This window comes from Sebastes umbrosus, chromosome 5 (genome assembly GCF_015220745.1).
Source record: "Sebastes umbrosus isolate fSebUmb1 chromosome 5, fSebUmb1.pri, whole genome shotgun sequence".
Taxonomy (NCBI): domain Eukaryota; kingdom Metazoa; phylum Chordata; class Actinopteri; order Perciformes; family Sebastidae; genus Sebastes; species Sebastes umbrosus.
The window spans coordinates 27,851,044-27,995,222 of record NC_051273.1 but is presented as its reverse complement, the minus strand read 5'-3'; the positions used below and the strand labels follow the sequence as shown (position 1 = coordinate 27,995,222).

At 40.5% G+C, this 144,179-nt stretch overlaps 4 protein-coding genes across 5 annotated transcripts in view; 2 read left to right on the top strand and 2 right to left on the bottom strand.

The window, feature by feature from the left end:
* The window catches only part of zc3h3 (zinc finger CCCH-type containing 3), a 75,778-nt gene extending 55,377 nt beyond the window's left edge, over positions 1-20,401 (bottom strand). Inside the window, exons 1-3 of the mRNA XM_037769554.1 lie at positions 20,284-20,401; positions 16,631-18,122; positions 16,252-16,424 (exon numbers count right to left, since the gene is read on the bottom strand). Of these exons, the coding sequence (XP_037625482.1) occupies positions 16,252-16,424; positions 16,631-18,122; positions 20,284-20,329 (1,711 nt within the window). The 5' untranslated portion in view covers positions 20,330-20,401. The remainder of the gene's footprint in view (positions 1-16,251; positions 16,425-16,630; positions 18,123-20,283) is intronic.
* Positions 20,402-23,432: 3,031 nt separating this feature from the next.
* Positions 23,433-34,051, top strand: cyldl (cylindromatosis (turban tumor syndrome), like). Of its 2 annotated transcripts, XM_037769555.1 has the most exons (15): positions 23,433-23,770; positions 24,255-24,705; positions 25,600-25,869; positions 27,151-27,229; positions 27,316-27,494; positions 27,684-27,855; positions 28,298-28,439; positions 29,066-29,176; positions 29,258-29,349; positions 29,428-29,491; positions 29,577-29,709; positions 30,718-30,826; positions 30,934-31,052; positions 31,961-32,174; positions 32,264-32,448. In XM_037769555.1, the coding sequence occupies exons 2-15, from the start codon at positions 24,271-24,273 to the stop codon at positions 32,446-32,448; spliced, it is 2,304 nt and encodes a 767-aa protein (XP_037625483.1). In that variant the 5' UTR covers positions 23,433-23,770; positions 24,255-24,270. The 2 variants fall into 2 exon arrangements, with proteins under 2 accessions (XP_037625483.1, XP_037625484.1); XM_037769556.1 differs by lacking the exon at positions 23,433-23,770 and having other exon boundaries at positions 24,271-24,705; positions 32,264-34,051.
* Positions 34,052-52,585: 18,534 nt separating this feature from the next.
* On the top strand, positions 52,586-107,270 carry ghrhrb (growth hormone releasing hormone receptor b). The gene is made up of 15 exons (XM_037770066.1): positions 52,586-52,927; positions 62,063-62,171; positions 77,042-77,149; positions 85,900-86,000; positions 87,059-87,156; positions 88,446-88,578; positions 90,598-90,751; positions 90,879-90,939; positions 92,796-92,865; positions 94,325-94,416; positions 94,525-94,654; positions 94,830-94,871; positions 96,177-96,425; positions 104,868-104,968; positions 106,993-107,270. Exons 1-13 carry the CDS (start codon positions 52,691-52,693, stop codon positions 96,369-96,371), a joined length of 1,530 nt encoding a protein of 509 aa, XP_037625994.1. The 5' UTR covers positions 52,586-52,690; the 3' UTR covers positions 96,372-96,425; positions 104,868-104,968; positions 106,993-107,270.
* adcyap1r1b (adenylate cyclase activating polypeptide 1b (pituitary) receptor type I) lies at positions 106,177-137,211 on the bottom strand. The gene is made up of 14 exons (XM_037770067.1): positions 136,844-137,211; positions 122,741-122,880; positions 114,929-115,031; positions 111,755-111,868; positions 111,046-111,149; positions 110,831-110,928; positions 109,185-109,317; positions 108,872-109,025; positions 108,700-108,760; positions 108,537-108,606; positions 108,342-108,433; positions 107,308-107,437; positions 106,981-107,022; positions 106,177-106,513 (listed from the first exon to the last, which is right to left on the bottom strand). The coding sequence occupies exons 2-14, from the start codon at positions 122,795-122,797 to the stop codon at positions 106,325-106,327; spliced, it is 1,347 nt and encodes a 448-aa protein (XP_037625995.1). The 5' UTR covers positions 122,798-122,880; positions 136,844-137,211; the 3' UTR covers positions 106,177-106,324.
* Positions 137,212-144,179: the final 6,968 nt, after the last annotated feature.

Below are 144,179 nucleotides of genomic sequence, written 5' to 3'. Positions count from 1 at the left end.
AAAATTAATCAACAACGACTTAAAGAATAGATCAATTAATCAATCAAAAGTAGTGTAAAATTCTATGTTTCCAGTTTCTAAGTTGTGAGGATATGCTGCTTTTCTCAGATTTATCCATCCACATCCCTACACCCCGGACAGGTCGCACACTTCCTCACAGAAAGTCCCCAGCAGCTGGTGGGTTTGAACCCAGAACCATCTTGCTGTGAGGCTTTTCTCTGATTTATATAATTGTTAATTCAATATCATTGGTATTTGGACAGTTAGCTGGACAAAGATGTCACCTTTGATACTGGAAAACTGTCAATGCAGTGTTGTAGTACTCTAGATTGGTCTTGGTCTCAAGACCACTTTTTGAAGGTCTCGATCTCGTCTCGTAATTGACTGCATTTTTACTCGGTCTCGTCTCGATCTCAGACAAAGAGGACTATTTATTATATTTCAAGACCACAAATGCAGGGATATCACTAAATTGTTATATATATATATATATACAGTATATATTTGGTGGATGAGGAGGTATCTTCATTTGGTTTCAGTGGGTGTTTTTATGGGAATGTGGATCTTTCAGATCAATACGAGGAGAGCCTGTGGTTTGTATGTTCCACATTTTATCGTAACTGTGTCACGCAGTGTGGGACTCGCGTTGGTCTGGTCTTGGTCTTGACTTGGTCTCAACCCCTCAAAGTCTTGGTCTTGACTTGGTCTCAAAGCCTTGGTCTACACTCTGGTCTTGGTCATGACTTGGTGTCAGTTTAGGTGGTCGAGACTACAATACTATGTCAGTAAGATTTTTCCCACATTTTATAGACTAAACAGTTACTTTAAAAAGTGATCAATAACAAAAGTGTTCATTGATCGATCACATGCCCTGTAGCTATGAAAACACAATGAAAATCTGACGTATGCAAGTCAAAGCCTTGAATTGCCACATTTACTAGAGAATAACATAATCTGAACCATAATTGTTTGACATGTTGGTGCCTGCAGAGACATTTGCTTCAGTTAAAATAGTTAATTAAAGGGATTATATAGGCAAAGATTTAGTACCGCCTCGCGGTTGTATGCCTCCGCAAACTAGTCAAAGTTGCCTTCTACATCCATGTCTGTCCAAAATGTCATTACTTCATCATTTTATCCTATTAGACATTTGTGTAAAATTGCCATAATTAGCATATGAATTCTTGAGTTATAGTAAAAAAAATTATGTTTTGTGAGGTTATCACTGGCGCAGAGGCATAAAAAGTCACAGCAGTCGATGTTCCAATAGAGCTCTGCGACTCCTAGAACAGTCAGTGTCCGTCCTTTCGATCAGAATGCAGGGTCGAAGTGTTGAGCCTCAATTACAACACCAAAGATGATCAACAAATCCTTCATCATTATTTTAGCCTTTAGTACCAGTTATTAATATCACAACTAGAGCTCATAGTCTGAGCTCTCCACCTATCGCCCCCCCCTCTGCCCTCCATGCCAACCCTGCTGGCATGACGGCTGCTGGAAGGTACCACAGCTTCCAGTGCCGGAGCTGCCATACCAAAATGGTCACACCTCCGCTACCACAAATGCCAACGGCGCTAATGCCAACTCACTGACAGCCACGTCGAAGCCACTGTGCTACTGTAAATCACACGAGCTGCTTCGACTGAGAGTGCAGGAGGAAGTGAGCCACTTCATGCTGCGATCATGGTACGCGCGACAGATACACACAGGAAAACACAAACACACTTCCCCCCAACCACACACAGAGTCGAGGACTCAATTACTCTGCTTCTGTTCAGAGCAAATCTCACTAATTAAATAGGTTAAGCATTAATTATTCAACCAAAGAGAGAGAGAGAGACCCTTGACGAGGGGGGAGGCGAGGGAGAGGGTACTGAAGGAGCATGGGAAGGGTGATGGAGGGGGGGGGGATGCAGCGCTCTTCTCGGGCTATAAAACAATCCTCACCCAGCGCGGCTAATCAATACAGCCCTGCTGGAATTAGCAGTTATCTTAAAGCCCTTTAACAAGAGCATGCTGACTGACAAACACAAACAATCATCCATTATTAAATACCAAAACACAACCGAGGCCCTGTGGAGGAGAAGAGGAGGCGGGAGGGACGCATGAAATCACTGAGGGCATGAGTGGAGGAGGGTGAGTGGAGGGAGAGTTGGTTGTGATTGAGTAACAAGGATGAATGAAAATGGAGAAATTCCACTTTATTACAACTTGGATCCTATTTTTGGCTAACCTGGGGTTACCTGATCGTCTGATTGCTCGTGCCAGACGGGACAAGTATCTTCTAAGACATTTTTATGGATGCAAGACAAATCCTTCTGATGAGGCAATTTTACCAAATGAATAAATCTTTGAACGCTTGCAGGTCTATGAGTTAAACATTGCTCTTTCAATAGTGTGAGGGAGTTCACTACCTTCTTTAACCAAATAAAAAAATCTAAGTTCACACATTATGACTATTGCAATAGCACAGAGCTGAAACTGAAGATGAATCTTGATTAATTAAGTTTTTTGCATGTAGTATCAATGTTGTTTTGGCCTATTCTAAAAATGGTTTCTGAATACTGGGTCCCTAAACAGTCTTGGAATTGCATAAATTGGGTACAACTGGAAAGCTGAGACTCTGGTGGATCCAATGAGCCCAACTGTATTCATGTGTGATTTTGTAAAATTTGGCCTAACTGTATAAAATGACCTGTTGGGACCTGTTGATCTAGGATAATCACTGCCTTTACAAACATAAACTAGAGACATAGGGCATTCAGAGGATGGGTGGCTTTCCTAGGTAAATTGACAATAAGGGGGTTTCTGAGCAGTTTCCAGAACCGAAGTGCTCGCCATCCAATCGCTGAAAAATGCAATTAATTAATAAAGAAATTTCCAAATGTCAAACGTTTTTGAAACCAAATCACAGCATGGCTTTTTCTATTGTGTTCCTCGAGGTCTTGGTGTCTTAATGTGGTATTTTGGAGGGATTATTGAATCTTTTTTTCAATTCTTGAGTGGTAAAAAAAATTGTTAAATTTAGCATTACATCTTTGTAACAAATGGTATCAACCCCAAAATTGCTGCAACAACTTACGACACAAGTGAACATGGGAATGACTATCATACTTCTATCATAATGTTCTTAGCACTAATACACTTTAAAAAAAATATTTTAATTTATTATTTTTTCTTATTTCTGATTTAAAAACTTGACGCACAGTGCTGAGCTACATTTCAAATTAATCTTCAGGTTCCCAGCTTCCAGATGATGTACACCACTTCTATGTGACACATACTGTTGACTTGCTATCTCCCCTTAAAGACCCCCCTAAAAATTACAAAAATGGGTCTATGGTAAAGAGGGGTAAAGGTTATAGAGAGGAAGAAAAGAGAGCGGCTGACAGGCCCAATCTATCATTCAGTTTACACCTGTCCATCATGTCTCTGCTGAAGAATCTGCTCTCCACATTTGTTCCCAACACCGACAACATTATTCCTAATGGTTAAATCTGGGGGACACCTGTAGGGAGGTTATGGTGGGCTTAAGAAGCCTACCCTCTGTTCGCAAGCAGGGAGGTCAGGGACGTAAGGGAAAGTCTGGGAACTGAGCTCAGAGGATTGCATGCCAATCATGGCTGGAGACACACAGTCAAATACCCCGGGGGGCCCGGGAGAGTGGACAAAACTGAAACTTTCCCCATGGGAGGGACAAAGACGTAAAGGAGAGAAAGGGAAGGAGGTACTTAGATGGGAGTATTAGGGACCGGTGGGGGGTGGAGGGGGATAGTAGAGAGTCACTGAATAACTCAACAAGACCAGAATAGACTTGGGGGGGTTCGGGTGTCCAGGCCGGTATGACTGAAATGGAAAGTTGGAATGGCTGAAAAAAAAAAAAGCCAAGAAGATAAAGGGTCAGGTTTCTCCTTAGCTTGGGGCCTGGACCTGGAGCCTGGCTCTGGGGGTGTGGATGGAGAGCCAGAGGGACAGAAAGATGGGAGACAGACAGAAAGACAGAGATAAAAAAGATAAGAGCTTACGGTCATAAAACCTGAGTACTGAGCTAGAAGGGATGATCAGTTCACATGACCATACAAAATTCACTAGCATTACAGGAATATGGGTCTTGGCCCCTACTTGGCTCCACCGGCACACTGAGACCAGCAGCCAAGACATTAATTAGGGGAATACGTTTAATCCCCGTGGACAGGGAGGGAGTAGAGAAATAGAGTGATGGTGCTGGTGAGCAATCAGAGAATGTGACTGCAGATAGAAGACCAGAAAGAAGAAGAGAGGAAAGTGTGGAAAGTATTGAGAATATGTACACTGTGGGTATGGGTGTGTGTTTGTGTGTGTGGCCAGTGTGACCTCTGCAGTGCTGGCACAACAACATACATCTAATGCCTGGACATCCCTGACCCCCTTTAAAGCACTGATCCCAAAATGTGGTCGACAAAGTCAGGGGATCACGCTACAGGCAGTTTTGGCAGAGAAAGTATAGCTGGGTGAGGCATTAACATAACATTGCATCGTGACATGACAGCTATACATTGTCTAGATTTGAATTTATAGCTATTATTGTACACTATTATTATAGTCAGCTTAAAGTTTTGAATCATTTTGCATCCTGCTTGTATGCAAAGTAGGGCTGTCAATCGATTAAAATATTAAATCGCGATTAATCGCATGACTGTCCTTACGTAATCGCAACTTAATCGCATTTTTTATCGGTTCAAAATGTACCTTAAAGGGAGATTTGTCAAGTATTTAAAACTCTTATCAACATGGGAGTGGGCAAATATGCTGCTTTATGCAAATTTATATATATTTATTATTGGAAATCAATTAACAACACAAAATTACAAGAAACCATCACAGGTACTGCATTTAGCATACAAATATGCTAAAATCATAACATGGCAAACTGCAGCCCAACAGGCAACAACAGCTGTCAGTGTGTCAGTGTGCTGATTTCACTATGACTTGCCCCAAACTGCATGTGATTATCATAAAGTGGGCATGTCTGTAAAGGGGAGACTCGTGGGTACCCATAGAACCCATTTTCATTCACATATCTTGAGGTCAGAGGTCAAGAAACCCCTTTGAAAATGGCCATGCCAGTTTTCCCAAAATTCGATAATTCAACGTAAAACTCGCGGGTGGGGCCAGCGGGAGAAACACTACTGCGCATATTCAGTGGACCGCATACCCCGGAAGAAAACACGTAAGCTAGAAAACTTTTTTAGCGTGTGCGTCGCCAGGCGAAATTCTAATTTGAATGAAAAGGTGCCATCTTATATCCAGTTCTTATAATACAGTAGATCCATGGAAACTATCGACCAAAAAAGGAAAACAAAGAAAATTTCTGATGACTGTTTAAGATTAATCTACAGTTCAACTTTGGCTCCTTTAAAGCTAATATAGAGGTCCTAAATTCAACCCCTTAAGAAGAAGATTGCATTACGTGATTAAAGAGAACAATTTATAAACCTCCTAGAAATCCTCATCAAGACCCTGAAGTTATAAACCATCCCCCGTGTCAACAGCAGTGCCCAGTGCCCAGATAATGCTGCCCTGGTCATAATGACCAACCAGTGACCAACCCCCCCCCCCCTCCACCCATCAGTCATACAATCCCTGCTCTACCATGTGTCCATGTCCGTGTGTGTGTGTGTGTGTGGGACATAATTAACATGCCGAGCGCTCCTCGGGCTCTTTGCTCGTCTTCCCACGTAAACGGCAAACCCCCAATGATTATTATGGTAACACGTCAGTGTGTGCAGACATATGGAGGAGAGCTGTGGGAGATAGGGTTACTGTCATAGGGAGTACAGCAGGGTGAGGGGCTGGGCAGCTATACCAGCCTGCTCTCCGGCTGACAAAAGGTGAAGATTTATGGAGTAGCTCCTAATGGCCTCTTACTTTCCCCTCCCTGTTACCACACGGGCTGTTCTCATTCACAGTTCGTAGCTATACCGACAAAAAATTATGCACAGTAATTTGTATTTATCCCACAAAATCAATCTGTATGTAATCAACGTAATCGTAAACCAGGAAATATAAAGACAGACAAAACACCGCATAGGGAGGATGTCGGGGTGGATCAAAAAACACCGGACTTTCGCTCCAGGAGACCGACGTTCGTATCACGTGTGAAAGCAGAACTCAACATCGATTTATTTTTCAAGTAACTTCCATACTTAAAGGAAGAGTGTGTAACATTTAGGGGGATCTACTAGCAGGAATATAATATAATATTAATAAGTATGTTTTCTTAAGCGTATAATCACCTGAAAATAAGAATCGTTGTGTTTTCGCTACCTTAGAATGAGCGGTTTATATCTACGTATGGTGCCGACCGCCATGTTTCTACAGTAGCCCAGAACGAACAAACCAAACACCGGCTCCAGATAGGGCCATTTGCGTTTTCATGTTTTTACATCGGCCAACGTAGTTCTCCTACACGCTTGGCACAAAGGAGGAGTTTCAGTTTGTTTGTAATCTGCAATCTCACCGCTAGATGCCGTCAGATCTTATACACTGCACCTTTAACGCCACTTCCGCAGTTATTTTAACCCAAACCACGATATTTTCCTAAACAAGTAGTTTTTGTTGCTTAAACCTAACCAAGTTTATTCCTGTAAAGACGGAAGTTCATTTTGAAAAGACTGTATGCATGTAACGGGCGGAAATTGGCACGTGTTGCTGGACATTCGTAGGAAAAAAATGAAAAATGAGGAATAACTTTTCGTAAGATATCACACAAACCATTATATGAGGATATGTTGTTGCAACAGAACACACATGCTTCATGTAACACAACAAGACCAAAACCACACAGGACTGACACATATCAATACGTAAAATTAGAGAGAAAACAGAAAATAGCTCAAGAATAAACAGAGTTTAGATTTTGCTCCACGGCTGTTGAGTCTAGTGTATTTTCAACATTGGAGACTGATTGATTTGAATGTATGATTTTAATCATTACTTGAATCGTAGAAATCAGACACCACAGTCTGCAGACTAAAACTGCAACAATTAATTGATTAATCGATTAGTTGTCAGTTTTTATTAAATTAATTGCCAACTATTTTGATTATCGATTAATTGGTTTGAGTATTTTTTTGAGAAAAAAGTCAAAATTCTCTGATTCCAGCTTCTTAAATGTGAATATTTTCTGGTTTCTTTACTCCTCTATGACGGTAAACTGAATATCTTTGAGTTGTGGGCAAAACAACAAATTTGAGGACGTCATCTTGGGCTTTGGGAAATTCTGATTGACATTTTTCTGAAATTGTATAGACCAAACAACTAATTGATTAACTGAGAAAATAATTGACAAATTAATCGACAATGAAATTAATCGTTAGCTGCGGCCCTACTGTAGTCAGAGGGGACAACACCATGAGGAATTGGGCATGCACCTGTTTAAATACTGTAAAGTTGGATTATCGTCAGGATTCATATCCCTATATCTAAAGACGGCAACACCCCCGACCCCAGCCAAGCCATTTACCAATATTTGACACTTGCATTGCCTGCCATGTGTTCTCGAATCATTAGTAAGGCTCTGCTTGGTCCTGTTAGGTTTCTGATTTATTCAGACAGCAACGGCACATGGGCCACTCCTCTGGATACCAAGAAAACATTTACCTCCTTAACTGGGAAGGAGTCACAGTCATCTCAGGCTAAAGTTTATGGACTCAATAGTATTGATGACACATTTCAACACATGCCGCTCATCCACCCCCCTCATAGAGGGATGCATGCGTGAGATAAAAACACCCCTCTCACGATGGCAAACGGCACTCGGGGCTAATCTTGGAGTTCCATCGAAATAACAAGAACTGTTGGAACATCTAGAACCATAAGGGTGTTATTTCTTAAGGACAATGTGAGAGAACTTTTGAGAAATTTTGAAACTCTTTCAAAAGACGTTATCCAGTCATTTGACCGGGTTTAGTGCGTTCACTACTCTTTGTGTGTCCTCGAGGCCAGCGAGGTCCATCTGCATGTTGATCTCGAATGAGTCAGAACTTTAATTATGGCCAGTTGACAGTTTGATGAGAGTACGTGGAAGGAGGAGGGGTCTTACAACACTGATGGGTAGGAGTTACTCATGTGGACATACTGTAGGTACACAGGGGTCTGATCACCGGGCCTGCGTTGCTCCCTGGGTCGTGAGAGGTTAATCAAAATGCCAAATGTTACTGTGCACCGCGGCGGAGGGCTATACTGAGCCCGTCCTGCACAAGACACCATCTAACATGAGAAACTGAATCATTCACGCAACCGAATAGCCACACTGTTTATAGCAGGCACAAAGATAAATGCATGTAAAGGTTGACGCTATGTTTTCCTCATAAATGCTAAAACATACACACTCTCTCTCCTACTACTGTCTGCAGTGGCAACAGCAGTTTCTGCCTAAACCATTATGGTAATGCAACAATTCTGGATGTGTGATTTGTTTGCATGTGTGTGGGCGCATGTGTCCTGGGGAGCGTGTGTGTGTCAGAGACAAATGGTGACAGATATAAAGAGAAAGGAAGAGACAGAACGCCACAGACAGAGACACAGACAGACAGGCAGAGAGGACAGAGAGGTCCACCTGTTTGACACAGAGAGCCTGAGAAAGTGCAGAGGAATGAGTAGCATGCCAGTGTGTGCGTGGTTGTGTGTATGCATTAGGTTAAGGTCCACACCGTGCAAATGTGTGTGTGCTGTCCAACTGATAAAGCACTGGAGAATGGCATTCAGAGAACGGTATGTCGAAAAGCAGCTGATGGGAGAATCATGCACTTCACCAACACACACACACACACACACACACACACACACACGGTGACAAATAAACTATTAAAATCATTTGACCGAAAAAAAGTTCTGAGAAAGATCAGCATTAGATATAGAGTGACGCTTCCAGTACGCACATAGCAACACAGCTGTGTGCTGTGATGTCCAAACAAACAGGGAGTTAATGTCCTAATGTCCTCTATAAGCTGCCTCTGTGTGTCTGTGTGTGTGTGTGTGTGTGTGGGGAGGGTGAAGGGGAGTCAGTGAGAGGAGAGCGCGGTGTGAAGGAAAAGTGGGAGAAACTGGAGCAAGTGTGAACCAGAGAGTGATACAAAGAAACAAACTAAAATAAACAAGCGTGTGTCGTGCCAAGCTGAAGTCAAAAAAGGACAGACTGGGCTTTAGAGTGCAGTCCAAAGACAAACTCGTTGGCAGTGACATTTTGTGATTTATTTTGTTGTCATATCAACTTTAGGTAGGGGGAAAACACACATCGGCGAGGAAACAGTATTCGACACAACACCGGGACCGTTAAACAGACTATGCGGTCCATTCGCTGTTTTCAGACATCCGCCTGGAAGAGAACGATCAGGAGTACGATATGCTGTCGTTCAACGAAAGCACAAATAACCACAAAGATAGCGGTGAAAAAAACAAAGAGAGCCTACGGGAATTTCTGTTTGAGCAGCCGGGGAGAAATACCTGTCACATGTGCAGTTGTTACATTATAAACTACTACTACATACCCAATCCACCGGCCTTTTATCTCCATCCAAAGCGGACAAACTACAACAACGATCTACAGTATAGTTAACAATGCAACTTTAGCTGGCTTGTATGTTTTCATTTGCAGCCTATTATGCTCACGTTTCTCTGGCTATGTTGTCTATAGAGTGCTGCAGGGGTGAAGTATTTTTGTAGGTCAACCAGGAAGTTAGCATCGCACTGGTTCCTCGATAAAAAGCCAATCATGGGATTTTTCTATTGGGTTTTGGATTATTGCAGAAAACAAACTCTGTGGCAAACAAACATTTATGATACTTATTTTGTTCTGTAAGATAATCTTCACAAATGAACACCAACTTTTATGATTTTTGAAGTGTGACGAGTTGGCGTGATGACGTTTTGTAATGTCATGTAGCCACTCGTTAGCAACCGCCTCTTTAAGACACGTAAAAGCTTCAAAATTCACGAGAGGGATATTTACTGACGTATTTTATATCGTAGAACAAAATGATAAAATCTCTTAAGCTTGTGTTAACCACAGACCTTATTTCAGACACCTAACTAAAAACCCATTCAAAAAAACCTACTGACATCGAGACGAGGGAAGCGGAAGTGCTAAAGGCATCAATTAGCGTGATTCTCTGAAGAGTTTAAGTACAACGACGCTGGGAAATACAGCAGTGGCATATCCTGATGAGTGGATTGCCCAACAACCAGCACAATGACATTGAAAACCATGGATGCAGGAGTTTTGACGCACGTCAGATGCTGTTAGTGTGTGTTTCTCTTCAATATAATGCAACATCACTGCCATCTTTGTTTAGCGAAGCTTCAATCAACAAATGACTTAAAATGGAAGTTGGTTTTAAAGCAGGCAAAATCAACATTTTCTTTAAATGCAACTTTCTAATGGTAAAATGGTGGTACGCAAACATTCTGCTCGCACTTCTGCAAAAATGGTTTCTGAGCTCCTCAAATTATTTTACAGCACGGTAAAGCCCCTTGTTTGTTGGAAGCATTTCATCTGTGTTTGTATGTGTCGTACATACAGTAGCGTGTGCATGCATATCACTGGAGAAAGTGAAAAATGTCAGAGGGAGCAGGACCCCGATGCAGAGCAGCACACATGATTTATGGGTAAAATAAATGGGATCACTGTAGGCACGGTAACAGGATCCCTGAAGGAGGACGGAGGATTAGTTTGTGGTGGTAATGGGCTCCGTGGTATCAGGTGGTGGAGGGAGGGGGGGCAGCATGTTGGTAAGCTGTTGGTGGCAGCACTGCCACTGTGAGAGAGCTACTCCTACTACAACACACAAACAATCTGACCCCTGTGTGTTTTATGATTTACACAAACAGGGCACCAGCTGTGAGCAGTAAAACTAGAGTAGTCATTGGATACATTTACTTCTAAATACTAACTCAAGAGTAAGAAGAGAGAGCTGGACTGTAGTCGGACTGAAAACAGTCCTGCGTTAAAAGAAAATTAAATGGTCTACATTACCAGCGTAGCGTGTTGTTGCAGGTACCTGAGAGAAGATGAGCAATACGATACAGATCTAAGTCTTGATTTAAAGCTGCAGTTGGTAACTTTAATAAAAATAACTTTTTGTCATATTTGCTCAAACTGTCACTATATCCTGACAGTAGTACATGAGACAGATAATCTGTGAAAAAAATCTGGTTCCTCTGCCTCCTCTTTGTGTTCCTAATCGCATTTGCAAGATTCCACCGGGCCCAAAGAAAAACAACCAATCAGAGCAGAGTAGTCGCAGCTTGTGAATTCCAATCAAACGGTCAGACTAGGCAGCGCTGATCAAATATGAATCAAGATTCTGTTACTGTAATGCCCATTTCTTGCCTCAAATGTTTTCAGAAACAATGTAAAATGAAAACAGTCGAGCCAAAGCCAAGCACCGCCCACCGGCCGGATCAAACTTTCTCATTTTACAGCTAAACAGTAAACTACAAGATGATTCTGAAAACATTTGAGCTGAGAAACAAGCATTACAGTATCAGAATCTTGACTCCTATGTGATCAGCGCTGCCTAGTTTGACAGTTTGATTGGAGTTCACGAGTTTCACAAGCAGTGATTGACAGCTGCGTTAGAGAGACTGTTGAGTTTAATCTCCAACAATATGGAAAGTCTGTTTCATATTTAGGCGTCTTTTGAAAATAAGTGCAGATTCACCTTCAAATGTTACTGATCACTGCTGAGTTGAAATGGTTGGTTGGTTGGTTAATGAAGTGGCAGCAAATAAATCGGCAATGATACCCTACATACCCTATGAGTATAAGTGTGAGTGGGGCTGCAAGCTGCAACTAATGATTATTTTCTCGATTAATCTATTCATTGTTTGGTCTATAAAATGTCAGAAAATAGTGAAAAATATTGATCAGTGTCTCCCAAGATGACATCCTCAAATGTTTTGTTTTGTCCACAACTCAAAGATATTCAGTTTACTGTCACAGAGGAGTAAAGAAACCAGAAAATATTCACACTTGAAAAGCTGGAATCAGAAAATTTTGACTTTTTTTCTCAAACCGGTTAATCAATAATCAAAATAGTTGATGATTCATTTAATATTTAACAACTAATCGATTAATCGTTGTAGCTCTAAGTGTGAGCATAAATACCTTCGTCTCTCAAATGTGAGGACTTGCTGCTTTTTGTCTTATCTGATGGTTAACTTAACTTAGGTGTTGCACTGTTGATCAAACAAAACAAGACATGTGACGTCATCTTGAGTTTTAGGAAATTGGAGCCGGCATTTTCACTATTTTTCTGATTGAAAATAATCATTATTTGCAGTCAAGAGTTATAATGCCACATTTTTACATTTATTGTAAAAAAAAAAAAAAAAAAAAAAGTATAATTGTATAATGATTTTGCTACATCAGCGCTTTAAATTCAGATTTTTTTTCAGAAAGTGATCTATAAATTCAGATGAACTCTCGTGACATTTCAGTTCAGACCTAGAATAAGATTATACAGAAAATGCCTGCAGTCTGCAAAGTGATATGCGGTACCGGGCTTAAAAAGTCACAAGGCATATTAGCAGAACGGTGAAGACAGCTACAGAGAGGAGAGGAAAAAAAAAAAAAAAAGACTGAGCGAGAGACTGGATGAGAGATGGCGAGGGAGGAAAGAAACCGGAGTGAGATAGAGACCTGAAACGCTCCAGAAGCCTGTCACATGGGGCCCGAAGCCGCACGGCTCAGCACTCTTCCACTCCGTGTTCTGTCCGCTCCTGACATTTATCTGCTTTATTAGATTATCTGGGCTACATGGCTGTCTCCGAGCACATGCGAGCGCACACACATATAGATATATACATTCACACACACCTCTCGATTCATTACAGCCCTAACTGCTTACTTAGGTTTATGCCCTCTTTAAATTAAACCACAGATAACCGAGCACCTCAGAAGAGAGGAGAGGCTAAAGCCGGCCATTGGGGAGGAAATTAAGAAACATTGTTTGCGAGTGTATTATCATGCATGTGTGAGTGGTCATAAGGTTGCTTTTTAACGGGCTCATCTATAGGGACTCTGCTTCCCATCATTAGTAATTCAATTTGCTCTTTATTAGCGGCTCTTATCGGAGGCGCAGACGGCTACGTGCAGCTCTCCTCACTCCATCTTCCGCTGCTCCACCTTTCCCATGTCTCTGATTCCGAATCCCCGTCTTTAATTAGAGATGCATGTGTTCCTGCTAGGGAAGGCCATTCGGGGTCTCCACATGACACGGAGAAATGATGAAGAGGAAGGGGAAGCGGCGGGGGAAAGGGTGCAAGGTGGTGTGCAGAAGGACACAAAAAGTTAAAGAACCAGAAAAAGAGGAGCAGACTGATAGACGCAGAACCATGGGGACGAATAAAGCCTAATGTTAATAGTGATGGCTTTTCTAATGTCTTCTGACTTCATTGAGTATGGGAGATTACACCAAGATGGGCATGAGGCGTGTAGGGTACACGCAGAATGACCGGAGGGCTGGAGGGGCAAGAGGAGGGAGAGAGAGGGAGGGAGGGGGCTGTAAAAACAATGATTGCTTTCCATCAGGTTAGGCCTATATTCTACAGTTCGTTAAAACAATCCAATTTGCAAAAGGATAATTATGCATTAGCTCCTTTTTATCTACTGGAGGGGAGAGCGGTGCCAGGGCTTGATAGCGGTGGCGCTGCCTGCCTCCACCTCTGCAAATTACCCGCTATCGGCACTTGTTCGCCATCACGGCTGAATTGGGCAATCAATTAACCTCCCCCCCTCCTCCTCTGAGAGTCTGCCTGTAAGCCTCTCTGGTGACAGCCGGCAACACGAAGCCCCTACGAGGACTACATGTGTGTGAGCTGCTGCCCTCTACTGGAGGTAGCCGGAATAGCTGCTGTCAGAGCCACCGCTGAAGGGCCAATTACTTGTAAGCTTTGTCCCTATTATAAATCCGGTTTAGAGTATCTAGTGTGTTCACACTGGAAAAATAAAAGAATAAAGTATACTCAAGAAAAAAAAACGTCAGTATGCAGAGAAAAAAAAAAAGCTTGATATGAGTCCTCATTGAGAATTACAGTTGGCAGTGTCATTTCAAAATCTCAGGTTGATTGAACCATCAGCACATGAACTACATCATTTCCTATTAGCGCAATATGGTAAAATACAAAAACATTGAACTACAACAATAAGTATATATACAGTAGGGCTGCAACTTACTTATTTTCATTATCGAATAATCTGTTGATTATTTTCTTGAATATTTGTTTAGTTGTTTGGTTTGTCTAATGTCAGAAAGTGGTGAAAAATGTCGATCAGTGTTTCCCAAAGCCCAAGATGACGTCCTCAAATGTCTTGTTTTGTCCAAAAGTAAAGAAACCAGAAAATATTCACATTTAAGAAGCTGGAATCAGAGAGTTTACTAAAATCAATTTATCAATTATCAAAATTGTTGGCGATTAATTTAATAGTTGACAACTAATCGATTAATCGTTGCAGCTCTAATACACAGTAGTACATTTTGTATTCTACTAGTGTGTAGTTGGCAGTAATGTGGGAACACTGGGGCACAGGTTTTGCAGAACTGACACCAGCACTGTAGCGTAACATGATGCCAAAGTAGAAAGAAAATTCAGTCAACGAAAAGCGAGACGCAAAGAACCAAGTGAGCGTGAGACGTGGTGATGTTTTGACGCTTACAGATATGAGAGGTTGACAGAGAGAGAGTTGCAGCAAAGAAATGTAACATTTGTATGGATTGTGAGAGAGAAGACTGTGCCCTCTGAGGGTTGCTTCCATGTGTGAAGACGTCAAGGCTGATCAGTGAGTCTGTGGCTGCATCCAAAATCGCATATCATACACTACATACCCAATAGGTGTACTATCGTTCAACATACTATTGTGTGAATAAAACGTAGTATGTATCTTTTTGGACGCACTGAGTAGTAATTACATCATCACTTCCTGAGAGCCTCCTTACCGGTTGGAGACGCGTAACCACGGTAACCCGTGCCAACCTCATGTGACCAAACGATGATTTGTGAGAATTAAAGTCTGAATTCATTTTAAAAATATATTTCACCTAGCAAAGCGAAATCTTATACTCAAACTGAAGCGTTATTGATGTTACAGAGCTGTCCGTCAGCGTCTGTTATGAATGTTGTCGTCACTACCGCGTTGCATTATGGGATATTTATACCGCCGTAGTGTTCAGCACTGCATACTGTAATATTTCACCAGAAACAGTATGCCATTCGCATACTTTTCATACTAAGGTTTCAGACCAAATAAAAAATCTCACACACTGTTTTAGCGTACTAAATAGCATGTTAGTACGAAATTTCCAACGCAACTTGTGTTTTCTTTGGTTTTTAAGAGCTGAATCACACACAAACAGATTTTTAAAAACAACAGAACAGAGCACAAAACATAACGCCGTTGGCAGAGAGCATACAGTAACAGAAGATCGCAACAACACTTTAATTGGATGTGTAAAATCTAGTGGGCATACAGTGGATGTGTAAATCATTGGAAAGATGTAAATAGCAGCTTACAACACACAAGACAAAGCACTATGATGACTTTGTGCGACTACAGAAAGAACAGACCAGCCAGTTATGCAGAACAACCATTATCTGTGAAAAACAAAACAATACTACTAATTGCTAATACTAATTACCAATATCTAATATATATATATACACACTAATCACTAGACTAATGTGACTAATTTGTTCCCACTTTGGTGGAAATGTCAGGAGATCCTACTGGACCTGAGAACTATGTATGGGGATGTAAGGTTTTTAAATGCTTGATGGACAGTTGGTGAGTTATTGGCAGAACAAGTTGTCATAGCACCACCAAATGGCCATCGGGTGTAATTCTACTTCACTAAGGAGAGGTTGGGTATTCAAACCTATCTAGAAAGTTTAGCTGCTGTGGGTCTTACTGTATAGCTGCTGAGATCCACATGCTTGTAAATGAGGAAGAGGAGAAAAAATATTAAAAAGATTAATAAAAAATAACTATATGGTTCGAGGATTTCTCCTATAAGACCACACAGTTGAACCATAACAAGCCAGATTAGACATGATCCCTCTCAACCGTGTGATGATATTTTCCATGGTTCATTTAGAGCAATAAATCATGGTAAACTCATGACAGAAAAACTATATAGAATGAATGCTCTTCATGAAATTGAGCGGAACAATACTCAACAACATTATATACTACCATGTGTGTGTGCTTCTTACCTGTCCTTGATGAGGTGGGGGAGAGCCGCCTCAGCTTGTGTCTACCAAAAGACACCAGCTCCCTGGAGGGTGTCCTCCTAACTCCTGTGGGACTCCTGGTCAAGCTGTGCATCCGACCCCTCGGGGAGTACTTTACTGCTGACGGGCTGGTCCCCTTGTCTGACCCACCTCCACTGTGGGCACAGGACAGAGGGCAAAGGAGAACTGTGTCAATAAAGGCTAATATTTAGCAAATTATATTGAGAAAAATCTATTTAATTCAAGTATTCTGACACATTTTGCTGCCACTGTCTGGCAAACAGTTGCACTAAAAAGAAGAGCAGGTGTCAGAACAGAGTTGAACAGTAAAGCAGATCATGTGCATGTTTATATTACTTACCTATTAGCAGACTTCCTAATGATTTTCATCCTACTGCGCAGCTTGAACCCACCAGGGGAGGAGGAGGGCATGAGGGAGGTACGCTGGGTTGCAGATGGGGAAAGAACAAGCCCTCCTCTCACTCCTCTGTTGCTTTTTTCTGACGTCCAGTGGAAGGCAGATTTACGACGAGCTGCTGTTGCCCCTCCCGTCACTGCCGCAGAGGTACCCTGACCTCCGGCCTTCCAGCGGTAACGGCTACCCGGTGAGGAGTTGGTGGAGGAACCCGCAATACCCTTTTTTATCTTCGAAGGAGTGGAGGCTGCTCGGAGTTTCTTGTTGACCTCTCCCTTGTTGACCTCTCCCTTCTCCAGAGCTCTCTGGGAAAGAGCCAGGGCTTTGGGTGACAGTGACTTTCGAGGGATTTTTGGTTGGGCTCCAGCAGAGGACGAGACCCATATGTACTTGGAGGTCTTGGGGGCTACGTTGACCGAGCTTAGCTTTCGAGGCAACTTCTTGGCAGGCGTCCTCTTGGTTGTTAATGAGGGGGAGCTTCCACTGGCAACTCGAGCTTTTGAGAGTGACGTTGGGGCAACGGTCACAGCTTTGCCTGTGGGCGAGGAAACGGAGCTGGCTTGTTGAGGCTCCGCTCCTCCCACGTTCTGGCTTTTTACCCAAGTGAACTTGGATTTTTTCAAGAAAGATTCATCAACTTGGCTCCGGCTGGTGTGAGATGTGGGGTTGTGGGATTGTTTTGATACTTTAGACAGAGCAGGGAGAGGCGGTATGGTATTACCAGTCGTGAGAACTCCTGGAGTTGTCGTAGTACTAGTAGGTTTAGTCTCAGTGCTGGTTTTGCTTGTCAGGGTAGGTTTGATCTGTGTTTGAGGGATGCTCTGCAAACTGGTCGAGGCCTTAACTGAAGAACCACCGTCTTTCTTTTCTGGCAGGACTACACGCCTGCTTTCAATCCTCTGCTGAAGCTCTTGAGACTGTCTGTTAAGCGTTTCATGTTGCACAATAGTGCCCGTTGAGACTGAATCTCCTTTTCCATCTTCATGCTGAGACACAGCTGCTCCTGTTTTTTTAAGAGTATTTTTTTTCTCTGTTGCAACTCCCCCTGTGATACTGTTTACACATTCCTCTCTCTTCTGTTGAGGGATCCCAGATGATAAAGTGGCAGTTGTGATTCTACCACTCTCCTCTCCTCTGCTGTGGCTGGGCAGTGAGGTGCTATGAGATATACTGTGGGAACTGGACTGATGAACAGCGGAGGAAGCAGAAGCTGATAGATGTCCAACAGACAGCTGAGCGTTCTTGTTGCTCAGCGAGTACGTTTTCCTCCAACTTCCAGTGCTCTGAGGAGCATAGAGTCCACCTCTGGAGCTGTGAGGATGGACGACAGATGTGCTGTGACCTCTGCCTCTGGTTGATGTTGGAGCTTCTGGATGCCTCTGCTCATCTCTTGCAAACGGGACGTCGCCGTGGACACTCTTGTGTTTATTGATGAGATCTGGGAATTTGAAAATAGGAGTTATTTAGTTGTACAATCACATCCAGAGTGATAAACAATAATAAGAAAACAGAAACCATGTAAAAGAGTTGGTTTACCCCACAAAACATAATTCTCACTGCCCTTCAGCGGTATTTAGTCGTGTAGATAGTTTTGATTTATTCTGAAGATGGAAGGGATTTAGTTTGTGATGCTCACAGCAATAAAAAATCCCATTAAAGAACAGTGTCCCTGTTACTCTACACAACATGCTGTCAACAGTTTTTACTGGGACTGAAGACATGTTAAAAAGTAAAGGAATAACCTCAACAAGTGAGTGGAGAAATCGAGAAAATCCAGATGCTTCCATATAGGGAATACTGACTCACTGAAAGGTTTGATAAGAATGAATATGATTGAAATGTTTGACTTCACAGTCAGCATAACTCAATATCCACACTCTAGGGGGATAAAAAAGCATCCTGATGGAAGCAAATTAAACTCACAGCTAGTCTAATTTGTTTCCATCAGGTTTCCATGACAGATATATGAGATCTTTTAATCCATCAGGTGTTTTAAACAAAATGTATTTTAGCCTGTGGATATACCTCCACATATATATTTTTGTTTTACTTATTAGCCAATTCACTGACTGCTGTAAACAAAACTGCCCCTCTGGGACATTAAAGCTCTACTCTACTGTCTTCTACACCTAAGGGAGATCTTGGATATGAAACTGCCTCTTTCATCATCATCATCATCACCATCATCACCACCACCATCAACATCATCATCACCACCACCACCACCACCGACACCACCATCAACATCCTCATCACCACCAACACCACCATCAACATCATCATCATCCCCACCACCACCAACACCACCATCAACACCAACACCACCATCAACATCATCATCATCCCCACCACCACCGACACCACAATCAACAACATCCTCATCACCACCACCACCGACACCACCATCAACATCATCATCATCATCATCATCACCACCACCACCACCACCACCATCATCATCACCACCACCATCAACATCCTCATCACCACCAACACCACCATCAACATCATCATCATCCCCACCACCACCGACACCACCATCAACATCATCATCATCATCATCACCACCACCACCACCACCATCATCATCACCACCACCATCAACATCCTCATCACCACCGACACCACAATCAACAACATCCTCATCATCACCACCAACAAATGAAATAATGTTGTTCTGCTAAAGGAGCATTTGAGCTGTTCTTGCGGATTTTAATGGACCAATTCCTTAAACACTTGGTTGTTGTATTGTCCTCGATACCGGGACACATAGCGTTAGCTAAATGCTGCCAGGTGTAAAGTCAAATAACCCTAATACGTTAACCCTAACTTGTTAGGTGAACCGACCATTTACCGTGATGCCTTGCAGTTGAACAATTAGCTAAGCTATCCTGTTGACTGCATAAACAGCGAGCTAGTGATTTATTTCCAATGAAAGTTGAATATAGACTAAATGAACTACCTACCGCTAACTCTACGTGCAGGTCATTATGAGCGGTAACCATGGTGAAAGGCACCGCTGACTCTACGTGCAGGTCATGATGAGCGGTAACCATGGTGAAAGGCACCGCTGACTCTACGTGCAGGTCATGATGAGCGGTAACCATGGTGAAAGGCACCACTGACTCTACGTGCAGGTCATTATGAGCGGTAACCATGGTGAAAGGCACCGCTGACTCTACGTGCAGGTCATGATGAGCGGTAACCATGGTGAAAGGCACCGCTGACTCTACGTGCAGGTCATGATGAGCGGTAACCATGGTGAAAGGCACCGCTAACTCTACGTGCAGGTCATTATGAGCGGTAACCATGGTGAAAGGCACCGCTAACTCTACGTGCAGGTCATGATGAGCGGTAACCATGGTTAAAGACGCAGGTCATTATGAGAGGTAACCATGGTGAAAGGCACCACGTGTCTTCTGTGTGGGTCAGCCTGAGCTGACTAACGGTTAACCCTCGTGTTTTATATTATAATACTTAGATAAAAACAGCCCTAAGTCACACGACAGCTCTGAATTTCAAGGGCGCAACAATTAAAACCTGTTTTCTAACCCGCCTGCTATAAAACCAAACTGTGGACGTTATGAATGTATATTTACTTTGTAGAAGTTCAATCTGTCTCTTCAGAGCTTCTCTCTCCTCCATGTTTACAACTCAATCCTTCCGTCATCAAACTGCGACAAAGATATAACCCTTGCAGTTGCTGATGACGTATTTAACACTGTCCAATCACAGAGAGCAGAGAGAGAGGGCATGTTGTGCCTTCAGTTCTGTCTTACAGGTGGAAATGTAATTGACAGAGAAGTGGCCATAGAAGCAGGTCGTCACAGGCAGAACAGACCACCCAGGGAGGCCAGGCTGTGTTCACATTGTTATACAAGAGAGGTGGAGACAGAATCTCACTTCTTACTGTGCTGTGAGAAATAGAAGGATGCGAGAGATGTTTTCTTTGAAAAAATAAATAGCATATGTCCTGAGTTCATCCATCTCCCCGATGCTCAGAAAATACCATACTGATGTGGGGAGAAAAATCAGTGTGCAATATTAGCTGCAAACATATGTTGACTGTTGCCATACAATAAGAGGTGCTACAAGCTCCAGACATGTTTCTGATTAACTACATCTGTAAAAGAATGTATATTTAAAATGTATTTGGTATATTGTGATTATGATTATTTTGTGATTATTATTTGTGAAATGTAATTATTCATTAATATGTAATTTCGCTTTGGTCATAATGTAACCTGAACATTCATGCCAATAAAGCTTATTTGAATTTGAATTTGAATTTGAAGTGTCATGTAACATATGAGACAAGATTGTCTTTGATTTTATTTGACAGGATTCATTGTCAGGATTGTATTAATACCATATACTCAAAGTGTAAAATATTAGTTACAGCGACAAACATTATGAAATAAACAATCAATAATTAATAACAAAAAAATACATAATATTTAATGTAACCCTAATTTGTGAATTGTAAAATCATAATTTGTTTCTCCTTTATTAATTGTATTGAACTCATGCTTATTGACACAACAACTGATTTTATAGCAGATAACTTTTTATTTAAAAATGTCATCTTTCCAAAGTCATTTTTTTCCAATTGCTATTTTTCATCACAAAGTCTTGTGTCTTGTGTCTTATGTCTATCAATCAGGACATCAATAATTTAGACTAGAGGCATAGCAGTGCATCCCCACTAACAGAAGTTAGGCTGCCAGCCACAGTAAGGAGTGTTCTTGAAGTGAAAAGGTGTATTTATTGTAAATATGCGCATTCAAACACTAGGTTATTGTTTTTTGTATTTTCTTTGGTTATCAACTTAAGTCTCTTCAGTTTAAGTTTGCAATCTATTTATTTGAATTCCCTTATACACAACATAGCAGTGACATATGATACAATATCAATACATATGATTCATCACAAAATATAGGAATACCAGCAAGTCATAGCAGAGTCATTAAGCCCAAAGACAAAAAAGAGACAAAAATTAAAAATTTGGATAAATAATGAAAAAATAAGAATAATAATATAAAAAATGATTAACTACTTGTAAAAGTCAAAACAAAATTAAGAAAACAAGGATAGAAAAATAAAAAAAAAATAGAGCCAAAAAATCGTTCGGAGTGTGGAATGATTATTAAAAATAAGTATATGACTCATCTTGATCATAGGCCTAGGCTGAGTAGGGGGCAGAGGGAGAAGCTGCAAGGTGTCAATATGTCTAAGGAAAGGCTGCCAAACCATTTCAATTATTCACTTTGTTCTGCTCCTTATCTACAGCCTATTTGCTGTAATGTAAAGTGCTCAATAGTAAAGTGTCTTTCTGGAAACAATGTCCTGGTTAAGATAATACAAAGACCTTAATCCAGCACTTCTTTGCCTGAAAGTTGTTCCACTGAAAACTGTTCTTATTTCAGTCTGTGGATAATCCAGAGTATCTGGGGCAACAGTTTCTATTGCTATTGTGTAACTTTTAATACCATACATACAACAAAGAAAACAATTCTCTTCCACTTTGTTTGGGTCATGCAGATATCACAGAGAAAGATATCACAAAACCTGAGCACCAAAACTATCTGCATGGATAGATAGGCTACCACAACAGGGTAAATGAAAAAGCTTTCATATCTTTTTAGAATTTGGTTGAACTGACCCCTTAAATTGGAAAGAGCTGTTCTGTCAGCAAGTCTGTAAACTGTTATGAAAATACCATTCCAACAATTACACATTGTAGCTGGTAGACAACAATGTCAAGCCATGTCAAGTCAACTAAATTTTATTTATAGGCTATAGCCCAATCACAAATCACAAAATGTAGGGGCTTTACAACCTGTAAAGCATAGGACACCCTCTGACATTAAACCCTTGATTCAAATAAGGAAAAACACCCCAAAAAATGGGGGGAAAAAATTGAAGACCAACTACAGGGATCCTTCTCCCTGCACGGAGAGACATATAATAGATGACCTGTGTACCAACATAAAAAAAATTACAGTCGGCTATACACAATCAAGATGACAAAAGTATAGAGGGATTGTAAACATATAATAATGCACCACTTTCAGCTATAATCAACTACAGAATGAAACTTGCAGGTAGCAAACAGGGAGGTAATCACTTGTACAAACTATACACCTCATAACCGTATTTTCAAGGTCCCATATCATGCTCATTTTCAGGTTCATACTTGTATTTTGTGTTTTCTACTAGAACATGTTTACATGCTGTAATGTTAAAAATACCCTTTATTTTCCTCATACTGTCAGCCTGAATATGCCTGTATTTACCCTCTGTCTGAAATGCTCCGTTTTAGTGCATTTTGACGGAATTAGGCAACAGCTTGGGTCCATGTGTACCTCCTGTCAGCTGATGACATTCACATACACTGCAACCAGGAAATAAACTGGGACACATTTAGAATTTTTTCACGTTTAAAATTGTGTCAAGGGTCTAAATATTGTATATTCGTGACATCACAAATGGGCAGAAATCCTGACAGCTTGTTTCAAATGCAGAGTTTCTGAATACGGGCTGTGTGTATTTCCCTGTGGATTGACTGTTTCCATACTTTCACAGTTTTTATATAGGACTCACGCCTGCTTTATAATAAAAAAAAAAAACATGAAAATCTCCCTTTTTTATAATATAGGCCCTTTAACACAGCACCATGTGACTAAACCCGACTAAGCCTTCTTATTGGTTATCTGTCAGACCGTACTGAGGGGCGGAATTTCCCTTTTGTTATCCCTATGCGACCTGCTGCTGGTTGTCAACTGATTTCAAAACAACAGCGTCACTTTGAACATATACTCCTCCTGACATTAATCACCTCTTTAGAAGAAGAAGAACTACGTTATATAGCTAATAAGTTGTTGACGTGGTTTACAACCAACAAGAGACTGCTAATGTTATCGTTGGAGTGTGAAGTGAGACATTAGTGACGCGGCTGTGAGATGAAATGAAAGAGGAAGTGAAACTTAAGGCAGCTGGTTGACAGTCTCTAGTTTACTGGACTTAAACCCACAAAGAGCGAAGATAAAACAGAAAGCAAAGTTTAAAGTACCTCAACAAGTGAAGGTAAGGCTGACTTTATGCTTGAGAAAGCGAGGAAAACAAGCTGAGCTACTCTAGATTAAAGTTGTGACGTTACATTGAACGTCTCTGAGTGTCACCGTTAAGTTAGCTACTGCAGGTCAGTGGTGTAGCTAGTTAGAGAGCTAACTAGCTTGTCTACAACACTGATAATAGGCTCTCTGTTATTGTTGTAATACACCTGTATGTTCAAGATTCAAGATGTTTATTGTCACGCCGGTTATACAGGTACAATCGTGTGAAATGCTTTTCACTGGGAAGCTCCATTAAACTAATAAGTTATATTACAATTATAAAAGGAAATACTTTGTACAAGGGCATATTAATAACATATACATGAAGAACATATACAGTATATACAGTATAAGATATATTTTTATGTGAGAAGGTGTCGTATGAATTATCTATTTATGTGCACTGTATGTGTGTGTATTGCATTGTATTTGTGTGTGTGTGTGTTTCTGTATAGTACCCTGCACAGCAACATGACGTCATCAAACAACCTGTACTTCATCCTAACAAGAAAGGTTGACTACCTGGGACATCTAAATGCTGGCCGCATATGCCACATCAATGAATACAAGCACAAATCAGCACTCAGAAAATCTCTCACAAAGCTGCCCGTCTTCATCATTGGCTCTGTGTCAACGTTAGATTATGAAATAGAGGTGAGCAGCCTGGAGGAGTTGAGTAGAGAGGAAGCCGAGCTGCTGCAGGCCCTGCCTGACGACGCAGAGAGGCTGAAGTGGTACAAGGACAAGGATGCTCTTCGGACAGCTCAGGGACTCACTGTTGGCACTGCAGTGACTGTGGACAAAGGAGGGGAGAAGCTGAGAGGCATCCTTCGCTACATTGGAGGACTTACAGAGTCAACGTATTCCCGTCCCCTATCAGGAACGTCGTTTGGCGTTGAACTGCAGGTGGGACTTTAAAAGTGTTAGTGCAACCAAATCAGAAATGAAACATTGTCTTTCCTGCTAGCCCCTACTCATATCTCCCCATGCATATAGTTTTGGCTCAGGTTTTGAGATATACATCTCTGATATCTCTGCCTCTGTAACCGCGGGACTACTGCGTTGTGTTGGTCATATAGTAAAGATGCCGTGACACCGGGATCTCTTTATGGTTCGCCTCTGTTTATTCTGATAGACACATAGGGAAACAGAACGTCCACGTTAAATCTACTGCCCGCTTCAGCTCCTACACACAGAATAATTGTACAAAAGGGGCGAGAACCATGGCAAAATAAAATAAAATCAAATATACAGTAAAACGTACGTGATAAACACATAGGGAAACAGAACATCCATGTTAAATCTACTGCCCGCTCCAGCTCCTACACACATGAATACATTATACAAAACAGAAGTTAGCTTAGTTTGCCACAACTATAAGGTAGCTGCATTTCAGTTCACTTTATATTATGGCTACGTTCCAAATCGCATACTTTTTCTTTTTACTTTTAGTACGTACTGCAGCTGCCCTTACAAAGTACGTACTGTTGCATGCAGTATGCATACAATTACGACATACTACTTCATAACATTGAGCCTTGAATTTTGACCCCCTTGCTCATATATCCGCTGCGCAGAGGATTGTGGGTCAGAATAACCAGAAAAGCATGAAAAAGCATTGATACGGCAATAATTGGAGCCAAAAATGTCTGCATGGCTAGTACCACTAGGGGTTAACTGAGCCTCTAGATATATGCTTTTTTTTATCATTAACAGTAACATGTACAGATAAATCTATAAAGGTACTGAATTTAAAATGTAAGTGACATTCATTGTGCTGCTTTGCTTCTTTCTCCCTAGGGAGAAGACAAGGGGAAGGGGAATAATAATGGATCCTATGAGTGTAAAACCCTCTTCTCCTGTGCGAAAGATTGTGGCATTTTTGTCCCATTCTCCAAAGTCAGGCCTGTGGTTCCCAGCTCATTATCACCCTCCAGCCCTACACACTCACAAACAGAAGAGCTAGCCCCGGGAGACAGAGTCACTTACTTCGTCGGTGATAAATGTCGGCACGGTATGGTGGTGGATGTGCAGGAGAACGGCAGAGAGCATATTGTTAGGATCTCCACAGTAAGTAATATTTCAGTTTCAGTAATTAAAATGAAAATACCCAGTGGTCTTCAATTAAATAGGGTGTTTTGTTCCTTTAAATTATGTTTTAAACTGCATCCATTGTTTGTTCCTAATATGTATGTATAATTGTGTTTGCTTTATTATTTATTTTTGCAATGATAAATTGACCTAATTAAGTTTAGAAGTCTTAAAATGTAAGTCAATGAAACTTGCAACCGTCCTGGCATTGTTAAAACCAGTGGTTCCCAAAGTGGGGTCCGGGAATCCCCAGCAAAAAGGGAAATCCATAAGTAACACAGTTACAGCAGGCCATTCTCATGCACTGTTGGTATCTATACCTAAGAAAAGTAATGCACTATAATTCATATATATCCCACAAAATCAATTTGTATCTAAACTACGTAATCGTGAACAAGGAAGTATAGAGAGCAACAAACGCCACGTAGGGAGGAAGTCGGGGTGGATGGGTGGGTCAAAAAACAACGTAATTTTGCACAGGAGACCGGTGTTCGTACTCCGTGTGAAACCAGAAGTCAACATGATTTATTTGTCATGTCCACACTTAAGTTACGCCACTTCTGTTATTTGAACCCAAACCACGATCTTTTACTAAACCTAACCAAGTTGTTTCCGTGAAGACGGAAGTTTATTTTGAAAAGACTGGAGCGGAAATTGACATATGCGTCACATGTTGCTGGACATTCGTAGGAAAACGCATGAAAAATGAGGAATAACTTTTCGTAAGATATCATACGAATCGTTGTATGAGGATACGTTGATGACATAATCTATTAATATGTGTTTCTGTAATAAAACATCTAAAAGCAAAAGTCCTTTCAGAAGGGGGACCCTGGGACCAAATCTTATCAAATTGGGGCCTGTGGTCAAATTTTTTGTCAGATTGGGGGTCCTTGATGTGAAACAGTTTGGGAACCACTGGTTAAAACAACCTCCTGACTCAGACTTTGTCTGTTTCACAGTTGATCTTATGATCACTGTTGATCCTACCTGCTCACTAGCTGTTCTGGTATCCTTTGTATATACTGATTATAAGGCGATGCTTATGATTATTCTCTCTTTTACCTTTTTACTCATATCTACACATACTTCCTGTTTCGTTTTAGCCATCAAACACCACTCTGTCAAAGCTGATATGCTCCTACTGAGTTCTCTTACACAACCAAACCTTCAGATTTCAAATTATGTTAGTCTCTTCCTTCAGTACAAAAGTTAGCAGTTTGCAGTACATTTATAATTGGCCTTTGTTGTTGTTTTCAGGACACAGATGAGAATGGAAAGCGAGGGGGCGAAGTTGATGTTCCACTACACTCAGTTTTTAAGGGGGAGGTGCCTGCAGGTTGGAGCGACTCTCTATATGATGAAGTGTGAAGCTATTTTCCCACATCTGAAGGAAATCTGACCCAAATTTATTCTTCGCTGTAGAACCAGAGAGCATGGACGTTGAAACACCCCCGGTGGAACCAAACAATGATGATCTGTACTTGGATCTGAGTGTGAACTCTGTGGTGGAGGTGACCTTGGGCACAGGCAATTCATATGGAATCATCCGCTGGATCGGAACTCTGCCTGGTCGACAGGAAACCATGGCTGGGCTAGAGCTGGTAATCACACAATGTTACTGTGGAGATGAAAATCTAATTGAAATATGTACAATTATAAGAATTCAGGTTCACTTTCTGTGACAGGTCATTGTTTTATAGAAGTTCTAAACCATTGCAAATGATTGCTTTTTATGTTATTTCCTTTCATGTAATCTTGGCTGTAATGACATTCTGCGTATCTGTCTCCAGGAGGAAGACAATGGAGTGAGTGACGGTACCTTCAAAAATGAGCGTTTCTTCGCTTGTCCAGCCAAGAGAGCTCTGTTCGTGAAGCTCAGCTCCTGCCGTACTGACTCACGATTTCAGAGCGCATCAGCCGAACACAGCGAGAGGATGCCACCTTTGACACAGGAAAACACAGGTCAGAACAACACTGATAAAACTGATTCCTGCTCAGTCTTGAGTAACTCCTTGTTCACAGTTTTGTTTTGTTGTGTGCTGAAAATCCATGTGTTCTTAGAGGGGACAATTTTAAGTCAATCAGTGCCCCCTTCTGGACACAGTTGTGCTTTTGATTGGTTAAACTTTAAGCTTATATTTATTTGATTTTAATGTATGAAATACATCAATTATGTCAGCGTAGATACATTTCAGAATGTAATAGAAGAAGAAGGAACATTACTTATAGGGGAATACACTATATGGCCAAAACTCTGTGAACACCTGCACATTTGCACATTACACCCACACGTTAAAGTTGAACGTGTCATTCCAAAACCAGTGGGATTGAGGTCAGAGCTCTGTTGTTGTGTAATGTATTTACATCCATAATGATTTATGTGTGTGGTTGTGTGTTACTGTAGAGAGAGAGATGGAAACCAGTACAGGGAAGCTGGGGACTGTCCCTCCTATCAGCACAGAGCAGGTTAACCAGATTCTGATTGGACGAATGAGGGGGATCCAAGGCCACTGCAACTCCTGCTACATGGATGCTGCGCTCTTCAGGTCAGGACCATGAACACATGACAATAAACAATATGCATTTTAAGGTCTTCACAGGAAGTTCAGCTGTTTTTTTATCCCATTTACTATACAAATCACATGTACTTTACACCATTATAAACCATTGTCCAAATCACATCAATAAATATTAGACAGCTGTTAATTCAACTTGCAGAGACCTGACACTTGCTTGAGTTGATAGGCTGACTTTTTTGGTATAGTTATACTACAGTCAGTGGTAATTTCAAGCAGGGACCATTTTTGCGGTGCATTCAAGGACACATTGGTGTCAAATATTTGAGCGATATCTGCTGAACCGTAGCCCAAGAAACAACCAAATTCACATATTCACCTATCATTATCTGTGTTTCTTTTTTAGTTTTCTGAATTCGATTTTATTCACAAACCAGCTTATGAAGGCAGTGTTTTTTTGGCTGTCAATTATACATTTTAAAATGAGCGCATGGAGAGCTTTAGAAATAGTCCCATTCTGAAGCTAGTCTCAGATCTCTGCTAGTGTATTTTTTATAGCATACTGAAAGGAATAGAAACCGTCTGCAGAGTAGGAAACCAAATTAAAAATTTGCATTTTTTTTTTTTTTTCATGTCATAACTCTTGTTTCTGTCAGTTTGTTTTCCTGCTCCTCTGTGTTGGACTCCATGCTGTTTAAATCAACGGAACCTCAAGATGCCCCGATTCAGAACACACTGCTACACGACATTGTTAATCCCCTCCGCAGGTGGGTGCTTTTATGTATCTTGCGAAACGTTTAATTCGTTTTTGTGGTAATAAAATAATAGATGAATATGTTCTTTTGCAGTAAGGGCTTTGTGGAAGGACGGCACATCATGAAGCTCCGGCAGCAGCTGCAGAAACACGGCTACAGTCACTCCTTCACCACAGATGAGAAGGGTCCGTTTGATCTGGAAGCTTTAAATCAGCTGATTTGTTTTTTCGGTTTAAAGTGACTGTTGATGTGTTGTCTTTCAGATCCAGAGGAGTTCCTCACTGTCATCATGCACCACATTCTTGCACTGGATCCTCTACTCAAACTGTACAGTTACACCACAGCCATAGCTTGAGTACAATAAACGTTTGAAGAAAGTTGCCTTCACATTTTCTCTCCCTCTCCCATGTAGCTCAGCGGGCGGTAAAGTGCAGGAGAGTTACTGCTACCAGATCTTCTTGGACCAGAATCACAGCCTGGTGCTGCCTACGGTCCAGCAGCTGCTGGAGCATTCCTTCCACACTGCAGGACTCAAGCTGGCAGAGGTGAGATCACACATGGGGATTTCTGTTACACTCTTCATATATTGTAATGCCAATTAACAACATTTGTGTTACTAATTAGCATTAGTAGTAAAATAATACTTCACAAAGAGTTCAAATATTTGCAATTTATCTGTTTAACAGGTTAAAAGTGAAAGTTAATTAAACTGGTAGTGATCATTTTCACTTTTTCGATTATTTCTTCAGGTTGTTTTTTTGTTTGTTTTGTTTTCCCCCCAATATTTTTTATTTTATTTGAACATAACACAAATAAATACGCAATCTTTGACCAGGTACTAATAATTAATACTTAAATAAATTAACAAATTAAATATAATAATAATAATAATAATAATAATAATAATAATAATAATAATAATAATAATAATAATAATAATTAAATAAAAATAAAAGACAACAAAAAAATGCTTGCATATAGATTATTTCTTCAATTAATCAGCTATTGTTGTCCATAAATTAGGACGTATTCTAATCTTGTGTTACTTTTTTAACCAACAGTAACAGTAGCTCAGGTGGTGGGCTTACCAGCTGGCATGTAGAGTCGGTGGTTCAGTTCCCAGCTCTCCTAAGAGCAGGAGGTCAAAGTGTCCTTAAATAATGATACTATGATTTAATTATAATGCTTTTAAAATAAAACACCCTAATCTTTGCATTTTTTAAAGCTGTAACAATCAAATTTTTTTATTTTTGATACATTTGTAGAACAGTTACTTATGAAATAACCAATTCATCAACTATTTGTTTCAGTAGCAACATATTCCCAGATGTAACGACCAGTATATCTGCTGCTATGTCAACTCAAGTGATGCTAATCTGTGTAACAAATATAAAAGGAAATGTATTTATCTGATGCTTTCTTTTGATTCTCCAGTAGATGTCTCTGTTGGACAGTTTTCTCAGCAGATCTTCTCAACTCCTAGAATGAGTTAATCTCTTGTGTTTTCTGTCTGCGCGGTGTATGGTCTTCTTATTTCATTGTCTTAATTGCAGGTACCATCCTGCCTCATCCTCCAGATGCCTCGCTTTGGGAAGAAATTCAAGATGTTTGACAAAATCATTCCCTCTCTGGAGCTGGACATCACCGACCTCCTCTCTGAGGGTACTGTTAACACACACACACACACACACACACACATGGACTAACATAGTTTAACACAAATGGACTTAGTGAATATAACATGTGGTGTGTGTGTGTGTGTGTTTCAGGTCCTCAGCAGTGCATGCTGTGTGGAAACTTGGCCCAGATGGAGTGCACTGACTGTTTTACAGATCCTCTTTTCAGCCAGACGGGATTTAAAATCTTCTGCAGGACGTGTTCAACTCAGGTGCGTTTTGTATCACTGTATGCCATGTAATACCACCTCACCAGCTCTGAAAAAAAAAAAAGAAAATATGGCTGGATTCTTGGTGAATCTGTTTCTGTCGCTCAATCATAGACTTTATATAAAGATTTTTTAAGTAAGTTTGGTTTTAATTAGTTATTTGATGCTATAAAATGGGAGGGGGAGGCATCATGATTGACAGCTGCTCTGAGTGAAGCAGTCACAGAGCTGGAAGCGTGGGAATTATATCAATTTGATCATAATAAATGTAGTGATAGAGATATTATGGTTAGTTGTTGTGTCTTTCTAGCCAAACAGCTACAGTGGTGCTAATGTAGCGGCTAGGTGGCTCATGTTAACGAGCTGTGGCCGTGCCCGGCTCGTGATTGGCTCAGGTGGGTGTGTGGGCGGGGCCTCAAAACCGAGGCTCCAGGCTCTCGAGCACTACTGCGCAGACTCAGACTCCAAATTACGTCAAAATCTCAAGATGGCAGCTCCTGTATCCGGGATATTTTGACTTCACTTTTGTACAGTGGGAGGAAGTGGAGACGCATCGTCCATCTACTGTATATATACATATATATGATCTGTGTTTTCCACCGAACAGAAATTGCTTCTCACAGTTTTTGTTCGATGTGAAAGCACAAGAGCAGATGCTGACTGTTTCATGTTTGCCACTGAGGGGGGGAGTGGGCATAGTGGAGACTTTGCATACAGTGACATCACATGCATACCCTCTATTGATAGGTTGCTGGGTGTAGTATGTAGCGCTGAAAATCGACAACCATTTTGAAAATCAGTTAAATGTTTGAGTCATTTATTAAGTAAATACCAAACATTCCCTTAATACTATTATGAAAATAATCATAAGTTGCAGCCCTGCAGTAACTTTGTGTGTTCTTATTTTCCAGGTGCACTCCCATCCTCAACGCCGGTCCCATCAACCAGCTGCTCTGGACATCCCCAAGGGTTACTTGGGTCGCAGCATGCCTCACGCTCTGATCAGAGACAAGCTGGAGCTGTTTGCCGTGCTCTGCATCGAGACGAGCCACTACGTGTCCTTCATCAAACACGGACCCAACAGCCAGGACTGGATCTTCTTCGACAGCATGGCAGACAGAGAAGGTGAGTGGTCTATTTTTTTTTATGCATCGTCTCATCACATGCACCATTTATGCACGCGCTTAGTGGCTCAGTTGTGCGTTTATGTTCAGGGGAGGTAGACGGCTTCAACATCCCGGAGGTTCACGCCTGCCCGGAGGTCGGCACCTACCTGGAAATGTCTCTCGCCGAGCTGGCCAATCAGGTGCCTCGAGACATGAAAGGCGTGGCCAAACGTCTCTTTTGCGACGCCTACATGTACCTGTATCAGAGCACCAGCATGTGTCTCTATCGCTGAGGGGACGTCACCCCACAGCTGACTCATTCCACAAAATGTAAATTGGAAAAAAAAAATAATGTTCCCTTTGCTGTTCATGTAATTTCCATTGTGGATTGGTTTGTTATTAGTTTACGAATGTGTACAAGTACACACATGAACATTGAAAACATGTATATATATATATAATTTTCTGCCCTGGTGTTGGGATAGTATTATCAGGCTAATTTATAACAATATTGTACAAACTGACTGATCATTTTGCACTATAAAGACAAAAAAAAGACAATTCCTGACATGTGTTGGCTTGTGGTGGCAAAGACAAATGTTGCACTGTAATATTCTGATTTTGTAGTTTATGGTTTCCTCTTGGTCTTTAAAAGTTATGCTTACATTTTTATACTGAGAGTGAATGAGTGTTGCAGATGAAATAGTCCACCAAAGAAGACAGCATAGTAATGCTTTGAGAGTGGCCTGCAGTACTAAACAGTACTATTGTAAATACAATGTTATTCATTTGCTGTGTAAGCTTACCATTGTGCCTTAATGTCAATGAGGGTTTAGGATGGTGACTGGAACAGTTACTTTATATATTTTAGTATAATTTGTTCAGATTATTTTGAATATTGAATATGAAAATGCTCTTTTGTATCTATTAAATCCATGTATCATTTGTTCTTTTCATATTCAGTTGGGTAATCCAAAATCGGACATGGAAAAACGATTTGTTATGTGTTTATTCATCTATGAATCCAACACAAAAAAAAACTAATAACGGCTTGTTTTCCGTACTTTGATTTTATGCTCAAAATAAAAAATAGGAAATTTAAAAACGGGCCACAGACTGAATTTGTTAGATATTTAATGTGTCCAATTCATGTAACCAGGAAGTTACTGACTTCTTTGTGTGTTGCATTTATAGCTAATAGCCTAACTTTGCAGCAAATAGGCTACACTTGGGCGATGGCACCACCTGATTTAATGTATGATAATGAATATAAGCTTGAACATCAATATATATATATACATTTTTCTTTTTCGCAAAGTAGCCTATTTTGGAAAATGTCGCATTAAAAGTCTTCACTTGTGTGAACAGATACACATTTAAAAGAAACAGGAAGTATATTGTTGCCATGGATACAGCGAACAGCAACGTGTTCCCCGTTTTATATTTCTTTACATTTTTGAAAACGAAAAAGTTCGCCGAACTAACATTTTTTGTAAACAAACAAATAAAAAAACTTGTGTCGATGTTCAAGCTCATATTCTTTACAACAAATCAGGGACTGCCATCGCCAAAGTGTATTTGGTGCAAGTTTATCAAGTGCAAGAGGTCACACGAATCTGTGTTTTTTTCATTTCCTATTTTTGGCTTGAGCATATAAACAAAAGTATGAAAAACAAGCTGTTTTGTGTGTGTTGGATTCATAAATGAATAACGAAATACATTTTTTTTAGTTTCCGACTTCAGATTTCGAATTGAATATGAATAGAACAAATGATGCACATGATAACGTAGGGGTCCTGGCTAAACTTGTGGTCTTTTTTCATTTATAATGTACATTTATTGCTTCAGATATATAAGATAATGAATATAATAAATAAACACAAGTAATAAAACATATCTGCACACATCATGTGTTTTTACTAAAAGAGCAGGTGATACATATTCATGGCTATTTTTGGGAAAACCACAGAAAGGCAATAACTACACAGAATATTTAATGTTCTCATATATAAAGTATCAGTATTGCTTTATTGATCAATTATACTTTCAATGTGATCTTAGCTTAGGGGTTGTCTCAGCATGCAACTCTGCCCACGTATAACCAGCGTCATAGTTTGGATTTAATTATTTCCAAAGGCTTCACTGTCTGTGCTAGATGTCGCATCATTAGATCACTTCTTTATTTAGTAACACCAGATATCTTCCTGATGGAGCCACAATTCTTTCACAACTCTCCAGAAGCACTTGACTACTTTCTGCCAATGCAGTTGAAACAGTATCTTTAACTACTCTTGGTGACAATTTGAACAATTTTTGTGAGAGACTTACTTTACAGCATAAATACAGTATTATCAGAAGTGAACATTTAACACCTTGGGGTACTACAGAAACATCTTGATATCTATAAAGGCCCAACAGTTATTTAACATAAAGATTATTAATGATGATAACAGCATAGTTTGTTCTTATTATCTATCTAAACTGTTTCACCTGTTCTCTCCATCCAATCTAGACGCTTCCTTCATTAACAATTAGAAGACGATCTCCAATCTCCCGATCAGCAAAATTATTGAGAAGAGCAACAATGTTTAATTGTGGGAAGGGCTGTCTGGCTCAGTGTTTTGTTGATTTGCTTTTTAACTTGAACCAAATTGAATGAAACTCACCATGGCTTCTTTGCTGTCCTTGTTGAGGTGTGTAGGAACACATTTTCAATTTACTTAAAGATCCCCTCCACTTAAAATGTGTTTTTCTTATGTTTATGTCCCCTAAAATGTCTAACCTTGAGTATACTGGCTTGTATCTATGCAAAGTCTGTCACTAGAAAGGTGTTTTCACATTCCTCTACTGAAGGGGGAGATGTCTGTGCACTTCCCTGAAATCAGCTGAGATTAAAATGTACCCTGGGTAAGTTAGATTTGGTACGTCACAAATTTGAAAGCCAATTGCTGTCTAATTTCCAAATGGTGACACATATTGACAGGAAAACACTCTTCGACACACCACCGGCAAAGAAACCTGAAACCTCCAGCACAGAGAGCGAGAGTTCGTAACAGCATCGTGAACGTTTTGACAGCAAACATGGTAGAGTGTTTAGTTTTTGGGTGTAAACCGGCCCCTGGAGCTTCCTTCCACTATCTACCAAAAAATCAAACTAGATATTATTGTATGTTTCACAACCACTGACGCTGTGTCAGCCTCTGCCAGGAACAAGATAACAAACAGCATAAACGATGCTAACTAACTATACTTGACATTCTGACACATCTGCTAGTCACCGATTTTGGTGCACAACAGACTCCTCATCTGAGTCAAACATGTATGGCTGAATCTCTCCGATGTTTCCTCTAATTGAGAAAATAGACAATACGTCAAAACTATTGCGATCCGGTCGCGGAGCTCCGTGCCGTCATCTTGATACGCGCTGCTCAACCTAGAGTGAGCAGAGGTGGTGGGCGGGGTGAGGCCTGAGGCAGAATTCCTCAATAAGGGAAAAAGAGTAGATCTTCCAGCCTCTTTTCAGAGTTTTTTGTTTACTTTTTAATGTGGGAAAACTATGTTAAACAAAATATTAGTCATAGCAGAGTATTTTTGTGTCTGGAGGGAAACTTTAAAATTGCAAATGCCTCGCACTCAACAAGTCCTTTATTTCCGTGAGTGTGAGTAGTGCAATTTTATAAAAGTTAACTGTATGTGGCATTCCCCAGGGATCACTTATTGGTCCCCTGTTGTTCAATTTGGGCATGCTTCACTACATTAAATATGCTGATGACACTCAGCTGTATACATGTATCCTGTCCCCTGAAAACCGGACGCCTGTTAAGTCAATAGTTGAGTGTATTAAAGACATAAATTAACTTGGATGTTTCACAGTTTCCTGCAACTCAATAACGACAAAACATATTATTTTTATTGGTGTCTCAGCAAGCAGGAAATATGTCCTCATATATTTCTCTGTTTCTGGAAATCACCACACAGGTCACAAACTTTTGGTTTAATTAGTATTTGTGACTTTGATTTCTAGAACGTTGTCATCGGCAGCATTACTAACACTGACTTCAGTACTTAAGGGATAACTTTGGTATTTTTCAACCTGGACCCTTTGCCATGTTTTTGTGTCTAAGTGACTAATGGGGACAATCATTTTTTAAACTGGTCCAGTATTGAGGGATAACGCTGCAGACGGCAGCCGTTAAACGGGCTGCAATCATATCCTGCAATTGCGCACTGTCAATTTACGTCCACTAAAAGTGGTTGTTTTCGCCATGACAGGCTCTGATTGTTATTATAAGTGTCTGACAACATTATGGAAAGGACCCTACAGAGAAACAACACTATTTTCTTACCTACGCTTTCCGTTTGTTATTGTGCAGCCCGGTCAAACAGCAGTTCATGAAACAGTCATGAAACGTATGGATTTGTGTACATTGATAAGCCTCTGGAGGCAAGGAGCTATATTTCTGAGGTTCTGTAGTCAGCGGATATTCAGGCCAAGACTTCCTCTTCCGTGCAGACGACGTATACGACCGGATTGTTTCCCAAGTAGCCAGTTTACAAGCTAATTTTAAACCAATAACGAGCTAAATCATTGTCAGCCAATAGAGTGCTCCAGGGATGACGTATATTTCTGTAGGCCAACCAGGAAGTTAGCATCGCTCTGGTTCCCTCGACACAAAAAGACAACGTGATTTTTCCATTGGCTTTTGGATTATTGCAGAAAATAAGCTCTGTGGCAAACACACTTTTATGATACTTACACGTTTTGTTCAGCAAGATAATCTTCGCAGATGAACACCACTTTTATGCTTTTTGAAGTGCAAATGCTATCGCCAGAAGTAAACAGCTAACGTTAAACGAACCACCACGGTCGCATAAGCGCGAGTATACACAACGAGGCTGTAACGGCGGATGTTTCGGCGTGATGATGTTTAGTAGTCTCATCTAGCCACTTGTCAGCAACCGCCTTTTTGAAAGAGACATAAAAGGTTTAAAATTTTAAAATTTATTGACATATTTTATGTAGTAAAACAAAACGTTAAAATCTCTTAAGCTTGTGTTAACTACAGACAGACTTTATTTCAGGCATCTAACTAAAAAACAATTTAAAACACCCATTGACTTCCAGACGAGGGAACCGGAAGTTACTAAAATGCTAACTCATTAACGGGAGGTGTTTTAGGACTCATTCCTGTAGCACTCTATAGCCGGTGGGTTCCCAGATGGCATTTCCGCCTATGCGTTCCCCCTCTTTTGCTCTCCAGATTGACTGTTTAACTGCAGTCAACCAAAGCCTGCTCGAACGTGATTGCTCAATGCTACTCGGACCACAAACGGAAATCAGAACGCTTCCGATGCCAAAATCTTGTCCCGTTGCCTTCAGATTCTACATTCATATGCAGATATCTGTTGATAGAGATTACTTCAGATGAAGCTCAAGCTCTAGAAAGTATTGTCTTATCCAAAGCATTTTTTACAACCAAGAGTGTCAAATTCACTAACCTAAATGACAAAATTGTTTGTTTGTCAGTGACTTATAAAGTTATTATTCAAAATGACCCAAAAGAGTAAATCTGTACATGAAATACAGCCTTGGATACATCTTCACCTCAGGCAATTTTGCTTGCAATTGCACTACCTCTGTTCAGTCTGAGCAGTGTCTGGAAAATCTTTACGTTATGCCGATAATAATTTCACAGTTTCTCTCTCATGCAGTCAATAAACAATAAACTTGTCATCACTTGTGACCTCAAACACATTGAATCCCGTATCCACTGCTACACACTGACATCAGGGCAGTCTGTGGGTTTCTGACTTCTCACCTGCTGCAAATACACATTTCACTGCTGACTTTAGTGTTTCCTTTTGAAAGCAAAGCAGTGAAACATAAAACAAGCAGGGAATTAACTGTTTTTTTCACACTTCAAAGGCGTACAGCCAGATTCACAACCTCGCAGGGATGTGAAACGTCTGTTACACTTAAGGTACAACAAAACGCTGCCTTGTCAGCTTTCAAGTGTGCCTCGGTGTAACGCCAACCTCGTCTTGATCAGTCCGTGCACCACAGCTTCACGTGACGTGAATACACACCGAGGATTTTTCACATTGAAGTGCACGTCTCCTCAGCTCTCACTCTTTCTGTCTCATGTTTTTTTCAAGCGATGCCTCTGTGGATATTTGTCTTCGTTCCAGATGCGTTTGATCCTGCTGTCCATCGTGTTTCCCCCCTGCATCTGATCAGCGCTGTGGATGACCTCTCCACTAGTTAGGAGTGCTGTGCTGTTCTGTGCTCAGTGATGAGTAGGGTTCTTTTATATACCCGAGGGCATGGCCGGCTACAGCGAGCGGAGCAGCCTTGTCTTAATATATGGCCCTGCGATTCAACAGAGCAGCATCCCTTTAGTCCAACATGCTCAGCAGTTTAACGCATATTCATCATCATGCAAAAATAAAGTACAGATCCTGCATGCGTGTGTTTACATAAAGGGGAGAGTTGTGCTTGTCTGAGCAGTATAGTTGAACTCCTGGTTTGTTGAAAGATGATAATGTCTGCATAATAAAACACACAGAGCCCAAAGCAGCAGACCTTTTCCATATCAAAGTCAACATGACATTTTTAGTCTCGTTACCCTGGAGAAAAAGATTATTATCACTGAATGTGCAGACAGTCTGGAGTTATGCTATTTACAAGTGTATTTATGTCCCACTTATCTAAACCAGCAATTACAAACAAGAAAAACAACATTAAAACTAGAGTAAAACAATAGACTGTATATAACAAGTGGACGTAGTCACCGTGACGTCACCCATTGGTTTGAGGACTACGGTTTTGAAGCCTTGAGTTTAGCATTTTGGCCATCGCCATCTTGTTTATTTGCAACCAGAAGTGACACAAGAGGGTGGAGCTAACGCTGAATAAGACGTTTTCAGGTGACCAGAAAGCTTATAATTCATGAGCTGAAAACTCACTGTGAAAGGGTTAAAGTTGTCAGACAAATATACGGACAAGACCAGATCGGACAACGCCGTGGTAATGACCTGTCAAGGGTTTCTGGACAATATTTGTCATTGTTTTGTGTTGTTAGCATGTTTGTCAACTCCCATGTTATTAAGAGTATTAAATACTTGAAAAATCTCCCTTTAAGGTACATTTTGAACAGATTAAATAATTTGTGATTAGTTTGCGTTTAATCGAGATTAACTATGGACAATTATGCGATTAATAGGGATTAAATATTATAATCGATTGCCAGCCCTAATAAAAACTAAAAACAGAAGCATACCCAAGTGTTCACACTGCCACAAAATATATGCACACATACAGTATATAAAGATACATGAATGACATAGATAGTTCAGATGTATCTGTTCATGTCATGCAAAGGAGGATAGACAAATGTCCTCTGGCACATGTTGAAGAACTACACTAATGATACATTCGCTCCTCTGCTGATCCCTACAAATGTAAAATACGGCTCCGTAATCCATTGTGTTTCCTTGTTATCCATTTCAGATCTGAACACATTCATCCTCACTGTGTGCAGTCAGGAAGCTTCCAATAGGGTAACAAATACTATCAGTCTTGATGGACTGGAAGTCACGGTGACGTCTTCCTGCTGTCGTCAACACAGATTCTGATCAATCAATTCATATCTGAGATGGATTTCAAAAGGAAACATCGAGCTGTTCAGTGAAACATCGGTTTCTGTTGACATTAAACGTTTTAGTGGTTGATTTGGTCGAGCTCACTGAGTTACACGACAAGTATGTTTTATTATGAATTTATTATTTCTGACCTGAATTCGGATTGTTTAATTTGCTTTTTCTTCTGTATACTTTCGCTTCTGATATAGGTCTTCATTTTTTCGTCCTCTGCCTCTTTTCTTTTAATAATCCATTTGCATTAAAGATCGCACAGGAATTAAAGCTTTTATGGACATCTCCACTATGCTCTGAGTCCACTTTTAATCTATTCAGATCCATAAAAAAGTTCCTCTTCTCCCATGAGAAGAAAGGCTTTTATTGCCCCCCTCTCCACACCGTGAGAATTATGACTTTCATATAGCCATATGCTCTTTAAATTACTTATCAGCATTAGTGCTCATAAATGTCATTTAAGCACACATACTGGCTTAATGCAGTTGTCTTTACTGGGGTTTGTGTGACTTATGGCCCTATGGTTTGGAATTAATTTGCAGCAGTGTGGATGTGATGATCTTTGGATATTATTTGAGATTTGTATGTCATCAGCACCTGAGGGACTGTGATCTACATCCATCACGATGAGCATATTACTGCCCGACCGTCATGGGGAAGTATTCACAAAGGGGGCCAGCTGGCCAGCGTTAAATCTGCATAATTTAGCGCCGTAAAGGTTAACTCCGTCTCATTTGCAGATTCACAATTTCTCCCAGAGTGGTTTACATTTCCATGTTCTCCTTTATACTTCAGCCAAGAACCCAGGACAGCTGAGACATGTGACAGTAGTGAAGCTGACACGTGAATGAGGAAGTGTATGATTGGAAAATGTTAAAGTGTCATAGGAAGTCGGCCGCATGAAGCCTGATAATGGTAAGTAATAATAAAGCATGTTTGTATGTTGTCGTGCTCAGAGAGAAGCCGCCCGTGGGGACCGCAGCTGATTTATCCATCACAATAAAGAGAAATGAGTTTACTCATAATGGGTCCATGAGACGTGGCTTTTAGTGAGCAACCGCGTTGATCGATCCCCCACAGGCTGCAGGCCTTCTGTTAATCTCCTACTTTATGTATTGTGGATTCTGCATTCAATGATTTGCCACCTTAATATTGGCACTTTGAGAGACATGCATTCACCTCCCTAAAGCTCCATTCACGTCTTCACAGCAGAACCACAGCTGCTATAAACATCTCTTTAAATCTACCACGCACGACCCTCATGACTGATATGTGCCAAATGTGAACTTCACATGTAGAAAACATTCAGAGAGCACAAACATTTGACTGCAGAATAATCTAAATGTGGTTTTATTGTACAAGAATGTCTTTGGAAGTTTTTTTTTTTTTTTTGCCACACTAATGGCGTGGTTTTGTGGAGAGCAAAGTCGATGGTAAACCACTTTAGGTAAACGCAGTTACGCAGAGCAGTAAACGCTCAGAGAAAGTGCTGTGGTGATGTAGTTTAAAGAGCGATATAGACCCATAGGGTGGGTGGGAAGGGATATGGATGGGTCCAACAAACACAAGGCTTTCATCCAAGAGACCGCTGTTTGCGTCCCATGTGTTCAGTTTCACTTTCACATTACAATCAGCTGATCATTCATGTCCTGTGTTCACAACGTCAAGTCACATTTGCACTGTAAAAACGTAGTAATTTTTGAAGCCTTGAGTTCGGCATTTTGACCATCGCCATCTTGGTATTTGGCCGTCGCCATGTTTGTTTTTGTAACCAGAGGTGACAAGAGAGGGTGAAGCTAAACACAACCAATCGCTGAATAAGACATTTTCAGGCGACCAAAAAAGGTTATCTTAAGGTTAACTTTCATGAACTGAAAACACACTGTGAAAGAGTTAAAGTTCTAAGACGAAAACACAGACAACTCCCAGACTGGACAACGCCGTGGTAGCGACCTGTCAATCACAAGGTAGCCCCGCCCTAAAGCATCCCCTGCTTTATGGTCTATTTGACTCTAAATGGGACCATAATTTACTAAATGAACATCACGCTGTATTAAAGAAGACTTTAAACTAGCGATTGAGACCATAAACTCATGTTTACAATGTTTACTGAGGTAATAAATCAAGTGAGAAGTAGGCTCATTTTCTCATAGACTTCTATACAATCAGACTTCTTTTTGCAACCAGAGGAGTCGCCCCCTGCTGGCCATTAGAAAGAATGCAAGTTTAAGGCACTTCAGCATTGGCTTCACTTCTCAGACCTGGAGGTTGCCCACTGGGTCCAACAAACACAGGACTTTCAACCAGGAGACCTGTGTTCGAAACTGGTGTCTGTGTCCCTAAGTGTTGTTGGGTTATTTTGAAGTTAGGTTGTGATGTGTTTTTTCAGTGACGTGTTTTCCGTACTTCTGTTACAATTCTGTGCGTATTTTACTGAGATTACGTACTTGTTTTAAACCCAACCATGATGTTTTTTCCTAAATTAAGTGGTTTTGCTGCCTAAACCTAACTGCGGCCGTTACCAATTTGTTGCGTAGTGTAAAAATGACGCGCAAAAGAGGTGTATAAATGACATATGAAAAGGTTATAATGCGTTCTCATGATATGCAGAATGGCCTTGTAATGTCGTGCTATTAATACGCCTTACACTGAGATTCGGTTGACAATTCTACATCAAACAACATTGATGAAGGAACAATTAGGATGGAATGTATGATAACAAATTAATTCCGAATGGGGAGGATTATGTTGTCAGAAACTGCTGCGCATGGTGATGCTATCTTCCAAAACACAAATACATTTTCTTCTCATTTCATGGCCCAACTTCCCTCCAAATGTTATGGAAATCTGTTCAATAGTTCAGTTGAGATATCAAGGTAAATATTAGCCTGATTCCAGACTGTTGAATCACTGCTCACATCTCAGATTTGTTCAGCAATTCAAAGAATGAATGAAGTGAAACAAAATGGTAATCCAGTCTGATCATCAGGCTCAGCAACTAACAGATAAACCACCATAAACACAAACATGTGGAGCATAAATATGGGTGGGGGTGTTGGGAATGATACTACATGGAAACATGAAATGAAGCTTACAAGTGTATACAGCGCTGTTTTAATGCTGTGAGCTTTTATGCACATTAACATATTGTGACATGCTGTTGAATCTGATGCTGCCTGTTAAATAACAAATCATCTTAATGAACGGCAGACACCCTAATGGAAAGAATGTGAACAGTGTTTACGTTCTTCAGAGATAATGATGACTAATGCGAAGGCTTCGAGTGTTCAATTACGGGACATCATCAGAAAGGGAGGAAATGCGCACGGTTGAGCTCACTCATCTGATTAAAGCGAGACCTCTGAAACTCTATAGCAACCGCGCTCAATTCTTTAGAGAAGAAGCAACATGTAAACAGAAGAGATCAATGAGCCTCTCTAAAAGGCACAAGAGTCAGGCTTTGGATTAGGCTGTAATTAGGAGCCAGCTGTCAGTCTCCAACCTGATATGCTCATTAAACCCTACTTACAAGTCAGACCAAAGAGACGCGTAATGTACTGTAACACAGGAGGGACAAAGGTACAGGGCAGTCTGCTGGAAAATAAGATGTGTTTTATTGAGTGGCAGAATCACCATTTTGTTTTCACTTTCATTTTGTTTAGAGCCAAAACACAGAGATGTGTGTGAAGATTTAGAGGTCTGTAACCAAGCTATGGGCTCAGGTTATTATTTATATTTATTAAAAATTGTATTTGGAGTATGAAATTAATGGTTTGATATTGAATAAAGTTGTTAAAAATAGAAAAAGTAATAATAAAAAAAAAAATCATATTGAAGAAAAGCAATATTGAAAGGGCAAAAATTGTGGGAAAGCACTGTGAATGAGACGTCGTATTTCCAAGGTTCCCGGCCTCAGACGCATGACATTTTGTGACGAAAACTCAGTATGATTGAAGCGCTGTCATCTGTTTTGAAATAAAAAATAGCTACTGCTGTTAGTCATTTTAAATACATTAATCATGGCATTTTAATTTTGCACAAACCCTACAGTGTGCCCTGGATTATTTTGGAAGGAGACTTGGATTTTATACTTTTCTGAGATCATATTCCACCCAGGAAATGAGCCCATCACAGGATTAAAGGAACAGTGTGTAACATTTCGGAGGATCTATTAGCAGAAATGGAATATAATATTCACAACTATGTTTTCATTAGTGTATAATCACCTGTAACTAAGAATCATTGTGTTTTCTTTAGCTTAGAATGAGCCCTTCATATCTACATAGGGAGCGGGTCCTCTTCACGGAGTCCACCATGTTCTCCGCCATGTTTCTACAGTAGAACGGACAAACCAAACTCTGGCTCTAGAGAGAGCCTTTCACGTTTTTAGGTTACCTGAAGGCCACCGTAGTTCTCCGACACACTTGTGAAGCTGCGGTAATGTGAGACGCCGAGTGTAAAACTGTGTTACCGCCAGCCGCCGCCTGACTTCCGTTGCTCCTTAAATAGTGTCATTGTGGTGAGGATGGGCTCTGAGTGATCACTGAGTATTCAGTTGGTTACAAGCTGCAACCACAACACTAGATGTTGCCAAATCCTACACACTGTACCTTTAAATAATATATTATTTTGTAATACAACAGGAAGAACACCAACGTAACTCTCACAGGTACATTATCCCACATAGATCACTATCATAGGTAGCTGAAGTGACTAACAGGCTTCACAGCTTCTTTGCTCACATGTTCACTGACCTTGTTTACTATAAACTACTGTTATATACACTATAAACTGTGTGTGTATCTAAAATAAACTAAACTATGGTGGTCAGCAAAGTCCAAAATAATTTGTCAGGTCATCACAGTTTTTAATGGTGAAAATAGTTCAAACCTGAAACGCGTGGGCCTTATGCATGGGTCAGTGCGGACATCTTTCAGTTGACTCTGTGTACCTGCTCGTCAGTTTTCTGCATTCGTCCTGACTCCTGGCCTTGGTCGGGAGAGGAGAAAACAGACTTTTCATTCTGAAGGGTTCCTCTCAGTCAGCGGGGACAGACCTGCTGCTGCTGTTGTCGGTCCTTGTAAAGACAACGCTGAGCAGGTTTCTTTTTTAATGATGCTGTTGTTTTGATGAGAGCAGCTCCACTGCGGTTGGGGTTAGGGCTTTGAGGACAGATACTGCAGTGTTTGGACAATAGGGAGGGAGGGATTTAGCATGACCTTTAATTTTCATGATGAACTTCTTCCCCTTGACACAAAGGCAGCTGGCCTGGCTGTCGTCTCTCAACAAAAAGTAATCACATTTTCTTTATTCTACTGCTAAACCTCTTTCTCCAATCATGATATAAAATAAAAATATATCAAACCAAGTGCATTTAATTTCCTATTTCATCTCACTCACAAAAATGACTGTCCGTTCTACCAATGCCTCCGGGTGAAGTGAAGCCAATGTGGAAGTATGTTAAACATGCATTCTTTCCAACAGCCAGCAGGGGGCGACTCCTCTGGTTGCAAAAAGAAGTCTGATTGTATAGAAGTCTATGAGAACATGACTCTACTTCTCACTTGATTTATTACCTCAGTAAACATTGTAAACATGAGTTTATGGTCTCAATCGCTAGTTTAAAGTCTTCTTCAATACAGAATGATGTTCATTTAGTAAATTATTGTCCCATTTAGAGTGAAATAGACCATAAAGCAGGATATGCTTTAGGGCGGGGCTACCTTGTGATTGACAGGTCGCTACAACAGCGTTGTCGGGTCTGGGAGTTATCTATGTTTTTGTCGTAGAACTTTAACCCTTTCACAGTGTGTTTTCTGTTCTTCAAAGCAAATTATATCCTTTTTGGTCACCTACAAATGTTTTATTCAGCGTTCAGTTCTACTGAGCTCCACCATCCATCCTCTCGTCACTTCTGGTATCAAAAAAACAAGATGGCGACGGCCAAAATGTCGAACATGAAGCTTCAAAACGACAGTCCACAAACCAATGGGTGACATCACGGAGACTACGTCCATATGTTATACAGTGTACGGGTACTAGTACTCCTGTTTGGCTGCTAACTTATTTCAATGAACCTTGTGACCATTTTAACGTCAATGTTGTCCACAACATCTTTGGTTGTCTGGGTCAGTTGTGTATATAATATGAAAGCTCTTCCCAGCTGGATACTTCTCTCTGCGCTACAATTAAATCTGACCTTCAGATGGCTCTGTGAGAAAAAGGCTCCTCACATATCAACTAAAGATCAAAATCCCACAGCAGTGTGACACAAATTAGAAATGAACTGACTCACATTTACTTTGACTGTATCCCCTCTATTCAGCCCAAAAGATAAATCCTCAGAACACAGACACAGATAGCAGGGAATGCATGAATTGCCTTTAAATTTAACAAAGTTGACAACCAAAGAAAGTGTCAGTAAAATAAGTTTTTGTTACCTTTTGTTGATTTAAAGTTTAAATATATCTTTTTTTTTTATTTTATATTTTAAAATCAGAGTTGTAACGTGCTTCAAACTGGTGAAAAATACTTTAAACTGATGGAGACACATCACACACTTTGAAATAACCCAAAACATAGAGGCAAACAGCAAATAAATATGAGATGACACAACAAGGATGAAATGAGAAAAAGGCAAAAATAAGAGAATTGCCTTCCAGTGAAGTCATTATACGAGATAATTTAAAACTCAATCTGGCCTAACAGCAATATGAAATATGAAACGTTACATAATAATGACTCCTGGTGTATTATCATTCAAATCATCTTTGCCAAATGTCTCCTTATGAATTCCAGGAGGGAGATTTGAAGGTTATCGCATCCTGTGTGTCAATGAAACGTGCGTCAAAGGTGTCATCAATGGCAGCGATCTCTCAGTCTGCCGTCAGACGTCACGGAGGACGGGGACACATCTTCGCTGCACAAACAAAGGACAACAGGGACACGTGGACATGTCGATGATGCACACGTAAAGTGCATGGACACGTGTGTCAGAGTCTTGCTTTGTCTGAAAGCTGTAATTCAGTATTTACTCTCCCTGAGCGCCTCCTCCAGCCACAGCTGGTTAAACACTGACATCTGTGGCCTTTTGTCTCTGTTGAGCAACAGGCTGCATAACACAAGTCATAGAGAAGACTGCAATCCTTTCACTTAAAGTTGTTTGTGCAGAATATTTATGGGACATCTCTTTAATTACTCTAATGGCATAAGTGTTTGTGAGACTGTCCTTTCAAGAAGGACGACAGCACCCGTTGTTTCAGTCGGCGCCCCAGAACAATATAATGTTTATGTTCAAGTGACAAAGCCCTCTAGTGGCCGTAGGAATTATAACAGCAGCAAAGATGACATTAGAATAGAGTGACAGTCTGCATAGGGAGGAGGAGGTCGAGGTGGATAGATGGGTCAACAAAACAACCGACATGAGATATCGCAGCTTGCTGTTTTTCTTAACTATCTTTCCCGAACTTGTTTATTTGTGTAACCACGACAACGAAAGCTCCCCTAACATTAGGAGTAAACAAGAGTACGCTAGATTTTAAAAATTATTCAACTGAAAAACTCAGCCCAGTGTAGTCCACTACACTGAAAGTCCGTCCCTTCAGGCCTCCCTCCAAAGCCACTCCCCCTAAATTATCATTATGAACGTACGCAATGAACATGGCCATTTTCAGTACTCACAGCTGTTGGGATGTAAGGAGAATTTCAACAAATATGACAAAACATTTGTTGAAGAAGATGACCCACTCTAGCATTAATAGTGTGGATATATCAACTCAAAATGTATGGGCAGTGAAGCGAGCTTGTGGTCTCCGGTTCAATCCCCCGGTCCAATCCCTTGGTCCGGAAGGATAAATATGGGTGGGGAAAGTGTAAAAGCAGCTCTTGCCCCTCCCTAATTACCACCACTGAGGTGACCTTGAGCAAGGCACTTAACCCCAACCGCTCCAGTGGAGCTGCTCAGTGTCCAGTAGATTAGACTTTGGTTGCAGCTTCCAAGTGTGAATGTGTAACTGTGTGAATGTGATCAGGGCGTTCCTGAAAAAGAGAGCATTGCTCTCAGTGAACGTCCCCTGAATAAATAAAGAATAAAATAAGAAAAAAAAAGAAAAATCGTCAAACATTAGCTGTGTACACTGCAAAAAGGGAAATTCACGAAATATATTATTTTTATTTGTTTTATTCTTGTGTGATATTTATTATCACACAAAAACTGTTCCTCTTCACAGCTCTTCCTCAGATGCGAGCAGTGATGAAGTCCAGAGGTGAGGAGTTGATACGTGACACATCTGTTCCATCAATATCCGTTTAGGGTTCAGAGCCTCACAGCGTCTCTGTGGACATGCAGCTGCAAACAGCATGTGACCATCAGTGACCAAACACACACACACACACACGCACACACGCACACACACGCACACACACACACACACACACACACTGTACAGAGGAATGCTGTTTAAGGAACAGATTTGGACAAACAGAAAAGAGGTCAGCAGCAGGGGTCCAGATGTCTTGACGACACATCTACTAATTCCGTTTTACTCTACAACTTTACTCTCAACTGTCAGCTTTACACTTTTGCTTCGTTCCTTTTCATCCTGTTCGATGTGACGAGCTGCTGCTTGAGTCTTCTTTAACCTCTCAATTTCTTATTTCCATGTTAAAAGTGCTCTGTGGAGTTTTCTTGTAAACAAACTAAAGTTATGTATTAATTTGCATGCAGAGTTACAGGTCTAACAAACATGTTCAGTACATTTTCTTCCTCATAAAACATTTGCAAAGCAGATTTTTTCAGTTCATTTTTAGTTAGTTTACATCCATGTTTACTAGCCTGCACTCTTCTTCCTCCCTGCCTTCGCTGGTACACTTCTGCATTTCTTGGCACATTACCGTCACCTGTAGATCAGTGGCATAGTGTGAAACCATTAGCAGGAGTGTGTATTGCATACATGCGCGTCCTCATGCCTCATGCGTGTGCACAGGACAAATTAATCTAGGACACATGCACTATAGAGCACAGACAAAAACTCCACAGGATACCTTTGAAAGATTTTTTTTTATACAGCTAAGTCTTATTGTTGTAGTTTTGGTTGTCATTTCTACTCATAAGAACATTTTGCTCCTGAAATTAATTGCTGAAATCCGAAGACGGAAAAAAACATCACCACATTCAACACGGCAGCAACACAAGCTCTCGAGGCAATTCTATACTTCATGCATTTATGCAGACATCCAAGTAGCGCCCTACAAGCATACTGTCTGCACATGTGTGAACCGCGTATGCAGACCTAGACACTCAACGTATAGTAGGTACAGAGCTGCATGTATTCCCATTGTTTTGGAGTTTAGAAATAAACCCCAAATTCAGCTAGATTATCTACACCGCTGAATTGGAGGTAAAACTAATGCCGTATACACACTACCCCCTCCTGACAATGGTCAGCAAACCCCCAATTTTTTGATGGTTCTAAAGATTATCTTTCCAGATACTCCTGTGGTGTGAGGTATGTTAAGAGTGGCTCAGAAGTCCATCCTGGCCGCACCGATTTCAAATCGTAAATATTAAACATGTTCAGTATTTACGATCGGATATCCTGTTGTGTGTGGGGAACCCCGAGGACAGCTGATGACGCAGTCACGTGGGAAAGAACGATAGCCAATTGAAAACCGAGCTGACTGAAGTGGAAGGACAACCACCGCCGTCATAGTGGCCGCAGCTAATGCATGAGCTAATGCATGAGCTAATGCAAAAGGTGAAGCATAAAGTAGTAGTAAGATAGACCTCAGAAATGGAGGACCAACTTGTTGATTCGTGGCAACAACACAAGTGTTTGTTTAATGTGTCTCCTTGACTTCATCCATCCATCCATCCTTTGTGAATTTTCAGTGCAAGGTAGTGCAAAAACTAACATTGCTAATTCTTCGTGCCCGTCGTCCACCATGTTTGTTTTCAATAAAGTCACATGTGATCGCGAGAGATTTTTTGCGATATTTCTGTTTTTTCCTTGCTGTTCATGATTCTGTTAGTGTGTGGTGTGCTGTTTTGGCCAAATTGTTGCTCTCCACACACTGAAGGAACCAAACTGTTCAATTTAACACAGCATGTCGTTATGTGTGGGGTCTCTCACATTTTCAACATTTGTTAAGATTTGAAAGATCTGTTAGTGTGGGCCAGCCTTAAGTGACCACACTTGAAATGTGAGTTATAATCACTTATTGTATATAAAAAACATGTTTGTGCATAACTACGGCAGGTAAATCTGCAACCAACATAGTTGGACGTGAGTCCTGTTATTATGTACAAGTGTTTCTTTAACTTATTTTTAAAAATGTAATTGTTTCCTAAAAATATTATTAGATCAAGTTTTTGCCTATAGAGTAAAACAGTTTCAAATACAGTACAATACAACAATTAAAAGAAAAAAACAATTGATAAAATTTCTCAGTAATTTGTGATCAAATGTATATGCTGAATGACTACAGTGAATGCACCATCTGTACTTTAGAGAGAGTGAATGATATATTAATGAAATGTTCTCCCTCGGGTGGTTTTGGTGTTTTCAGGCTGTTTTCTCGTGATATTGCATTGTGAGAAGTGTTATGTTGTGTAGAGCTCGATTAAATCCCCTCTTACATACAAACAAGTCTCTGGTGGGGTTTTTTTCATCATAGAAAAAATATTTGTTTTGGTTTAAAGATAGATGAATTGGGACATCAGATAACAGAGAGGAGGACAGTTTGTCCCAAAGTCCAAAATTCAGATACCTCATTACTCAAGTACACAGACCGACACAGACTTATACTAGTGTACTTGCAAGGATGTGGTATTGATTCATATTAATTCCCTCGAGGCTTATCCTAACCTTGACAGAACATAGTCTTTGTTCCATGTAACTTATGTTTGAGGAATTGTTTCCCTCAGAGCAAATCTTAATCTTAAAATAAATGGTATATTTTTGGGGGCACTGGACGTTTGTTCCTACAACATGATAAATACACAGCACACACATGCATTAATACACACATCCTATTCAGAGCCTTGGTCCAGGCTCCACAATGCAGCCTGGCAATATTCATGAAGCCCAAATGTGAACTAATAATATTTGCAGCCTAATCTCTGTATTAGAGCCCCCCCCCACACTCCTCTTTGTGCTCACAGGTGCTGCTGTCTGCAGGAAATTCATTGTTGGTGGTCTGCTGGAAAAGCCAAAGGCACCGTCTGTCATCGATCGACCTCTGCAAGGTGCAAGGTGCCTCCAGCGCGCGCACGCACACGCACACACACTGCTGCTCTGTCACCCTGCACTGTTAATGTTTATTCTAACTGTTTATATGAAGTGTCCTGAGTAATGAAACATAACTGCAAGGGCACACCAACTGTACCACAACGCACACACACACACACGCACACACACACACACACACGAGTAAATATCATCTCATTTGTGTGATTCGTAGCCTGCCAAATGACTGAATGTACTCAGTCACTGCAGCATTTACACAGTACAAAAGAAAACAAAACCACACTGAATATCATCTAACAGTTTGTTAATATTAGCTAAGCTACTTGGTCATACCTGTATATGTATACTGTACGTGTATATAAGAAGTGGACTTAGTCACCGTGACGTCAATCATTGGTTGTTTTGAAGCCTCGAGTTCGGCATTTTGGCTGTCGCCATCCTGTTTTTTTGCAACCAGAAGTGACATGAGAGGGTGAAGCTAAGTACAACCAAACCCTGACGCAGACACTTTTAGGCGACCAAAAATGTTACAATTCACTTTCATGAGCTGAAAACACACTGTGAAAGAGTTAAAGTTATAAGACAGAAAGACAGACAACTCCCAGACCAGATAACACCGTGGTAGTGACCTGTCAAATCAAGGTAGCCACGCCCATAAAGCATCCCCTGCTTTATGGTCTATTTGACTCTAAATGGGACCATAATTTACTAAATGAACATCATGCTATATTGAAGAAGACTTGAAACGATTGAGACCATAAATTCATGTTTACAATGTTTATTGAGGTAATAAATCAAGTGAGAAGTAGGCTCATTTTCTCATAGACTCCTATACAATCAGACTTGTTTTTTTGCAAGCAGAGGAGACGCTCCCTGCTGGCTATTAGAAATAATGCAAGTTTAAGGCACTTCCGCTTTGGCTTCACTTTTCAGACCAGGAGGAAACCATACCAGACCAAAAACAAAAAAAAAAAAAAAAAAAAAAAAAAAATGCTGTATAGCTTTAAAACCACAATGTGTATTTGATTGAACCAGGTTGAGTTTCATTGCTTGTGAATTCAACTTTTCATTTGTAAAATGACAGTTGTGTTATTTCTTCTTTCGACTCACTTTAATTCCCCCCCAAATTACTATTTCAGTTTTATTCTTAATGCTATGTAATACTGGGGTCAGTTTTCGTCGAGGATATCAACATTTTTGTGAGAGAAATTTCTCTCAGAGAGCTTCAAACATATTTACATGACACCATATAGTTTGGAAGTAAGTCCATAGATATTTTCCAGAGCTTCACACAATAGTGGTTCTTCAATGTTTATTTTAGCCTCTGATATTTTGATGATAATGGTTTTGAAATCGATTATATACAGCCTTAACACAGGATATAAAATACTATAAAATTGAACTATTTATAAGGTTTCTGAATGTGTGCGCAGGTAAAGAATGACTCCACATCGTGTCCTCTCTCTCTCTGTGTGTGTCAGCGCGCAGCTCTGCGCCGCTGCAGCGTCTCTTCAGGGAGGAGCGCACCTCGTCTGTCTCAGTCGAGTCCCGGCTCTCCTCCGCGCGTAATGCGGACCTTCTCCTGCACCGGACACCGGAGAGACACCCGACAACACTCCACCAGTCGGCTCAGCTCATGGGTTGCTGGAAATTTAAAAAGGAAATCATTTGTTATTCTCAAGGACTGATATCATCCTTGGACATATTTTTTTTTTTTTACTTTTTCTGCGCGTATAGTTTTCAAAGTGACCAACCCTTGAGAATGTCATTGCACAGTAGTAGTGTGTTCATCTCTGGATGCTCTGGATGGTTGAAATGGATGACCACGTTACTTCACATGGTTGTGTTGCTGCAGCTGGCGGTGTGGCAGACGGTGAGTCTGGTTTAACCTCATGGATCTTCAGGGCTTCTTCATGCTGAGGTTTATGATAACACTATAATGTTCAGGTGTAACGTGTTTAAGACAGGGTTTTCTTTTTGCTTAGACCTGCACGTGTACAGAAGAAATCAGTATACATTTTGCTGCCAATTTTAAAGGTCTGATATGACTTTAAGGTGTCATTACATAATAGTTTGTCCTATTTAACAACCAGAAAAACAACTGATTACTTAAAAATGAATCCAAGCACTGGGGAGTAAGTTTGTTGAAATAATAATGTTGAGGATTTACCTGCTTTTTTAGTTAATTTGTATATTTGTTTACTTGTCATTTTCTTCTTTCTTATATTGTATTTTTATTACTAGGGAACCCCACTTAGTTTCTATATTTCCTATGTTGAGGTATCATAGTGGAATAAAGGGGGGGAAAGTCCAAATAGATTTTATGACTTATAGATTTAATATCATAAGCCGTTTCTAAACAATTTCTGTACTATTTGTATAATTTAGATTGCTGTATTTTATGGGGTAGCTGAATGCCTTCCACACAAATTCCAATTGAAAAATACATTTATATAGGCTTATAAATTATTGCACATTCATACCAAGTTAAACATAATTTCTCATAGTCCAGATGAGAAGCTGTTTCCTGCAGATATCGACCTCTGCCCTCCATTAACTGATTCATTCATTTGTCTTGAGTGGTGATTTAAGGAGCCCATTATTGTCTGTTCTGTGTGGTGGTTTGATATTCTGACTTTTGCCATATCAACTTTTGCTTCTTGCTTTATTTTGGTGTCCTAATAAGGAAATTGATAACATATGATAAATTAAACATTAATCCCAGAGACACTTCCATCTATCAACAGGAGCAACCGATGCTATATTCCTCAAACAAATATTCAATAAATGAAAAGAAAAGATTCCAGTGGCGTCTCCTGTGACTCAATTAAAACACTGGACACTCACTGTACTCTGCTGCCTTTGGCTCCAGACAGATAGCAGTAAAGAGAAAGCATTAATATTTGTTTCTGTATATGCACATACTGTACACCAGTTTGAAATACAAATAATGCAGACAATTCAGGGTGAAGAATATACCTGTTTTATTCCATTTCATCCTTATTTGAGCTTGGATTTAATGCCATCATGGAGGCATTTCTTCTCTATCTGCTGTGTGCTGAAGGTTCATTCATCAGAGTCTAAATCACAATGGAGGATGAAGGATGAAGGATGTTTCCCCTTGGTGCTCATATAATACTCTGCCTTTTCGCTGTAGATCGCTGTATACTGGTGACAGCAGGATGGATGTCTAATGCCACTTATTGACCTGTTGGATCACTGTAATTGCTTTTGAAGTGATCATGGCAGGAGTGATTCACATTTATATTCGTAATTTCTGTCTTTTTCTTGCTCTTCGTTGACATTTTATCCCTTTTTTTAATACAAGGTGAGCCCTTTTTTTTTACATATCAGTTCTCAAAAACAGGTTTACAAATAGCCTTACAAATTAATGACCTTACAATATATTGATTTTTGTTTTTATTCCAAAGCAGTCCACAATAAGTGATATAATTCAAAAACAGATACAGAAAAATATTTTTTTTGGAAGAAAAAAGCAAAATATAAAAGAAATCCAAGTGATTGTAAAAAAGACGTCACAAACATCATTAAATCACGTGACAAACGTTACAAACATAACTTCCAGAACAAAACACCGGTCTTCTGGTTGAAAGTTCTGTGTTTGTTGGACCCATCCACCTCCCCACCCATCCGCCATATGCAGTCTTTTATTCTACGTCACTAGCTCTTAACGTAGCATATTTATGCGGATGCGTTTACATTGCAGTCAGTACAGACTACATGGCGTACAAATGACACAGGAAAACAGCGTTTGCATAGCACGCTGAATGCCTTGCGCACTACCGAGGTACCTCGAACGGTCTGGTTTGGTACTCCAAGCGACACATATCACATTACACATCATCATTTGACCTATTGCTAATATAAACATATTGTGTGGTGCCGCTTTAAATGTTCCCTGGGAAGTTTCTGACATCAAGTAGCACTATGGAGTTTTTCATGAGTGGGCAATGTAGGTTTCAATCTTTTTTTTGCAAATGTTTCATGAGCATGGAAACTCATTCAACATGTTTGTTAGAGCTCAATAATACACACAATGTATTTTGGTGAGTAACACTGAATGCTCGTCTACACAAAAACTCCACCTTTCAGTAAAAGTATGTAATTAACATTAACAAAGCGTACTTAAAGTATCAAAAGTAAAAGTAAAAGTATTCCTTAAAGGTTTAAATCATATTGTATTATGTGTAAGCATTTTGCATTTGTAGTTGGTGGAGGTGGAGCTACTATTACTCCTACATATACTGTTGAGTAGTTTAATACATAACAAAGCATCATCACTTATTAACTCATCATATGTTTTGTATCCGCAAAGTAACTTGCCCTGATGTCAAATGGCTCCCCACCCTGTGTTTTCAGCCTGAGGCAAGTTGTGCCTCCGCCTTAAAAACAAGCCGTATAACATTCAAATCATTTCTAAAGGCCACAGGTAACCAGGGCAGAGAGGTCGACATGGAGGAAATGTGCTCCAGTGTTTCTAGGTTCTGTTATTTTGTTCAAACGGGGGGAAGTTAATTGATTTTTGGGGCGAATAACGAGCGGCAGTAATCCAGTTGCTTGAATCGAGGGCAGGAAGGGTTCGTGTGTCCGGAAATGAAAAGAATGATGCAATGTTAGAGATGTCCCTAAGTGGACAGATGGCTCACTTTGTTATGTTACTAAAATGTTACAACGTGGACCTTTTTTTTGGAATTGAGGTTGGTGGTTGCCAACCTGCATGTCAGGACCCCTCCGATCTACACTTTATCACTCCCAACTAGGGATGTGACGGTGAGGCAATTTACCGATTACACCGGACATTTTACAAGAAAAGATGACGGTCAATATGTATGTAAAGCGCTTACTTTGATCTTTAACATTGGATGGCTTTGTGTCTGGCCTCTCACCGGCTGTGACCGTTACGTCCTCCGCACGGCGATTGCCTCATTAACGTTATGGTTGCCTTATAGCATTGGGTTTAAATCCAAAATATTGCCAAATAGGCACTATTGCTTTTTGCTTTGACACCAAATCCTCCACCAATTCTCTCTCCTCTCATATGTGTTGAATCTGTCTCCTGTGCTGTACGGAGCAATTTCAGTTTGTAGTGTCCGACTATGTATTGATAACATGGCGCTGTTTCTGCAAAAATGAACGAAATGGGTTTTATTTCTATTTTTAAAAAAAAGCAAAACTATGGTGGGGGCAGTGGGCAAGTAATGTAATCGGTGTATGCCTGAGCACAGTGTAACACAGATAACATCGATTACCGCGACAAGCCTACTCCCAACTCATCAAATACCACAGCTTGGTCAGTGGCCTTAAGCTTCAAACTATGACTCTTTAAGTACCCCTCTAGCACCAATTTTGGATGTGTCGGGGACTGCATGTCAATATATGCTAATTATAATACTTTCAAAATAAACTTCTGTTTTCACAGGAAGTTAGGTTTAGGCAACAAAACCACTTAGGGTTAGGAAAAGATCGTGGTTGACATTAACTTGAGATAACAACTCACGTGATTAATGACTGACGTGACTCATGGGACTAACGATATTAACGAGTCACGTGACTAACAACTGATGTGACAAAATAAGTAAATGGTAAATGGACTTGCATTTATATAGCGCTTTTCTAGTCTTCCAACCACTCAAAGCGCTTTACACTACATGTCAGCATTCACCCATTCACACACACATTCATACACTGATGGCAGAGGCTGCCATGCAAGGTGCCACCTTTGCCCATCAGAATCTAATCTAAATACTCATTCACACACCGAGGGCTAAGCCTTCAGGAGCAATTTAGGGTTAAGTGTCTTGCTCAAGGACACATCGACATGTGACCGGAGCAGCCGGGGATCAAACCACAACCTTCTGATTGGTGGACGACCTGCTCTACCCTCTGAGCCACAGCCGCCAACGTTGCCTTATAGTTTACCACGGGACATTAACAGCAGTCTCCTGGGTGAAAGTCCTGTGTTTTTTTTTTACCCATCCGCCACCCCTCTGACCCACCCTACGTAGACTTTCTCTCTCTTTACACTACATCAGTTGCTCTGACCGTTTAATAATGACGCGGGTGGGTTTACATTGGAGTTAGTTGAAAGCCTGGTGCATCACATACAGATGCTAAAGGGTGCCTCTGTGTGTCGGTATCAGACGCCGAGGGGCACTGACCAATCGTCGGTATTTGACATGTTGGGAGTGAGAACGGGTTGCTCTGATGGGTCGAAAGATAAATGTGATGCGTAATTATTACTTTGATTTGGTGCGTAATGCTTGGGGACATCATCCTCAAAACTCCACCTTTGAGGTACGTACTACATCTACATGGTGATCTCTCTGGTCACGGCCGTCCCGCCAGAGGAGTGCTGAGAGCGTGCTGCAAGTTGGGAGAGTGACTGGAAGGATTTTGGATGGAGCGCAGGGTTGATTTTTTTAAAAGCTGGAGTGCCACTTGATCTCCTGGTCCATCCAACACATCTTCATCCAAACTCGTTGCATACCGCTGCTTTATCCCGACCCTTGGCGTCACTTTATTTTTGCCATCAAAACCACTAAAGTTAGGTTTAGGAAAGAACTACATGGTTGGGTTTAAAACTACTTGTGCAGTGAAAATGACACTAAATTGTGAACTGGGGACACAAACGAACAGCTGATTAACGTGAACGTGTAAGAAAGCCTTGTGTTTGTTGGCCCATCCAACTCCCCTCCCACCTACCCTTAGTTTGTCTTTTTGTTCTTTAAACTATGTAAAGCAAATTAGGTTATTCTCAAAATTCCAAACAAACCAGTCCTTTAATGTCTGTAAGATGGGATGTGTGTGAGAAGTGAGGCCTGATAGAGTCAATATACCGGTGTATCATCAGCGTAAAAATGAAAGGAAATATTTTGCGAATTACTTGACCTGGAGGTAAGATGTAGATTGAAAACATAAAAGGGCCAATAATACACACACACACACACACACGCGCACACACACACACACACACACACACACACACACTAATGACATCAGAGACCTGGTGATTACCGTCCTTTGTATCACTGTGAGATTCTGAATGTAAATGATGGCGGCTCGGTAAAGGTTGCTGGAGGCGATCGGCGCCCTGCGATAATGACCCAGTTAAGACAGTGATTGAATTTAAATGACATTGCAGCCCCGTAAACTGTTGCCATTTAGGATCGAGGGTTACAATAATTAAAGTGCACGCTCAAATGGCACTCCAGCTCTTCTGCACATTACTGAACTGTAAAATGACACACTGTATTGCTTCATAAGAGAGCGCGTCGTGTTGCTATCTTGCTTGTATAAAGGAGGATTGTTCCATAAACCTGCAGGGCAGATATGACTGCGCTGGCTTGTGTCACAGTGAGGCTGCGCTGCCAGATCGAGATGTTCAGCTACACACACTCATTTGTTCCTGGTATAAACTATTAATGATGTACGAGTTTATGGGCCACCCAGTTTCAATAAATCTTAGAAATATTCAGGCTATTCTTAGTAAATTCTGCTCATGTACAGTTTTGTGTTGAGGGAGCACTGTGGATTTATCAGATAATCCTTAAAAAATTAGAGAACTTAGTTCAAATCTGCTGGAAAATAAGGAGGATATTTGACAAGAGGAGCCTCTGCCTTCAGTCATGCTGCTCATACAGTCTCATCCAAGCATATTAAGTCTGTCTTCTGTTAGGGACTGATGGGATTATTTGTCACAAACAACCTGGATTTACTGTATTAGGCAGTAGATCCCAAACCTGAGAGACGGAATCTCCAAAAGGGCTTACAAGATAATTACCAGTTTTGGAAACAAGACAAAACAAAACTCTGCTACACAAAATTATCATTATTTTTCAGACCTTTCTCTAACTTCTGCTTACACGTTATTACTATTCAGTTTAATCATGTATCAACAACTACGCAAGCTCTCTAAGCGGTCCTATGACGGTGGTTATCAACTCGGTAAATCAACCCAGGGTTTCTCAATCTGGCTATGAGTGCGTTCACATGAAAGGGGCGGGGTTTGCAGCATGTGACCAATCACAAACATGGCGAAGTCTACTGTCAGCAGAGCGGCATATTTTATAAACAAAGAGCAAACTATAATATTAGACAAATACGAAGAAGTTAAACACAGTAATCAGACTAAAAGTAACACAGTCGAAGCTGCCAAATGCAGGAAGGACAGCTGGTTAAAGAAAAAATTACCCATGTGTGAATGCGTAAATTAACAGACTTATTAATGTAACGGAACACTCAAAAGTCAGATATAGTCGGCTAGATAGGGCAGTGATATTATAATTTTTTTTTTAATATAATGTATGAATAGTGTACACAGCATTATGGCCTTTGACAAGGTTATAACTTTTGACTATTTCAGCCTTCTCTCAGCTGTGTCCTTGACTCCGGCAGTGTGAAGCGGACTTGAAAGCAAATGAAAAAAATATATAAACAAAATTCAAAGCGGTAAGCTGTCTTTCCTGCATTTGTCAGTGGATTATGAATTAAACTGTGCACTGAGCTCTGATTGGTCAGTAGGCGGTGCTTTCATACGAGTTGATCTCTTATCTCGAACATAACCTGCTCCGGAGCAGGTTAGGTGTTCAGCATGAGTTACCATGGCTATCTACCTCTGTAAGAAGTGAATCACTGTCGTAGGACTGAAACCCAGGGTTAACCCGGAGGTTACCTCGCTAACCCCAAATCCTGCTTTACAGGCCTCTGATCTCCTGGTTAAATGTCTGGTGTTTGTTGGGCTCACTCACCTCCCTTCCCACCCACCATAAGCGGCCTTTCTCGCTTTTTATGCTACGTCAAAAACTCTTACCTTAGCATTTATACGTGGATGCGTTTACATTGCAATCAGTACAGGATACACGGCGTACAAATGACATGCGGAAATCAAGAAAGGCGTACTTATTGCACGCTAAATGCCTTGCGCATTATTGTGGCATTTATACGCCTTTTCGTGCGAACAGGTTGGTGCAATACAAGATCAAACCGTAATTTGGGATAAAATATGTTTCCCCTTGAAACGAGAGGGGAATGCAGTTTAGTTGAATGGGAACATAATTTTGTAGGAGACAGGGTTGTTTTTAGGAGACCAGGTTTAAATAAGACAGAGCTTTTATTTCATCAAAGAATTCTCTCTTTTTACACTTTCATTTTGCTTAGTTTGAATTCAGAATAGAGACTCCCAACACACCAAAAAGAACTTTTTTAGTTCTCAACAACTGGTTCAATGAAGGAAAAACACATATACCCACTGAAGCAGTGGCGGCTGGTGGATTTTTTTTTGGGTAGGGCCAATCAATTTCAACAAACATCCTAGTACGATTCAATGCAAAAAAAGGTATCAAAAAGCGCTACTAGTGCTTGGCTGTTCCATTGTCATGCCGTTAAAATGGGCTGTGAGAGAAGAGAAGTGGAGAGAAGCGAGAGACGAGAAGACAAGATCACGCGAGAACTGACATGAGCCCTGACGAGAACAGAGAGAGACACACGTGAACGTGCGCGCGCACATCATGGGCCAAATCAGTTTGGCCCTCCCGGAAGTCTTTTTTACGGCGCTGATTGGATGAATTGTATGTCATTCATGCTTGTAATCATATATCTTTAATCAGTGATTGGCTGTACTGCTTATTAGACCCGCCTTCCTTGGGCCAAATCCATTTGGCCCCAGAAAGTGCACGTGCAGCAGAGCAGCTGAGAGGTGCACTAGCAGAGAGTTCAAGGAGGAAAGCAGATATTTGGCGCAGTTATCCTATTTTACAAATATTACGGGTATATTCCATAGGTCAAAAACACACATATTAACAATTTTTATAATTTTTATAATTTTTATAATTAATAATTTTATAATTTTTTTTTTTTTTTTTTGGTGGCTCAAGGTGGGTGGGGCCAGGCCCCGTGGCCCTCTATTGGCCGGCCGCCACTGCACTGAAGACACACACAGACTGACATATAGTCAACATCCACTTGACAGCTGTAGGGTAGGATGTCCTGCAACATCAGGCCAGGAGGTGTTTCTGTCCGATAGCAGTGAATGTCTCCTCTCGTGTTAATCCTGGACCCTGCGGCGCTGTGAGAGGATGAGGTCAAAGATCACGCTCACCTGCAGAGTCTCCATCTGTCCAACTGGCAGGTGTTCTACCTGTGATGGTTCACACATTTCTAAGCAAATACATAAATCAAGGAAATCAATTAGACGCATTCAAAGTAATTATAGGGATCATTCTCACTTGACAGCGTAATAGATACACTTTGTGCCCCGATAGCACATAATTAATGTAACTACAGGGTGGAGATGCGGCTGGAATCTATATTTTCTTGTGAATTCATACATCTTCTAAGATTATTGTAGGCCTATATGGGTCTGCAGGCTTCTGTCCTCCTCCTCTTCATGCTCTTCAGAGGGCGTGAAAGGAAGTGCACGGCAGAGGAGCCTTGACAGTAGATGTCGAGACTTTAAGAGGAAGTTGTTGAACTCCCACGTTGCAGCTGTCAGGGGTGCTGATTATCGTACAGAGGTTCATCACTGGAGGGGAACCACCAACTTCTACTGGGCATTTCACGCGGGGAGAGAGGTAGAGCAACGATAACAAGGATTTGATTAAACTCACATGAGCGTGAAGCGAAAGATGGACAAAATCGAAAACTCTGTAATCAACATTCAAACGCTGCTTGCTTGGCAAATAGTATTGATTTCAAAGGGTTTTTAATTTAAACTATGCTTTGTGCTCTATTCGTATGTTTCTGTACATCTGATTTTACTCCCAATAAATTATTACAGGAAAAAAAGCCTTCATTCATAAGCCTTTTCTTGCTACCAGGCTGTCTAAATACTGTAAATGTACTGCAGGTTATAGTGTTGTATAAAATACCTGCATACTTCTGGTATCAATGTCAGCGTGAACACTGTTACTGGCTGCCTACTAAGCCTTGTATCATCATTACTGCACTGACAAGTGTTTTCATGTGTGACTCTGGTGTCCTCTCTTCTTAGACAGAGGCCATCCACCCGGACTGCGCCCTGGTGGTTCAGCACATGAAGGCTCAGGAAGATTGTAACCAGAACCTCAAACAGGAGGAGAACAACCACTCCACCAGGACAGGTCTGTGTGTTTTCATCACGTTGCAGGCACAAAGATGTACACATATACTGTACGTATATAGTGGGGACCCATGTCCCATCTGGGGACAAACATCAGGTCCCCTCATGGATGAACACTCTCTCTAGTCCTAAAACTTGGTTTTAGAGGTAAGATTATACTAGAATGAATAGAAAGAATAGATTATTTAAGCTTTGGCAAAGGTTGGGGGATGGTTTGGGTTTGGTTATTTAGTGGTTTTGGTAAAGGTCAGGGTAACCCTCCAGAGAATTAAAGTGAGTCAATACATTGTCCTTACAAAACCAAGAAACCAAGAAGGTGTGTGTGTAAAGGGGAATCCCTTTGCTCTATGTACTTATTTTAGATGTGCTTTGACTTGACTGAGATGACATTTTGTAATATTCTTTTGGATTTTTGTAGATTTATATAAGAATCAATCTTGGTTTTGAATTTACCATCCTTGGTGAGCATTCAGAGGTTACATTCAAATTACAGAAATGTACCCTGAGGGCTGGTTCTCCTCTTCTTCATTTTCATCACCCGAACTGGCAGAATCAGCTGCGTAAATTAAAAAAAAAAAAAAGTTATATGAAGCACAAAGAAGTGAACGTTTCGTTCAACCACAGACAAAAAGAGAGCTCGGCTAATGCGTAAAAAACAGACAAAGAACTGCAAGCACCAAAAGAAGTCGCACATCCAAATCAATCAAAAAGGTCTTTTAATTAAATAATTACACACTTGAGTAAAATGCACAGACATCACTTCATAGTTGAGTTTTTTAAACCTGTCACCAACAATCATTTAATCTCCAGCAGGTGTATCAAGTGGCTATCTCTGGTGAGATAGGTGTCGTCAGAGTCGCCTCGTTGAAAGTCTCACATATCCCATTAAACCAACAATGAATTCATTCTACTAACACGTATTGTGTGTGTGTGTGTATCCAAAGTCTGATATATCATTATTCCTCTGTGCAGTAGAGCTCAATTCTTGTCCAAGGAACTATTAAAGACACATCGATGAGCCATACTGTTGCACTGGGTGTTCCTTCATTATAATCCGCCGCTGAAACTAGTTCCCAATAAATGCACTATTTCACGTTTGCAAAAAACTACAGTGGCCAGCTGTGTTAGGAAATTACTGAGCCTTTTTTAAAAATGGGGATTGTCAAATTTAACGCAATGCGTTAACACAAATTCATTTTAACGCCACTAATTTCTTTAACGCATTAATGCAATTTGCGATTTTTAGGTCGTAGCGGGCTCAGTTTTAAAGCTAGAGCGAAGATACTGGCATCATATGAAACTAGAAAACCCAAAGAATCCATTTGTACATACCACAAATGTGTGATTAATTTGCGATTAATCGCGATTACCTATGGACAATCATGCAATTAATTACTATTAAATATTTTAATCGATTGACGGCCCTATTGAGACACTAAAACTTTATTGTTGTTAATTTCATGTGATTTGTTGACAAGAAAAAATAAAGAACAACATCAAAGATCTTCTAAATAAGTGCACACACATGTACAAGCTACATATTATGTAACAGTATGTCTCTATACAACTCATATCCACAAAAAAAATATTATTTGCAATCAAGATAAATGGATGATTTTCAGATCAAAACCATTTCCCTAGATTTTTTTTAAAAATCTCAGCCGGTGTGTTGCTCCATCCTGACTTTTACTTTTGGAAAACCACCCTCTCTGTGGAGACACTTTCATTTGAGGGCCATCCTGAGTAGGTTTGAGTCATGTCATGTTGTAAAATGACATACATTCAGGACTAAATTTGACATGTTCTGAGGTTTGAGTTTGAAGGGAGATTATGGCAAATTACAGATTTTACAGTACTGCGCAAATTCAAATGTATCAAATGTAGTTACAGTCAGTAGATGTTGTTAAAATCTGACTATGTATATGTTTCACCTAGAATCATTACAGGCTGAAGGGTCACTTTTTCCATCCCCCTCCTCTTCACCTACTTCAGAGGTTGTTAAAGGGAGTGAACGGCGTCGGAGCTTCGACAGTAAATGTCAGGAGTTGAAGAAAAGAAATCAGGGAGCTCCCACGTTTCTGCCCAGGGAATTGATTATTACTGTATGGAGGCTCCTCATTAAAGGATAAGCACCGCCAACCTCTGGGTTACAGCCACTGGCAGTCTCAGAGAATCATTCCATTGTGATCTCATCTCATAGAAGAGAAACAACTCTTAATATCATGTTTATTGCTAAATACAAAATATGTCTAAATTCAACAAAAATATAATCTAATGGAAGAGGATATTTGGACCTCAACACTGAGAGAGCATAGTATGTCACATCAGTACTGAAATGTATTTTAGCGTTCATATAAACTCTGAAAAAAAAGTCTGGAAACTTGTGTTTGGTCAATTATTTCTACACAATATGCTTGGCGTTCAAGTGGTTAAGTCGTGAGAACACCGCTGCTAAGCAACGGCAATATTAACTTTACTGTCGGCGTCTAGATGCCACAGAGGCATAATGATAAAGGAAAAAGATGAGGCGGTTGGGAATATGAATATCGCCTCTATCCCTATCTCCTGAGACATATTATAAAATTACGAAGAAAAACAAAATCCGACTAAAATTACAATATATTTTCTTATTATGTACCATAAAATTAACTTCCATGTCCTCCCTGACAACGTTAACAAACACATCACAACTCGAGAACGCAAAGCTTTCAGAAACTTTCCACTTACGATGTTGTGAATACCACAAGAGGGGGGCGTTCATATGGACTCTACGGTAAACACGACCGCATTTGAAGGCACCAATAGACCTTTTCAAACTTGACAACATAAACATTATAAATGGGTCCCCTTTGTATTTCCTGTTGCAATGTTTGTTAATGCAGTAGCTGACAGGAAGTAAACTTGGACCAAAACTGTAGCAACAGAATGGCAATGAAAAGGTCTATTCTTTGGTGAAAATATGATGAGCCTTAACATTTGATCATCCATTTATGCAGTAAATAATAGTCACGACAGTAACACAAAACAAATGGAGGCTATAAAGCAGTTGACGGAGGAGGGATTCGTGCAGTTGGCGTAGCACGCTGCATCATCACACCGAGCACATCTGTTAAGTGTTGATTTATGAGCTCTTTTTTATTGAATTTGAGCTAATTATGAGTAAACAACACTGGCATGTCAAAAACAATTTGAAAGAACTACATTGACTTTAGCTTGGGTAATGTTCTACACTAGTAACTTCAAGCCCGTTCTAATTCGCAAAGTCAAGGGCCAAGGGTAACTACAGTGGTTTTGACCGCAAAAATAAAGTGACGCCAAGGGACGTGACAAAGTGGCGTTAAAATGACAAGTTGGGATGAGAACGTGTTGTAACTTCTCCTTTCAGCCAAGTAACAACACTTCCACATGAGAGCGTGGACTGTAAATAATTCAGGTGTTTTGGTTTGTGCTTGCATTTAGGGTCAGTTTTGTACATTATGCACAATCCACGTGTCATTATTAAAATACCATCTCAAATTAAACTATAGATCAAACCACACCTGCATGTGAAGCTCACCGCAGCACACACCGCAGGATGATGGATGCCTTCCTGTGGCTGTTGATTGCGTCTCTTTAATCAAAAGCATGGTGAGCACATTTGCTTCCTGTTTATCAAATAACCGTCCTTCGCTTGGCAGAGCAGCCAAAACAATCAAGGGAACTAATCAGGTGAGGAGATGCTGATACTGATTGGTCAACCTGGCCTGGCCCTGTTTCATGTGTGCAGCTCAGGTACGAGAGGAGTTAAAGTGAATCAGAAGAGATTCATCCATTATCCTCCATTCAAAGAATGCCTCAGAACAAAAAACAAACTCAGCCAGCGGAACAGCTTCAGAAGGGACCACACTTCGTTTCCCACCTGAGACGCTGCCTGACAGCATGTCGATTAAACCCGGAATATGAATTCTCTTTGTTTTGAAGTGTTTTTAGTTATGCAACTGGGTCATTCCAGGCAGGTGAGCTCGCCTCTCGCCTCGCTCCGTCTCTCCATTCTCCAAAGGGTTGTTATGAAAGCTATACGCACTCGGTGAGACAGTCGTCGGCTCGCCTGTGGGCTCGCCTGTGCACGACACAGCTGGTGTCGCTCAGAATTAATTGCATCATTTGTCACCCTTTCCTGTGATCATCCAAAGAAATAACGTGACAATTAGCGTTTGAAGCGGCAGGTATGAGCCGCTTCAAGCCCGGACTGAACGCCGACTGAAGTAGACTGAAGGCACCGCTTCACTTCTCCAGTCAGATTTTACAAAGCTGAGCGGTCAGATGGGAAAAATTGATTTTGCCAGAAAAGGCTCGGCTCCTCGAGGGAAATCTGAGCAGCAAAAAGACTAATCCCCATTAACATACACATACATGAACATTAAATCCTTGTTGAATCAACAATGCCACAGTCTGCTTATGATGTTGGCCTCAGCGTATCAGCGGAGTGATAGAGAGAAGTGTCAGAGTGGACGCTGATAGTCAGCCAGTAGCTAAGCAACTGAAGAATGAGCCAATGATAGCAAAGCATGAACCAAGCAGCCACTGTAAGAGTGACTTCAGCGCTCTGTCCCGAACTAACGCTATGCTCCGCTTGTAGCATTTTCATGCAGGTTATTGAGGAACAAAGTGTTTTATTCAGTAGGTGATTGATAAACTTGTAGAGGCTGGAACGTGCTGCTTTTTCTTAACATGTCAAACTCACGTCCTGACAGGAAGCTGGATTAACTAACTTGTTTAGAGATTTGGGAGGTGTGAGCACAGTGCAGAGCGGCGGCCATGAGCTAGCCAGTGGGACACACTCACATGCACTAAAAGCATGCTCTGTAAACAGAGCACAGAGAAACTTGGATTACAACACACTTCATTCTCTGCTCAGGTAGACATTACTTACTTAGTTGTTTGCTGCTATAGTAATACTTTGGATATCGTATAGAGCACTTATATGATTGAAACATAAAAAATGATAAGGTAAGTAAAATGAATACAATCTAAAAGACAATAAAGACAATGAAATGGAAAAGCAATAAAAGATGGAGATGGAGCTGGAGTGGGCTGCTCACCTGCAGAGATTGCCAGGTGAACAAAGGCTGGAGATATAACTGGACAAAAAACAAAACAAAACAAAACACATGCACATTTAGTGTTTGTTAGGCCACCTTTAATGATCTTAACACTCATGAATATTCAGGTGAGAAAAGGATCAAGTAGAGGTGGGAAGAAAGTGCATGCTAAAGTATTGTCATTGTACATTTTGTGCTGTATTTCCATTTTTAGGAGATTTAATGTTTCCTCAACTACATTTCAGAAGGAAGTAATGAACATTTGACTCTCATGTAGTTAATTTGCTTTTACATTAGAGAATAGCTTGTTAACGTCACTGACTGGATAAAACTCTCTTTTGACTGAAGAGCGCATGTGTAGATAACACATTCATTGTAGCCAGCATGCTCAGTGCCCTGGCCCTGCAGCAGAACACCTGAATGGAATGAAGCCCTGATTAATGTCATTGCTTTCACCTGTGTTTGGCCGACCACCTTGAGAAAGGCCTGAACTCTCCAAAATGTAAGAAAACTGGCTGGTTTTAATGCAGTTTAGACGCTATCTGATGGTTTGAATTTACTCAACTTATGAAAGAGCATGCAATCCTTTGACTTATTCGCCTCCATCAGTTTCCTAGTTTGTACAGTGAGCTTATCTTATAAAATTCACAGCAGCATGTTATTGAGATATGTTCATGCAAGGTCAGATTGTTGTTTAAATAGGCAAAAGCAAGGTGGTCTGATACTGGGAAATGGTAGCTAAGGGAGAGTAAGTCTTCACAGGAAACAACGTCCTTTTAGGAAATAAAGCTACTGGTTAGGTTTAGGAAAAGATCGTGGTATGGCTTAAAATAACTCCCGAAGTAGCTTAACTTAAGTACGTAAGTTATGTGACAAATACATTAACGTTGACTTCTGGTTTCACACGGGATACGAACGCCGGTCTCCTGGGCAAAAGTATTTTTTGACCCATCCATCCACCCCAACCTCCTCCCTTCACGGCGTTCGCTGCTCTTTATTACAAACAAATTGATTTTATGGGATATACACAAATTACAGTGCATTACTCTTCGTACGTTCAGTATAGCTACAAACAGTGTATGAGAACATCATGTTGACCAGTCAGGGGGTAAAAAGACTGGCTGGCTAGGTTCGCTTGTGGTCTAGTTGGGTCAGCTAACGAACAGTTGTCCTTGTCTACTCTCTTTTTTTTGCTGTGATGCTTTGTATTTCAGGAGGTCAGGCCAGCTAAAGCTGTTATCAGTTATGTGCACGTAGGCTATAGCTGTGTAACCTCATGTAGTGCAAAACTAGAGACCAAGTGATGAGATCACATCAGCCGCGATGCCAAATTGGGCCAGGGGGTGTACAGTGAGTGGGGTAATGGCCTCTTCCTCAATTTCTACCCCCCTACTTCCGGCTCCCTTGCTCAGAACACACCCATCCTTAAATTCAACCTTCATTTTGATTTATTGATGCTATTGCAGCCACAAAAATCTGTCTACAGACAGACACACTCACAAGGTGAAAACAATTCCAGCGACGCTGTCGCGCCTGGTAATGAACAGTGAAAGTTGTCAGGCCATGGACAATCTAATCTACATGAGTTTGAGATTAATACAGTTTGGTTTTTATTTTGGACACAGATTTTTTCCTTAAAATGTGTTATAGTTGTTGTTGTTTTGTGTCTCTTTCAGTGACATTCTGCAGGTAAAGCAGACCTCTTAAATGCTGCTGTTGGTTGAAAAACTGAAGCTGAACTGAGATCGGGGTCATTTTGCATCTCATTGTAGTCATTTGACTTTGATTATATCGGCATGTTAAAAAGCAGTTAATCACAGGCTCCAAGAACAACTCAGGGATTGTACTAAAACATAGAAACCACTGAGTCCTGAAGCATGAACTACCACAGTAACTGAGAAAAATGATCTGGTGGAGACTGGGAGGAAAGCCAGGGTTGATATACTGTGGAGCTGATGAGTAGATTGCTGACAGGTGTGTGCAGAGCAGGGAGCCAGAGAGCAGGTGACGAGCTCACTGATGTCAGGTGTGCAGGTAGACTGGACCCAGGTTGACGGCAGGACAGGAAGAGACAAACATACACACACACACACACACACACACACACAGATAACCCGAGGACATGGAAGACAAGAGGAGTGTGGAACACAGGGACTGGGAATCAAGCTGGAGTACAGCCACGGCCATGACACAGCAACTTCATACTCTGGTGCCCATGCCACGCCGGCCACCTCTCTGGCCCCGCCCCTGTTTGTGCCCCTGAATTTTCAATTTGAGAGCATAAATATGTAATTCATACATGTGAATTAACTTTGTTTTCCCCATTGAACCTGCAAGAATAAAATCATAGACATGTTGGAGTTTATTGCATTTACTTTTATTTCAAACAACGTGACTCAGCTATTTCTATAGTGGGGGAAAAATGGGATTGGTCCTATGTGGGATGTAAATGACTATATCGTGAACATCAAGGACAAATATTAATTCTCACATCATTTGTTTAAGTAGCTGACATGAGACTCGCTTTAGCGTTTCGCTTCTCCCGCGGCTCTCTCCCTCTCACCATGCTTCTCACACTCACTCTACTGGGCCAGTGTGTGTAGCGTATGAGCATGGACCTGCGTATTTGTGTTTTTGTGGCTCAAGGGAAGCAGGGAACTGGGAAAGCAACTAAGAACTGGCTTAAAAATAAAAGTGATCTACTGGTGAATTTCACATAAATGAAAATAAGTCAGTAGGTCAGTCTGTCAATAAAGAAATAAAACTAAATGAATAAATAATAATTAAAATAAATGATAATTTGAAAAACTACCGATTGCAAACTGTTTTTCCGAGAAAAATGTCATTTCAATTTTTCAATCCAAAAACCAATCTGACTTCAATATGACAGCACACCAACTCAGAGTATTCAGATTAGTTTGCTAGAATGATCACGATTGTACAGATCAAAGGGTTAAATAAAACAGTTATGTCATTTTAGAGAAAATATCAACATATCGAGATATATATTGCGATATAGCCTAAAAATATTGAGTTGTTATTTATAAGCCATATCAACCAGCCCTCGGGGAAAAGTAACACAAAACTATTAGAAAATTCTAAATTATAGATGTGGATGTTGAGTCATTGGTGTAATTCTACCAAGCTATTTCACTTGTTTTGCAACCATAAAAATCACTATTAATTTAGTTTGTTTCCATAAGCATAACTTTGTAGAAGGGACCATTTCACCACACGACTACTTTTGAATGCCGAGTACATTTTACTGCTAGTACCTGTTCACCTCATCGCAAGAAAAGATTGAGTAGTTGTTAATTTGAGGTGAAACGGGTTCGTTTAGGAATACAATTCACCTGCAAATCCCATTTCAGACTAATTCATCAGGATTCATCAAATGTGACTAAATGAGGAACGAACAGATGGGTGGAATGAAGAGAGGAGGCGAATGGTGATATGGCTCATGAAAGAGTGATTGGGAAATTATGAGGTTCCTAACCGCAATGTTACGAAAGGCTGCACAATTTGCAGTTAGTGTGGTTATATTTGCCTGTAATGGATAAAAAGAAGGACAGAAGTACAGCGGTAAAACAGACAAAAACACACTCTTACATTCACTTTGTGCCCTTTTGTCTTTCTTGAGTAATCAACAACTGTCCACTGGAGAGAGAGAGAGAGAGAGGCCAGATGTCTGGTCTTACTTCGGGTTAATTACCTTCCCACCTCCAGTCCCACAGGAAACACCATCAGAGCAGAAACATGGGCCGTCAGTGACAGAGAGGAAATGAGGAAGTAATGCAGGAGTAAACAGAGAGAGGGGATTAACAGTCTTGTCCATTTTCAAAGGATACTTCTAATTAGACTCACAGCGAGCAACAGCCAGCCTCATGAATTCACTAATGTGCGAGTGTTTGTGTGTGTGCCTGTGTGTGTGCGCGCCTATTTCCACATAGCTTTCACGCTCCCCCGTTGACATTTCCACAGATCATTACACATTGTGACTGTCCTGCCCTCTCTTGTCTTTTTATGGTCACTCGCAATTGTCATTTTCATAACTAATTACACAGACCAAATACCAGAGGTGCAAAGTAACAAAGTACATTTTATTGCAGAAATGATAGGCCTATAAACATATCAACATCAATCAGCAGTGATATTAATAATTGATTAATCGTTCATCAAGTCAAAATGAGAAATTAAAAAAAATATCAGTTTCTTGTTCCTTTTCTATTTTAGTTACCTCCGCCAAGGCCGAAGGCCTAGGAAGGAGGTTGTATTTTCACCGACGTTGGTTTGTTGGTTTGTTTGTTTGTTTGTTTGTTGGTTTGTCCATTTGGAGGATTACTCCGAAAGTCTGCGATGGATCTGAATTAATTTTTTTGGAGGGGTGTGGTGTGGCACAATGAATAATCCATCAGATGTTGGTGGCGATCCGGATCATGATCCGGATTCAGGAATATTTTTTTGAATTCCGATCAGCCTGAGCATTAAGACCTGTGGGTATAACACATGCGCAGTGTAGCTGATGACGCGTTGATGACATATGACCCCGCCTTCTTCCTTCAGAGACAGAGATAGAGAGAGAGCGGGAGGGTGGGGGGGGGGGGGGATAACTGTAGATTTGGCGTTTTTTTACATTAAACGCTGTGCAATTACAGTTGAGTTCGAACAAAGCACACTTAGTGATTGTTGGAAAGAGTAACGACGACGGTTTAGGTGAGTTTTATTTTGTTTCTGTCCAGTTTGAATGAAGTGTTTTATGATGCTTTGCTACGTACAACTGATCTCAACATAAACAAAAATACACGTGAATGATGGCACAAGCTGCATGGAGAGGGGGGCGGAGGTCTGTGCTCTCAGAGTGCCATTCTAGTTAGATAGTAAATTTATTATCTTTGGGTTTTGGACAGTTGGTTGGACAAAATAAGATATTTGAATATGTCACCTTGGACTCTAGGAAACTGTAAATGGGTTCAAAGACCAGTGTGTAACATTTAGATGGATCTATTGGCAGAAATGGAATATAATATTATTAAGTATGTATTCTTTAGTGTATAATCACCTGAAAATAAGAATCATTGTGTTTTCATTACCATAGAATGAGCCCTTCATATTTACATATTGAGCCGGTCCTCTTCACAGAGTCCGCCATGTTGCACCGCCATGTTTCTACAGTAGCTCAGAACGGAAAGACCAAACATTGTTAACTTTTCCTGCTTGGGGCGGAGTGGATAACGGAGCGATAATTACTCGCTCCCCATGTATACACACATACACACACTTTAAGAACTCTACTCTTACAAAAACTGGCTCCAGAGAGGCCCATTCGCATTTTTGCGTCAGCCACCATGGCAATCCTACACACTTGGCACACAGAAGAAGTTGTAGTCTGCAACCTCACCGCTAGATACACACGGCATCTTTAACTACATTTCATTGAGATGCTTTTATATTGATAGTGACAATAAAGGTATAGACAGGAAACATGGGTAGAGATGAGTATGGCAGCCAGAATTGAACTGGGGACGTTGCAGTTAGTGTCTTAACCACCAGGATGCCCATTATTCATTAATTTTTTTGAGGATAGAAAATAGACCAATTGATAATAAAAAATAATCATTCACAGCCTTAGTGAATTTACTCAAACACTGTACTAAAGTATAATTTTGAGGTGCTTTACTTTGTTATATGTGTCGATACCCCCCCACGTATTTGGATTTATTGTTACACCTGGCCCCCATTTTTTGTTCAAATGTTGAAAGTTCTGTTCAGCTGAATTGTCTGGCCACTCCTTAACCGTGATGACTCTGAGGTCTATAACGTATGTTAAAGGTGCTGTGAGGTCAAGCAGACCTGACGGGTGCACAGAAGCATGTGAAATCACTTTTGGAGTTTAAGGCGACCGCTACCCGGCTGTCTCATTTACCAGGAACAAGTTGCCGTTCTCCTTCAGGAAAATATTGTCATTATTACTCCACTCTGTCTCTCGCCTGCTGCAGACAAGTTGCTCAATAAATATTCACCAAAATATGGACATTGTCTTTAGCTATTTTACCTTATTAGCTCAAGATGCAACATTCAGTTTTGCTTGGATTATCAGTGGAGGACTGTACAGTTTGGGTTTGCGAAGCAGGAGGGAGATTAGATCCGGGGAGTAGACATGTCTGCTGTCTAAACAGAACATAAAATTAACTTTATGTTTCCATGATCTGTCTGTTAAACTAAACACCGTCCTGAATTTCACATCTTCCTCCTCGTCTTCTCTGTTTCTCCGCCAACCTCTGCTTTCCCTTATCACATAACATTGTTTATTAAAGGGTCGTACATACATCCCAAGTGGAACCGTTACTCCTGTAATATTTGTAACAATATTACATCAGCAGCAATGCAACATGACAAACGGAAGACAAATGTTTTTTATTGAACCATGAAAACACTGGAGAGCAAAGTGTGAGATGGAGAGTTGCAGCCAGAGGAGGAATAAAATACTGAGATAAGATGACCACACAGGTGAAGAGGAAATACAGGACATCCGTTTAGATTGACGTTTGGTCAATCAAATTCTTGTACCCGCCTCATGTCTGCCTCTCGGAAATGAAAAAGCTTGCCTCATAACTTGTCCCTGATGTTTATTATACTGCAGATCACATAAATGTCAGAGGGGTGAATTCTTGTATAACAGCCACGAAGCACACCGGAGAAAGTTTGAAAACGTACCACTCAGGTTGGATTTTGTCTATATCTGCTTCAGAGAGATAATCCAACAAGTCACATTCAATGACAGTCATGCTTCACGCATTTGGGACCTCTGAAGGATTTACAATCCTGTCTCATAGAAATTTCATTACGTTTTTTTTTTGCCAAATATTTTTTGAAGGAAAACAATTACTGCCTGGATTATGTGCTCTGGCAAAAAACTTTTTGTAGTGTAGGAGCTGTTGTCAGGCCATAGATGTGGGTCAAAAGGGGCCTACTGCACCCACTAGTAGGTATTATCATCTATTCTCATGGTAGATCACCGAAAGAAGGTATAAAAGAACACAACAGCGACCTCTAGCAACCGTAATAATTATGACAGGAGCAGAAGCGGAAGTCAGGTGTTGTAGTATAGAGAGCCTGAAAGGAAACCAACAACGTCTATAGTTGTCTTAGTGTTCACTAACCTTAAGTTTCACTTTCACTTTAGAAACTCATTTTAAGCCAAAACGCAATGTTTTTCTCTAAACTCAACCAAGTGGTTTTGTTGCCTAAACCTAAAGAAGCCTTTTTGTTTATCATCAAAATGTAATGTTTCATTCAGACTTACATGTTGCTTTTAAGTTTCGTTTTCACTTTTACAATGTAGTAGGTGTAAAAGGCCCCTAATGATCCACATCTATGGTGCTTACAGCAGCAGATAACGCCTATTTAATGGACTGATAACAGTTTAATCGGGTGACTGCACAAAGTTGTAAACAGGTGGTCATGGTGGATGGTGGGCATACACCAAGTACAGGACTTTGACACCGGGCAGGTTCTCAGAATCCCGCTTGTGGTCAGGTTCAGACAACTAAAGCACTTTGGATAAGGCTAGTGAAAGATTGTGGTTTCAGTTAAATGTTAATCCATTGTGGATAATCTCCTTGGAATAATGTCATAACAACGAGCCGCTTTTCTGTTCTTCCCATTCTGCCGACATGCTGTAAATACAGCAAAAGTGCAGCAAAAATCACATGTATTTAAATGCATAAATTATGACTCAAAATCAAAAGAGAAACTCAAAGATAATTATTTTCTTTTTTTTTTGTTTGAGGGGTGCATTGTTCATTTTTGGGCTAGTTCTTGTACAGCATGCCGTGAGACTCCCATGCATGCGTGAGCATAATGATGCTGTTGAAGAACATCACATAACCGCCTGTCACACAGACCACTGATCGTAACAGCGTAACCGACACCACGGAGAGGAGATTTATTGAAAGCATGAAAAAAGGCTTTGTTCTCAGGATGTTTACTGTTAACGGGACAAAAAGATCCATCCATCAATACCTGAAGAGAAGCACCAGTCCATTCATCCACTCTTTCATCCTGTCAGAGGGTTGTGAACTACATGCTTTAAATAGAACCTAATGGAAAGGAAATCACTGCTTCCACCTGCAGAGATCCTTTCACACACTGTGATTCAAACAAACCAAGAGTCTCCTTTTATACCGTTACAGTCTGTATACATGTCGTGATGGCTGAGTTCCATTAGGGCATTTACAATAACATCCTGATAACCAATTTCACACGGTACAGCAGATGAAAATGTCATCGGCAGCTCGGTGTTAACGTACAACACCGCTATAGCGAAACAGCTAAAACGCAAGGCAAAAATGTCATTTCAAAGTCACATTTATCCAGCGAGATGTTTGCCTCATCACAGCCTTGGCAGAAGAACCTCCGGCAGTAGCCAAAAGCTGTGTTTTATTATGAATGAGTGGTGGTGTGTCTCCGTGCGCTGCTGTTTTACTTGACACAGGGCCAAGCAGCTTTGATGTATGAGGCGTTGCTCCTCATTACTGCTCCATCCACACCTCCCTCGTTCGGAGCAACGGAGGCTGTAGGGAGAGCTTGTCAGCCATGTGAGGGGAGCAGCAGAGACGGAGCGTGGGCAGAGAGGAGGGATGAGCACGTCACCAAATCAAACGCCCCTTCATTTTCCCAGACTGGGGGAAACCTCTTGAAAATTACATCAGACGACTGAGTTTCTATACCGATAAAAGCGATTCTTAATTAAGTATGTGAATTAATATTAGCAGGTACAGTGGCATTAGGAGGTTTTCAAGGTCAAACAAGTCACTCCCTTATTGAATTTTAAGTGTGCTGCATAAAGAAGAAATGTCGACCTCTCTTAGATTATATCAGAAACAAGAAAATATTCAGCAAAATTCTCCTTTTAATCAAGTCATTTGATAAGAGCCAGTGCTTGTGTGTGTACATGGGAAATGAATGATGAAGCAAAAGAGAGAGACAGCGGCGGCGACGGGAGCGAGTAACGTTATCGACTCCGGCCCAAGCTGGAAAAGTTAACAGAGTTTGGTTTGTCCGTTCTGGGCTACTGTTGACACATGGCGGTGCAACATGTCGGACTATGTGAAGAAAACATGCTCCCTATGTAGATATAAACAGCTCATTCTAAGGTAACGAAAACACAACGATTCTTATTATCAATTGATTATACACTAAATATGCTGCCCTATTATATTCCATTTCTGCCAATAGATCCCCTAATTGTTACACACTGGTCCGTTAATTAAAACAGGTTAACATTTGTCACCTTGCACGGCAGCTGGTTCCTCGCAATGTCACAAGATCACACGGGAATCTCAGGTATCACATATCCAATCCATCTTGTCACACTTCAAGTAATGCATTTGTGTCCGACAAGCCAGATCACAAACCAATCAGCGTCCCGTGAGGAGCTACTGGCAGCTACAGGTTTGGCTTAGGTATACAGTATGTGGCGACACGGAGAGACAACTGTTCGTTAGCGTAGATGCTGCAGCATCAGTTATATCAGAACTGGAGAGTATTTTTTCATTGAAAGAAGAGCAAAGAACGGCACTGATACACATGCCTGAAAAAAAAAAGGCCATGGCCAGCCCTCATTTCAAAACAAATAATATTTATCAATCTACCATCTTCAGAGACTAAATGTGTCTGACCATATTTAATACAGTATGTTCTCTCTAACTGTACAGGGAGCTCATCAGTGTAACTCATAATTAACTGCTGAAGTGATAAATGTGTGATAAATGTCGTCTTCTTGTCTCAGGTTGTCCGACAGCGTGGGACGATATCCGTTGCTGGTATCATGCCGAGGTGGGACAGGTGGTTAGCGTCTCATGTGCCAACGTGTCCCAGCTGTTTGCTAATAACCAAGGTAAATCAATTCAACTCACCTTTCACATGACATTTGGAGGCACATGCAGCCACCTAGAGGCATGAGTGAGTTAAGAAGCTGCTTACTACCCCTCAGTCTCCATGGGGACCGCCAAAGAAAATCATTTTTGTCGTAATTTATATATGTAAAAATTAGGACCGTCAATTGATTAAAAAATTTAAAGGCAATTAATTGCATGATTGTCCGTAGTTAATCGCGATTAATTGCAAATTAATCAACCTTTTTTATCTGTTCAAAATGTACCTTAAAGGGAGATTTGTCAAGTATTTAATACTCTTATCAACATGGGAGTGGGCAAATATGCTTGCTTTATGCGAATATGCTTGCTATATCCAGTATATATTTATTACTGGATGCATGTGATTATCATAAAGTGGGCATGTCTGTAAAGAGGAGACTCGTGGGTACCCATAGAACCCATTTTCATTCACATATCTTGAGGTCAGAGGTCAAGGGACCCCTTTGAAAATGGCCATGCCCGTTTTTCCTCACCAAAATTTAGTATAAGTTTAGAGCGTTATTTTTTTATTTTTATTTTTTCAAATGATGCCAGTATCTTCACTCTAGCTTTAAAACTGAGCACACTACAACCTAAAAATCACAAGCTGTGTTAATGCATTAAAGAATTTAGTGCCGTTAAAACAAATTTGCAGAACTGCGTTATTGTCACGTTAACTTTGACAGCCCTATTAAACATACATCTTTTTTGTGTGTTATAGCATTCCAAGAAAATACACATTCACATTTTGACATTATAAAAAAAATACAGTTGGTTTTATATCAAATTTCTGCTCTTTATATCCCTTTTTATTATCTTATAATTTGTTATGTGATGTACTTTTTTATGCATCTTTATTGTTTATATTTTTGCTCGGTTATTTTATGCTTTGAGGAATTCTAACTGTTATGCATTTAAATGATTTTTTGTTTCCAGATTTGCACTTTTTATTTTATTTTTGTGGCAACAGAAATATGTTTGAGGAAGTGTAGAGAAATTATTAATAATCCTGCCAACAGTCATGCTGATATTCTTTTTATCCTCTTGCTTGTGCCCAAGCTGTTTCCTCCATTGATGTTGTCAGTCAATAATCTGTCTTAAGGCCATGTTGACTTTTGGGTTTGTGAAACGAGAGGAAAGAGTGATTCTCAGTTGATTTTCTTTTTGAGAATGCAAAAAAATAATAATAGGCGGATTTCACTTTTTCAGCATAATGAACTTCACCCATCTTTCAGTTTACAGCTCAGCATAGTGACCAGGTTATATTTAGATATCTCTTAGGACCGGTGTTATGCTTTCACTGAGTGCTTTATGGAGACTGGATGTTTTTCTGCACGCATCACGTGGACTCGTATTCTGTGTCTGAAGAGGCCGCAGAGTCTCCTCCCTGTTTACACGACCCCCCACCTTCTAGACCCCTGTCTCATCCAGCTGGCTGGTCTGAAGAAAACAAAATACACTCAGAATATCTCATGTATCATCAAACGGCTGACAAAGAGACCCAGACGATAAAAAAAATGGTAGAAGAATGTGTTTCTGGACATTTGGAAGATAAATGATGACAAACAGAGACCCAGTGGAAATGTAGAGGAGTGGAATAAGAGGCAGTGAAATTCTAAACAGCCTGACCCCCTGCAGAACTTCAGATTCGACTTGTTACAACAAAACTTAAGGGATCTTTATTAAACTGTTTGTTAATCTTATGTATTGTATGCTCTATTATGTCTCATAAGTTGTTGCAGCAATTTTTGGGTTGATACCATTTGTTACACAGATTTGGTGCTAAATTTAACACATTTTTTTACAACTCGAGAATTGATAAAAAATGATCAATAATCCCTTTAAAATACCACATTAAGGCACCAAGACCTTGAGGAACACCATAGAAAAAGTCATGCTGTGATTTGGTATCAAAAACTTTTGACATTTTGCGATTTCTGTAAGAACTACAGATTTTTGAGGAACACTTCTGTTCTGGAAACTGCTCAGAAACCCCCTTATTGTCAATCTACCTAGGCAAGCCATCCATCCTCTGAATGCTCTAGGTCACTAGTTTGTGTCTGTAAAGTTTCATGAGGCTGTGATTATCCTAAAGGTCACCACAGGTCATTTTATACAGGGAGGTCAAATGTCCAAAAAATGGTCTCACTACAAGGAAATGGCTACTATGGGGACTAACATCATCATACATGAATACGATTGGGCTCCTTGGATCCACAAGAGTGTCAGCTTTACAGTGATGCCCAATTAGGCAATTTCAAGGCTGTTTAGGGACCCCAGTATGCAGAAACACTTTTTAGAATAGTTTAAAATAAAAGGGGAGAATCGTGGTAGATTATATAGATCCCACTTTCATTCACATATTTTGAGGTCAAAGGTCAAGGGACCCCTATGAAGATGGCCATGCTAGTTTTTCCTCGCCAAAATGTAGCCTGACTTTGAAGTGTCATTTAGCCTCCTTCCTGACAAGCTAGGATGAGTCCGTGACTTGAGACACGTCATTTATCAAGTCCAAAACAACAATCTTTTATCTAACATTAACCAAAGTTGCCTAAACCTAACCACAGGCAGGAGGGTGAATGAGAATCCTGGTCTCTGGTGTCACAGTCTTGCACTTTGTACTGTATGCCCATCATTCACCCTGGTAAGAGTTTATGTTTGTCACCACAATAAGTACTATATTAATTAAAATGTATCAATTTTGAGGAAATTGGGTTGAAGATTGTCAGCCTCAAAAAGCCAGCATTGATCAGGCTCTAGCATAGCCTCTAAATATATAATGTACTCTTATATGTACTCTTAGCCTTTCTGTATAACAGCCTGATGAAGTCCCTGTGTTGAAACACAGTGGTTGAAGTCCAGACTCTTCCAATATGTCAGTAAGTGTTGCTGAATTACTTTTCACAGAAGAGTCAGCAGCGGCAGAGAGCATGTTCACTATGTGGGATGCTGGATGTAGAAATGATGCACTTGACTGATTTCCAGCAGCAGTGAGAATGAAAGACGGCACTAAAGCAGAGAAGAAGAAGAAGACAAAAAAAAAACACACAGCAGTGAAAGTTAAGCGTAGACTTCAGGAGGATCAGGAGGCGGAGGTTGCTGCTGATGACCTCATAACTCAGTGCTAGTGGGTTCCTGGACCCCACTGGATTTCCTCCTCCACAGACGCCCAGATAAGTCAAGCATTGTAGCGATGCGGTTGGATCCAGCCTATCCAACGGGAGGCTGCATGCGGAGAAAATAATGAATTGGAAAATCAAAGAGTTCACTGTAAGAGCCAAGAGCATGAGGAAGGAATTGGCGCTGCTTGTTAAGCATGGCGGTAGGAGCACTAGCGCCCTCCCCGGAGACTCGGCCTTCAACCTCCGTTCGCATCCAACCATTCACCCAGCGAGGCTGCGGCTGCAGGCCTGCAGGCTCTGCGCGCCACGTTATACTGAGGCTAATGCAGCTGGATACCAGCAGAACCACCCACGACTCAAACCCCCACGCTCTGCTCTGCTCGGCTGTGCTGCGCTGAGGAGCCGAGACAGACGTATTCACATCATGAAACTGAAATCTGTTATTGCACTGTAAACTTTTCATCCTCCTTCTTGTAAACACGGATTCTCACAGAAAACCTGATGACCTTGGTGTGCGTCATGACCGCCGTAGAGCTCGATGAGCCGAGTGAGCTCCGTCATTCTAACTTCAGGCCATGGTGGGAGAACACGGCTGCCAATGTGCCTCGTTTAAATTCATCATTTATCAGCCTTCACCTGACCGGACCACTGACAGTTTTACCTGGAGCTTTTTAGGAAAGTGAACAAAGTAAATATCTCATATTTTTGTTATACTTTTGGATACACTGGGAACTAATGTTAAAAGCCTCCTTCACAATTCTCCTCCACTCCTACAATTTTAGCATGGCGGCTAGCTTTCCAAGTGCACCATTCGAGGTTATACGCCCAGTTTAGCGCTATAAAATGCATTAAATCCAATTGTTACAATTAAGTGTTCAGTGCAACCAAATCAGACTGCCAATATGTCCATGCAGAGGATTTACCGATGTCAATAGAAGGTGTTTGTGCAGAGTATTGATCCAACAAACTACCTCGGCTGTATTGAAGGAGCAGTTAACAGTGGCCCTGTTTGGCAATACAATTAATTGGACATACATAACAGTACAAACTCTGTTGTACAGGCTCTGAACGTGTCAGTGTGAAAAACGTGTGTACGTGCACATCGCCTTGAATCAGAGCATCCCGAGGGACTGAAGTTGTTTGAGAAAAGATTGCTGTTTACTGTGGCTGCACACTGTTTCTCAGCTTAGATATAGCAGCACCATTAAGACAAGAACTAGGAGTGAGGAGTGTGAGCATGCAGGACACGTTTCAACACAGCTCCATGGAACATCAGGAGGTGTGATAGACTGTTCCTACACATTGATTAACTTTCATTTAGTGTTGTTTACTTAATTTCTTATTTTTGTAAATGGTAAAAATCAATAATCTGACAATCTGGGTGAAAATGTAGATTATAAAAATATCCTTTCCAGCACAAAAATTCCACAGCATAAAGGCCTTTGCACACCTAGTCCGTATGTTTTGTTAAAAATTGTCGCATGTTTAAAAATAAATACGACCTCACGTTGTGTCAATCACGTTTACACACCAACTCTGACACTTTTGTCCATCATTTAAGTTTTCGGAACAGGTTCCAATATCTGCATTTTCCACATCTTTCAAAAGCCCAACGGGGTTGTTTGACCACTCAGAGCCACCGTCTGTGCAAATGTCATCATCCAAAATGTCATCTGATAAACTGATTCACTTCGTCTGCCAGCACAAAGCACTTTACAATATAGAAAGAATACATTTAATAATTTAAAATATAGATTGTGACAGGTGAATGCAGAACAGCTGGGAATTGTTGCAGAACAAAGGATGTAGGAAAGATTAGACAGTAATGATTGTGCTCCAGGCAGCTTAACAGTAGCTTCTTGCTAATGTCATTTATTCATTAGCGCTATCCATTGCACCCATATAATTCATTCAGTTTTGTCTTGTATTGTGAATTTCATCTTAAATTATCCAACCAGATGGGGACCTTTTGGTTGCTTTCCAACCAGACCTAACTTAAAAATGGTGGGAAAAAAGGTACTCCAAAGACCTCACCTCTGTCTGGTGAATGGCGAGGCTTGTTGTTGTGCTAGTGTTCATGTGTTTGTCGTGCTTCCTCTTCATAGGAGGTGCGTCTCCAGCCGCTCACATCATTAACGGGCAGATGGAGTTACAGTGCGGCCCATTGAATGCTAATGAAGAGCAGCGGCGTTATTTCACTTCTGAGAAACCATGAGCGTCTGTGCTCATGTGTATACATGTGTTTATAGCTGTGTCTGCATAGAGAGATAGGAGGTGGTGTCAAAGTGTTTTTATTCATATTATTCATCAGTGACCCAGTAAAACTAATAGACTTCATCAGTGAAGCTGCATATTAATGAATCTAAGCAACAAATGGCAACAAGTGGAACATTAATCAGCTATCATGCTGTATTTGCATGTTGTGGAACAAACAATGTGTCTGCTGTCTCTTGTTGGTTAGACTTTAAAGTGACTCTGCAGTATGTAGGTTTAAATTAATACATTTAACAAATGTCTGTTAGCAACACCCTTTAGTCTAGACTAAAGTAAATTTACCGTCAGTGCCCCCAGACCAGCTTTCCTGTTGAATTCCATCTTGCTTCCTCAGTGACTTTAAATCTCTACTAAAAAACTCTTATTTATTAACTTTCCTTTCTGCATTAAGTTGTCTCTCTGTGTCATGTCACTTTAAGAGGAACAGTGTGTAGCATTTAGGGTGCTCTATTGGCAGAAATTGAATATAATATAAATAAGTATGTTTTCTTTAGTGTATAATAACCTGAAAATAAGAGTTTTTTCGTTACCCTAGAATGAGCTGTTTATATTTCCAACCTTTATTTAAATCTAAAGGAATCATTGAGGGCATGCCCTCGTTTACAATGATGTCGAGAGTGCAATAAAACAGACTGTACAATAAAACTGAATAAATACACACAGAACATAATTAATGAATTATAAGAAGCAGTGAGCAAGTCAACAATAGAACAATGTTACATTCATGAGTGGAGTAGTTTGTAATCATGGTTTTAAAATCGCCTAGAAGAACAAATGTGTTTAATTTGAATGTGTTTTGTAAACTGTTCCAAGTTTTTGCAGCACAAACACCAAAAGCAGTTCCTCAACTTTTGTGTTTGCGCGCGGGACTTCAAGCTTTAGCCAATCACTTGAACAAGTCGAATAATGACTATAGGACCAATTTAATAAGGACATGATGTATGATGGCAAGTTGCCATTAAGGGCTTTATAAATAAATAAAACCCAATGCCTATCACGTCTTACTATTAGAGAGGCCCACCCAACATTTTCATACAAAATGCAGTGATGAGAAGAATAACTGTCCCCGGTAATAAATCTAAAGGCGGACTGATAAACTGAATCTAAGGGTTTGAGGGTGGAGGCTGAGGCATATCTATAGATAACGTCACCATAATCCAAGACAGACAAGAAAATGGCCTCAATTATTCGCTTCCTATACGTATACTATACACAGAGCGGGTCCTCTTCACGGAGTCCGCCATGTTTCTACAGTAGCCCAGAACGGATAAACTAAACACTGGCTTTACATTTGCGTTTTTCCATTTTTTTTCATCAGCCACCATAGTTCTCCTGTGCACAGGAGAAGTTTCAGTTGGTTGCAATCTGCAACTTCACTGCTAGATGCCGCTATATCCTACACACTGCACCTTCAAGTTGTTGTGTTGTCCCAGCCATTTATATTATTTTCATGTTGAAAAAGGAAAAAGTTTCCTCAAACTGTTGACACAAAGTTGGAAGCACACTATTGTTTAAATCATCATTATGTGGTTTAGAGAAGATCTCTATTAACTGGAACTAAGGGAACTCTTCCAACCCAGGAAGAACGGCCTCATAGCAAAAGTATGAGGACAGGGGGTGTCCACATGCCATGTAATGTGTCTCCCTTCAAAACATCTGTTACCACCCTGATGCAATTGAGGTAGTAGCAGCATTGAACATTTTTAATTAAATTTCTAGAAGCAGTGTTCAGTTTTTCAGAATAATCCACAGACCTTAATGTGGACAGTCTTGGGGACTATTTCTTCAGCAGAAATTAGCAGCCTTTTTCAAACGTAGGCCTAATTTATCTAACCTGTCTCGCCAGATGGTTAGTTACACAGAACCATCTGAGAAGCCATCATTGAAAACTGTTTGGAAAAAGAGCAGGCAATTTAAAAAAATACTTGGCAGGTGAATGGATGAACCATCTGTTAATCAACCTCTTGCCGAAGCCAGTCGGGAGAAGAGCGGAAACATCAGAACTCTCCAGTTCTGTTATAGTTCTATTGCAGCATCTACGCTGACCTCTTCAGTAGATGCCATTGTTGATTAGATTAGTCGCCTGTATACGTGTCGCATCACACACACCTAAGCCACGTCCATAGCTGCCAGTAGCTCCTCAGAGGATGCTGATGTGATCTGGCTTGCAGGTCACGAACACATTACTTGAAGCCTGAAAAGATGGATTTTCATGTGATACTTAATCCCTCTTGTGACATTGCGAGAAACCAGCTGCCATGGATGGTAATAATTGATCTATTGATGTATTGGGCGGCTGTGGCTCAGAGGATAGAGCAGGTTGTCCACCAATCGGAAGGTCGGTGGTTTGATCCCCGGCTGCTCTGGGTCACATGTCGATGTGTCCTTGAGCAAGACACTTAACCCCAAATTGCTCCTAAGTGAGTGAGTATTTAAGTTAGATCCTGATGGGCAAAGTTGGAAACTTAGCAGCCTCTGCCATCAGTGTGTGAATGCTGACATGTAGTGTAAAGAGCTTTGAGTGGTCGGAAGACTAGGAAAGTGCTATATAAATGCAAGTCCATTTACCAACATATTGTTGTTGTTCGTCTTTTGGCTGGTCCCGTTAGGGGTCTCCACAGCGGATCATTGATCAGCACATTGATTTGGCACAGGGTTTTACGCCAGATGCTCTTCCTGATGCAACCTTGGATACATTTTTTGGTGGGGAGGAAACCGGAGAACCCGGAGGAAACCTATACGCAAACACAGGGAGAACATGCAAACTCCACACAGAAAGGCCCGGCTCAGACTAGGGAACGAAACCCGGACCTTCTTTTATCCACTAACCAAGATAACAACAAAATTACATTCACTTCAATTTCCTGTCTTTCTTGGCATAAATCTCAGAGAGGATAGCTCAAAAACTGAAAAATCTATCAGAGGAGGCAGTGTTTTTTTTTTTTTTTTCTTGGCTACATAAATGTCAGCACTGACCTAAAAACCAGTGCAGGTCAAAAACCAGGGAAGAGAGGAACCATCAAGAGTCTTTAATCTCTCTGTTTACATTTCAGTGCCAACTGCCTGAAGTCCCTCCAGTGTTGCCAAGTCCAGACTTCCCCTCAAATTGAAATACTTGATATAATTTAGTCCTGTGTGTGAGTCATTTATTTACTCTTCCACTACCCTACTTCTCTTGGGTGACTGATAAGTGCCACATCTCTCACTTTTCACTGTTTTTGGGATCAGATTTGGTCTCTGCGTATTAGTTTTTGTGCCTTCTCAGCCTCCCTTGGTTTCTCGTCATTGCCCGTCTCTTCTGTCCTTGCCACTGAGAGGTTTATGTGTATTTTTAGGTTACATCTACAGGAACTGCACTGAGGATGGATGGTCCGAGGTCTACCCGTCCTATGAGGAGGCCTGCGAGTTCACAGAGTACGAAGAGACGGAAACAGAGGTAGACGTTTTAGCCGATTAATTCTACGAATTATTCTGCAGGGAAACAAACTTCGCCATATGTGGCTCCATTCTCATTAGGAGTTTTTGTCTGTCTGGTTGTTGTAAATATAAATATATATATAAATAAGCATATTTTATATCAGTTCCAGCATCACTACTGGTAGATATTTGAGGACTCATCAGACAGTTGCTCTGCTGTAGACTGGCTAGCACAGATTTTTCCGTATGATGCCCTCTATTCTCACTAAGGGACTTTAATTACTAGCTACTGCAGCCCATCATTTTGCTTATTACGATTGAATAGCTAAATTATATATAAATTATATACAAATAATATAAAATGACAGATGTTATTTCAAGCAGGCGGTAAAACAGATGATTGACACTTCTCCCCATCTCTGAGACATCTACGTGAACCCTCCATCACTGGAAAAATGACAACATATATTATTTTTTCCCGTTAGGTGACCTTTTGCTGTCGAGCAAATATTCTTTCCTTTCCTCTCTAAAAGAAGAAGTAGTGATGTTGTCCTACGGGTGCAGAAAGTCTGTAGGAGGAGGTTGAGATGGATGGTTTAAGTGCCTGTTCATACGGAGGTGCTTTGCTCAAGAGAAAAGCGCAAAATCACAAGTGCAGATCACCAGTCAAACCGTGTAAGCTGAATGAAAATAGACTTGAAGCCTTAAAAAAGATGTATTGCATAAAGCGCAAGTGAAGAATGAGGCATTACACTACCAGCAAATTTTAAAGTTGTTCACAAGCACAAGGACTTTACAAATGATATGAGTTTCATCATCCAAACACTCCCCAAAGTTCGCTAAAGCTATGTTGACACTACACAACTTGTCACTACAATCAGTCACTTAAGACTCACCCCCAAAATGTTGAACTAATTAACACAAATCAAAGTTAACTTTCATACAAATGCCAACATTTATTGACACCACTAAATTCTTTGTTTAGTGGCAGATCCTGACTGTCACTTTTCAGCTTAAGTTTTCTCGTCACATTACCACATTGGTTTTTATTCTGTTTTGTCTTTTCTTGCATTTCAGACAACATACTTCTCCAACTTCAAACAGGTGTACACTGCTGGCTACGCTACCTCCCTCATCTCTCTCATATCGGCTATTTTTGTCTTCACTGTGTTCAGGTAACATTGTTTCCAAGACCGTCCTCCCCAATACATTCTCATCCCAGCTCGTCCCATAATTTTGTCAAACCCCTTGGCGTCACTTTAGGATTAGGCAACAAAACTACTATAGTTAGGTATAGGAAAGAACTACATGGTTGGGCTTCAAACTACTACATTTGTACAGTGAAATGACAATGAACGTTGTGAACACAGGACACGAAGAACAGTTGAGTGTAACGTGAAAGTGAAACTTAACACACGGGACACGAACAGCGGTCTCCTGGTTGAAAGTCCTGTGTTTGTTGGACTCATCCACCTATGCTCTCACCCGCCCTGTGCGTCTTTACCGGTGTTAAAAGGGTGCCTTGTGCGGCAGTACACAATGTTGACAGCCGTGACAAAGCTTTAGTATTTGACCCCATGGGAATGAGAACGGGATGTCCTCCCAAGAGCAACCACAGAGGCAGGCATTTCAGCACATGCCCCAAAACACAGAAGGGTATATCTCCAATACACCCACTTTACTACACAACACTCCCCCTGAGATAAATTCCGGGATTCACATACTTATTTTAGCCGAAACCATGATGTTTTCCTAAACCTAACAAAGTAGTTTTGGCGCCTAAAAGTTTTGGTGCCTAAATTTAACTGAACTGCGACCTTTACAAGGATGTGTCATGTAGTTGACTTAGTACTGTGGACTTGCCAAGACGACATATGTTCACATTCAAGTGACAGTGCCTTCTAGTGGTTGTAGTGATTATGAAACATGATTTGTCCCTTATCTTAACAAAGCACTTATTTTAACCCAACCTATGATCTTTCCCCAAATCTAACCGAGTCGTTTTCATGCCTAAACCTAGCCAAACCTTAAGCAGAGCGTTGTCACATCATGTAACTGAATTTATTTAGTCAACAGTAAATTGTAATGGTTTTGGAAAGCACAGAAACTAGAGACCATCTTACGGTTGGATCACACCAACCGCAACGCCAAATTGGGCCAAGGGTGTAAAGTGGGGGGTCCAATGGCCCCCTTCCCCTCTTCCTACCCCCCTACTTCCAGCACCTTTGCTCGGACGACACCCATCTTCGTACTCGACCGTCATTTTGATCTCAGCTATAAATCCATAAAGTTTTGTGACTTCATCTTGATGGTTGCGACGCTATCACGGTCACATATAAACATATAACATAATATAACAGACAAATAACCCCAACCCGCCAAAAGGTACTTGCTAAATTCAACTCAACTAAACACGATTTCCTTTGAAGAAATCGCTCAGGAAAGTTTTTTTTCTGCTCTACAGGAAGTTTCACTGCACCAGGAACTACATCCACATCAACTTGTTCTTCTCCTTCATCCTGAGAGCGAGTGCCGTCTTCATTAAAGATGGCGTTCTTTTTTCTGATGAAAACCTGGACCACTGCTTCATGTCTACTGTGAGTGTGAAACCCCACTACAGCTCCATTAGTGGGCTTATGTTTACCAGTGAAGGACTCATATCCTTTACAAAAGCAAAAGTTCCACTTGTACTGGATGTAGTCTCGTCCTGTATTCAAAATCCATCTTAGACACATGTAGCAGTACACTTAAGTATCGAAAGAAAAAATACTGAGAGTGAAGACCGGTAGAGTGAGGCTTTGTTGTTGGGTGAAAACTTTAGTGAGTCTTAAGGAGTGTCATGCTTTCAGATACATTGACAAATGAAAAGGAAAGAAAGAAGAAATGACAGAGTAGGATGGAAAGAAGGAAAACAGAGAGGGAAGAAGGAGATAAGGAAAACATAAGGTGGGAAGAAAGCATAAAGGAAAATATGACAATATTTAATGATCTTATGAGGGATGTAATGAAAAAGGACAGACAGAAGAAGGAACAAACAATAACTTTGAAACTAAATGACTTCTGTCATGCTAATACAGTCGGATGGTGGGTGGACGATAACCTGCATTTTGTTTTCTGGGCATGAATCACACAAACTCAGAAGAGCTTGTTATCATAGCGAGCAGGGAGAAGTGGGATTAAGATGCTGGAAGTGGCGGAGTGGAGCCTGTGAGAGCATTAGTGACGAGTGTTTCTCTGACTATTTTTTTCTGCCTACGTTGCTGCCTGGAGTGAAGGTAAGTGTCCCTCTTGTGTGGCTACGAGGGACTGGCATCTGCGTGACTCATTTGGGTGAAAAGGGCTACGAGAAAGAGAGAGAGAGGAAGATGAGAGAAAGGTCTTGTGCAGAATCCAAAACATGTTTTTTTATTAATAAAAAAACAGAGGGAAACAAAAATAGTGAAAGGAAAAATGATGATAAATTGAAGAGGGGATGGTGTTGGAAAAGGGTTAAGAATGAAAGTGAAAGTGAAAGTAAAGTAGCCATCAAAATACTTGGAAAATCTATTAATCAGTAATCAATTACTCATTACTTACACTGTACAGCTGCCAGCACCAAATGTCACACAGACAGACAGGCTGGAAGTCACTGATTGACTATGAATCTGCCATCATTTTTGTAACCTGTAGTAATCTAAAGTGACAGACTTAGCAACAATAACCCTCTGAGACCCACAATAGACCTGTTTTTGTCTTTTTTAGGGGCGTACAGGGGGTCCTTAGGGGGAGATAGCAGGTCAACAGTATATGTCACATAGAAGTGGTGTACATCAGCAGCTCAGCACTGTGTGTCAAGTTGTTCTAGTCATAAATCAGAAATAAAAATGAAATAATTAATTTATTAATGAAAATAAATTGTGAAAGTGTATAAGGGCTTAGAGCATTATGATAGAAGTAATGCAAGAATTGCATTTTTTGGCGATTGGATGGCGAGCACTTCTGTTCTGGATACTGCTCAGGAAACCCCATATTGTTAATCTAGCTAGGAAAGCCATTCATCCTCTGAATGCTCTAGATCTCTAGTGTGTGGCTGTGACGTTTCATGAGGCTGTGATTATCCTAGAGGTCACCACAGGTCATTTTATACAGTGAATTCAAATTCCAATTGTCTCAATACAATGAAATGGCTACTATGGGGACTAACATCATCACACATGAATACAATTGGGTGGTGGGTACCTATAGAAACCATTTTCATTCACATATCTTGAGGTAAGAGGTCAAGGGATACCTACAAAAATGGCAATGCCATGGTTGTTACCAATGGATTCATTGGATTTTTAGTTTCACATGATATCTTTATCTTCACTCTCGCTCTAAAACTAAACCTGCTAAAGCCTCTGAAAGATAGTAAAGTCAGTCGGGATCGCGGGCGGGTCTCAGAGGGTTAACTACTGTATTGTGTCCGACCAGGCAGAGACTTTTTGGCTTTCTTTATATAACATTCTTTGTCCTCAAAGGCATCATCATTACAGACCTCCCTGTGACCCATAAGAGAGGCCATTACCATCATGACCACTCCAGACAAATGGTATCCTCGGACTCATCTTGTGGCTTTTGTTGGTTTTGTCCCACAGACATCCTGTAAATCAGCGGTGGCCTTCTTCCAGTTCAGCATCCTGGCCAACTACTTCTGGTTGCTGGTGGAGGGCATGTATCTGCAGACGCTACTCGCTCTCACCTTTGTTTTCCAGAAGAAATACTTCTGGTGGTACATACTCATCGGCTGGGGTGGGTGGGCGACCCTTCTCTTTCACCTTTCTCTGTTTACTTTCACTTTCTTTCTTCCCTCCTCTCTCTGTCTCTTGTTAGAGCTGTGCGTTCCTAATGATCAGGTCACTCTGTTTGTGCCTCCCAGGTCTCCCAACAACAATAATAACGGCGTGGATCCTCACTCGAAACTTCTACGATAACAAGGGGTGAGCATCTGCAGTAGAATATCAGAGAAAATCTGAGGAAAAATGTGGAAACTTCAATAGGCATTCTCAAGTATCCTCCCAATAACACCCACTGACATCAAGTTATGTATCCAACCCCCTTGTATGTGGGACATGATGGGCATCAAAAAGCTGGTTTAGGTACAAAGAACTATTGTGTATATGGCATAGAGGATTATGTTGGTAAAATGGAAGAAAAATATCCAAGTTCCAACCCAGTCACCAGAAAAAATGTTGGCATTGTACGTTTCTGCAAACCAAGGGATGCATTGAATGTCAATGTTTCTGAACCAAAAATATGTTTTATATCAGCCTCATATCACGCTTGCAGAAACACACAATACCACATGGTTAACGTTGCGAAACAGTTGGTTAGGTTTAGGCAATAAAAGTACATGGTTAAGGTTAGAAAAAAGTTAATGGTTTGTGTTAAAATAATAACGTAACAATCGTAACAACTGTAAACACCGTAACAACGTAATGTAACAACGTAACCTAACAACTGCAACAACCGTAACAACGTAACCTATAAACAGCACCAACTATAACAATGTAACAATGTAACATAACAACGTAACCTAACAACCATAACAACCATAAAAACTTAACCTAACCACATAACCTAACAACGTAACCTAATAACGTAACCTGTCAACAGTAACAACTGTGTCAACGTAACAAGGTAACGTAACATCGTAACGTAACATTGTAATGTAAACTTAACCTAACCACATAACCTAACAAAATAACCTAATAACCTAACCTGTCAACAGTAACAACTGTGACAATCTAACAACATAACATAACATCGTAACACTGTAACGTAACATTGTAAAATAACATTGTAACGTAACATTGTAACGTAACATTGTAACGTAACAACGTAACGTAACAACGTAACGTAACAACGTAACGTAACAACGTAACGTCACGATTTCTCCCAGATTACGGTCGCAGTTTTAAACATGTGATTAACATTCCAAAATGCAACAAAACTACTTTGTTAGGTTTAGTAAAAAAACTTCATGGTTTGGCTTAAAATTACATTTATTACATTATTTAAGCTATGGATGTAAATTAAAATAATTGTTGAAGACGTTGACTTTTGGTTTCACATGGGACACAAACAGTGATCTCCTGGGTGAAAGTCCTGTGTATGTTTGACCCATCCACCAGCCCGACCTCCTCCCTATGTGGACTTATCATTAGAAGCGTATTTCTGAAACGTCAAAAACAAACGTAATCATGGACAAAATATGTTTCCCTCGAAACATAATTCACAATGCAGTTTCGTTGTATTGGAACACCAGTTTTAGTGGAAGGGGGCTGTAACAACCATTACAACGTAGCTAGCGTAAATAAAAAACAACCACCCTTAGCGGATTTTGTTAAACTTAACATTTACTTTTAGTTTCACATGGGACACGAACAGCGGCGTCCTGGGTGAAAGTCCTGTGTTTTTTGGACCCATCTACCAGCCCTCCCAACCGCCCTTAGAGGACTTTCTCGCTCTTTTTATTCATAATTATACCAGGTAACTTTCAATAACAGACCTTCCTACATCATTTGCTCTGCGCGACGCTCGTTGTAATACATCACTGTGATGTATTCACTGATTGTGAAGTGCATGAGGCACAGTTGTTTTACCAGAATACAGAAGAAATTAAAGATGACAAATAAAAGCTAATCTTAGTTAATCGAGGGATTTGCTTCTGCTATTTCCAACACAGCACTCTAGCTGCGGTTAGTGAGTTGTCGTGTGTTTCGTGATGAGATGAACAAAATTGCGCTTCTGTGACGGCCTTGTTTATCTAATTACTGTCTGTTGTGTGTCTCAGGTGCTGGGATGACACAGATGTGGCTTTCATCTGGTGGATCATAAAAGCGCCAATAACTGCATCACTACTGGTGAGTACAGAGTAGTTACAGTGGGAGATAGAGAGGAATTATAAGAGTCCTCAATCTTGGATCAGACCTCTATGACTCTTTTACTCTGCACCAGCTACTTTACACTCTTATTCTATGTTCACATCAGATTCAACAATAACACATCAAGGAAAGTTGATGCATTTCCAACATTGAAGCAGGGAAACTTTTTCAGTGCACGGACAAGTTTGTTGTTTGTTGCTGTCGTTGGCAGTTAACTCCAGCAGCTAATCAGTGCACTTCCTTGTTTCCCTGTGGGTGTAATTTTGTATTGTTTGTTTGAGTTACAGAGCTTTCTGCTTCCATAAAAGTTTTATTTCAGTCCGGGCTAGACTGGGGGGGCTGCATTCCTCCTCCAATACTCATGTTCACACCCCCCTCCATGCAGGTGGGAGGGCATAGTATTAGTAGAATCATTAGAACATCATCCCTCACCGGCTTCCCACCCATGAACACGTAAGACCAAACAGGAGGTACTGTTGTCATGGATTGAACCGCAATCTCTGCAGTGGTGGCCAACGGTTTTGCCTCTGTGCCATCAACACATTTTTCTAGAGATTAAGTTGTAGTTTATTTTTTATTTTATTTTCCACATATATATATACAAATATAATTATTTATAATCATAATTTATAATTAAATAATCTTTTAAATTATGATCTTTCGGGGTACAGTATATCCCTGCAGTTTTTGGTAATTTGCAAAGAGCTTTGTTTTGTAACTGAAGTACAAAGTCAAATGTAACTGGACCTATTGAGTTGAGCTGCCTTCACATGATAAGATATTTACTCTTCACTCACCTCAAGGTAGGGCGCAGAGCCTTGCAGAGGCAGCAGGTAAAATATCTCCCCAAAAAGAACGCAAGTAACGCCATCCACTGTTTCTAGACAACAACAACAACAGCTGTTCTCATTGGTTTGAAAGGTCAGCAGCAACCGGGGTCAAAGTTGAAATAATTTGAACTTTAACACAGAACTCGTGGCGATTTCGAGCGGTGCACCACGCCAAGGGTAGCACTTCCACCTAGTCGGACGGCACTACTCTCTCCATAGGAAAACAATGGCACAGCCAGCGCAGAGCAACTTTACTGCTGATCATGTGTAGGCGGCTTTATTAGTTCTGAAGACATTCTCCATTAAGCGGCTCCATTAGAGACACTCACTGGGATGCGGTACTCAGGCATTGATCAGTAGACCTATTAAACCCTCTTGGGCACATGTTCCAGTAGGGACCTGATGTTATTTGAGTTTAAGGGGTACCCTAAATTTCCCCCTTGTTCTCCCTAATTTGGAACAGTAAATTCCCCTGTACCACAATGACTGCAGGTTTCATGTGATAGTACAACAGCAGGGCAGTAAATAAAAATGTCTGCAGTTGTGACACAAATACTGTGGTAGTTCCTTCACTTTTTTCTTGACGTCTCTTCGTTTGTTCCATGTAGGTGAACTTCATCATCTTCATCAATGTGATCCGTATTCTGGTCCAGAAGCTGACATCTCCCGGCGTCGGTGGCAACGACACCAGTCACTTCAAGTGAGAGGAGAATAAATATCCCTCCACATGACGACATGGACAAACACATACACACACAAATGGAACTGCAGACACTGACTGTATGGGTCTTTTTTACAATGTGTGCAGGAGGCTGGCCAAATCCACCCTGCTCCTCATCCCTCTGTTTGGGATGCACTACATGGTGTTTGCCTTCCTGCCTGAAAACACGGGAGCAGAGGCCCGAATCTTCATAGAGCTCGGCCTGGGATCCTTTCAGGTAAAACACACAACACAGATACAAATTAAAGTAAGGAGATTAAGATTAAATGGGTATGTTAAATATATAAACATTTTTCACGACTCAGTGTCAGACAAGTTTGCTCAGAATGTACACTACATTTTTTTTATATTTAATATCTAACAGTTTGGGATATTATTTTTCTGCTCTGAAGGGATTCGTTGTAGCCCTGCTCTACTGTTTCTTGAATGGCGAGGTAAGTAGGCCTAAATAATGCACTACATTTGCCACTTTTAACCCTTCAAATGACAGTTTGTTTACATAATGCCACTATTTTTTAATGAAAAAAAAAATCACAGTCTGGGATATGTCAATGACAATAGCAACATTGTTGATTTTGATGCATTTTTACTTTTTTGTGCAGGAAACCAGGATTTTTTTTAGTGTATTTGTATGTTCCCCATAGAGCAAACATGAGAAAATGGCTCAATAGACCCTTTTCACAGCAGACATTTTGACATGTAATTGCAGGGTAAACAGGTGTAATTGATAAAATTCATTATGGTCCTGTTCTATTTTGTCTCACAGCCATTCCAGTGAGCCAGCATGCACAATACCAGGACCATGAAACACCTCAGTGGAACAGGGTTATAATCAAGGTTATTAATTACACCTGTGTTTACCCTGCAATGAAATGTCAGAATGGCTGCTGTGAAAAGGGCCTATCTGGTGGAAATGAGTAAAAATCATGATTTTGATGCCAGAGCTCCTGATTAAAAGCCAGATATCATACTGTAGAATACATGATTTTATGCTGTAATGTCCGTGGGATCAAAAATTGTGGATTTAATGGGTTTCAATGGGGACTTTTTTGTCCTTAGGGGTCTGTCTGTATTTTGCTGCTACACAGGAACTGAGGTTGAACTTCCAAAATTCGAAAAAAAACAAAACAAAACCTGGCCAAATTTATGCCATATGCATTAACACAGCCAAAATAATCAAAAAATTAAAAATTAAAAAAATAAGCATGTCCCTAGTGAGGCACAAGTGTAAAGGACAATCTGATGTCTGGCTACTCAAAAGCAACCTTTCTGAAGGCCCTGCACACCCACACAGGTGATTTCACTTTGTCTGGTTGATTAGATTCCTGATCGGGTTGAAAGAGAAGACATCTAATCAGGCTAAACAAGTGAAAACACCTGTGTGGGTGTGCACGGAAATAATTCCTTTTCTTATTAAAAAGAGAAGAAAACAAAAGAAATATTGTTTTTTTATACGTCACTGACAGATGGGAAATCAAGCTAAAAATCGATGGCACGTTTTGGAAAGTGAGAGAGTATCTATCTGAATTTTAATAGGCTGAAATCTACAAATCTACTAGTATGTTTTTTTTTATGGACATGGAGGGGAAAAGTCCAGTTCAGACCAATAATGTACCTTTCAGAGAAGAACATAATTCGATCTGGTCTCTGGAGCTATCTAACTATAAAACTTAAGTTTTATTTCTGTATGTTTTAATGCGCGGATGTTGGTGTGTGTGTGTGTGTGTGTGTGTCTTCAGGTGCAAGCTGAACTGAAGAAGAGGTTTTGGGGGTGGCAGACTCAGAGTTACCTGAGCTACAGTAAACGACGGCGTACGTTGTTCACTGAGAGCAGCACGGTCACTCAGATCTCCGTCCTGGACAAATCCAGCCCCAAAGACCAGCCGGCCTCAGAGACACACACCCTCACACCCAGCAACGTCTCCACCGTCTGAGGAACATTCACTGGCTGCCGTTCATGTTTGTCATTTTGACGACGTCCTGAGCAGGTGACCAAACCACAGAGCCTGATTGTTGAATGTTAGGTACCTCCTAACTTTGTACGGTACAAATTATCAGCAGAATCCCACATGGGCTGCCTAATTTACATGTTAACTTGTCGACTTCAGTCTAATTTTTGTTCACAATATCCCACACACCATTCACATTAAACTTCCCCCCTTGATATTAATTATTTTCAAACTTACAGGCTTTAGTATGGGCGGACAGTGAGGTCACATCTTCTGTTGCCTTTTGTGTTTATCATAGACAAGATTTAGCTTTGGGGGTCCTCCTCCACATCTTACTCACAACCAACAAATACTTTCTCCCCTTTTACAAAAGCACCGATAACAAGTACACAATAAATGTGGCCTCAACAGTGTCCTTTAATATATACAGTATATATATGTTAAAGTAGATATAGTCTAAAATATTTAAATGTGATTAATTGTAAATTAATCGCACAGTTTTTATCTCTTCAAAATGTACCTTAAAGGGAGATTTGTCAAGTATTTAATACTCTTATTAACATGGGAGTGGGCAAATATGCTTGTTTTATGCAAATGTTTGTATATATTTATTATAGGAAATCAATTACAAACACAAAACAATAACAAATATTGCCCAGAAACCCTCACAGGTACTGCATTTAGCATAAAAAAATATGCTCAAATCATAACATGGCAAACTCAAGCCCGACAGGCAACAACGGCTGTCAGTGTGTCAGTGTGATGACTTCACTATGACTTGCCAAAAATATCACGTGATTATTATAAGGTGGGCATGTCTGTAAAGGGGAGACTCGTGGGTACCCATAGAACCTATTTTCATTCACATATCTGGAGGTTAGAGGTCAAGGGACCCCTTTGAAAATGGCCGTGCCAGTTTTTCCTACCCAAAATTTTGTGCAAGTTTGGAGCATTGTTTAGTAGACCCCTCAGGTTTTCTAGTTCCATATGATGACAGTATCGTAACTCTAGCTTTAAAATTGAGCCTGCTACAACCATAAAGAGAAATTAGTGGTGTCCTTCAAGTCTCTACTGGTCTGTTTCGTGATAAAATGTTGTGTTTGTGTTACTTTTGCTCGTATTTTCATATGCTAAGCCATTCATAAAATAATTAATTAGTGGCGAGTCTCCACTTTACACTACAGACCAGTCTAAACTATCTTCCCCTACCCCTGTGACACCTGTAGGCTCATTCAAGCATTTATTGTTCTTTATGAGCAGCCAGTACAAAAAAACTTTAATCGCCTCTCATGCACTTAATGCTCCTCGATTCATTTTGTTATACTATCACCTGAAGGATTTGTTCCATTCATTAAGAGTTTTGACGTTCATGTTATTCTTGCTCTTACTTCAACACCACTGGTCTCTTGAATGTTGGGCAGTATAGGTACAAAATAACAATTCGTATAAAATGAAACTTTCTCCGTTCAATGGAACGCGCCCGTATTGCCATCAGTGGCTCTGCATGCAACATGTTGCACAGTGCACTAGCGCACATCTGGAGCACTAGACTGTAAAAGCTATTTATTTGTCGGATTGTTGTTTTTATGTCTTTGTGTGAATGTAAATAGACCTCAATTAGAATTTATGTATTTTATGACAATGGTACAGTTCCTCTAACAGATTTATAAACCATTTTAAATGACGTTGTTACAGTAAAAAAAAAAAAAAAAAAACTAGATAAAAAGGGATTTAACAACATACTTTGAAATAGATAAAATGGTATTTATATTTAACATATTTTTTGTATCATATGTGCAAGTTACTTTTATTCTTATATGCTGTATGCTGTGATATTGCAAAATGTGGAGGAAGTTATGCTGTATATTTCCCTGTTTGTTAGCATAGGTTTAGTGATGCCCAGTTACTGATTGCTGTGCTGTGCTAATGCTTATCGGGAACCTGTTTCCTCTGAGAAATCAATTATGGGAGACTAGATGAGCTGTTTTCAAGTTGATGGCGCACAGTGTTTGTGTATCTTTGCTTTGAATTTATAGATTTTTCTGTGTTTTGACTTGGTAGACAGTTAGCAGGTATAGTACACTTAGTACACATATATGTGTATACAGTATTATTCATGGAAGGAAATATTACTCAGCTATTGACCGCTACAGTGCCTTTATCATACATTATAACTCACTGTTTCTCTGCAGTTCAGGTGGATTGAACCTACAGTAGGTTTTTGCATTCAAAATCTGTGTAACAAAATGCTATATTTAAGATTGTGATACTATACCATGTTCTTGAGTCTTTGCTGTGCAGCATAACAGATGAGCTTCTGTGTTGTGTCAGATTCAAGACGTGATGAGCATCGCGCTTAAATGACAAAAAAACAAAGCTTTCATCCAATTTTTAATTGTGCAGCGAAGAAGTGAAGGACGATATTGACTGAGCATGTTTTGATGTGGTGTTTTTGAAAGAAAGCTTTTCATGTCGTGTCCGAACTTTGCTTTTTAGATTACATCCATATATTATAGTGCTATTTCTCTTTTCTTACTTGAGAAAGTGATTTGGATGTTTCTTTCACAGGTTCCGGTTTACTACATGAATGCGTTTTCATTTGTTGTTTTTCTTATTTGGGCTGGGGGCGAACATTACTGGATGAGGCTGGTGATCATCTACTGTATATTTTCCATATTGTCAACATCCCATGAAAAGACCAAAACCAACAATATATAAGTCTGTCTCACAATACTCTGTGATTGTGGCACTCAGCTTCAAGCCCACTGGTTTCGAAGAAGTACATTTTTAAAAAGAACTCACAAACATGTACTTTCACTTTTAAGTAACGCTGTGTAATTTCTGAAGGCACACTGAAGTTTTCAACAAACGTTACTGAAACGTAAATAAATAATCCATTTGTTGGGGACTATTTTCAGTGGTGGATTAATACACATTTTTATTTATTTTTGTCCAACAACTGTTCTAAACACGTCAATGAGCCACACTGTTGCACTGGGTGACATGTTCCTTCAGTACCATGAACACACACACTGTATTTTGACTCAATCCCACATACACTGACCGTCCTGCTGCCACAAATACTCACTAGAGCACCAAATGTGGATTCATCTGCAGCTGAAAATAGTCCCCAACAAATGCACCATTTCCTCCCATTTGCTAACAATTACAGTAGCCAGCTGTTTCAGGAAATTACTGAGCTTTTTTTATAAAATGAATCAATATATTTGTGAGTTGTTTTTAAAGATTTACGTCTTAAGGCCCTGACACACCAACAGTTGGCTGTCGGACAGTTTGGGGCCTTCGGTGAGTGTCTGTCGGCCTAGTTTTTTTCTGGTGTCCCGCAACTTCGGCTCTAGTCTGCCTGTGTTGGAGTTTCTTCGGTGTGAAAATGGTCTGCAGACGGCAATTTATTTCATGTATGTATCTTAACAACGGCTTATAAATCCGCAGTCCTCGGTCCTCCTTTTTGAATGATGAATACAGACTACCGCCGCCTGCTGGTGTGGAGAGTTATTTCATCTCACGCAGGCGCAGAATGTCTGGCCATTGGATGTAGTTTTTGCGGTGCGTTCGAGTGCAACTTATCAGCCAAGACAAAGGCGACGTGAGGCGACGTGAGGCGATGTGAGGCGACGCAACAGGTGGCCTTCATCGTCCGTCGCTAGTTCTTTAATGTCGGGTTGGTGTGTCTGGGGCTTTAGGAGGAGCAGTAGGAAAGGGGGCTGAGAGCCAATGACAGGAAAGGAAAATTGGAAAGTATTAAAAGATGGAACACATTATTGTTTTTGGTATTTTCATAGTATTTGTTTACAATAAAAACAGAACATTTTCCTTTAAGCCAGAAGACGTATTTACCACACACAACAACATTGAGCCAACAAGTTAAAAACATTTATTGTCGATACTTCCATAATGTACAAAAAAAACTTTCTAATGTGCACACCAAAACAAGATCAAATGGTGCACTGTGCAGTGAAAGAGATCAAATGAAATAAAAAAGAAGAGCTCATGAGCAGACAGAAGCAGGCTCACAGCAGAGTGCTTTAAGTTACTTTTACATTCAGCCATCAGTACACAAACCGCTGAGCCCCGTTCTTCACCTCGAACTGATTCAAACACGTAATGAAGCAATTCAATAAGATAACCACCATCAAAAAGCTAAAAAGGAAAAACATTTGAAAGTTCTTGTCATGCTATGCAGTAAAAAAAATCAATAAGAATAAAATCGCAGTTTTTATGGCACTTTACTTTTCCTCATGTCTTCAAAAATTAACATTCAAAGGAAAAGCATTCGATGGGTCCTGATGGGACTAGAGCTACAATTCGATGAATCGTTCACAGTTGAAACCCAATATTCAGCTTATTAATCGCCTCGTCCATTCGAAAACAAGCATGCAGCTCCGATTCCCTTAATGGCCTGAAAGCTCGACCCTCCCTTGTGATTACATCTGCTGGTCAAATGAGATCAAAACGATTTAACACGCATGCATCAGCCTATTAGAGAGTACAGAGGCATTACAGGAGGCTTTATACTTTTAGCAAACACGATCACCATTAAGAAAAATAATTTAAAAAAGAATATATGAAAACAATCACAGCGCTAAGTTTTTAAATGACAGTTATTCACTTTGAACCACAGAAAACTCCATTTACAAGGTACAACGTTGGCAGCTTGTTTCTGTCTCGCACATTGAAACTGCAGTTTATTTAGTCACAAAGGTTGGCTACACACCTTTCAAACACTTCAACTAACTAGTTCAAAACAACAGGTTCAAATGAATATTTATCCTTATAATAATAGCAACATCTTTGTCTGACATCAACATAGTACTGGCAATATAAGGCTCCAACTCCCATATTAACACTAAAGGAAATAATTCATAAATACATTAACAAAATTAGGTTCATGACCCGGTGAGATTGTCATAATGTCTGCGATGAACTCGAACTGAACATTCAACTGAACCAGAGCAGAGGTGGTGATTGTCCAGCCCTTTCCCCAGACATCCGAAGATGAAACAGGACCCCCTTATGGCTGCTGTTGGATCTGCACTGTTATTATTGCAGGTCACACTGACTACACACACTGCAGAACAACAGGACAATACAGTTTCCGGTCAGCCCTTCTTTTCTCTCTTTGCCTTTCTGTGGTCTGGACTCCCAGAAAGAATGGATTTGGTAATTTGCAGGTCAAGACGTGTTGACATTTAGAGTAAAACTGGACAACATTTCATTTTAGTAACTATATTTCAATGTCTAGTAAGAATCTTTTGGACATTGCAATATAATGACTGAAATGAAACAAGAGTTATATGTGATCTAGACGTAAAAACAAAAACAAAACAACAACTTTTAAGCCAAATTTATCCCTGTTCTAACCTTTAGGTTAATTGCCGTAGCTACCATTGAGGACATCGAGGTACGTCCCTGTTTGTGGCACTCAGCTTCAAGCACATTGGTTCCTAGAAGAAGTGATATCTTTTTTTTTTATTTACTCACAAATATGTAGCTTCATTTAAAAAAAAAAAAAAATGCTCTGTAATTTCTTAAAACATAGTTTTCAACAAATGTTACTCTAACATGAATAAATAGTCCATTTGTTCGGGTCTATTTTCAGTGGTGGATTAATACACATTTTGATAGTTTTTGTCCAACAACTGTTCTAAACACATCAATGAGCGACACTGTTGCACTGGATGACATGTTCCATCATTACCATGAACACACACTCACACACTGTAGTTTATTTTGACTCAATCCCACATACACCGTCCAGCTGCCTCAAATACTCACTAGAGCAACAAATGTGGATTAATCCGCCGCTGAAAATAGTCCCCCAAAAACGCACCATTTCCTCCTGTTTGAGTGACATTTGCTAACAATTAAAGTGGCCAGCTGTTTTAAGAAATTACTGAGCCTTTTTTAAAAATGAATCTATATATTTGTGAGTTTTTTTTAAAGATTTACGCCTTAAGGCCCTGACACCAAGCTGATTGACCAAGACATCTCGAGATTTAGAGTGAAACTGGACAAAATTTAATTTTAGTAACTATATTTCTAGTATTGCAATATAATGCAATGTAATGACTGAAATGATGTTGAAACAAGTTATATGTGATCCAGACGTAAAAAACAAAAACAAAAACAAAACAATAACTTTTAAACTAATTTTTAGCCCTGTTCTAAACTTTAGGTTTAGGACTCACTATATTTAAAATCAGGCTGTCAGTTAATTACATGTTATTCAGTTACTATATGTAAGTGTCTATTTAGAACATGATACACACTTAAACACAGTCACTAAATTACTGTTGAAAAAAATATGTGAGATGAGATAGAAAAAAAGGGATTAACATGGACAAGAGGTTCTTAAAACTCAAAAAATTTAAATTTTAACATATACAATTCCATGGTAACTGGACTGGAATTGTGTCTGGGAATTTGGTAGGTTTAGTTTTTAATATTTGATATTTAAAATTAAGCTGGAAAAAAAGAGATGAGATGAAAAAAGGATTAATAATTTTCCATCAAAATGATCTTCCTCGCTGTGTTGAAACAGCACTCAGACAATCAAGTAGTGTTTTTTTCCAGAAAATATAAGAAAACAGTTAAAAGAATAATGAAAAAATTTAAATTAAAAATAAAAAAATAAATAATTGGGAGTAATCTGGTCTCATTTTTTTGTAAAACAGGATCAGACAAGTCAAACATATAACTAAATACATCAATAAATGAAATTAAAATGGTAAGTAAAAAGAAATTTGAAGTTTCATGCATTTACTTAAACTTCTAATCAATTGGCATAAATAGCAAAACGCTTATATTTCCTTCAGGACCAATCAGTTGATAAAATAAATTGATTCTTAATTCATTTTGTTTTTCTGTCATTCTTTAAATAATTATTATTATTTAACAACAATTTGTCAGTTTCGGAGCTCCATACTTTTTTTTTTTACCTGCAAATTACCAAAACAATGTATATTGTGAGACTTCAAACAGCTGATGAGGAGGAAAAACTCAATATGTAACTACAGTATAATACTGAACTGAGCAGATGTACTTTTCTATTATTATCAGTCATAAATAATGTGTATTCAGAAAAGAAACAGCAAATATCTGTTAATCAATGAATTCACTCATTTGTTGTTGTTTTGGAATTTTTCAGTTCCAGTTTGTCTTTAAAGACACTTCAGACATTTGCAGTCGACAAAATTATTTCTGTCCTTACAGAAATAAGAAATTCAGTCACATTTAGTGGAAATTTAGAATAGAGGTCTTATATATCATAAAGAAAAGTCTCTTGTGGTTCAGGTACATGAGACATTTTACAGTTCAGTAACTTTCCATTGTTCTGCTTTTGAGAAAAATAAAGGATGTGTCGGTAACATAAGAAACTAAAAGATATTTATTTTTGTGTGCATGTGATATAGTGTACTGCACATTGACGGAGTTAATATACTGTAGCACTGTTTTATTAAAAACACTAATCGGTCGTATGTTCTGCTCATCTTTAGCAAAGACAAGTTAAAGTACTTTGAAGGCCTCCAGGTTTAAAACACTGATTTTGTCTTAAGCATCATAAAAGCACTTTGTTCAACCCTTTTCTTTACTTTGCAGTTTCGTTTGGAAATTAAAAAGACAAATCTCTTTTTTTCTTTGAAATCATCAACAGAAGTCAAAATACTTGTTTTGTGCTTAAAGGCACTTTTGGAGACACAAAGTAGAGTTGAACGTAGGGATTCAGAGGGTAGTCGGACCAAAAGAAACAACTGCAGTGACATCGGTTGCAAAGCTAACTCAGCCTTTGCAAACAGATACGGCCGTGCAAAAAAACTCAGTGAGGAGTCGATTAATTGGTCTTTGGAATGAGAGAATTAGCCCCGAGTTAAAAGCCCCTCTCTGAAAGTAACATCCATCTCAATGTGCTTGTTTTCAAGCATAAAGAGAGCAAATGCCACCAGAGACAATAACTGCAGAAAGATAGAGATACTGTGAGGTGGTACGAGGGATTTGTCTGAAAAAGAAGCCCTCATTAATCAAAATTAAAACAGATTTTTCAAACGGTCATTTTTCAGAAACAAATCAGGACATTTTATCCAAAAACAGTGAATGTTTCCGATGGTCTACACCTTCACTTCGACCAGTACGATGTTGAAACTTCCTGCAGGAGGCTGTTGAAGAGGCTCCGCTTTACGAAGTGACAAGAGAATCAGTATTACGGCGCGTCGCCTCCTCAACAGCCCGACAATGAAAGTTTATGAAGAAAAAGAAACTTTAACACCCGATTAAACACTGAATTCTCACCAAAAAAAGTAAACAAAACCACATGGGCAATAAATGCAATTTCATGCAAGCAACTGAACTCATGATGCTTTAGTCATGAGTTCATTTTCGTTGACATTTTCTGTACTAACGGCTGTTTAAAACTAAACTACAGACGCACTGATCTCCAAAGGTGTCTTCTTCTCGGATGTCTAGTTTCCAGTGCTGAGATTTGAAAGAGAAGTTCGTGGTCGTAGGCAAACCTCAGCAATGTGCACACGTCTGAAGAAGACCCTCCGAGTCATCATCTAACCCTGGTATGATTTTTTTTTCCCCTTTTTTTGGCATTTCACATAAATGTAGAAAATACGTCCTTCTCATAAATACTGCTTTACCAAGTTTCACCTGTTAGATCCAGATGAAATTTCTCCTTGACATTCCTCAGTCTGGTTGTCTTCAACACCCATGATATTATTTTACATCAGTCACAGTTTACACAGGAAACGAAGGCTTGTGCCAGTATAATGGGAGAGCTTTGTGAATGGGTTCAATAAGTCTGGGTATGACTTGAGATCCATAATGTTTCAGCTGACCCTTAGCTCAATCAATAACACAGATTTGATGGTTAAAAGTTCAATTTTCTAACACTGATGTGAGTGTGAACCTTCATTCTTTAAATTGCTGTCAACATATTTAACTAAACTACTCATTTACTGTACATCAGGGCGCGTCAGAATTGAAGCAGCAGAGGCAGAGGTATCACAAATTTTAGTCCAGGTTTTGGGGCAAGCTCCAAAAACACTGGACACTACATTTCCCATAATGCAGCAAGCAGTACCTTTCCAATAGATCCTGCTCGCCTGGTAAATACCCGCATCTTGCCCTCAGTTTGCAACGCAGGTTTTCAGTTAAAAATGTGCAGATTCCAAGCCCAAGCTGAAATAACCCTGATGACATCACTATGACATCACTAGGGTTATTTTTTATCAGTGGAGTGCCCCTTTAAGGTATTTACATTGTCTTAAATTAAGCAGTTTCAAATGGCACGGCAGCTGTGCTGTCTCTATCTAAAGAGGAATACAGCATATAGTAATAATCCAAAACACTTTTTTTTTTCAAGAAAGGGTTAAACTTGAGGACAAAATGTAAAAACGTTCTCAGACGGACTGGAATGATCACTGTGAGAGGGCTGCAGTAATAAACTGGTCCCTCTGTGCTATACAGCAGCAAATACTGTAGCACCAGACAAACAACAACACGATGTATATACAGAGAGATAACCATTCTGCGGGTTATAGCCCAACAAGATATACACTAGAATTCCTAATCATGCCCTTTGAAGCTGAGAGGCTGCTCAGGAACAGGAGGACTAAGTGTTCACTCCTGAACCAGGTCAGAGGTCGGGACATGAAGAGATTCATTATTTGGCACCTGACGTTCAGGTTGGGTCATGTTTTGGGGTGAAGCAGGTCAGACTAGAGGCTGCTCTGGGTCGCAGGAGTTGAGTTGGGTTTCCATCATGGTTTCGTCTGGGTACGGGTTGGGGTACGGGTTGAGGAACGGGTTGGCGAGGCTGGTCATCGGGAGGATGGTGGGTGTGGCAGGTTTGGCGGCGTCAGGTCCGGAGGCGGCGGCGGTGGCGTTGCCGGACACGGCGTCCCCACCGGCGTCACTCAGGTGGCCGGGGTCTCGGCCTGCAGGCTGGACATGCGGATCTGCGAGCTGCTCTTGCTGAGAATGGACAGCTGAGTGCCCCCGTTCACCCCACTGCTCGCCAGCGAAGGATGCCGGTGCTTCAGGTCCACAGCAAAGTACCTGTTCACCGTCCAGCTGCGCCATTTCCTCTTGATCTCCGATTGCACCTTGAGGGATATACTTCACAAGGTCATTATTAATGGACCTCGCTGGAAAGAGACAAGCTCACTGTCCCTCAGTCTCACGCTCTGTCTGCGCTGTATTTAAGGCTCGTTGTTTTAGATTCTCACTTAAAAACACATTTTCACATTTAATCACATATAAGAGAGAGTGAAGAAATTATTATGTGCCAGATATAGATTGATTCTAATCTGATTTTTAAACAAAAAAAATAAATAAATTGTAATATCAAATTTTTCCTAATTTTCAATAGTAACATAATCCAAATGTTTTTGTTCGAAAATAAAAACGATAAGCCTTATCTATACCCTAACTCAGGTTATTTGCATTTCAAACCTCATCTATTCCTTATGGATACGCTGTAGATCAGTAATGCTGTTATGTATGTTTAATTAAATTGTGCTTTCAGACAACTGGTGTAATGGTGTCAGTAATTGTTTTAAAGGATGTTTACCTCTCCATTCAGGAAGCAGTAGAGGACAGCCACGACAAAGCCCTGAGGAGACACAGAGGGTCCAAGCATGAGACAAAAACACCGACATATCCTCTGTAAAAAAATAGCCGTGCAAAATGAAACACTAATGTGAATAAAAGCAACATGATCAATTTTGAAAGTTGTTATTAATGTTTTTACATACAATCATTTTCTTAGAATTTTGCTTTCAAGTTTCATGTCAAGTCTAGTTTCCCTGCAGTCGGGTGTAAAGCCTTCATTATAGTTTTGTTATTATCCTCATCCTTCCTTCACTGGTTGTTACAGTAAGTTAACCTTTAAGCTCACCTGGAAGGATCCGAGGCCGAGCTCAAACACCAGACGCTCTCTCTTGCTGACGTTCTCAGGGGAGAAGGCAAACACAGTGTAGTGGATCCCAAACAGAGGAATCAGTAGCAGAGTGGAGCGGGCCAACCTCCTGCAAAATAACACACAAACACACACAGAATTATGATCGGACTACAGTATGTGTGTCCTCATCACAATCAGCACACACAGGTATGACAACATTCTGTCTCAACGAGGCAAAAGTGAACGTGGCTCATATACCCCCGCTCACTGCTTGACCCCCTTGGCCAAAGGCTTTGCCCCTTTTGGAACTAATGGAATTAATGTGCATTAAAGTGGCAGTAGGCAGTATAGTTTTGGCATCATTGGGCAGAAAGTCCATAATAACCTTTCAGCATATTGTAATTCAAGTGTTCTGAGAGATAACTAGACTTCTGCTCCTCCTCATGGCTCTGTTTTCAGGCTTTAAAAAAATCTAGCCTGTGACGGGAGACTTTGACCAATTCATTAAGATAATAAATTTACAATTTTTATTAAATAACAAAACTTGTGAACATTAACTGTTGTTAATATAATTTGTTAATATAATATATTTAATGTTATTCCAATATATATTTGATGACAAAATGATATCAGTAGGATTTTTCACCATTTATGCAATGTTTTCAAAGTAGCCTACTGTAAATATGGTAAATATCTAGAATAAATACATTGGAATGATACAAGTACTGGTAATACTACTAATTCCATGGTAACAAATTGACATATGTTGGCATACTAACCTATTACTAGTATAATAATAGTACATGGTTCATATTTTTTCTTTTACCGGTGACATCTCAACTGTTTGGTAGAGGCATCTATTAAAAAACAAAAATGTGGGATCTCTATAAAAAAACATTGATTGTTGTTATAATTGCCCCAAAAAATGCAAAGAGAAAATTGTTCCATTTCTTTTTTTCTTAGGGAGGACATTAAAGGGTTAATACCAGGCGGAAAAATGTTAAATAAAAAGTAAATGTCAAAGGACTTACAGGTAAATACTGGATTCATTCCCACCGATATCTGGGGACTGTAATTTCTGGACAAGGATGATGATGATGCCGATGAAGAGCACAAAGTTGATCTGTAGAAAAAATGTAATGCAAAAAAAATATATATATATATATATTTGGTAATGGAAGGATTATTTTTTATGTTGTCACTGCTCAAACAGAGTGATGACGTACCATAATAGAGGCGAGCACAGGTCCCTTGATCACCCACCAGATGGCAGCGTTGTTATTCGTGTCCCAGCACCTGAGAGAGGGGGGTGATACAGCAACAGAGTCAATACATGATCAGACAAGCTTCAAACGTACTAACACTAAACTACTGCTGTTCATAACGTACCCGACATCATCAAAGTGTAGCTTCAGCACCGCCCAGATGGTCACACACACTGTGGGGGCCCCTGTTGTAACATAAATACATACACAAATACACATACAAACGTTAACAACGATGCATCCAGTCATCAGATAAGAGCTCTACTGTAGTGTGTGTGAAGTGGTTGATGTCTCACCCCAACCGATGATGATGTACCAGTAGAAGTATCTCTTTTCAGGGAAGAAGGTCTCCACCAGTAAAGTGAAGAGGTACAGACCCTCGATGAAGAGCCAGAAGTAGTTCGAGAGGACGCAGTAATGGAAGAATATCATCACTGCTCGACACTCCAGCTTCAAGGAGAGAGAAAAGGCGACAGGTGAAAAATATGAGAAGAAATAAAAATTAAAAGATCATCTTTGTTCTATTTGAACAAATCATCCGCTGCCTGTTAACATGAGATCAGAAGAGGGCTTCGTGGGCATGTGTGCGGGCGTGTTGGTGTTACTCACGGTGTGTATGAAGCAGTGCTCGCTGTCCTCTTTGGCGTACAGCACGCCGTCTTTGATGAAGACTGAAATAGCTCTCAATATGAACGACACAAATAGGTTCATGTGGATGAAGTTCCTGGTACAGTGCAGCTTCCTGTGTAGCAAAGCGAAAACAGACTTGAACATACTGAATATCAAAGAGTCTTTTGATAAAGAAAAACACTGCGTGCAGAAGAACAAGACGTTTGTGTTGTTGCTATCCATTGATAAATAATAAGCAATATGCTGTTATTGATAGTTACATTACAGTAGTGATTCACACATAGTTGTAGCAGCAGTAGTAGCTTTAGCAGCAGCAATAGTAGTGGTACTAATTGTAGTAATAGCCGTAGTGATAGTAGTAGGCCTACTGTAGTAGTAGTTGTAGTAGCAGCAGCAGTAGAAGCAGCAATAGTAGTGGCAGAAGTGGTAATAATTGTAGTAATACTAGTACTATTAGATAGTAGTAGTACTAGTAGAAGTAGATAGTAGTACTGTAGTAGAGTAGTAGTAGTAGAAGTAGCAACAGTTGCAATAGTAATAGTAGCAGCAGCACTAGCTGAAGTGATGATAATAATTGCAGTAGTAGTAGTGATATTAGTACTGTAGAAGTAGTGGGAGCAACAACAGCAGCAACAGTAGCAGTAGTTGTGGTACTAATTGTAGTAGTATCAATACGAGCAATAACTAGAAAATTGCACTCTGCCAGGTATGTTTCCCTCCCCCCTCCCTCCTGACTCGCTTACAGACACATGGCGGTGAAGATAACAGAAACAGGCTTTTTTCATCTCGTATCGTGCCTAAGTTTAGTGGATCATAACATAACGGGTATGGAATTAACCCCCTACTGGCCGGTTAATGGGAATGAGGAGTCAGCAGTCAATGACGGTATAAAATGTGTTTTTTCAAAAATTGTGAGTCACTGCAACCATGAGAGGTCCTTGAGCGTACAGTCATAAATGAGCACACAAATTATTAGGCTGATGGGCTCTGCAGTATGCGAGATTAACCGTGTACAGACAGACACACGCACGCACACACACACACACACACACACACACACGCGCGACTGAACGGACGCATAAACTCCCCACAGGCTTATATCTGGCGGAGATAATAGCAGTAATACTAGTGGTGGTCCAATAGTGTATCAGTAGTACTAACACTAATTATAGTAGTGGTAGTGTAGCAGCAGTAGCATTAGTAGCAGTAGTAGAAGCATCAACAGCAATAATAGTGATGATAGCAGCAGTACCGGTAGTACCAATATTACTAGTACTAAAGCTTCCGTATGATATCAAATTACAGGCCTACCGGGTGCATTTCTATAAATTTGAGCAGGACTATTTCATATAAATCATACAACTATAAAACAGTGTTCAGTATAATAACATCATGTTATGTAATTAACCTTAAAACATGTGAAATACTTTAATAACTCTATTCATAACTCATCTTGACAGGGATGTCCTCATCATAAAAAAATCTTTGATTACGACTCTGTATAAGGGCACTTGGATATCTATAAGGAAGTTAGTACGTCCACCATTTCTTCTCCACTACGTGTTCATGTCTGTCTGGTAAACCTGGTGTTCTGTAGTACCATCCACGACCACCAAACGTCTCACCTGAACCTGCACAGGATGACCATGGCCGTGGTGAGGGAGACCAACGATGTGCTGTAGCCCACAGTGTACAGAGCCTTCACTGACACATAGTACATGTCCTGAGATGGAAACATAAGCACAACCAAAAAACTGAACAAACAGCAGTGTGCTTTTTTATATAAAATGTCTCATTGAAACCGTGACTCTCACACAGCTGCAGACAGTGATATACTAACCGGTTGAGTGGTGTTCACCTCGTCACCCAGGCAGGCATCGATGTAATGAGGGAAGGTCTCTGTCCAGCCAAACTCAGTGCAGTTACGACTCACCGTCCCCACCTCTGTGGACACAACGCACTTTATTTGATTATGGCAAACACAGACTTATTTCTAAAGTGAAATCAGGAAGAGAAGCAGACCCTCTAACATTCGTTATTTCAGTGAGAGCTGGAAGTTAACCACCTCCAATATCACACACATATATTTACATTCTTTGCATATTTACTCTAATATTACCGATGCAGTAGGAAGCCATTAGTTTGAAATGTGCATACTACAACGACAGAATGGATATCTCACACACAAACACACACTGTATTTGTGAGGACACTCGTTGACATAATACATTCTAGCTCCTAACCATGACCTTAGCCAAAACCTAATTCTTACCTAAGCACCTAAGCGGGGACCAAAGAAATATCTCCACTTTGTCCTGTCCTCATTTCACACATAAACACACACAACACACACACAGACATTTGAATGTGTGATTCTCTGGTTTACTAAATCTGCAGCTCACTGAAACGGCATCAGAATTTCACATTTGAGCACCTGAATATTTGAAATTAAACGGTAAAATCTCCACACTTCAACAAGACACGTAAACAGGGAGCCTAAAAAAAAAGAATTAGAGCTATTATTAAATGGGAAGTCCTTAGTAACTGACCAAAGTCTTCTTCACTTATGAACTGAGAGAAGAGTTCAGGACAGTTGACTTCGACCACCTCACCGATCCTGGCGGGCTGCCAACACGTCAGATTGTCCCAAAACCACGGACAGCCTGCGGACACAACAAGTGGACAAATACAGCACACAACAGTGAGTGTTTCATAAAGAGACATATGTTCATTTTGGGGAGAAAAAAGGCCCAACTGCAACTCATTTATCATTACTTCAAAGTCACAGATCCTTGAAACTCTCATATGGTGGCTGAATTGTCAGCTCCCATGCCAGCAGCCATTACGAACAAATATCTTTTCTTTTTAATTCAAATCTCATTTTTGAAGTAAACACATTCAATAATTCTATTTGTTACTTCCTTCCTGCTGATACAGCCTGTGCCTCTTTTTATTTGATGCTGCGGCTTTTTAATTAAAATACAATTTTAGAAAAGCATCTGAAAGAGAGAAAGCTCAAGATAACAGAGAAAAGATATTAGAGGAAACACTTAATGCATTTTATGAGAGATGACTAGTCATTGTAATTAGGCATGGGACAATATGAAAATTTCATTTCACGATTATTCTGGCCAAAATAATTGCAATTCACGATGTTATCCCAATAATCATCAAAATATGCTTAAAACTCATTAAATTGCTCTAAAACATATAGGAATCACTTTACCTTACATTTTGCTTAGAAACTTGTCACTATACTAAAATTTCTCTTCTAACATTTTTGATTGTTATTAAAAGATAAATAGCGTTGTCTGTGTCAACTTGCTGTTAGAGAGAAGAGAGAGAAGAAAGTGCAGCTGGTACCCGTTTATCTATACTGCGGAAAATGAGTATTGAAACTGTTTCAAATATTCAATATCAATATGTATTGATACTTGAAACAAATCTTTTTATTGCATCACAGATAAGATGCATATCTTTTTTTAGTGAGCATCCCTTTCAGTGAAAAACAATCAAACAATATTAGACAAGGTAATCATAAATCATAAGGGCCCCCTGCATAAATAAAGGATAAATTAAAAAACTAAATAGCAACATTGTGTGAGTCTGTTCTCTTACATGACAATTCCTGTGTTGTTGTTTTAAATCAGGCTCTATTTTTCTCTTCTCTACCATGATAATGAGCTAGACAGCTTTTTGTCACTTACAGTATGTGACAATATTCACAATTATCCTGATACTGGAAATTCACCACAACAAATTTATCGTGAGTGTTTTTTATCGCAATCTCAGATAAAATCCTATACTGTCCCATCCCTGGTTGTAATACATGTTTTGTAGCTGAATCCCAAATTTAGAAATCGGTCTAGATAAGACACGATCATGGAGGTATTGGAACAATCGTGCATACAGCAATGCAGAAACCGAAAGAAGACTTTCCAAATTCATTGTGTGATTTAGTTAACCAGCTCTGCCTTGTAGCAAATAGGCCACCTACCAAGTACATGTAACTACAACACAAATAACATCTTTAAAAAGATGGTGCTAGTTTGATGTGCAGAAATAACACAACCAGTCCAGTTGGTGGAAGGCTGTACTTTTCAAACAGCCATCCTCGTACACTGTCAGAGGACAAGAGAACTGTACATGAAATTGTGTTTTGTCACCTGAAAGCTTCCTTAGATGCAGACTGACAGTTTTAGAGTATGTGATAAACTCACTGGCAAGCATTTATAGGCTAAATCACATTTATAGACGATCACATTTGTATTATACAATTTTTACTTCTGTACTCTTTGGGACTGGAAAAATCAATGTCCTGAGATTTTTTTAACTGTGTTTAAAAATCCTAAATCATAAACTTTCGTAGCACACCTACGAAAAGTAATGTAATATAATTCGTATATATACAGTATATTTATCCATCCATCCATCTGCAACCGCTTATCCCGTTAGGAGTCGCAGGGGGGGCGGGGGAGGGGGCTGGAGACGATCCCAGCCGACATTGGACAGGTCGCCAGTCCATCGCAGGGCTGACACATAGAGACAGACAACCATTCACCCATTCACACTCACATTCACACCTACGGGCAATTTAGAGTCAACAATTAAATCAAACTGCATGTCTTTGGACTGTGGGAGGAAACCGGAGTACCCGGAGAAAACCCACGCTATCACGGGGAGAACATGCAAACTCCACACAGAAGGGCCCCAAACCGGATTCGAACCTGCGACCCTATGACTATGAAGAGCAACAAACGCAGTGTAGGGAGGAGGTCGGGTTGGAAAGGTGGGTCAAACAAACACCAGATTTCGCCCAGGAGATCGATGTTACCCCGTGTGAAAGTCAATTTTGATTTATTTGTCACATGACTTCCGTACCGCAACACCAATTCAATAGTTGTTTTAGTCCAAACCACAATCTTTTCCTAAACTTAACTTAGTAGTTTTGTTGCCCTAAACCTAACCAAGTTGTTTCCTGTGAAGACAGAAGTTTATTTTGAAAAGACTGTATGCATGTAACAAGCGAAAATTGACACGTGTTGCTGGACATTCGCAGGAAAACACACAAAAAAATGAGGAAACACTTTTTGTAAGATGTCATATGTTTCAAATGACAAATGACATCCCCATGCAGTAGAGGGGTCATTTTATGCCTTGTAGCTCTGTCTTCAGAGGGCCTCTCCAAACCAAAAGAGGCTTCTAAACGATGTTAAGAAGGAGAATTGGCACAAAGCCTCTCACACTCACTCTTCCCTTCAACCATCATATAATCAGCCAGAGAGACGCCTGTCACTCACTGTCTCACTCATCAACTCTAATTTTAAGGATCATCATCATGAGATGTTGCCAATTACAGCCTCGGCCCCTCCCCCACTCTGGAGGGAAACACAAGAATTAATTTGCTTTGCTGAATTTCTCTGTTGGCCCTAAACACACACACACACACACACACACACACACACACACACAGGCAAACGGTCACGTCTTTCTAATGATCTCTCTTCGCAGACAAGCAGGTTAGAGTCAGCCACAATTTGTAGAATTATCTCCCGCTCATTAGTATGCCGACCCTGAAGATATTCTCTGTTTTTAATCTGTTTATTCTATTTTTAAATTTAATTAGCCTGTGTTGAAAACTGTTACATCGACAAAATAGTGGTTAGCACGAGGGGGAAGGGATTAAAGGTTACAGAAAACACATGCACTCGCAAAAAAACTACCGAATTCTGGATCGTTCCCAGGATCATCCGAGGCCATCATTTCCATGCATTTCTCCTGCTCCCTCTTGATCACACAGTTAGTGGGCACCTCTTGGCTCGAAACCTGGAAAACAACATGAACACACACACACATATAGAGAGAAAGAGAGAGTCAAGTGGCTGAAGATTACATCAGAGGGGAAGGACCCAAAGGTAAAGTGGAAGAGGCTGCTTCATTAGCTTCACCATGCGGTTCACATAACAGTGTGGGAGAGGTCTTAGTTCTGGGATCTGTTTAAACACTCAACCAATTAAACAAACCAGTTCAGAGCTGTTGGCACTCTCCCCATGCTAACTGACCCAGAGGACGCGCTGAAAACAAGGCAGAAAAAGCTTTTCAGACGTGCACTTTTCACACTGGACCGTGCCAGGCATTACTCCCATCTGTTAAGCACTGCCGACAGATACACAGAGGTGACTGTTTAAACTTGTAGCTCTCCTGTGGCTTCAACACAATCGAGATCAGCTGGAGTCCAAGAGCTACGACTCCAAAACACGCAGGTCACGTCCAGAGACGCCTCCTTCACAGCCCCCCTTCTGGCAACTGCACAATGCTGGGCTGACGTTGGAACCGAGGAGGATGGGAGGGGGGGGCGGTGATGGAGGGGCTAAGAAGACGATCTAGTGTGTCTGTGCTGGCGTCAGTCCGGGAGACGCCGCGTCACGGCTTTATGAGGTGTAGCAGAGGAGCAGTTGGACATTTATCCGCTGACGTCAACAGCACTCGCTTGGGAGTCATGCACTGAAGATTTAGCAGAGTAATAGAGACGCAGTTGGTTTCGGGGGGCACTGTGTGGAACAAGTGTACGTCGACACACTCTCTGTTTCCACGGATCTGCTGGATGATTTATGTGCTGCGCTCTCTAGCAACAGCACCGCGTCTGCAGTGGTACAGTTCAATTGAATGCCCTGGCAGTAAAAGCCCAGATGGTTGGATTGAAGACATTCTCTGGATCTGTTATGTGAATGTTGTGGATGTTATTCCATCTCAAATCATTAAGTAGATATTGTAGACACAGGTTAGTCATATTATTTTGTATTTTGTGGTGTATGTTTCTGCAGAGACCCTGCAGCCCTCCACCTGTATTTTCTCTTTTCTTCTTATTTTGCTTTACTCTGGATGCTGCTGGCCGTCTGCAAACAGCCTTTATGCTCCATGTGGGGGTGTAATCCCCAGTCAATAACAGCACACAAGGTTTGCACCCCGTTCAGGTGGTTAAATACCGCCGCTTTGTCACGCCCATCGGCTTCTCATACGGAGGCACAAGCATTATACATCGATGGGCCCCTAAAGTCCCCCTTTAGATGCTTTGTGGCCGTATTTGACGGATGAGAACATCGTTTGTTACATCGCTGTGAGTTCCCCTGTTCCTCTGTCTCTCTTCTACGGTATGCAGTGGCTGCTGTGTGCTGCTATCGTTGTGTCAGTTTGACCGAGGCACACACACCAGGCAGAGAAGACAGCCTGCCTTTCGGCTGCATTCATTCAAAATCCGGCAGCTCGGCACCTTCCCGCAGGGCTGTGCGGAGGCGTTCGGAGTTAGTTGTGTGTTTTATTTGTGCTTTAGAACATAACCACTGTTAAACAATCAAAAAATAACATTTTATTTCTCTGGTTTGCTGCTTTGTTCGTACTATCGGCGCTCTCTCTCTCCATTCATTCTATAGCTCACTCGACCACCGCTGCTCTCTCCCTCCTGCTAATTGAGCTGAGGAGGAGGGGTCAACTTTGAATGCCATGTGATTACAAACACCAACTGACAACTATATACCTTTTATTATACCTTTAAAGTATATAACTAATATACTAATCAACATTTTTATATCAACGGATCAAATGACTACTGTATGTGCAGGACTCATGGATGTATTAAGAGAACTGGATACAGCTTTGGAGGCGGGCGCCCGTTCATTCCTATGAAAATTGCTCAGTGGCGTATGGATCTTCCGGCAATCTTCCGCATCCATTGGGCCCATAGAGCAGGCGCCGCCTCCCAGCCCTCGCTCCAGCCGTGGTCTGGGGTTCATTCAAATGAACGGAGGAAGGGCAATAACTCTGGATTCGGCTATTAGTGCATTTTACAACTTTTAGGACCTAATGATTTAAATAACGGCTATTCAAGTGTTCGTACTGGGAAGTTGATTTACCTCAAATATTATCCGCTGATTTGACGAGACTACCTAAAAACTTGGTATTTTACCCAGATGGGCGCGGTTTTGCAGCACGTAGCAGTGCACGCATCGGCGAGCTCCGTGACCAGCCCATGCTCCGAGAGCATGTTCATGAGTTATAGGTTAGTTGTGTACAAATAATGTAGGTTACTACTTTTAATTTGAGTTGTGCGTGCGAGTGAGTCAAATAAAATCAGTGTGATCGGACAGTAACGTTAATCTCTGCTCTTTGGATTAACGTTTCATAGATCTATTCCTGGGTGCCCTCATCTCTGATAAACTCCATTGTACACTCCTCGTCCAGCACCAAAAAGGCAGACAGAAAAAGTTAGCGACTAGCTGGTGAAGAAAGTGAAACATCTACCAGCAGAAGAGCTGGATCATTTTCTAAGCAGTTGGTTGAAACCTCAACGGAGCTAAAAGGAGAGTCAATGTTGGACTTTTGCCAGAAACACATCTCCAAATGAATGTTAATGTTGCCTCATATCTGCTGTATGTGGAAGTAGTCAAATGCTTGCTAACGCTTGCTAACAAGCTGTTCTGCTGCACCCAATTGGCCAAAACACATAAATTAATACTGATGTCATGAATAATACATTTTGCATTCAGTTTATTTGCAGTTGAAGTTTACTTGAATAGCAGCTGGTTTATTTCTACAAACTTCCCTGGATCAGTCTGTCAGTGTTAAGTGTAAAGTCCGACTTCAAATTACAGTGCTGTGCAATACCAGTGCATTTAAGAATCCATAGACCAGACGCTGCTGATAACAGACATTTTGTGAATTTTTTTGAGGTTGCTTTTTGTGCATTTACCAACAGATCGGACAGAATGTGGAAATTGCAATCAACGTTTTATTACCACAATATCTGCAGGAGGCAACTGAGGTACATTAAACGCTAGGAAAGTAAACACTTGGTTAAAAGGTCCAACACATGTGTTTTCACTCAATCCACCTGATTAGACCTCTGCTCAGGTTAATGTCGGGTGGAGCTGTGCTGAAAAAGGGTGCTCCATGTGCCAGTAAACTGTCCTGCCTTAACAGGTACAACAAATGTACTAAGAGAAGGTCTAATCAGGTAAAATAATTGGAAACGGCTGTGGAAGAATCTGGGGCTTTCAGGGTAAAGAAACATTTGGGTCATGGTTATAAAGTGCATTGACAGATCATATGATTTGACAGATGTCCTGCTGATCATGTCTGAGTTTTTTATTTTTGAGATTTAACACCAACTAAACAAAGCTGAGCACATTGATATAGGTATTCAAAATATCAACACTGACTTGCAGCATGAGATGTGATTTAGACCTTGAAGTGTTTTTATCCTCCCTTTTCACTGCTTTATGTTCATTCTTTGGCACTGAATGCTGCCTGTGAACATCAATCGTTAATGCAGATTAAAGTGCATATGAACTGCATTTGTAGGGTTGCTGAACTGATGGGTGGGAGCAGCATGAAAGTCAGACACACTGTGTGAGTCTTGGAAAGTTTAAAGAACGGTTTCTGTGTTTATGTCTCTGCTGTTTAATCTCCTGGGACTAATTATATCGTATCTTTCTGCCCTAAATCACTTCACGATATCTAATTAGGTCAAATTGTGTACAGCTTCAAACTACATGTACATGGCTGATATGATAGTTAAAACTAATCCACCTGCTTAACTACACTATATCATGCTTAGTGTTTATTGCTACTTTAATATAATGCAATGTTGGATGTTAAAAGGACTGTTTGTAACTTTTTAAGCGTATAAATGTACCGGGTCGGGACACATGCGCACTTGCATATGCGCTGAAGTCACTGCTCCTCTGCCTGCACACCTTCACTCAGACAGCGCACGCGTTCTCGCTCAGCTCGCTCCACCTCTACACGTCAACACGCGCACACTCCACACTGCAGAAGAGTTAGTTTAGCTCTGAGAATATCTAGTGAATGTACAGTGGACGTTTGTGCAGAAATAACTGCTGCAGCTCCTCCAGACCAACAGAGGTTCTCCGTGTTTTGTGAAGTGACGGGGCTCCGCAGAGAGAAACGTTATCGTCTCGTTACCGACCGGGTGTCTCCCCTGCAGGCGCAGTCGGGAGACACCGGCACCCGGTCGGGGAGGCGATAACGTGTCTCGCTGTGGAGCTCTGCCACCGACCCGTAGAGGGAAACACCGGAGGCTGAGCAGGAAAAGCCAGCATTGATTCATGGAGAGACCTTTGCCTGGTCAGCTAACATTACTGCCAAGCAGGTGAAATATAGAGTGATATTGTGGTTTTAGATGCCCTGTGTCGCCTCACTGTGTTGAGCGATGTTCGTTCATGTCTATTTAGAGCGAGCAAGCGCGATCCCGACGCTGACTTTCATTGACTTAACGGCCACGGGTGTCGCTGTTAACAAGCATTTCTGAAAGTTACAAATAGTCCCTTTAACATCAATGTGATTGATTTGTTTTGGGTGAACTGCAACTACAATATTAACCACAAAACTACAAACATTCCCAGTGTCTCTTAGAGTCCATCCCATTTGTGATAAACCCCACATTTCTGTGCATATACAGTACAACCCTGACTGAGAAAATTATTTGTGTATTAGCTTTTGAAGCAAAAATAAATTAACAGCTTTCTAGTGAGGTTTTGGTTAAGTATTCAAAAAGTGTTCACAATGATCTGTCACTAAAGCATGGTAGTAGCCTAAACCTTGGTATTCAGGACGCAAACCCCCGTCTCCAGTCGATGGATGGATGGATAATGATAATTATTAGGAGACATAATTGGGATTTGTTCGTAAATTTACCCGTAACCGAAGAACGGAACAAAACCAGGCCTACATGTAATACACATTCCTTTAAGGTAGGGTTGGTAGTGTTGTTCAAATAATTTTTTTGTTATATTTATTGAAATTCTCATTACATCCCGACAGCAATCAATAAATCAAATGCTCTGACAGAAAAAAAGAAAAACAGGAATAAACACGTGTATTCATTTAATTTGCCCTGAATTTGGCCCGAATGAAATAATAGAACGGCCTACCTGCCTGCCTGCGTATTCTCTGCCCGTGCACTAATTGCGCGTTATCGGAGTCTTCCACAAGCTGCTAGCTTGACAGCTGTTGACTGACAATAGCCATGTTTGTTGTTCATTATGATCATTGTGTGGGATTGGCTTTGACTGTCAATGTTGCCGACTTGCTGGCTTTCTTGCTAGATTGATGGACTTTTGGAGCGAATGCTGCTAGCTACTTTAATTGGAAATGAGTTGTTAACACTGGGCTGGGTTTTTCAGTTGGATCATTTTTAAAATCTAGTGTACTCTTGCTAGTTTCTCAAGATTGCCAACCCTTGCTTTAACACATCAACAAATATTACTTTGTATTTTGAAATTGATTTAGTGAAGATTAAACCTCTTCTCTCAGCTGTTCCAACAACAAACTTCAAATTTGGAGAAAAGAAATTGGAAAGCAAAATCCACAAGGGCTTAAACCATGACAATAATTTCATTTAAGTGCTTCGCCGTTAAAAGAGAATGTTCAGTCTAAAACTTAGCTGGTGTTATGAGTACCAGGCGTACTGACAGAGGACTGACCAGGGACCATTAAATTCTGCCTACACAGAGCATATGTTGAGTCATCAGCCAGACGATCTCTTGATATCTGGGAAAACTCTGTGTATGTGTTTTGGCAGAAATTCCACTTTTACAAAAACATGTGCTACAGTTTTAATGTGACTGTTTAAATGATTTAAAGGCTGTAAGCGTAACCTTTTTCCTCCCAAAGTCTCTAATGACCAATGTCCAACTTTAAGGTTTCACATAAAATTCACACACGTATTGATAACCATTATCAACCCAAACATCTGTACTCAACATAAATACGCTCAGTTTGACTCACCGGAGAGCACAAAACATAACTCACCCGCCAGATTACTCTTTAGAGTATGTCACTTTCATACACTCTGTCCATCTGTCCAGCTCTCTGTTTCTATCTCTTTCTCTCTTAACCCCTTAACAGCCCACTGGCAGGCCCAGCTGATATTCTGTCCTTCAGAGGTTGTTGAGGGCTGAGTGTTAAAGCTAGAGTAAAGATATCATGGAATCATACGAAACTAGAAAGCCTAAAGAATCCATTGGTACCAACCATGTCATGCTAGCTTGCCGGGAAGATCGCTAAATAACGAATTTACGCAAAATTTTGGCGAGGAAAAACTGGCATGGCGATCTTCAAAGGGGTCCCTTGACCTCTGACCTCAAGATATGTGAGTGAAAATGGGTTCTATGGGTACCCACAAGTCTCCCCTTTACAGACATGCCCACTTTATGATAATCATATGCAGTTTTTTGAACTCAGTATAAATGTGTGATTTTCGCCTATTCTAAAATGGTGTATATATTGTATATATATATATATGTATATTTCTGCATACTGGGATCCCTAAACAGTCTGCGAATTGCATAAATTGACTGGAAAGCTGAGACTATTCATGTGTGATGATGTTATTCCCAATGGTAGCCATTTCATTGTAGTGAGACCATTTTTTTTAAACGTGACTTCACTGTATAAAATGACCTGCGGTGACCTCTAGGATAATCACAGCCTCGTGAAACTGCACAACCACAAACTACAGACCTAGAGCATTCAGAGGATGGATGGCTTTCATAGGTATATTGACAATAAGGGGCAGTTGAGCAGTTTCCAGAACAGAAGTACTCGCCATCCAATCGCTGAAAAATACAATTCTTACAGAACATCTCAAAATGTCATACCTTTTTAAAACCAAATCACAGCATGGCTTTTTCTGAGGTGATCCTCAAGGTCTTGGTCTCTTAATGTGGTATTTTGGAAGGATTATTGATCATTTTAATCAATTCTCGAATGGTAAAAAAAAATTGTTACATTTAGCACCGAATCTTTTTAATAAATGGTATCGACCCAAAAATTGCTGCAACAATTTATGAGACATAATAGAGCATGGGGATGACCATCACAAACATATATCATCATGTTCTACGCTCTACACTTTCACAATTTATTTTTATTGATTCATTTATTCATTAATTTTTATATCTTATTAATGACTCAAACAACTTTACATACAGTCCTGAGCTTCCTCTCACACCTCGCACCTGTTTCATACAACTTGCTGTCGTCCACCATCTTCTCTAACGCTCATCTCTCAGTTTCTCAGACAACACTTCAGCTCAAGGGTGGTGACTCACATTTAACGACGGTAATTAAAGATTGCTTTCCTCACAGCTTTTCATGAAGAGGAAGAGGAGAGGATGTATCGCGGACCTTCTCCTTCCTCACACATCTAACAGACAGGATTGTTGTTGAATAAATGATGAATAAATGATGAGAATGCATCGTTCCTGCCACACACCGATCAATGAATTATTAATGCAGACACTCCATGTGGTCACCTCAAGTATGTGAACAACTGCACGAGTGCACGAGAACCAGGCCCCAACACCTGTTTGCTGAATTTATTCATGTAAAGCTCCACCTGTTGCTGAGTCGGTTTTGCATGTGGATCGTCACACAGAAACTGAAGGTAGATTAGACATTTTATCCTTTTAAAGGTACAAAAAAAGAATAAGGAAGAGCAATTTAAATCAGCTTACCAAGGGTAAGAGGAGGAGGAGGGCGAGGGTCAGCGGGCTGATGTTAGCAGCAGTCATTTTGTGTTTCTCAGTTTCCTCTAAACATCAAGCTCTGACAGCCGGACAGACGAACACAACAGGACTTCAGCTCACCTTCGGATCTGAAAAACACAAGAGTGTTGGTCATTAAGAAACAGGTTGTTCACATTTTTTCTACATTAGATCTCACCAGGACACATATACATTACATTACAGAGAATCTTTCATATACGCTCTCTTTAAGTGTTTATATATATCTCTGTTGATCAGATCCAAACCGGACAGCACACAATTTTAACAATAGAAAATGTTTGGAAAATCTCCAATTGGATCTGGATTTTCTTCAAAGTAAATATGTGATGCATGTAACCAATCTATTTAAACAATCTAATAAACATTATAGTAATAAAACAATCACAGGTTTCACCCAGAAGACCACCGTTGGTGTCCTGTGTGAAACCAAAAGTAAACATTGACTTTATGATTCTTACGTAGTGTTACTTAAGAACGGTTGTTATTTATTCACGCTAGTTACATTGTTACGTTAATATTTTAACACAAAGCATGATGTTTTTCTAACCTTAACCAAGTAGTTTTGTTGTGTAACCTAACCAATCATTTTACAACATTGACCACGTGGCATTGTGCATTTCTGCAAGTGTGATACGAGGCTGATATGAAACGTATTTAATGAAACATATTTTTGGTCGACATTCAATGTATCCTGTTGTTCGCAGAAACATACACTGACAAAATGTTTTCTGACTACTGGGTTGGAACATTACTGGATCAGAACCAGGTCTCTATATTTCTCTATAAGAGTCCGTCAGTACTTAGCTTCTAACTAAATCTGCGCGGTTTGGAGTTTAGGTTTTAACTCCTATGCTTCTACTTAGAGCTATAAGCCTTAATTTACTGTTTGCTGATCGCTTTCAGTTGTATCAGAGCTGTTTTAAATTGCTTCTGATGTAAACCAAACAGTGGTGCTATTCTTCAATAAAAATTGGTCAACACAACAAATGGACATATTTGGCAGGTGGTATTACGTGGTGGTGGCACGGAATGTGTGTGTGGCAATAAAACTACATTGTTAAGATAAACATTTTATCGTCAGGTTTAGTCAATAAAACTACGTCGTTAGGTTAAACAATTTAACATTATGTTTAGGCAACAAAACTACGTCGTAAGGTTAAACAATTTAATGTTTGGTTTAGTCAACAAAACTATGTACTTAGGTTAAACAATTTAACGTTACGTTTAGTCAACAAAACTGCATTGATTGGTGTAGGAAAGAAAACATCATGGTTTGGGTTAGAAGAACAGCGTTTGTTGCATAACTTCTTACGTAGCCTACGTAATTTAAATTAACTCAACGTCGACTTGTTGTTTCACATGGGACACGAACACCGGTCTCCTGGGGGGAAAATCCTGTTATTGTTGTATTCGTATTTCTGTTGAACCTGGGAATTTGTGTGTCCACCACGAAAAAAGATCCTAATTGATTTTCCCATGGCATTTTTTCCGTGGTGCTGGCATATAATTTTAAGACATTGCATGCCACCACCACGTAATCAGTCAATCAAGAGGTCATGGTTTTTTGTGAGATCAGGCTGGGAAAAACACGGCCACCATGCCAGGTCTTGGTTGCTTAAGCGACAACATTACTCTGGACATTCTTCTAAATGTCTTATTTTAATCACAGAAAAATTTAATGTTATTTTCCCATTAGGTAAGAGCACTAGTTCATGAGAAGAAAAGTTGAAAATGTTAAAAAAGCATGCCCTATCTCACAGTGTTTGGAAAACCTTTAAAAATTCCTGGATCAAAACTAAAAACGAATCCCTTGTTGCTCGGCCCCTCAGGCTATACTGTATCTTTTTTTGAGGTATCCTGCTAATTATCCATTAGTCAGACAAACTCAACTAAACTTGTTTAGCTGATTGACAACTTTTATAATCAGTAAGCCATTTTTTTCAAGCAAAAAAACCCAACATTGCCTTGTTCCAGCTTGTCAAACATGAGGACTTGCTGCTTTTCTTTGTCTTATTTAATAGTAAACTGAATATCTTTGCATTTTGGACACCTGGATGGATTGTAACACGTCATCTTGTTTTTTTTTGGAGATTATGATTTAAAAAACTGAGATATTTTTGATCCACTTTTTTTGACATTTCATAGACCAAACCTGCAGATAATGAAACTAATTAGTAACAGCCATACTTACGTCACTGTGACCTTTTCACTCTTTGACCAGCATGCTGAAGAGTTACAGAAGGATGTGTGCTGCATTGAATTTATACTGAAATGCAGTTTGAAAACACTCCATCAATGCCTTTTACCCAATTTTCACTCACAACTACTGCAAGCAGCTATTACAGAGATATTGTCAGCCTATCAAATGACTGGCTTTTCAATATATGTGAACACGAGCATGTCAAGTTGCATGTCTAAATGGAGCCCATGTGCATGTATCAGTGTGCCCTCATGGATGCAGCCTGACTCTGCGGGCCCGGAGGGTTCGCATGAGTAAAGCCAAGTAGCAGGACTGAGCAGTCGGGCCTCGTCCCACAGGGAGAGCTTGGCAGCTTGGCAATCCTACTTCACCAAAAAACCCTGCCAGCAGCGAGCCCCTCCTCCTGCCGTTGTCAGGAGCAACAGCTGAGAGAGCTGCTGAGTTTGGATCTGAACTGAACCACGTGGACCTGGAACCTCCTTCTGCTCCGTCTTCTGCTCTACTGTAAATAGATTCCCTTCGATTTCATAATGTACTTCAGCGTCAGTGCTAACGAACATTATACCTTCATGAAAACTATAGGCTCAACCCAAGTTTCACTGTATTTCAGTAGAAACAACCACATTTCTACATGCAAACTGAGCCCATTTGATTTGAGTCCTGCATGCTGAATATCAATGCATTACAGCCCCACACAAACAGAAGCTTCATTCATATTTTTGATAGATTGAGTCACATAAGGACACACACACACACACACAAAAACAGCAGAAAAATAACAAAACAAGACGCAACATGAATGGCAGTCTGCGGCTTTGCCAAGATGCTGATGCTCTTCCATAGAAAAGCTTTCATGGTGAGTGCTCGAGCACAAACTACCATTAATTAATTTCTGAAGGAAAAAAAACACACTTGCATGTTACGTGTTTGTGTGTGTGTGTGTGTGTGTGTGTGTGTGTGTGCGTGCGTGCGTGCGTGCGTGTGTGTGTGTGTGTTTAGAGAAAGAGAAGAAAAGCAAAAGCTAAACTATAAGTGAAGCACTTTCCATGGAATTGGAAATCAAAGTGGAAAGATTGCATCTTCAGTGGTAACCTCACACTGCACTACAAAACATCCAAACGTTAAAATCAACACTCATTTTTAGATAATCTCTGTAATTTATATCAGTTTTTTTCTCTGCAACGCACTCTTGAGCCAAGAGCGTTGGCTCGAGAACTGATAGCCAACGCACTTGTGTTTGAACCCTTAATGTACAGTCACATTAGCCTTCCATTCAACACAATTGCCCCACATTCTGCCCCGAAAAAGGATCTGAAGTTAGTGTCCAACGCGGGTGATAAAATAAATACTGAGCAGCGCGATTACATATGTAAACTGTCCATGAGAGCGATGCTGCAGTTTGTATGGGAGCGTCAAAACAGGGAGATGGCGCAACGCTAGTATAATGACTTGTCCATTTTCAAACACAATGCATCAGTGTTTCTACTGGCCAAATCTGCAGATCAGAGTTGAGCAACGGTGAATTCTGACCTGAGAGTCTAGTGGAGACAGCCATGAAATCGCACTGAAGCAAGAATATAAACTGTTTTTCCTACAATGCCATTTTTTTTTCAATAAAAGAAGGAGCTTATGAATTAAATTAGAAACTATCTGATCAAAGAATAAGTAAACTAAGACAGCAGGTGGGATGAATATTGATTGTGAAATTGCCAAAACACATGCTGACAAAGGGCGTCTTGCCCAAAAACGTGGACTGCTGTCGTAGTTTCTGTTTTAAATTATCTACATTAAGGATCCATCAATCTGTCTTCTCTTTTAAATAATGAGTTGAGCGTGTTGTATCTTAATTTCAAAGAATAAGTAAACAAGATTACACACCATTAATGTTTGATAGTCAGCCCCATTTGTCAGTGATTCAGGCTTCAATTAAAGTGAATGAGAGATGGAGCGTATTTTTGCAGAGATCGGTGCTAGTGTCACCAAACTCCAAACCAACTAGTGTGAACAAACACCTCCCACACTTGACCACCTGTGTGCGAATCCATCAAATGCAATTAACTTCCGCTTCCACTGTTGTTGCTTTACAGGCTCACATTGATACAGATTAAAGCAAAAGACATATGATCTGATTAGAGTGTTATTAATACGCGCAAAGGGTAGGATTTCCTAAAAAACAACGTATAAACTCATATAAAAAATGATCCCTCTCAGTCATCAAGTATGACCCACTAGAAGTGCGTGTCTGCATTTTCTTACTTTTTTTGTGTTCGGGACATTTGTGGGTGTCAACCTCTATGAAAACGTAGCGACCAGGTGCCAGAAAGAAAGCATCCAAGAGGAAGCTATGAAAATGGCGGACACGGCGCCAAAAAAACGTAAATATAGCGGGGCAAAATGCCAAAAGGACAAAGCTTGTTCCAAAACAAGAGTGAATCTGGGGTGGTCTTTCACCAGCTGGCGAGCACCGTAACCCTAACCGTGAACAGGGGGCGTGTTGTTGAGCCGGGGAGGAGGAGCCAACTTTGAATGTTGTGTTTACAAACCGACAAATCCGACTCATTGTGCCTTTATCCGAGCTCTGGGGCCCCATGACCCCATAGGCCCAAACGTCTCAGGTTCACTGCACATCAGTTGGTTTTGGTAATTTAATCAAAGTAAATAAGCACAACTTAAGTAAGGTCTTACTTTATTAGCTCACATTGTGGTCCTGTCATTTATAGTAGCCCTGTGTCGAAATCTGTTTTTAGACCGTTATCATTTTCATTTATATTGTGCTCCCATGATGAATATTCCTAAAGTTGTGCTAGGCCAAATTTAGAGTAAATCAGGCACTAAATGTAAGAGTGGTTGCATTGCAAAAAGCATTTTTTTTTTAATCAAACTCCTTTTCTTTAATTTTCAATTACATTCAATAAACATTGATAAGTTCCCAGATTTTCTATTTGTTTTTTAAATAAACATTATGAAAAAACACACACACATATTGTGTTGTCCAAAACTCTGTAACTGTGAAAACTCTCTCGCAAAGGATCCGCAACCAACAATAATCAGCTCCTTTTAAAATCTTTTTTTTTACAACATTTTGAGCCAAATGTTTTTTTTTTCATCAGGCACAAAGGGAATCAGAGACAACTCAGGGATGTGTCATTAAGGAAATAGAGTTAGTTCCACCCACATGTGGTTACAACCAAAAGGACAAGGTCTCACCTCCTGTGTATATACACAGTACATCCTCATCAGTGTGTTCACGTTACATACAGTAACTTAGATGGCAGTTGGCATGAGCTTGGAGAAGCAGACATGAGTAGCCCACCGGCACGGAAGCTAAGCAATGTACTGCTGTGTGGACGCCAAATTAGTTCAGATCCGAAAGTCACATAATAACACAAACAAACTAACCGATAGACCAGCAACTCCCGTGTTCGGCAAAATAAAATGACTGTTTTTGTGAATGGAGTCTCGTCTGGTGGCTTTGAAGACAGCGATACCAGTTCCCCGTCGGAAAGGGCCGTCTGACGGCGAGGTAAAGTGGTGAAAATATTCTAAATATAGTGCACACTTAAACTGATATTGATTTTTTAGGTGGTGACTGATACCTCACCGTCAGACAGCCCTTTCCGACGGGGAAATTAAGCAGTTATATCACTCACTTCAAAGCCACCAGACTACAATCACAAAAACAGTAATTTGATGTCACAGACCTGTATACGTGCATACAACCCCACTTTAAAAATGTAACATACCCTTTCAGTTATTTCCAATCTGAGCACAGCTAACCTTGACTCAGCTGGTGCTGGCGTTCACGTTATTCTTATCATTATTGATTAGCTTCGATTAGCTTACTTTGGTAACTTACATCACCGTTTTTTGCAACGGCTGAGTGGGCGTTTCCGTTTGAAAAAAAAAAAGAACAGAACGCAGATGAACCTGCCTTTTAAAAAACTTCAGAAAGTAAGTGTGTGTGTGTGTGTGTGCGTGTGTGTGTGTGTGTGTGTGCGTGTGTGTGTGTGTGTGTGTGTGTGTGTGTGTGTGTGTGTGTGTGTGTGTTTGCGTGTGTGTGTTTGCGTGTGTGCTGCAGCTGCTCAGGACTCTCCTCCCTGAGCTGTAATCAGCGGCTTAATGAGTCTCAGCGGCTTTCATGTTCAACACTGTCAGCCAGAGTGTGTGTAACGTTTGGTGCTCCGTCTAAAGAGCACACAGATAATTACAGAAACACACATATACACACACAAGCATGTTCAATCTCCAAACACACATTTTACACACTGGGCTTTACTTTAGTTTTATGATAGCACTAATAAATACTCGGCGCCAAGTTGCACCCAAGAGGAGAGAAGATAAACAAAGAGGGAAATAAAAAAGTTTTAAAAAAGCACGAGGCTGGGAGATGAAGAGGAAGAGCAGCTTCCTTGAGAATGTGTGTGGGCGTTCGCGTTAAGAGAAACAATTCCTCACGGGAGAAGAGGAATTATTTCTCTCAGGAATAAGCGGGGGAAAGACAGATCACTCACCTATAACGCTGCGGCGCTGGCGAGAGAAAAGCTTTGAAAACTCGGTGATGAGAAGCATCATTAGAGAGAAAAGAAACGAAAGATGGAGGGAGAAAGAAAGAGGGAGACACCTTGATGTGTGTCTCCGTGTTTGTTTTTGGTGGGACACTGGGAGCCGTTTTGTCCCTCAGGATGTTCAGGCTTCAACAGCTGCTGTGGCCTGGAGCATAAAGGCATGCACCGGCTTATCCCCCGCCAATCACTAACAGACCCTCGACCCCAAACTCTTCTCCTCTTTCTACCTCTAATCTATACATCAACACTGCCTGCTTCTTTCTTCAGAAACGTGAAGTGAACAGAAGAAATTCTTCTCTGTGCTGCTTCAAGAATCATCATCTAATGTGATAATGCGGCACTGGACTGTCTAATTCCCAGTGAATAGTGTAGTGAAAAGTCACTCACGTCTCGGGCTCTATATTTAGCCCAAGGAATTATGGGAGGAATTAATATACACAGACATGACTTAGTCTTCATTATTTTGGGGAGGGAGAGGGAGGTGCACTTATTACAGAGAGACAGAGAGAGAGAGAGTATGGAAACTGTCCTGGTTTCTCGCCTCCATTATGTCCCGTTTTTCCCACAATTCACCGGGGTACTGCGTAGTCATGGGACTGAGGCAAAGATATTTTGTAACAGAAATAAAGGATTAGCTAAAATAACAATCACATATCATCCTCCAAGACTCACATACCAGATTCCCTCCAAAATCAACCAGGAATTAGTATTTACTCAAGTAAGTAAAGATTTGATGTACTGGCAGGGGACTTGCAGCCCAATCATACAGCAGTTCGTGAAATAATCACAAAATGTAATGTATTGATTTATATACATAGACACAAATTTATTTATTTTTTTGTGATGGTCTGCTAAATCAATATGAATGTAATCCACCTAATTGTGACTGCAATCTTTTCCTAAGCCTAACTCAGTAGTTTGTTACCTAAGCCTAACCAAGTCAATCTTTTCCTAAGCCTATCTAAGTAGTTTGTTGCCTAAGCCTAAACAAGTTGATATTTTCCTAAACCTAACTAAGTAGGTTGTTGCCTAAGCCTAACCAAGTCGATCTTTTCCTAAACCTAACTAAGTAGTTTGTTGCCTAAACATAACCAAGTTGATTTATTTATTTATTTTGAAAAGACCAGAGCAGAAATTGACACGTGCATGGACATTCATAGGAAAACACATGAAAAATACATTGTTGAAAGTCGTGCTGAGCATCACAAAAAAAAAAGGGAAATTCCTGTCAGCTATAGTACACAAATCAAATAGATTAAATTTCATGATTATTTCACAAAACTGACATAAAACTGTGTTGGAACTTGTGTAAGAGCCTGATAAACACAGTCAGTTTGGTAATGTTTGATGTTCTTGATCATTTTGATCAGTTAATAACGTACAGGTAACCTCATTGAAGTTCATACAATGGTTTTATGTATGTTTGATGATTGAATTATTAGACAATTATCCCCAAATTAGGACTCTATTTAGGATTATGCTAAACTAAATACTGTGATAATTATTTATTGACGTCCAGCGGCAAACCTGTCTCATAGTAGAAGTTTTTATACTAGTAATTTGCTGCAGCAAATATGTTTTCATAGAAATATAATGCCATGTGGATTCATGTTTTTTAATAACATGATGAGGAAACACTGCTAATTAACATGTCTGCCAAGTTGCAAAATGTTGATACTTAACGTATCTGTTAACGTTTCTTCAGTGGCAACACATTTCATTTTTTTTCCTACACTACGAGCTCGTTCTAAAGCATGAAAGCTAACTGTTTACACTTATCTTTACTCACAGCTCTGGGTTAAGCTTGGGGAAAGACCATGGTCATTGATTAAATAGTGGAAAAAGTAAATAGTGATTTGCAGCATACTTTCTGAACATTTAACCATTTAACATTGTGTTGCTTTAAAGGTGCTAAATTCCATGAGGGATTGCCTCCACACAGCTCTCAACATGGCAACGGCTGACCGTTAATGAGGCTCAATACTTTTCTAATAAATAGTGCCTGTGTCCTCTCCTCACAACACAAACACCAAATTTGATGTTGACAGTAGAAGGTTAACTGTTGTGGCTAGACCTGTTCCGTGACCAACATATAATGTTAGCAATGTCATATCAGCTACATCACCATCTTCCTCGTATCCCAGCTGTTGGGCGATCTAAAGTCACACATTGTCCTTTATTTGATCATGTTTAGAAGGGAGACTACAATCTGAGAAACTCTTGCGAGATGGTCAAGGTTAGGCATTGACCTCAAATAGTTAAGGTTAGGCATTGATCTTGAATAGTGAAAGTTAGGCATTGATCTTGAATAGTTAAGGTTAGGCATTGATCTTGGATAGTTAAGGTTAGGCATTGACCTCAAATAGTTAAAGTTAGGCATTGATCTTAAATAGTGAAAGTTAGGCATTGATCTTGAATAGTTAAGGTTAGGCATTGATCTTGGATAGTTAAGGTTAGGCATTGATCTTAAATAGTTAAGGTTAGGCATTGATCTTAAATAGTGAAAGTTAGGCATTTATCTTGAATAGTTAAGGTTAGGCATTGATCTTGAATAGTTAAGGTTAGGTATTGATCTTGAATAGTTAAGGTTAGGCATTGATCTTAAATAGTTAAGGTTAGGCATTGATCTTAAATAGTTAAGGTTAGGCATTGATCTTAAATAGTGAAAGTTAGGCATTGATCTTGAATAGTTAAGGTTAGGCATTGATCTTGAATAGTTAAGGTTAGGCATTGATCTTGGATAGTTAAGGTTAGGCATTGATCTTGAATAGTTAAGGTTAGGCATTGATCTTGGATAGTTAAGGTTAGGCATTGATCTTGGATAGTTAAGGTTAGGCATTGATCTTGAATAGTTAAGGTTAGGCATTGATCTTGAATAGTTAAGGTTAGGCATTGATCTTGAATAGTGAAAGTTAGGCATTGATCTTGAATAGTGAAAGTTAGGCATTGATCTTGAATGGTTAAGGTTAGGCATTGATCTTGAATGGTTAAGGTTAGGCATTGATCTTAAATAGTTAAGGTTAGGCATTGATCTTAAATAGTGAAAGTTAGGCATTGATCTTAAATAGTTAAGGTTAGGCATTGATCTTGAATGGTTAAGGTTAGGCATTGATCTTAAATAGTTAAGGTTAGGCATTGATCTTAAATAGTGAAAGTTAGGCATTGATCTTGAATAGTTAAGGTATCAACAGAACTTTAAAGAAACCTTAATTACATTTTTCCCTTCTTTGTGAGTATGTTGGATTAAATTGAATGTAACAATTCAGAACTAAAACCTTTATCAGCAGGCTGAGAGGCCTTGGAAATTGGAATATGACAAAACAGCCACTTCAGTATTTCCATTTTGGTAGACTTTCTGCTTTTACTCCAACTAGAGACAGAAAGTGTTCACACTATTTTGAGCACATTTTACTGCTAATACTTAATTAGTTTTACCTGCATTTGATATTAACATTTAATATGTGATCGGTGGAACATTCAATCATTTATTTTACTGTTTAGTGTGCTCTGACAAAAGACTGTATATCTCCTGGCAGGTGGCAGGCTGACAAAGGTGATTAAGCTCAGACATCTACAGTAGTGAATATTGGACTTATACTCATCAGGTGGACACAAACACCCCAGTGGGATAATAATGTTGCCCTGTGTCTGCTGGGTGTGGAAGAAGGCAACTTGCTTACATGTTAGCATGTCAATAAATAATGTGGTGTCTGTGTATCTTTTGTTTGACAGTTTTCTGCCCAAGGCCAAATATTGATTCATGCAGATTTAAGTAAACATTTGAATGTAAGACTTTCACTCAGTGTGGTATTTGTGCTTTTAGAAGTATCTGCATACATCTTCCATCGCTGCAGCTAACTGATGCATGGTGGCAAAAACAAGTGCAAGTAAAGACTCTTGGACAGAGGAGCATATATCACATGCAGAGCAGGTATGACACAGAAAAGGAGCAGAAGCAGGGCGTGTGTGACAGAGCTGTGCAGCTGAAGAAGCTTCAGGCGGAGTCCCGTGACTGCTCTGGTTCCCAACATGACCCAGTGAGCAGTGAGACAGCGTCGTCTCCTGCATGGCTGCACCACGCTGCTAACCACCAGCACCAACCGACCGGATGATCTCTTTAGAGCCGACTGCCTGCTGACCATCCAGACTGTCAAAGTCAAGGATCAAGCGTAGCAGGGACTTTCTAATGGAAACTGGATTTCAATGTAAATATATGCAAAAAAAAAAAATTTAATTTTGTTTGATTTTGGGACACGTTCAACATTTAGACACCGGATTAACAATGTATGCCCTTTTCCTACTGCACTCTTCCGCTAAACCATGGTTACGATAATGTCCATTTCCACTTTGCAACCGTGCTGACCAGCAATATTGTTGCTCTGAGTGTGGGCAAAACTGTGAGCTCCCATCAACATGTCTGGTCAGGCAGGCGACAAGAGAGAAAGCACCTTTTTTAAGGTTAGGTCTTTATTGGAAACTGAAGCTCCTCAGTAACAAACACGTTACTGGGTTAGAGTTTCTGTTCATCTAACAGTCATAAGGATTTATTGTTTTATAAAACTGGTGCAAATGCGCATGGTGACTATTGGCAGTAGCGCAATCCTGGCAAAGTAAAAAAGAGAGGACAAATGCATAATTAGATCAATGAATCTGTGAACTATAATAACGGCCATTAGATTGTTTTTATTGCAAAACATTAGGACTTATGAAATCAGGGAAACCACAGGTGTAATTATCAACATTAATAATGGCTCTGTTCCATTGAAGTGTCCCAGTAGTCCGGTCGCATCCTTCCTAGGCTACACTGAACACCTTGTAATAATTGATTAATTTACTTATTTATTTTTTACATTATTATAATTATAATTATTATTATTATTATTATTATTATTATTATTATTATTATTGTTTTGGGGGGTTCTATTATTGCTATTTACTTTTATCTTTTCTTTATTATTATTATTATTATTACTATTTATGTTGTCATTGAACATACTTATCAACATTATTACAATCACCATTTATTTATATACTTGTTTATTTATTTATTTCTCTCTCCATCTCCTATTTTCCCTCCTTCCCCTTGGACATACCTGCACATGCCTCTGGTCACACTCATTCACATATGAATATATGACACACAACACACTTTCATACACACACATAAACACAAACACGTACAATACTCCCACTAACAAAAACAACACAAAATCTCTACCATATCCATATCATAACAACTGTTTCATACGTTTTACGTTAATGTCTGTATATATCGTGTTTCACCTTTTTCTGTGTAATTTGTCACCTGTTTGTATTATGTCACACTGAGAAAATAAGAACACCTTTTTTTTTTTTTTTTAAGTGTCCCATTAAGCCATGCCTGGATGCACAGTACCAGTGCCCTGGAACTGGTACAATTTAAATGGAATGCAGCCATTATTAATGTTATAAAATGACACCTGTGCTTTTCCTGCTATGACAGAAATGAGCACACACGGTGATTAAATGAACCGGAGGGGAGATGCTGCGGATACTTTGCACCGCGACCCCCTACGACACAAGGAGAAAAAAACTACTTAGTTAGGTTTAGGTAAAGATCGCGGTTTGGGTTAAAATAACTCCGGAAGTGCTGTAACTTAAGTACGGAAGTTACGTGACGAATAAATCTACTTTGGCTTATGGTTTCATGCAGGACATGAACACCAGTCTCCTGGGCGGGGTTTTTGTGACCCACCCATCCATCCCGACCTCCACCCTACGCGGCATTCACAGCATTTTGTACTTCCCGGTTCGCTGATATATGGGCTGGTATATATAATGTGCAGCCTTTCGCATCAGCATCCATAACTGGATCTCCTTGATGTGACTAAATGACACTCATGCGTGATACTGGGTGTGTTACAAGGCTGCCGTGCTGAGACTGGGCCCGACGCCTAAATGTCCTCTCCTCCCTCACTTTCTCCCTCCTCTGCTGCTCAGGCCAGCCAACACAACAAGGCTAATTGGGCCATTTAAAATGTCAGCGTCACAGAGATCTCAGATAGCTCTTCCCTTAAACTTGTGCACTAACGCTGCAAATGTTTTTGTACCCAAGATTTTTAGCAGCAACATCTTACATAATGACGTATTTTGGACATGTTTATCTACTAAAAGTCAAGCAAATCTAAACAGGATTCTCCGGTTTGCCTCGTGTGCTGAGCCAGACGTGAACGGCAAACACAGTGTTGTCTTTGTTTTGTGTTTTTCATAAACCTGCTCAGATATTTAAACAGCTCTCACAGATGCTCAGATCTCATCGCCCGTTCTTTTTACAAAACCCATAGCACCTGTTTGGCCTCGAATCTGGATTCGAGGGCGGATGTGCCACTCATTCATCACTCTTTATGAATGAAGCTGCAGCTGAGCATTCAGAGACGTAAACAAATAGCTCAACATGATGCCTTGTTTTTATCAATCAATCTGCAGCAGAGATGTACCGAAGAACATGCAGGAAGAAGTAGACACAAACACTATATTTGGCCAGACATGAACATTAAACATTAAGTAGTGAGAGGCTCTGAGAGGAAGCTCACCTCTGTCAAACAGAGCAGATAACTGAGCTGTGATTGGAAGGCTTTAACCCTCCACACCGTCCAAACAGGAGCATCAGAGAAGAGAAAGCAGCAATTGGGATTCAGTGACAGTAGGATGCATTACAAGGTCACTCACAGCTTTCACCCAAAGGCCTGGATTGCATACATCTCGAGGAATACAGGAGTCCAAATACTACATCCCTTTAATATAAAAAAGGGACATTATTGTTGGGTGATTGAATTCCTGCAAAAGCCAATATGTTACAGGCCTGCAGTGCTGTTATAATGCATGCATTCTTGTATGATAGCATATACACAGGAAACTGGTATAGCTCCATCAAAGCACAATGTATCACTCTAGCATTATGTGTGTCCTTGCTTTACACTTCATTATTATTCAGTAACCGCCCAAACAGACTTCAGAGCCTCCTCATGCATATGGACTACACACATATTTGTCAATATGTTGTGGAGAGCTTGTTGTGGATATCAACGTGCTGTTTTCCCCATACATACAATGCATTTCTGTAATCTCATATTTGATGTTATCCGTTTTTGCAGTAATTGTGCAAAACGGCGCGCTGTGAGCCGACACATGCCGCAAGATCGCCGGCATGCGTATTATACCAAAACACCCTTCACGTCCACACACACGAACGTGATCTTCAATTCGAGATAATGCAATTCTAATTCATGCATTTTTGCCAAATCTTACCATTGTGTCGATATTATTCTCCAAAATGCAGCTCCGTGGATCCTCCGCGGCTGATGAGGAGAGGCTGTCCTCGCAGGGGACAAATCAGCCCTCACAGGACAAGAAGGTACAAGAGAGTCTCCAGTGGCCCCAGGCAACACTATACCTCCACCCGACAGGCAGCTTGCACTGAAATGCGTTTGAGAGTTTGTTTTTTTTGCAGGAAAATTCATTCAGATTTCCTCCCAGTGTCCCGATAAAGGGTTGAATGATCACTGGAGATGTTGCGAGCAATTGTGCAGCCCTGCGGATGGCTGCTCGCTTCGCCTCCACAGAAGAATGCACCGCGCATTTCAACTAACTCTCTCTCTCTCCCCCCCCCCTCTCTCTCTCTCTCTCTCTCTCTCTACTCTCCTCTCTCTCTCTCTCTCTCTACTCTCCTCTCTCTCTCTCTCTCTCTACTCTCCTCTCTCTCTCTCTCTCTCTCTCTCTCTCTCTCTCTCTCTCTCTCTACTCTCCTCTCTCTCTCTCTCTCTCTCTCTCTCTCTACTCTCCTCTCTCTCTCTCTCTCTCTACTCTCCTCTCTCTCTCTCTCTCTCTCTCTACTCTCCTCTCTCTCTCTACTCTCCTCTCTCTCTCTCTCTCTCTCTCTCTCTCTCTACTCTCCTCTCTCTCTCTCTCTCTCTACTCTCCTCTCTCTCTCTCTCTCTCTACTCTCCTCTCTCTCTCTACTCTCCTCTCTCTCTCTCTCTCTCTCTCTCTACTCTCCTCTCTCTCTCTACTCTCCTCTCTCTCTCTCTCTCTCTACTCTCCTCTATCTCTCTCTCTCTCTCTCTCTCCCCCCCTCTCTCTCTCTCTACTCTCCTCTCTCTCTCCCTCTCTCTCTACTCTCCTCTCTCTCTCTACTCTCCTCTCTCTCTCTCTCTCTCTCTCTCTCTCTTTCTCTCTCCTCTCCTCTCTCTCTCTCTCCTCTCTCTCTCTACTCTCCTCTCTCTCTCTCTCCCTCTCTCTCTACTCTCCTCTCTCTCTCTCTCTCTCTCTCTCTCTCTTTCTCTCTCCTCTCCTCTCTCTCTCTCTCCTCTCTCTCTCTACTCTCCTCTCTCTCTCTCTCTCTCTCTCTCTCCTCACCTCTCTCTCTCTCACCTATCTCTCTCTCTCGCTCCTCTCTCTCTCTCTCTTTCTCTCTCCCCTCCTCTCTCTCTCCTCTCCTCTCTCTCTCCCCCCTCTCTCTCTCTCTCTCTCTCTCTCTCTCTTTCTCTCTCCTCTCCTCTCTCTCTCCTCTCCTCTCTCTCCTCACCTCTCTCCTCTCTCTCCTCACCTCTCTCCTCTCTCTCTCTCTCTCTCCTCTCTCTCTCTCTTCTCTCCCAGTCTCTCTCTCTCTCTCTCTCTCTCTCTCTCTCCTCTCCTCTCCTCTCCTCTCTCTCTCTCTCCTCTCTCTCTTTCTCTCTCTCCCTTTTCTCTTCTCTTCTCCTCTCTCTCTCTCTGTCTCTCTCTCTCCTCTCCTCTCTCGCTTCTCTCCTCTCCTCTCTCTCTCTCTTTCTCTCCCCTCCTCTCCTCTCCTCTCCCTCTCTCTCTCTCTCTCTCTCTCTCTCTCTCTCTCTCTCTCTCTGGTCACACACAAACACACAAATCCAATTTTGCATGATAGATGTGAGACATACACGGGTTAGCCTAAATAATCCAGTCACACTGGATTCAGCTCAGAAAATGATATGGGGGGGGGGGGGGGGGGGGTCTGAGGACCAATTTGAGTTTCAGCAGACATTCAGAGTGAGGACATTTTTTGGGGAAAGTGAGGACATTTTGACCGGTCCTCACTTTGAGACAGACTTTCAAAGACTGCAGTTTGAGGGTTCAGACTTGATTTTTCAGGTTCAGGTTACAATTAAGGTTTAGGTTAGGTTTAGGGTAAGGGTTGGGGTTAGGCATTTAGTTGTGATGGATAAGGTTGGGGTATAATGCATTTTGTCAATGGGCGTCCTCACAAAGATAGAAGTGCAAAGTTTTGTATGTGTGTGTGTGTGTTTGTAACGGGTCACCACACTCAACAAGGGATCAGGACCACGGACAGCAGCCATCATCATTTTATTCACTCGCAGAAATTACAAAAAAAAAATGAAAGTGTTATGCTTCGGTGTTTATGAGTAAAATCAGTATATTGGCATCTGTGAAGGATTTAGCAAAGCTGGAAGGAACCCTAAAATTACTTTGGAAATTCATCTTATTTACGCTTCTTGCTATCTTACTTGTATTAAGAAAAATGAATCACATAAAACACAAACCCTGATGCCTCCATCAGCGAAGCAGGAGGCTGATTAGAGTGATTAGAGCATGAACATGATGTTACCACCTATATGTGACATTTTGAACTAAATGTGTTGAAGGCTTCAGTATGCTAACTCGTTTGTACTGAGTATGGTCACTGGATTGTTATTATTATTACTAGGTGTCTGAAGACAAAAGTTTATATCGCTGTTTCAAACAGCCACGCTCAAAGTTGGGGTGAAAATCCTGCTGTCAGAGAGAGACAGTCTAACCTCAAAGGCGTTCATGGTGTTGTACTCAGTTGCACAAACAGAAGTACAGAAGTGTAAAGAATTAAAAAAAAAAGAGCTTAAGAGTTCAAACCCTACATACTTCAACACCTCTGCACAGTTGGTGACTGTTGGTTTTGGAAAGTTGTGAAAATTGTCGAATCCAGTAGATGGAGGGCGTGTGTTGACTGCGTGTTGTAAATTGTAGCACTGCAATTCACCAACACGTTCTCTTCCCAATTTGTCACATACTGACGCTTTGTCAGACCCCTTTGCGTCACTTTTCACCAAACGTGCTTCATGTTGTGAATTAAACAAAAACACTTGTTTAGGATTAGGCAACAAAACCACTTAGATTAGATTTAGGGAAAACAACATGGTTGGGCTTAAAATTACTACAATTGTAAAGTGAAAATACACGGGACACAAACAAACAGCTGATTGTAAAGTGAAAGGCAACGCAGGGGACACGATCAAAGCTTTGTGTTTGTTGTGCCCATCCACCTCCCCTCCCACCCCCTCTGTGTGTCTCTTTCGCTCCTTATAGTACATCACTACAGCACTTTCTCGGAAAGTTTACTGTTGCCGTGGATGGGTTTACATTGTAGTTAATGGAACGCCTGGTGCGTTTCATACCGGCGGTACCGAACGCCGACGGCCATGACAAAGCGTCGGTATTTGACTTCCTGGGAATGCGAGCGGGCTAGTAAAACCGAGGGCAACAACATGAATTCCTTTGAGGAGAGACCTTCTGAGAGTGTGCTCCATTTTTTGTGTCGCGACAATAAACGCTGCACAGTAAACACTTCTGTTGGAGAGGAATCAGGGAGGCAGTGGGAGGCAGCCAGGAGGAGGCTATCATGGCATGCCATTTCTGAACAGGCATTTTGCCTTTGGACATGGTCGAGCAACATGTTGTGCAAGTTAATTTAAAGCTAACTGCACCCTTTAGACAGCGCTCTCCTTCACCATCATCAAAACACCAAATGATGGAACATTGGAGGAATGGTGTTTATTCCTCCGGTAGAGAATCTATCGACAAATAGCACTGAAACACTTCTGAAAACTTAATGTTGCTTTTTACTGTAATTTGTCACATTTGTACAACCAATGTAAAATCCAGTCTTCAGAAATTTGGTTGTGTATGCTTTTGGGAATCTAATTTTTTTTCACTACTTACAGTTGTGATGATGAATGAATAGAGGAGGAGGAGGCGGAAGAGGCGGCCTTTAGAAGAGTGGCTCTAAAAATATATTCTCTATCTTACTCGCTTGCTCTCTGTGATTGATGTAAAACTCTGCTTATCTGCAGGAGAATGAATAACAAGCAGAGATGTCAATCCCTTGGGAAGAGAGGCTAAACACGCATCTAGCAGTTCCCTCCGGAAATAAAGAAATCGACAAAGTCTCACAGCAGTTCGTGAAATAGTCACGAAATTGAATCTATTTTATTTGTGTACATGGACACGAATTTCCCTTTTTTTCGTGACGCTCAGCACGACTTTCAACAACATATTTTCCGTGCCCTTTCCTATGAATGTCCAGCAACACGTGATGCATGTGTCTATTTACGCTCCAGTCTTTTCAAAATAAAACTACATAGTTAGGTTTAGGAATAGATCAACTTGGTTAGTCTTAGGCAACAAAACTTCTTAGTTAGGTTTAGGAAAAGATCGACTTGGTTAAGCTTAAGCAGTAAAACTACTTAGTTAGGTGTAGGAAAAGATCAACTTGGTTAGGCTTAGACAACAAAACTACTTAGTTTTGTTTAGGAAAAGATCGTGGTTTTGGTTATAAAATTTGTGTCTATATACACAAATCAATACATACAATTTTGTGACTATTTCACAAACTACTGTGCATCTGGGCTGAAAAAATACAATCAACTCAAGCAGCGGTCAACGAATGGTACAGGTTACAGATTAGTTGCTTCTTCGTCATTGTAAGCCTGCGTATTCTCAGTGCTCAATGTTCTTCTGTTAAGATGAAGGGTTAGCGGTGACAGAGTTGCAGCAGGGTTATAAAAGTAGGTGTCAAAGAAATGGCGGAGTGTGGTCTGTATTTGATGTGCAGCACACTTTTTTGCCACTTTGGCCCTATAGGAGAAATGTCACACAGCGCACCAGATTTGATTTGTTTTGTTGACTTCCAATTTTCTTAAGAAGATCCTCTCCAGCACCAAAAATAGATTTGATTTCTCTTTTCCATCGCACCCTCACGCTGAAAGTCGGTGTATTTCATTCTACTTGTATTCCCCATCCTGCCGTCATTCAGCCCTCCCACACAGTGTGTAGTGGTGACTCAGGCACCTCGAGTCTGCCTTCATCTTCCACCCCGAGCTGCAGAGAAAAGAACCAATCGTTCAGATCGTCTCATAAATAGCACACAAACACACACACCGCACACACATGTATGTACCAACACACACACACAAACGCAGGCCGGCCGCTCTGAAAGAATCGTGATCAGGATTTGAGTGGTTTGCTCGACGCAGTGACATCATCACTAATTGATCCTCTTTTGAATTCTGACAGGGGAATAATATGCTGCTGTATGGGGTTGCCATAGCAACTGGCCCATTTCAATGCAAGGGGATGTGGAGTGCTGCTGGAAGCTGGGGGGGTAATTGGGGATGTTGGGGTAGCAGTGGGGGGTTGGTGGTGGGGGATGTGTGTGAAGAAGAAAGGGGGTTGTGAGCCGCCTGAAAAGAAAGAAAGAGTTAAGAGAAAGAAATGCATTCAGAGCATTGAGAGGACAACACCTGTCAAGCACACGGAACTGACAAAAAAAACTCAAACACAATCCATCAAAACATGACAAGCAGAAGGGGGCGGAGCTCTGATTTGCACAAGAAAACATATCTATTTACCATTCATAATCCTTCTGACGGCGGGATTAAGAGAATCTGAGATATTGACAGTTGGATCAATCACAAGTCTTGCCTCAACGGCAAGCTATTGACCTGGTACCTCTGCACAGATCCATAGTTCACAGATATTTCTAAAGCCCAGCCGAAAGGAGAAATAACACCTTGAGTGCCTGATTGATTGACGTTCAGTGCTTGTGAGCTGCAGACCCATCCCTCTAAATCAGCAGCAACTATACCAACAGAAACTTAAATCAACAGCGTCTCCGTGTCCTGAAGCCTGTAACCCTGCCGTGAGACACACTGGCATATATACACACTACTGTATCATTAGGGAGGTATTTAGTAGCTTATCATATTAAAACACGGCTACCCAAAGGCTGAAAATGCAAAATAATTCAATGTCCTACAGCAATAAAATGCTACATTGCATGTGCTATTCATAGATCTCAACTCCACCTACACGCTTTGTATTCAGCTCAGTTCTTTATAGCTCTATTTCATTTATTTCCTTTAAGCTGGGCAGACACTGTATGTTTATATTAATCTTGTACTTTACGCTAACTCACGCTGCATGTTTTAATCGCCCTTTCTGCCCCACATTTGGCTGAAAAATGCAGGCAATATATAGTATACAATATGGCCTGTCTGTTTTGCAGCAAAGGTCAGTTGTATTCAAATCACAGCACATCTCAGTCAAGACAGTTAGCCACAACATGTAAAATACAACTACAGTGTTTAAACAAGACTAAAGGCCTTTACACACCAGGGGCGTGATGAATATGTCTAGGGCTTTTATTCTGAAAGGTCAGAACGTAAGGAGTAGATCTGGTCTGCGCTGCCTTTGTCAAGGTTGAAAAAAGTAATTCATTTTGCTCTGATTTGGACTACAGAGCCTCTGTGTATTCGTCCGTTCTGCACAACGTGATTGGCTGCTGCCAAAAATCAAGAAAAATCAACCTCGTTCCAGATAAAAATTACGACGCCTTTTCGCAGCATAATATTAATAATAATAATAATAATTTATGTTCTGTGTGGAAGTATTCATGATAAAAACAACAGTTGTTTGATGTGAGAATTAATTGCACGAAAAAAAAGGCCCCCGGTGTGTAAAGGTGTGTCTTAAGACTGTACAGCCATGCCAGCAGCTCTGTGTGTACATAACACATGCTTACAATGATAATGCTAATACGCTGAAGGTTTGGCAGGTACGTGTTTACCATGTTCGTCATCTTAGCATGCTAAGTAAAGACAAAGCGCAGCTAAGGCTGATGGTAATGTCATAAGTTTTGAAGGTATTTGATCATAAAGCAAAGTATCGGACAAAGTCAAATGTGACCAAAGGGGATCACCAAAGTCAATAGGATTCATCCTCTGGGTATCATGGATATCTGTCCTAAATTTCATGGCAATCCATTCGATAGTTTTCGAAACATTTCACTAAAAAACAAAAATATCAACCTCATGGTGGTGCTAGAGGAATAGTCAGTTAATCACCAAAATAATTGGGATTCCTCCTCTGGGGACCACAAATGTCTGTAAAAAAATTCCATGGAAACTCATCCAATAGTTTTTCTGATATTTCACAAAATTTGGACCAAAGTGGTGGACCGACCAATCGACTTTGCCGTACCTGGAGCCATCCTTAACAAGCACACTACTGAAAATTTAGATCACAGAACTGCTCAAACTGCAAGACAGCTGACCAAATCTATTTTCGTTCTACTGTAGAGATCCTTCCAATTGTCCAACAGCCATATCGTTGATCATTTAGGCTCATAAATTCCACTTCCATGCATCCCACATTGTTCATATCTGATCTGTAATGTCGTACGTTAACGGTGGATTGACAGAGGGAGGGGAGATACATGCTGGCAGACACGGCCACTCTGAATGCTCGGGAATGTAAATATAACGCATCTCTCCCTCTCCGCCAGCAGGTCCTCCTTATCATGCTG

What these genes read in the sequence shown, in the direction of transcription:
- cyldl (XM_037769556.1), top strand. Translation starts at nt 24,271, where the DNA reads ATGACGTCATCAAACAACCTGTACTTCATCCTAACAAGAAAGGTTGAC. An exon ending in ATGGATGCTGCGCTCTTCAG is followed by an intron (nt 28,440 to 29,065) that starts GTCAGGACCATG and finishes TGTTTCTGTCAG; the next exon opens with TTTGTTTTCCTGCTCCTCTG. An exon ending in CACCGACCTCCTCTCTGAGG is followed by an intron (nt 30,827 to 30,933) that starts GTACTGTTAACA and finishes TGTGTGTTTCAG; the next exon opens with GTCCTCAGCAGTGCATGCTG.
- ghrhrb (XM_037770066.1), top strand. Translation starts at nt 52,691, where the DNA reads ATGGGTTGCTGGAAATTTAAAAAGGAAATCATTTGTTATTCTCAAGGA. An exon ending in ACGAAGAGACGGAAACAGAG is followed by an intron (nt 86,001 to 87,058) that starts GTAGACGTTTTA and finishes CTTGCATTTCAG; the next exon opens with ACAACATACTTCTCCAACTT. An exon ending in GTACATACTCATCGGCTGGG is followed by an intron (nt 90,752 to 90,878) that starts GTGGGTGGGCGA and finishes TGTGCCTCCCAG; the next exon opens with GTCTCCCAACAACAATAATA.
- adcyap1r1b (XM_037770067.1), bottom strand. Translation starts at nt 122,797, where the DNA reads ATGACTGCTGCTAACATCAGCCCGCTGACCCTCGCCCTCCTCCTCCTC. An exon ending in TGGGAACGATCCAGAATTCG is followed by an intron (nt 111,869 to 114,928) that starts GTAGTTTTTTTG and finishes TTGTGTCCGCAG; the next exon opens with GCTGTCCGTGGTTTTGGGAC. An exon ending in ACTGCTTCCTGAATGGAGAG is followed by an intron (nt 106,514 to 106,980) that starts GTAAACATCCTT and finishes ATATCCCTCAAG; the next exon opens with GTGCAATCGGAGATCAAGAG.